Below are 122704 nucleotides of genomic sequence, written 5' to 3'. Positions count from 1 at the left end.
ATTATTGTCCAATCACGTTGTGGACTGCACTGCTGAAGTCATCATCCAAATCTGAACTCGCCTCAATGTAAATGTTCGTTGCTTTGAGCTTTTGATTGTGACCACGGAGTCAGAGATCTGAGGTGAGGAACCCAAACGACCATAGGTAACTTAGCGTGCATCACTACTGAGTGATGAACTAGTTAATGCTCCTGAAAATGCCTGGCTGAGTTTGTGATATTTAGGCAGGGAGCTCACGAAAATGTATTCATTGTTAAACAGTAACACAGCAAGTGATAATTAACTTTAACGATTGCGATGGCTTCAAAAGTGAATATCATGTACTGCTTCCTCAGTGTTGTCGTTACACTACTAGTGTCATGTGCTTATGTTGGCTGAGAAATATGGACTGAGGTTATTATATACAGAGGTGGACAAAGTACACAACTCCATTACTTGAGTGAAAGTAGAGATGATACTGGTCAAATATTGCTCCATTACAAGTGACATTTGTAAAGAGGTTTTTTGACAGTACCAAAAGTAAATTTCCTTTTTTTTGTCAACGCATGGTTTTATAATTGTTGCATTGTTGTACATAATATTTACAATACCTTATGTCTCTGAAGCAACCTACTGAATACACTGACTAGCTTGTAGTGTCTGTGGAATAAAGAGCTTTTAGAATGGTACAAAACCTATAGAAATGAAACAACTGAATTGACAAGACAGCCATAATCATCCTCATTTTTTTTAAATTTAACTCTCATACACACCCCCACCAAAGCAGCATGGCAGTGTTCTCATACAGCTCTGGCAGTGTGCACACATCCACATTTGAATCAAGCAGACAGTGAAATTTCTGCAAATACAGACTGATCAGAAAAAACAAAATAATCCAACTTGTTTTAAAACCCAGCTACACAACTGTAGCTGTATAACTGCCAAACAGCAATACTGCTTTAAAAAAAAAGAAAAAGCAAAACTAAAAAAAAAAAAGCAAGACTTATTTGACATCAAAACAAGAACTTCAAACAATCTGTTGTGACAACAACGTTACTGTCTCTCACAGGTCACTAGGAGAGAGAAATCTTATGGTCGAATCAGTCAAACTGATAAAAGTCCTTATTTATCTTAAGTAGAAGCTGGCTCTCAAAGTTATGTGAATTAATTGCTCCCCTTCTTGGGCTGAAGATCAATCCAGCTGCACTAAAAAGCCTGTGTTCAGCTTGAGCGACAGGTTGGATACGGCTGGATAAGATGTCAACATAGTCATACCTTCAGCTGTAGATGTTAGGTATGCATCCAGTTGTTTGGATGTTTCCTGTGTGCGTATTCTTGATATTAGAGAAGAAATCCTCTTCATCACAAGTGCTTGAGGAGTTGTCAGCAAGCTGAAGACTCATCATGATCAGGAAGATGTTCCTTGATATAAGTGTTGCCTAAATCAGAAAAAATTATAGGTTAGTTATTATTTTATCATCATCTTTTCATCATGGCTAAGTTGTATGCAAGGTATAAACAATAAAAATGAGAAAATGAGGAAATAGTCAATTTAGAACATTTCTCTTACCAAGTTTAAGGATGGATTCATCACTGGTCCAGGATGTGTTGAACTTTGCAGCAACTAACTTGGGATCAGACATCATGTTCCCAAACCATTTTTTCAAACCATCTAGGAGGGCATCAACTAGCAGCTTGCAGAATCTCAGCGATGCTCTTGTTTTCTCAAGCTCGGTGATGAGGGTAGTAATAGTAGGGAGAAGCCATCCCATATGAATGTTGGAATCTCCTTGTAATATGTTGTCGTCTTCGCAACTGGACTCATGATGGTGGTATATTCACCCAAAAAGGCAATTTCAGCTGGACTGTACCTAACAAGCAAAAGAAAACCAATCATAAATTATTTCCCCTAAATTTAAACAGAACCACTATGCATTCAAGCATATTTATTCTCACAAAGTGATCATTAAGACTACACAAGAATTGGCTTTTTTTTTTGCTTTCTGATGCAGAAAGGTTGTAGGTAATGAAACAAAGAAGATAACAATTCCAGACAAACACTACTTACATAGGAACTTTGAGTGCAGCACAGACAGCTCTCACAGCTCCCTCTCCTTGATCTTTAAGGATTCTCACGATACGCTCCACAGCCAAATAAAAGGAGTTCCATCTTGTTGCATTAGGCTGTACCAGCTGAAGCTTACATTGCGCTTCAACAACCTCTGCAGCAGTAGTGGATGTTGCAGTCTTATTCCAGAGAGCCTGACACTTAGAGAAGGCTGACCTTGACAGCTTCATGTAGGCCTCTGCCCTATTTGCATTATTGGCATCCACCGTAGAAGCCAAATTAAGCAAATGGCAAGCGCACCGATGATGCTTCGGCAATTGGTACTGAAGGCCATCATCTTCAGCTATAATCGCTTCAACATCAATTAATTCCACTTCCATCTCATCAGGACCATCATCATCTTCTTGAGTCATTCCTTCCCCAGTTACCTTTTCAGCATTAACATTGTTGTTTTCATCTGGTCCAAACACATGAAATGCTTTAATGAAATTGGAACCATTATCTGTTGTGGTTCTGACCATTTTCTCATTAATTTCATACTCTACATGTATGTCATGCATTTCACATTCCAAGACATCAAATGTATGTGAGCCCTTTAACTGCTTGAATGCAAGAGCAACAGAAAGCCTCTCAAAACTGTAAGGATCCAGCCAATGCGCTGTAATGCCAATAAAACTCCTTCTTGCAGTCCAACAATCAGTTGTGGCAATGTATGCAGCCTTCTTCATTGCTTCCTTCACCTGCTCCTACATTGTTATTGTGGCTGAAAGTACGTGGTCATGTAGTTCGAGACATGACCATGCACTTTGGCTATAAGTCCAGGACTAGTCTTTGGAATGATGGCTGTTCCACAAGGAAGAAGGGCTGGAGGCCCTGAACTATGAAGCAGAGTATAGCATTTTCAACAGATATTTGAGACACATGCTTTGTTTCTTCAAGCTTCAACTGTTTGGAATTTGAGGAAGATGTCCCAGCCTCATATTTTCTCTTGCAGGCAGCTGTAGTCAGTTCACTATATTTCTTAAATTGATATTCATGCTTCCTCTATAAAAAAAAAGTGTATAATTTCAGCTAAAAAAAGGCCCCAAATCAACTCAGACTGGCATTAAAAAGCACAAATACACTGACATTACAGGTCATCAATAATCAGTAAGACTTATGGTAAATAACATGTAACTAGAGCGGCACGATTCTGGATAAACTAAGAATCACAATGTTTATATTTCAAATAAAGATCATGATTCTCCAACGAAGCTCATTTACATTTGAATTCATGCTTGTTCATGCTAACTAAAGTCATTGTCGAACCTTACCTATGCGTTAGCGGTGTATCCACAAGGCTATGGCAACTTGGCGGGCAAATTCATAAAAAAATAATAAGACCGACCATACTTCATACTGAAACTTTAGCACTAATGCTCACATAATTTCAAGCTTTCACAAGAAATTAAAAGTTTACATACCTCAATATGCTTCCACAGGTTGGACAGCGAGTTTTTGTAGGCTGTGATATGGTTCGTTTTTGGCAAAGAAAGCGAACATTTCAAACAAAATGAATCTTTAGCATTTTCAGAAAACGGGAACATATTTTCTAAGTATGGTCATGGGTGCATGCACTGGGCCAAGAATCCACCATCTTCCATTTTGCCAGTTAATCAGTGTTCAAAAAATGCTGGGAAATCATTGAACTTCACTACACGTGACCCTATAAGAGTGATTATTGATAGACCGTCTGTCACCTGCATAAAAAACCATTCAGGTTTTAGAGAAGAAAAAAAAAATCCACTGATTTTCAAAAGCTGCTACATAGTAATGACTTTCTACTTGAGGACCTTCATAGAAATGTAGTGGAGTGAAAAGTACGATATTTGTCTTTCAAATGTAGTGAAGTTAAAGTCATAAGATTCCATAAAAAATAATACTCATGTTATGAGACAGACTCGATGCGGAAGCAATTGCAGATGAATGTCTTTATTTACAACCAGAACTTAACAAACAGGGATTGCAGTATAAACTGGAAAAACTATAATCGAGGTACTAAACATGAGACTAGGTTCAAAGCATGGAACAAACACATGGCACGAAAACACGACCGCTAGCATCCAGGTAGTTCACATACTTGGCGTCTATACGTTTATTTCTTGAACAAAGGTCAAACACAAAACGAGGTCTAAACATTAAACTGGAATCATGCCATGAAACGAGAACAGGACATGGAACTTTAACTGTATCGACATCTATACATCTATACGCATTAACACATTTAATACTGCATGAAGTGCGCAGCAACACGAGTGGTTTAAGTAACGAATGTAATTTACCTTGAACGCTGACAGCTGGTAACAATTAATACACACCCTCGAAATACAACCACTGACTAAACAAGGAGGAGACAGAACAGAAACAAAGGCACGTGTGAATTGTAAACAAAGTCTCCATAGTTCATATGCAATCCACGAGCGTGTGCTCGCTCTGGTTTGTGCACGCGCTCGCCCTCTGGCTCTCCGTGCACATCGCCACCGCAGCGCCATCTGCAGGCGAGATCGTGACAACTCAAGTAAGGTACAGATACTCCAAAAGTATACTTCAGTACAGTACTCAAGTAAATGTATTTCATTACTGTCCACCTTTGATTATATAATTCCCTGGGTCTGCATCTAATCTGAGGCTCCGAGTTAGGGCTAGCTAGCTGGATGCTGTCAACAATAGGATGAGTGATGCTAACATAGATGCTCACTTGAGTTGATAACATTACTTTACATGCATACAGCTTGCATGCAGCTACATGCATACATGTTAGACATTCGCATTAAGGTTTTGAAAGTTAACGATAACCTAGCATTACAGCTATTCACCATGATGTGATACAGAGAGTGGGTTAATGTTACTTACATTTAACAAGTGATTTGGACAACGCAAGCTGTAGTAATTAGCATTAGGGGGATGGGTTAGGGCCATGTTTTTCATGTATTCAGTGAATGTTAATGCTGGGTAACAGGTGCAGACAGTCAGTGGCTAACAGAACTTACATTACATTACAGAGCTAGCTCAGTAATGTCAAGGCCAAAATTTCTTCACAAGGTTAACGTGACAAAAATTGAGGATGGGATTTAGGTTGTAATGCTTTACACTATCTCTGTAATGTTGGTTGACTTAATTAGGTTGTGCAAAAAAATTGGAGATGAGGTGCTAAAGGCAGGAAAATAAATATTCATGAGTCAGCTAGATTTTCCTGGTGAGTCTACAGCACCATTTTGTTCATGGGGAAAGTGGAGGTTACATTTCCAAAATTACGCAACTTAGTATTCTGTAACGCAATTTCTCAGTTAAAGCCCAAAGGCATTTGTCCATATTTTGTAGATAACTAACCAACACTCTTTTTGCTCTTTTACAGCTTTTCAGATGGGAAGGAGTGGGACTCTTGTCTTCCTAGATGGCAGGGAGCTTTGTAAGAAGATGCATCAAATCCAATTCTTACATCTGTAAAATGATTAAATGATTTTTAATAAATGTCACCTGAATATCATGCAATTGTTTGTTTATTTTGTGAGCATTTTAATAGAATTTTAGCATACACACAAATTGCATTTTTTGATAATTGTAGGGAAAAAGTATAAACAACACATCTCTGTTATTTTTGTGTTATTTTTAACACATCTTTGTGTGGAAACACAGCATGTCTTAAATGTACTAAATGTATTGTGTTAAATGCAACACCAAATGTGTTGTACTTAACTAGACACGGGGATGTATGTAGTTGAGTCTATTGAGGCATTCGATTATCATTGTAAATTAAAATGAATCTACTTAATAAAGCACAAAAACAAAGCTGATGCGGTCGTTCCTGAATTCATTGTTCAAAATGGCAGCAATTATACTGTGTGATGTCACATGGAAGTCAAAGTTATATAATGTCATTGTCATTATATTAACATGGTGCTGTACTTGAGACCACACCTCCAATGGCTTTTATGGACAATCCCACGACATAAACAATATTTGATGCCACCATGTTCATTTCTGAGGGGCAAGTAGGTCCCACAGTGTTCCAGATTTGCACCACCTGCAAATAGAAAAATACTCCATCTAGGGGTATGTTTTACATTTTACTGTTTAGTAGCCTACGGTATTGGATATATTGGATGTTGGGTGAAGTGTTTGAGTCCACATTACCACACAGTCATTAGTGGAGTCTCATTAACATGTAACTTAGCAGCTTCTTCAGCTCTGTCCATGGTGCTGAAATGTGACTGCCCTATAACAGACCTATTGATATTTGGCCATCATGTATCTTAATTATTCACTCTCATTAGGGACATGTTTCAAGCTACAATTTTCAGATATAAAATTACAGTGCAGAAGGTAAAATCAAGTTAGAAACTTTGGTAATTTAATGTGGCTGTAATGTGTTAGACAGAGATATAAAGCATTGATTAGCATCCCAAAGAATTAATTCTCCAATGAACAAAACATGTTTTCTTTCTAAATATTACTATAGAACTATATGACCTATATTTTAGAGCATGTAATTATGGCATGTGTCATTTTATGATGGACAGCACCTTCAGAAATGTAGACTCACTGGCCAAGAGTCCATCAAAATAACACAGCATCACGATACATTAACCAACTCACCATAAACACTCAACCATGGATCCATTACTCTGGTTAATGAGAAAACGAATGATTAAATGTCAATGGCACTTCACATAAATGGACAACAGAACAGAACACAGAACGCCTTTTCTGTGTCCACAGCCATTGCTCGGAACAAAATATTTAGTGCATTTTTCTCAATGTTCATAACATAGCTTCAGTCCCAGAGGTTTATGAATAGAATCAAAATGTCTCCCTGAGGAAATGTACACCTTTTTAAAATTCAGAGGGGAGCAGGATGTTGAGATTCTAAAATAAGTGCAGTCTAGCAACAAAAAGGTCTTCACTTTCATCTGAGCAGTGAGGAGTATTGATTACCTCACTGCAAACAGGAGCATGCTTACAGAGATCTAAACGTGCACTCAGATTTTACACATATTCCACTTGAATTGAGGCATATTGTAACATTTAGATTGGAAGAGTGAAACAATCAATACATTAAAAATAATAAACTTATAACTGATACTATTGGGGACTGAGGAATATTACCTTGGCTTGGGCGGCAGAAGCAAATAATATATGATGAAGTTCTAAGTGTAGTAACACAAGTGCCTTATAATCCTTTTTCTCTTGTTGTTAGTGTGGTGTAACCATGCACCCTTGGGCTTTGCAGTTCTTTCCTCTCCACAACCTTGACACCACTGCTATAGACCGAAGATGCTCTGGCATGAGGCCAGTGCTGCTTACTGACCCAGAAACGACTGACAGAAGCACTTAAAGGCAATTGGCCATCCTCTCTTGTACACTTGCCATTACTCTGTATGTGTGAAAGTAGGCTTGAATTATGTATGGAGAAAATTTGACCTGGGAATTTTGCATTTACCAACTGGACTATCATACACATTTTACATTTCTCGCTGCTTTATCATTACTTGTCACTTTACCATTACTTGTCACTTTATTTTTTGTAATTCTTTTCTTTATACTTTATCTTATTTTTATTGTTCTTATTGCGTATTGTGTACAGTTCTATTGTGTTTTGTCTTGTCTTGTATTATATTGTTTCCTATGCCCTTTTACCCTGCTGTCTTGAGAGGAATGGACAAAAAAGAATATCATTGTACCAAGTACATATGACAATAAAGATCTTGAATCTTGAATCTTGAATCTTGAATGGGGGGAGAAAACACAGCTGAGGTAATAAGGCTATGCTTGGTTAAAGGGCTTTGTGTGAATCATGGAGGGACCATCAAGCACAGAGAAAAGACATGAAACAGCAAGGGATCTAAATGAAAGTGAAATTAACAGTCTCAGGTGAGGTCCCAGCTGTTCAATCATGGAGGGCCCATCAGACCTCATAAAGAATTGCTCTTCTGTCTAGTGTAAAAGACAAACAAGTCACACCACAGTGAATCTTTGGTGTAAATTTAATATGACTCACTCTGAAAGAGAAAAGTTGTTCACCACTGTGAGAAGAGAATGTCAGTGTAATTATTACCTTTATTAGTCAATTGGATTATACGCAGCCATCACTAAGGTGTTAGACCAAAATGCAAAGTATAAAGTGATCTTTATTTTATATAATCCAATGGCAAATGAGTATAGTATTATTATGAAAGGGAAAATATATTATCTGCATACCTTCTGGGAGCACAATGCAGCTACCTTTGTAACTGATCATTACACAGATGTAAGGAACCCATTTAGAATAGTAATGGGTGTTATGTTGGTAAGTACAGTGTAATGATGTGGTTGCAAATCTGCTAGGACATTAGGGTTGATTAAGCATGTGGTTAGTTAAGCATTCAGTGCTCTAATAAGGGTGCAAGAGCCACCTAGTACTAGTCCAAATAGGTTAACAACTTGGTGCATAGTCAGAGAAAACATTATTGCACTTTTGAAAGCAGAAACTGCTATAATAATAATAATAATAATAATAATAATAATAATAATAATAATTCCTTGCATTTATATAGCACTTTTCTAGACAGTCAAAGTGCTTTATATAGTATGGGGGGCAGGTGGGGGATCTCTTCAATCTCAGGGTTATACCCCTCAACCACCACCAGTGTGGAGCATCCACCTGGATCATGCTGGACCAGCTATTAGTGGAGAGGACAGGAGAGTGATGTAGCTAATTCAGAGATGGGGATTATTAGGGGGCCATGATAGAGAAGGGCCAATGGGGGAATTTCACCAGGATTATACCCCTACTCTTTTACAATAAGTGTCCTGGGATTTTTAATGACCACAGAGAGTCAGGACTCTGGTTTAACGTCTCATCCAAAAGACAGTGCAATATAGTGTCCCCGTCACTATACTGGGGCATTAGGCCACACACAGACCATAGGGTGAGCCTCATTAATACCACTTCCAGCATTAACCTTAATTTTTCACAGAAGGTCTCCCATCCAGCTACTGATCAGGCTCAACACTGCTTAGCTTCAGTGGGACACCAGGCAAGAACTGCAGGGAGATATCACTCTGGCATAACTAAATCTAAAATATCTGACAATGATCTTTGAAAAAAATCTAATTTAATCTGCATCCACAGCTTCATGGAAATAACATGTAAATCAATTAAACAAACAAAGGTACCAAAAACAAATATAATGATTACAATATGCATGCTGCTGTGAAATCTTTTTACTAATATTGTTTCATCTGAAGTCATAGCAGGAGAACAGTAATTAAGGGAAATGTATCAAATAACACTCTCACAGTAGTGTTATTCTCATGAACAGATATGTGACAAGATCTTACAAAGAAAAAAAGAAAACAATCCTGCTATTGTTGGAAAGGTGTTAATTAGGTAGTATGACTGGTAGTGGTGTAGAAATAGATGATATATAGCGTCTAATAACACTTACTGTAGCATGTCTTGCTATAGCATGATTGTATCTGCCTTTCACAGAAAGTGCTCTTCAAATTCACCAGTATGTCACAGAGCAGGTGGAAGACAGTGTCCATAATTGGTATCAATTTGATCACCATTCTCCATTCCATCATTTCCAGGACAGCCAGGAAGCCATTATGTTGAAACAGGACCACCAATCCAAACTCTATAAGAAACATAATGTAATGAAAGAAAAACTGAGCTCAAATCAAGTAATCACCAAGAAAGAATTGAGGCAACCATGGGTGCAATGCTGTGAGAATTTAATACAGGTGAAGATCACATCATGGTACTGATACAAATGGAAACCCAATTCAGACTTGAGTATGTCAAACTGGAATATGCGAACTGACAGAGGCTGCACTATAAACTCAATTCCTCACTATAGCTGCGGGCTCAGATGATGTTAGGATCAAAAAGTGTCTTGGGACTGGGTTATATTACACACACACACACACACACACACACAAAACAAACAAACAAACAAACACAAATGCCAGGGTTGTAGAGTCCTACAACTGAGAAGAAAACTAAAATTACATTAATAAATTTGAAAACTGACTTGAACATAAGAAATATTTCTCTTTGAATTTTTAGACCTTAGACTACCATGCATTATCAGAAATACTGAATTACTAGAAATGATGCTATTAAATTTTGAATTTTGAGTCTCTGAATTCTACCTCTCACGTACCTTTGTAGATACATTGAAATGTACACAAAAAGACCTATAACCAGTAAAAACTATAACCAGTTCATTAATTAAACAATGCATAATTCCCAATGGTGCATATGTGGGTGGGAATCATGCATATATGGTGAGAATGATTACATGCTCTCTATAGACAAGAGCAAGTCTGAATATTCAGAGCATTGTGGGTATAGTGTTAGGTCTCTCCTCCACAACCTGACAGGTTAAATAGTGTGTGGGTTTTTGGAAGAATAGGCGTGTTTTTTGGGTTACCTCCAGTGTGGTAGCACTTTAGTCAGGTTTGTCAGGGCACAGAAAAGCAATCACTTGACCCATGTGAAGGAATGATCCACTCTGCTCGGAAGGTCCATTTTCTTTGCCTGGATTTTGTAACCAAGACCAAATATCCTAACTTATTTCAGGAGCGAAGAAATTGTATAAAAGGTATCTCTGCCCGTCTAGTACCACTTGAGGGCTTTCTGGTACACACACTTGAATACAATGTGGAGTCACTTCACTACTTCAAGGCCAATGCAGTGATTTTTTTTTTTTTGCCTGCTACTCATTTTGATTGCTTTATTAACCTGAGTTTTTTGTTTGGAGCACAATTTTCACTCCGCAATCAGACAACACTAAACACTAATTGATATTGTCTCCATGCAGAAATTCAAGAATACTCTCACAGCACAAACAGAGGGAGAATAAATCATTTGATCATGACTCATTGAGCTAAGAGATGTTAGATGAATAATGAAGCAAATGTGAAAACAAAAGGGGAAATTACATTAGCATGAATATTCATTAACCAAAAAAAAAAATCTATTCTGGATCCTGCAGGAGAATGGAAGGCTCATAGAGGTGACCTAAAGCCAAATCCTTTCTGATTACATAAAATGGCCTTGATATGTTAACTACCGAATGCATGCCGAGATAAGTCCAGGACTATCATTTCAGCATTAATGATAATTGCTGGCTTAAAGCCTGGGAAACCTATAATATGTTGTATGTGACTTTAGAAGGAACTGCAGTCAAAATAAATCCAGATAAACTGCAATAATACTGGGGCAAAGCAAACATTTAGTCTAATTACATTTTTTTTAAAGAAAACCTGTCTTGACAATAAAAAATAAAAGCTCTGTGGAACTGAATACCTAACTTGTAGTGTAACCTTATTTTTTCCAATGTATTTATTTATTTATTTTCCCTTGCCATTTTCTTTTTTTAAAAAAACAAAAAAACACTTGCTCTTACCAGAGAAGACAATTACGCATGTCGAAAACTTTCATCCATGCATTCTCTAGCTGGGTTTGCAGCTTTGTTTCTAACTAATCAAAAAGAACCTCCGAGATGAGAGATCACATGATCTCAGGGGATTTATTTAGCTCTTTAATGGCAGAGAGATGGACACAGGCTTTGCACCTCAGCAGTTTGTGTTTGGTCTAAATTGTGTCTCTCTGAAGGAAAAGACAGCCTGCCATATCAAAAGCCGGAGAGTTGGGCTCATCCATTAATTAGAGCCTTGTGCTTGAAGCATATCTCCTTTTTGTGCCTGACCCATTACCCAGAAAGCCATAGTTATCCTTGTCACAAGAAAACTCAAATGCATGGCATTTACAGCCCTGACCCCAGCTTAATTTGCACACAGTGCACCAAAGAAGCTGAGAAACAGAATTATTTGAAGAGAAGAGCTGATTCAAGGCTGTTCCAGAGCAATATGTGGTGATGCAGCTATATGCACCCAACGTGTGCATATGGACTACAAAGCATTCCCAGACTTGCAAGCATAGGGATTTGCTTATGCCCATATGGTGCTCCAAATAGAGATGATCAAAAGCCTCAACAGTAAACATTTATTTCACAAAGCAATTTTCAGTGAGGCAACCTGTTGTTTTGTTCATGCAAGTGTAAAACATCTTTGTACATCATGCTGGAGGTGCTATCTTGCAGAGTCTATAAATGTTAGAACTGAAATTAGCAAGTAAATAGAATTGTGATTGCTTTCAATTTAGGAAAGGTAAGAAATGTCAGTCAGAGAGGTCTGACATCTGCATCTACAAATGCAGTACTCTTCTTTACAGTGAATAGTCTGTCTTGCAGATAGACTGTTAATCTTCTCGGTGGGAAAATATAGTCCTAGAGGACTCTTTGCAACACAATAAGAGATTATATGGTTTTGATTTGTGTGCGTGCATGTGTGTGTGTGTGTGTGTGTGTGTGTGTGTGTGTGTGTGAACAGAACTAACTGTACACTCAAAAAATTAATTCAATACTTAATTTAATTGAAGAAAGTATTTACACCATTTAATTTAGTTCATTCAGAATAAATCAGTTTAGTTGGGTCAACACAATTTAGTTAGTTTAGGTCAAATTAATTTACTCTAGTATGTTTAATTAACTTTTTTACATTTGTCAAACAAAATTTTCTTAGGTTGGTCCAACTTAATATTTTGTATTAGAAAATAAATACATCATAAACATCATCATAACCTCATAAACTCATATAATCATAAACTCACCATAAAATGCATCATTAATGTAAAAGAATAAAATTTTTGTTTCTAAAAACAAAACAATAAATAGAGAACCTATTATTCATATCTGTATTTGTATAAATTTAGAACACGCCAAATAACTTATTTATATTGACTTACAACAGTGAACTTTAAAGTATTATTATGTATCTTAAATGAATTTTAAAGGTACAATCACTTTATAAGGTTATAAGGTTAAAAAAGGCAAAACCTCCCTAGCATCAAGCAATGGTTTGGTTTCGTAACAAGCACCCCTCCCCCCCCCCCCCCCAAGAATGTGATTTAGACAGATTAAAATGTTCCTAGCCTACTCCTTTCACAGCTTCTCACACTGTTCAGGCAATTTTTTCAAAAACACCTTGAAAGTTTAGACTGGAATTATTTTATACTTTTGAAGATATTTCATCACTCAGCCAGGAGGATTCATCAGTTCTACTTATATAATATAAATCCAATCACCTTGACTTACTACTAAAATCATTCAAAATGACCTCAATAGCTGCAAACCTTTACAGACACACCTTATATTACCTTATAAAGGACTGGCATTAGTATAACAATACAAATAAATCTTTCTTATTGGGAATATGCTTTGAAGATGCTTTTAAAATGTACTGGACAAAAAAGAGACTGTCCTCCAGAGATATATAGGCACCCTGAGGTGCAGACAGAGAGACTTCTAAAATTAATTACAAATGCTGAGAAAGAGAACAGCATGGCTTCTCTCAGATTCAGAAGAGGGATGGAGAGAGAGAGAGAGAGAGAGAGAGAGAGAGAGAGAGAGATCATATGCTAGTTCTCCGGGCAGTGACATTTCCACGCCAATGATCCATCCAGTTTATTCCAAATGTCAGCAGCAGTTTAAATGGCTGGGTTAACACAGGGACATGGTCTCAAAAGTACACGTTATTAAAGCTCACTCCAGCAAATCCTCAAGCATGTCATAGAGCAAGACAGATTTACACATGAAGAGCAGGTTTACACAAAAGTGGGAGAGCGTGCAATGATGTGCACTTCAGATCAACCCATACATTTAAAAATAACACGGTATTTGGGGGGAGAAAGGGGAAACAAATAATACAATCGGTACCAAAGCAGACAGACTGTAAACTTTTTCCCTAAATGACAAGTCCATTGCCGTTTTGTCCTGATAGTCAGAGTTCAGTGATGCAGGAGAATAGAGTTTGTCTTTATAGCGTGTCATTACAGTAATAGAGAAGATTAAGCTTTGCATTGTTTGAGAGTCTACAGCCTTGCAAATGTACTCTGAGTGGCGTAGAATGTCTGAATGCTTCATGCTTCATGGATGAGGAGGTGCTATGAGACTCTGGTAGCTCCCTTTATGTAAGAGTGAGTCAGGAAATTAGACTTAAAGTGAAACTGGGTTTAATGGTATTTGAATGGTTTATTCAGTGGAATCAGCAGCTATTGAGAGTGAAATCACTTACAGCTGACAATATAGAGGTAGAAACTAAATGATTTCACTGCAGCTGTGATGTCCTCCGTACAACCCCCCCATCCCCCAACCAATCAACCAACCAACCAAGCAACCAACCAGACACACACACACACACACACACACACACACTGAAAGCCCAATTATAGTTGTGTCTATACCCTAGGGCTGTAACACCATGGTCTAACCTCTAATTCAGCATAATAAAATGCCCAAAGTGAAGAACACATCCAGAGCACCTCACAGACTGCACGCTGTTACAGTCAGAGTAAATGAGCACTAATGAGATTCAATCCTGCTAATTAGGGCTGGTATTTTGTCATAATAGCTGTAAATGCAATTAACTGGGTTAAACCAAGACAGGTATCTAGACAGCTGGAGACTTGAAAATGTTCTAGTCTGTCTTTCATTCATTTAGTAGCCAATCTTGGACAACCTTCCTTTTACTAATATTCATGGAATGAAAAGGATAGATGGCCATGAAAACTAAAATATTTGATTTTTTTCCCCATTCAGTATTCTGTGTGTTCAGTTATGTCTTTAATGACCACTTTTTGTGCCCACTTTACAGTGTCAAATCAGGTCACAATCAGCTAGCAGCACTAGATATAAAGCATATCACTATGTGGCATGTCAGTATGTCAGTACAGTATGTTTCATTTCTAGCTAGGAAATGAAAGTTACAGCTTGTGGTGGTTATAGCGGGGATCAAACACATTTTACATAGGCATATCATAACTGACATTTAGATTTTGTGTGAAACAGTCTACAGAGCCATTCTACCGCCTTTGAGTGATGCAATAAGTAAGGACTAAAATATATTGGGATGTGCTTTTATAGGAAAATAATCAACAACATGGTGTGGTGCGGACCAATATGAAGTGGAGATACTGTTGCCACCCCAGAGTGTGTCCTGAAGTTTTATTCCACTTATACTACAACAATTTGGCAACATTTACAATTCCTTATGTATTAAAGATTGGTACATACTGTTTGTCCATGTATAGTTACATTTAATGTTGTCTGCAAAATAAGTTATTTGATCTTTTTTTTTTTTTTGGAGTTTCTAAGAAAGAAAATTGCAGCTGGTGACAAAGAAATCACTAAATGTAAAGTCCTTCATGTCTTTTCAGTGCTGGAAACCTTCATTTTTCTAAGACTCGGGGAAGAAAAGACAGAGTTACACAATAGGACAAGGAGAGAATGTGGAATGGATAGATGGCCATCAAAACTAAAATACAAAAATACAAAAAATAACCCTCCATTTTTTTCTTCTCCCATTCTGTATTCTCAGTATTCTGTGTGTAATATTTTTCATTATGCAAGGTGAATGATTTCTTAATCAGACTACTTATCTGGCCTATTAATGCAATCACAAGCATTTATTGACATAATTACTTACAAAAAATTCCTCAATTAAAATTACATCCATGCTTAATTTACATTTAAGGTGTATGCAATTATATAGCCATATATATATAAAGCTCTATGCAAACATCATCCCTTAGTCATATTGGAAGGTTCAGTGCCAATACAATACAAATGTCCCTTCATATGGTTATTTTGTTTACGTATATCTTCGCAAGTTTGTTTAGGTATATCTTCAGACTTAGAAAGGCTATTTTCTTCACTTAACACATTTGAGCCCAAGCAGATCTTTTAGCAAGTTGCCTCTTTGGCAGTTTGTAAGTCACACTGGTGCACTTCTAAGTGGGACCAGTCACACTTCATAAACTCTGCTGATGCATGTACCTTTAACTTTGTAGAACCAATAGCCAAAGGGGTCCATACTCCACAGCACATCATGATGACAAAGATCCTGTGAAATGGAGACCCATCAACAGGATTGAGATGCTCTGGTCAGCCATTTACTGAGCTGCAGTCTCAACCCCTGAGGCTCATGTTTAAGTTCTGATGACTATGCACCAGACAAGGTTAATGTCCAAACAGCACATAATCAGTACCACTAGCAGAAAGACTGAAGGCACCTATAGTACCACTGGAGGCAATTACAACACCTTAAGGATGCTTCATCTTCCTGTCAGTCTCTTTCTCCATCCATCATCCATCGTAATTTAGTGCACAGGCTAACACATCTACTATTCCCTTCATTATAGTAAACAGCCTAATGGATGCCTACTCTGCAACCATAAGCTCAGGGAAAAAAAAGAGGCCTAAAATCTGTTTCTTGCTGTTGTAAACGAACAAATTACAACTGATTGTGCTCTGTAATGGAGGCAGCCAAGCATATTGTTCAAACGCTTTGCTTCTTAATGCCTTAATTAGAAAGCCTGTTCAAAATGAAGTAGAACTTTTCAGTGCCAAGGGAATGCACGTGACATACCAGGTCGATGTGCTTTCCTGGACAGATTACGAAACCCCTCCTCAAGAACTGTGTACACAGTCAGATCTGCAACAGAATAAGAAAATCTTATAGCAAGAGAAACACATGTTCTATATAAATTTAGCAAAGAAAGAATGTAATAAAAGAAGCCATATGGCCTTAGTTTATGGTGCTGTTCTGCTTCACACAAGCCAGTGTGATTTTCCAGCTTGTCAATAGTGATGGAAGCTGCTCTGTCTGCATGGTTTACAGATTGTAACAGCTAGACAGTTCAATCTTCCTGCGAACCAAAACTGGCTAAACACTTGTTGTTCCAAAACACAAGTTGTCATCAACAAGCCATCTGATGTGATTCTTTTTTATTCTTCAAACTTTTCCAATTTTAAAGTGGTGGTGGTGGTGGTGGGGACTTTTATTTCACTTTCACTTATAGAGTTCCATTATCACAGCCCATATTACATGCATGTCTGACAGCTGCAGAATCGCATTTACATACTTTTGGAGCATTAAAGCTAAATACTTTGTATCACTTTTTCATTTTTTCAGTAAGACCATTTGGTTCTTGGTTATTCCAAGATGACAGTGAAAATGCCGGACATTTCCAAAATTACCATTGTGATAAAGCATGATGTCTCACACTGTCTTTCACTCAATACAGACTTAAAGCCCTAGACTCTAGCACCCTATGTTCTAGGACTTTAAATCTTGTTCATGATAACTGAAAGATGTCCATGTTTGAGTGAAATACGGAACTCATTAAGCAGTGGTAAACCCACAACAGTTTTCAAACCAATAATAGCTCAACCACACAGAGGACACCTTGTTTCCCAATCAAACTACTGCTACACTGCACAATTTTACTGTAACACACCAATTCTAAACTCTTGAAAAGTTTGGTAATGAGCTGATAAGTTGAGTACATTGAGTGTATTAAAGGAGGGAAGCACACTATAATGTGCAGTCTAGCATTGCTTCAGTAGCAGTTAGGAACTAATGCTTTATAAGACTGCAGTCCTGGAGGGCTGCAATATTGCAATTACATTTTCCTGCTCATACAAACCTTCTTTTTCAGTGAGGCTGTGCCACCAATAGTTCATCTTCCTCAAACTTTGGAGTGTTGTGCAATTTGAAATGCTTTTCTGCTCACCACAGTTGTAAAGCATAGTTATTTAAGTTACCATAGCCTTCCTGTCAGTTTGAACCAGTCTGGTTGTTCTCCTCTGGCCTCTCTCATCAACAAGGCATTTCCAACTACAGAACTGCCATTCACTGGATGCTTTTTGTCTCACTGGATGACTATGCATTATCTTCATCAATGTCAGTTCCTAACCACATGCTTGCTCTCTACTGGAGATTTCTGAGTAGTGGATGGTTTCCTCAACCCAGCAAACAACAATATGCACACTGACTATGCCGAGAATATCCAGCACCTTTTAGATATGCACAAGCCAAACTTTTGAGTTATGTACATCAAATACTCCAAGTTTTTTCCCAAGTGCTCCTGATGATAACTCCACTGACATTTTTATATGGTCCACTGACCAGTAACTAATATATACAACCTCACATCGTGGCTGAAAAGCAGCCCTTAGCATAAGATCAAAACAGTTAGAGAACAGGATTTGGGCTTAGCCTTAATTGATGTCATTCTTAGACAAGTGCACTCCTCCACCATGTCTTCTTGTCACTCTCCACTCCAATTTAAACTAGCCACCTAAAAATACACCCAGAAATTAGCCCCAACTGTGACAAATTCAAGTCCACGAAGCTTCAGTGATACACAGAGTACATTCTGACTATGTCTCACATTAAAGCAGTTTAGAAAATATGTATTTTAAACCCAACCACAGACTGCGGACTGCACACTAACACCAACCACACTAGTAGCTTTATTTTGCTTCTTGCACTGCACATAGTTTTATTTAAAAGCAAACCTTTCCTATAATTTAGCAATCAATTCAATGACTAGATCAAACGTTTTATCAAGAACAGGGAACATTTCTAGTATACATCATAACTGAGCTGTGAACCTGTAGCTTAGGGGTTTCCGTTTTTGATTCTTACCAGGACTTAAATAAACACTATTGGCCAAGGTGATACCACCAAATTTAAAAAAATAAAAAATAAAAAAGACAAGAAGATGTTAAAAGGGTGACATAGTGGCACAGTGAGCAGCATTGCCACCTCACAGCCCCAGGGTCCCTGGTTCAAAATGGAGCTCAGGTTACTGTCTGTGTGGAATTTTGCATATTCTCCACGTGTCTGTATGGACATCCTCCAGTTTCTCCGGTTTCCTTCAACCAGCTAAAAAACATGTCTGTAGGTTTTTTTACCTACAGTAAAAAAACACAACATCACTGTACAGCACCACAACCTCACTGTACAGCTCGGCTCACTCACACTCATGCCAACCAGGACGGCCAGGAACCTTGGGGGTGATTCTTGATGACGGCTCTACAGACCATATCTCAGCAACTGCAAGGTCCTGTAGGTTCATCCTTCACAACATCAAGAAAATCCGACCCTACATCACCGAACAGGCTACACAGATACTAGTCCAGGCTCTTGTTCTCTCTAAACTGGACTACTGCAACTCACTGCTTTCAGGTCTCCCAGCCAGCTCCATCAAACCCCTTCAGATGATTCAGAATGCTGCAGCGCGCCTCGTCTTCAACCAGCCCAAGAGAACCCATGTCACACCCCCCTTCATCTCCCTCCACTGGCTTCCTGTAGCTGCCCGCATCAAGTTCAAGGCCTTGATGCTCACCTACAAGACCTTGTCAGGAACAGCACCCTCCTACCTCAACTCTCTCCTGAAGGCCTACGTTCCCTCTCGCAATCTGCGATCGATTACCGACCGACGTTTAGCAGTTCCAACTCAGCGTGGCATAAGGTCCCTTTCCAGAACCTTCACGCTAACTGTTCCTCAGTGGTGGAATGCACTTCCAATCTCAATCCGGACCGCAGAATCTCTCACCATCTTCAAAAAACAGCTAAAGGCCCACCTCTTCTGTGAACACCTAACCAACTCATAAAAAAAATAAAAATAAATAATAATAAAAAAATTGATATATCGCTTTGCTTGTATTTTTCTCATTTGTAAGTCGCTTTGGATAAAAGCGTCTGCTAAGTGAATAAATGTAATGTAAATGTAAATGAAATGGCTACAGTAAAGTGCCTGTAGGTGTGACTGCGTGTTTGCATGGTGCCTTGTGATAGATATGTTAGCTATCCTATCCCTGTAAATTCTCCCAGTATTCTTGGGATTGGCATTGGACCCACCATGACTCTGAAGCGGTTACAAAACATGAATAAATGTATTAATACTATTTTTTGACTATGTATTGGAGGCATAGAGATTTTTGACAGAACATATTTTTATTTAAATGATCATTTGATCTGACATTATTTATACTTGTGATTCAGTTAATAAGGTTCGGATTGAACCCTTTAAATGGGCGTATACGTATAAAAATATGTGATTTTCACCACTACACCAGATGTTTTAAGAAACGACATGCTTGTAGAACATTTTAGTATTTAGTCCAATTTACGTAAACAAAGGTGCGATACTGCCATCCAGCGGGTAGTCGTAAAATAGCTATAATGTCGTAAAAATAGCCACCCTGGTTTTCGGCAATTGACTTCAACATGGCCGTGTCTGTGATATGTAGTAACACACAGAGCAGGTAAAATGGTCAAATTTTAGTAAAATAATGTGTGTTTTGAGCACATCTCTTTGTGAATTAAAATGCGGTGTTTTGTGTTTAACAGGGTTAGCTCCGTTTTAAACAGAGATGTCAAGCAGTTTGGCAAAAAGTTCATGTTTGATTGCAGTGAGGAGACCTGCTGGAATTCTGACCAGGTAAAGAAGGATTGCTAACCCCCCCCCCAAACTGTTAGTTAATATATTTGTATTCCGAAATCACGTTTAAAAAGAAATCACTGCTTCTAGCTTTCAGTAGCACGTCATGCTGAAGTTTTAATGGCTCTATGTGACTATGACTGTTATAGTTTTGAGTGCTGTTTCAGGTTGAAGTGTAGGTTTCAGTGGTACAGGGTGCTTTAGGTTTTCCCATCATCTGCTACTGAACATGGATTTAAAAGTGCATCATTTGTACTGATGAAGTGAGAGAGCTGGACAGATTAAAGGCCTAAAGCACCGCTGCAGCACTCTCTTTGGGTAGAGATGAATTCCCATTGCACCATTATCAGCACATAAACAAACAACATTTTGAGTCATGTAGGAAACTGTGAATCAAAACAAAAGCAAACCAACCTGTCAATTAAGAAATTTAAACCAAAAACGTCAGCTCAGAATGTCATTACACAGTACATTTAGGGTGTCTCTTCATCATGTCATAAAGATTAATCTGGTATGCGTTTTTAAAGTCAGTCACTTAGGGTGGATTTGTCCTCTAATAGGCTCCTGTCTTTCCATGGACTGTCAGGATTTAGTTTCTCTGAGCCTTCTCTAAAGTCTTGAGCTGCATATTAGTGTTACATGTAGTAAATGCTCAGTTACAGTAAGTGCTGTACAATTTTATATATATATATATATATATATATATATATATATATATATATATATATATATATATTTATATTTAAACATAGTGTATACAGTAGTAAGATGTTTGCAATGTAGCATGAGATTCTTCCGAAAGGAACAAATACCTATTTGGAAATCTGCCTTTTCTTCTCATGTCTGATCAAATTCAATTCAATTGCATGGATACAACATTGATTTACATACATGGTCATTAAACTCTATGCAAAAAAACAGTGTTGATCTTCAGAACACATGTCAGAGAAGTGTTTTTCTGTTATTGTAATTTCCCCTTTTGTTCCACAGGGAGAGTGTCAGTGGGTGCTCCTGGAGTTTCCTGGGTCTGTCAGAATGTCTGAGCTCAAACTGCAGTTCCAGGGAGGATTTTCAGGAAAATCTTGCAAGTTAGAAGGTCTCTATCAGAAATGTTCTAAATTTATAACAAAACACTCGCATTTTAAAGCATTCCTAAAGCTTCACAGTACTCAGTGTTCTAACTCATTTGGAGTTGGAGTCTCACACAATGTAGTACTGAATTAGAAGTACATGTTTCTGTATAGGGGAGAAATGCTATGAACAATTCAGTGTGACAACCATACAACCCAATATCATGCTTTTTGGTACATAATGGTGTGTGTGCGTGTAATGAAAGTCATATTTTCCAATAGAAATTAAGTAAGAAATAAAGCATATCCAGGCACCATGTCCTTATGTGTTATACCACAGCAGTCTGGCAATGAAAAAGTTAAAAGATAAAAAATGTAGGCTGTCAAGTTACAGAGAAAGTGCAAAGACTACCCCGTGTCAAAAAACTCAGTTACAGCTTTAGTACAGACTACAGCTGGGAAATTAAACATCCTGTACATGATTGCCACGAGAATGATTTCAATACGTTTTTCTTTTGTCAAAGGTGTTCTTAAAGGCTATATGGGATATATATATATATATATTATATATATATATATATAAAAATACAATATGTATATATTATATATTTATATACATATAACATTATATGTGTATATATATTATGTGTGTGTATATACACACACACACACACACACACATATATATATATAATGTATATGTGTGTGTGTGTATGTATGTATACGTGTATATATATGTATATATAAAATATTATAAGTATGAAACATTTTGCTAAAAAGTATTAACTTCCAACCTCAATCCAGACAGCAGAATCCCGCACGATCTTAAAAAAATGGCTAAAGACCACCTCTTCTGTGAATACTTAACTAAACCCACTCAATAAATAAATGAATAAATAAATAAATAAATAAAAATCTGCACTTATACTGGCTCTTACACCTCATCTCTGCACACTTCACTCCTCTAGCATTCAATTAAAAATCTTGTATGGTAGCACTACTTGTATTATTCTCCGCTTGAAATAAAACTTTGCTTGTATTTCCTCATTTGTAAGTTGCTTTGGATAAAAGAGTTTGCTGAATTAATAAATGTAATGTGAATTTAATTTCCCCTGTGTATGGAGGCTTTTGGGACACCCTATTTTATAAAACACTCACACTGGAGACTCGTTGTAAAAATGCTAAATAAACTCCTCTCCTCATAGAATACTTACAACAGTTATAACTAAAATCAAAAATGAATTTATGTGGTGCATCCACCATACAAGTACTTGTAAATGAGTTGTTCCTATAGAACTGATCATGCATTAGAACAAGCACATTAATCTAAAGGTGTGCTTTGCCTTGGAGCTGGTACTGCTATCAGAGCTGCTGCTCTAGAGAATTAATCAACACCTTCTGACCAATCAGAATCCCATGCTGCAGTATAAAATTTATATCATTCTCTGAATCATGATCTTGTAACCTAAGATACAGGTAAAAGATAACATTAATAGCATAGAGATTTGCTTATAACCATATGCTACCATCCCTGTACACTACCACAACCTTATCTGTATTCTGTGGTGTTTTGATAGTCACTCTATGACTCTCATACTGAACCACAGTCAGGCTTGCATTATTTAATGTTTTTTTTTTTCTCATTGTCTCTGTTCCAGGCTCTATTAAAGACGGGAATCTGGAACACATTATGGACTTCTATCCAGAAGACAACAACTCTTTGCAAATATCCTTTTAAAAAGGTTTCAGAGATCTATTAGTATATTTGAGTGAGAAGTCTACCCGTGTAGATTTGAGTTGTTGAATGTAATTTCCAAATTCTGTGATTCATGATGCAGGAATGCTGATGTGCATTCCTGTACCTAATTTAAAGATGAAATTTGGTAAAAATTATCTGCTATTTACATTATTTATCCCTGAAATGTGTGTGGTGTCTGTAGGTCACTTCATTTTTGGGGTGAAGGAGACTTTCAATACTTGATACCTACATACGGCTTAAAAAAGCTAAAATGTTCCTTTAGCCACATGCTTACTACTTTTTAAAAATCTAAACATTAGTCACTATTATCAGTTAAGCAGTACTAATGATGGAGTAGAAACATAAAGTAGAATTTTGCCCAGTCGCTGGTGCTGGTTCATTGCCAGAAATCACACATCTTTCACTCATCCCATGCTGATATTATAGCCTTGACTCCTCACCCACAGCTTTCCCATTCAAAATGCACCACTGGTGCAGAAGCTTAAAATAGTATTTGAAAACAGTACAGACTTTTTTGGAAGAATAATAGTTTACTCTTTGGACATCCTGGGAGAACGAGCTTCCTGATGTTTGGAAAAGAGAACAAATGAAAGAACCAGAACGTGAAAAAACAGCAAACAGGCAGCAGCTCGCTTTGATGGACAGCTCACCTGAATGTCTTACACTCTTTCTTTGAGCACAGATGGACTTTTTATTGTATTAATTTTATATATTGGGGATCAAATGTCTTTAAATGCTCACTAATAAGTTGTTTTTTTTAATAAATGGCTTTGACCAACAGGTTTATAGTGATATTTTTATTACAAAGGAAAGAGCAGCATTCAAAAAGACAATTACGACTTAAATGTAGTCATGTGATCATCGAAGCAGGTGCAGTATGTGATCCTCAAGCAGCTTTTGCACTGAAAATGAAAAAAGTGCTGGTCAGGCAAACAGTGTATTTATATGCAGTAACATTTGCATTATAACTTAACCTATAGCAAAAAGTATAAACACTATATAATATATACTCATTTGAAATCTGATAACTGTAACACACTCCAAAAAAGTTGGGACAGTCGACTGTCTACCACTGTGTAACATCACCTTTTCTTTTAATTACACTTATTAAGTGTTTGGGCACTGAGTGAAGACACCAGCTGGTTAAGTTTAACAAGAGGATTTGCATTCTTCAGCTGCACAACTGTATGGGGCCTTCATTGCCTTATTTTGCTCTTCATAATGCGCCACAGATTCTCAATCAGAGACAGGTCAGGACTGCAGGCAGGCCATGCTAGCACCCGCACTCTCTGCTTACAGAACCATGCGCTAGTAATCTGTGCAGAATGTGGTTTGGCGTTGTCCTGCTCTGGATGGCAGCATATGTTGCTCCAAAATGCGTACATATCTTTCTGCATTAATGGTGCCCTCACATATGTGCAAGTTACCCATGCCATGAGAGACGCTGGCTTTTGGACCTGACGCTGATAACAGCTTGGATGGTCCTTTTCCTCTTTGGCCCAGAGAACACGACGGCTGTTTTGTCCAAAAACTATTTGAAATGTTGACTCATCGGACCACAAAACACGATTCCACTGTGCTACTGTCCATCTCAAATGAGACCGAGTCCAGAGAAGTCGGTGGTGCTTCTGGACAGTGTTGATGTTTGGGTTCTGTTTTGCATAGTAAAGCCTTAATTTGCAGCTGTAGATGCAGCGGTGAATGGTGTTGACTGCCAAAGGTTTACCAAAGTATTCCCGAGCCCATGTCAGGATATCCATTACAGACTCCTGACGGTTTTTAGGACAGTGATGTCTGAGGGATCGGAGATCACGCGCATTCAGAAGTGGTTTTTGGCCTTTCCCTTTACGCACCGAGATTTGACTGGATTCCTTGAATCTTTTAATTATATTGTGCACTGTAGAATGTGAAATGCCCCAAATCCTACCGATTTCTCTTTGGGGAATGTTGTTCTCAAAGTGTTGGATTATGCGCTGACGCATCTGTTGGCAGACTGGCGGGCCTCGACCCATCCTTGCTCTTGAAGGACTCTGCCTTTTCTGGAGACTCCTTACATACTACGATTAGATGATTGCCTCACCTGTTTCACATCACCTTCTTATTTCAACTTGTCACATCGCTGTTAGTCTTAAATTGTCCCTGTCCCAACTTTTTTTTTTTTTAAAAAAGGCATTGCTTTTTAAAGGCATTGCATGCATCAATTTCAAAATAAATATTTATCTTCAAAAAACTATTAAGTTGATTAGATAAAACATCAAATACCTTGCCTTTATATGGTTTTTGTTTAAATAAAATCAAAGTACATTTACAAATCACTTCTGTTTGTTTTTATTAGCATTTTCCATACTGTCCCAACTTTTTCGAAACTGGGGTTGTTGATGAATTGCAGGATTAAGGATACTTACTTTTTTTGTAGCCAAGAGCAATGGCAAGTGCCACTGGGCTGTATCCGGAGTCTGCTTCGAATGTAATATCAGCTCCATGTCCTAAACACACACAGTTGTGCTTGTTGTATTAGTGTGAATAAAATAAATACAATTATAATAATGAAAACTATAATTATAATAATTAGGTCTAATTCTTGTTTGTTTTTTGTTCATTATTCAGCAGTGCTGTGCCTCTGGCCATCTCTTTAGATTTTATATCACTGTATCTAACAATTGTTTTTCAATCTTATTTATATTTCAGTATAATTAATTCTGATGAAAATGCAGCCCCAAGAGCTTTTATTATATGGCAGGTGTATGTATGTAAAAGATGAAGTCAATTGGTCAGTAAATTAAATCACATTTTTGTTTTCGATTCACAAATACTGGTCATTAATACTTTTTATTTCACCTTGTTCTTGGCTCAAAATGACCCTAAACATCAGCTCTGTACTATGAACAGGATTATAAAAAAAAGTGCACGGGTCACTTATGACCTGAACTAAAACAAGAAACATACACAAACTACAAAAACAAACATAGATAGTTGATAGTGCTCTGCACAAAAGGTTATAAAAAGTAATCCTGTTGTTTTAAAAATGAGCATAATTATAAACTTACTTAACAGAGCTTGCACACATTTTATATGATTGCCACGAACTGCATAAAGAAGAGGAGTTCCTCCATTCTGTGTCAAAAATGAATAGAGGTAATACAGTTATACATGTGGAGATTCAATGATACACTTTGATGCCATTTTGCCATTTTCATTTTCTACTCACCCAATCGTAGGAATCGACATCAACGTCATGTTTTAAAAGCATATCGACGATGTCTGCGTATCCCCCAGCACTGGCTAAGGATAAAGCGCACTCTCGCTCCCGTGCAAAGGTTTTCGGATCAGCGCCCTGGTTTAAGACACGAACGGATTTGGAACATATCCAACACAAGAGACTGTTAGTCTACTCATCGTGTAGCCTTTCTTACCTTCTCTAGTAGAAATTGGACCATTTCAATCTCTCCAAATGCTGCTGCCCACATAAGTGGCGTGAATCCCCGTTCGTCCTGACTGTTCAGTAGGGCATGGTCTAAAAAACAAACAAATAAACAAAAAAAAAGCCAAGCATGTCTTAAATTTAAAATATTATCTCTGTTAATATTAATCTCTGTTTGTCATTGTATATAGAAATGCCACCAATACACAGTACTGCTTACCACTGGCAAGATGTGTCTTTACTTTTGAGAGTTCACCATGTGCGGCCAGTTGATGAATGGACAAATCTAGGAAATTAAATTAAATTAAATTAAACTGTTAATTAAAATAGCATGCAACTCTGAATTTGAACAAATAATTTACAACCACAAAAATGTCAATTATACCATATACATTACTCACAACGTGTATTTTAACTGGCGTCTATGCTCACGCATAGAAGGTACTGCATTACACCCCACGGCCCTGACCTATTGTCTTTGGGTGAAATGCTGGTATAAGGGGTAATGGAGTAGCATTGATGCCTCGTAGCTCCAAGGTTTCTGGTTGATCCTGAGCTTAGGTTACTGCATGTTTTTTTTTGGGGGGGGGGTTCTCTGGTTTCCTCCAACCTCAGAAAAAAAAGACCAGGAAGTGGACTGGCTATGCTAACTTGCCCCTAGGTGTGTGCATGGTGTCCTGCAGTGGACTGGTGTCCCATCCAGGGTGTGTCCCTGCCAAACACCCAATGTTCCTGTGATCCACTGCGACCCTGACTAAGATAAAGCACTTACTGAAGAAGAATGGAAGAATGATTGAATACTGTGATGTGTGAGATTTTTCAATAAGGGATTTTGCATTGCATATGGATGTGTGTTGTGAGCAGCTCTTACTGTCCAGAGTGGCGGGTCGGACTGTGAGCTCGTTCCCGCGCTGTTTGTTAGTGAGGGTGGTGGAGTGATCAAGCGCGCTGTCGTCACTTATATTCTCCATCATGGCTTTATCATCACATCTGCTTCAAATAAAGAAAGTATACAAAAATCCCAACTCGACTCGTTTCAAAACTCTCATCCGTATCACAGAGAAAACTGCAAGCAACAAAAACCTTTTTAAAAAACTTATTCAAACATGATCGTTATAGAAATTAACAAGTAGTATTATCTTACCGGAACTCTAGGTCCTGTCTCAGCACTTCTTAAAGCAATTTCTGTTTATTTCCTGAATTATTCGCTAACAAAACTGAAACTAAAACATACCTCGGTATTTCAAATCGCGTCGAGTCTAAGGTGTAAAGAACGGTCATACATTACACTTGTGACACGTTTTGTTTAAAAGTAACATATATAAAGTCTTTTTTTTAGATTTGGCGAAGTTTAGACCGTTTTCTTTTCATCTTACGGTGAAAGCGCCTTTCCCCTCAAACACGTCGGAACTATTTGTTATGTTTGATGTTGGAAGCCGAGCGAAATTTCCGGTGCACTGCACTATACGTAATCGCACAACCCATGACAGCACTGTGTGGACATAAATAAACTACAGTATTTCTTTTAACTGAAGGAAATACTGCGTTTTGTTTAAAATGGACGACCAGGAAATGCCACTGAAAGTAAAGCGAGGTAAGGTGGCAAAAATAGTCGTTCTTCCTGTTTGGCTACGTGCCATATAAACAGATGAATTTAGTTTGTTCCGGATTTATTTATGTAAACATTATTATTGAGCTTGCTAGCGCTAATACATGTGGCTTATTTTGGTTCAACATAATTGTCTGAGCTGTTAAAAAAATATCTGACATGTATATGAACCATACAGCGTCGCAGGAGTTCACTATAGAAAATAAACCGTTTGTTTTCTCGGTGTCAGTGACGGATAAGTTCACGGAGAGCATGTACGTGTTGGCTAATGAGCCGTCCATAGCACTGTATCGCCTACAGGAGCACGTGAGGAGATCTCTGCCTGAGCTGGTACAACATAAGGTAAGGTGCTTTTCATTTCTGTTTATTTTAAACATCGACATGAAGTGAATTATGAGCAGGGGAACGCGGTATCAATGAGGGTATGTGTGTGTATATATATATATATATATATATATATATATATATATATATATATATGTCTGTGTGTGTGTGTATATGTATATGTATATATACATATGTATGTATGTTGGGGGTTCGAATCCCACCTCTGCCCTGTGTGCAGGGAGTTTGCATGTTCTCCCTGTGGGCTTCCTCCGAATACTCTGGTTTCCTCCCCCAGTCCAAAGATATGTGCTATAGGCTGACTGCCATCTCTAAATTGTCCGTAGTGTGTGAATGTGTGTGGGATTGTGCCCTGCCACCCTGAGTAGGATAACCCTGGATGGATTTTTGACATCCACATGAGATTGTTTGCCATTATCAAACGTCATAAAGCAAATTATTTTTTGGAACCGAGATCAACTGCACAGTCAGTAATAATGCCCAGAATGATGCAATAAGTCAGACTGGGACTGATTTATTTCTAGCCCAGACAGTTGATTCAGTTGAACCACGGCTCTCCAGCTTACATCACGACTGCTGGTGTACGAGTTGTGCGCTCACAGCGTGCATACATACAATTATGTACACCATAGAACAAGTCATCTTAAGGCACATGAACATTCAGTATTTAACATTAGGTGGCCATTACAGACTCCAGACACACAAGACCACTACTTCTACACTCTTGGTTTTATGTTATTTAGCAGTAGCTCCAGGATTTTGTGATTGCAGAAATTAAGTCAAAATCAAGAAAACTCTGCAATATTTGGAGGAGCTTGCACTTTTTCAAAAGTTCTACAGATTTAGGCCAAGACACATTATGTGCCATCATCACATGCGCCAAACATGAGTACAGCTAAAAGGTCTCATTTACAAACATCACTGTGAAAGACCATACAAAACAGTTTTGTGCAATAGCAATTTCACCATTTCAAGTGGATTTCCACAAAAAAGAGCAAATTACATTGCAAATTTAGAAAAATAAGCCACATCAAAATCAAGCATTTTTGGCCACAACAATCTAAAAAAAAAAAAAAAACTCTGGCAAATCCTGTGTGGACTGTGTTTAACAGTTTGTGTCACTTTATTTTCTATAGACAGACATGCAGAGCTGGGAAGAACAGAGCCAAGGAGCAATTTATACAGTGGAGTATGCCTGCAGGTAAGAGTTTAATCACCTAAACACGATATTACTAGGTCAAAACAGTACATTATGTGGAATATATTTTGCCTGTTTTTATTCAAGCGCAGTGAAGAGCATGGCCAACAGCAGCCTCTATTTTAAGAACATTGACGGACTGCTGAAACAAGCCATCACAACAAAGGAACAGATCAGCGGTGCTCAAGGACGCAGGTAGATTATGTGGCCACTGTGGCTTTTTGAAATATCAGTTCACATAATCGCACCATTTCGCCATGACCCACCTCAGACTAATGCTTCACAAGTATTTACTTGCTTCTTTTCATCAAAGGCATGTAAGCCAGCTGTGTTGGTTTTATAATTTTCTTAGTATTCTGCTGTGCCAGTTATTATGGTGTGTGCCATGTTCAGTCATTCTGTTACAGTATCATTTGATTTTACACTGCTTCTTATGTTTCTTTTTTTGCTAAATAATGAAGCCTTTAGAGTTGCATAATTTTCATTTTGACCAATGCATGCTGCTTTAGTTGTGTGAAACCTGTACCTAATGACAGTGATCCTCCACCACACGACTCTTCCACATCATCATCATGACGAATGGAAATCTATAAGCAAGGTTAGTGCTGCCTCCCTGGTAATAACTTTAATTACATTAAATGAAAAGTAAGCCTACAGTTTGATCCAGAGTTAGACCAGTGGTGAATTAGTCCCATTGTTTCATCTTTTGGACATAAAAGTAAGTTTTACTAAACTGTATATTTCTGTGGCAATATATTCCTTAATTGCCAAAATCAAGGAGTTCCTGAGCTAAAAGAAAGGGTGGGGTTTGCCATGTTGCTACAGATACAGAGAAGTGTTTCATGAAGTAGTTTTGTCAGTGGTTGGTTGATGTGTTCAGTTTCTGTGTGATAAAAAAATGAAAAATGAAGTCATAACTTTAATCAGGTCTTCCAACATTTATGCATTTTGTGTTAGAGATCCGCATTTTAACATTGGGGTACACTGCTATGAGGTATTACTCAAAAATATGGCAAAAGAGTGTAATAGGCCCCAGATTGCATTATAGTGCTGCTATATTTAGGCTTTCAGAAACCAAATCATTTCATTTAAAGGGGTAGAAATGTATTCAGTTCTGATTCAGGGTGCCACAAAACAATAATAAATCAATACTTTTGAAATAAAATTAAAAAAAATGTATAGCCTACATTATGATTTTTCTCACCTTGTCCACTTGCTGTATATCGTTTATCAATTATGAAAAGCACTGAACTTAATATATTTCTGTAGTGTTTATTTTTCATCAGAAATGTTTGATACTATTTTTTACATCATAAAAAAAAAAAATAGTCTACAAAGTAATATAAAAATCCTAATAAAATGTGGTCTTTCAAGAGAAAATCCAAAGCACCCAACAATTATTTTTCCTAAGAGAAGAACATTTCAAATCCAGTTACACTTCATGAGTAGACTTTATAAGCATGAATTGTTGAATTATTTATCAGTCCAAACAGGTTTGTGATTGTTGCGGCTTTTTTCAAACTTTGCAAAGTAACTTGCAGAGTTTTTTGTGCTTTTTGCAGAAAACTACATGAATTGGTGAAATCGCATAAAATTGTTTTGCACGCTCTTTCACAATGATGTTTGTTGGTAAATGAGACCTTTTAGCTGTACTCATGTTCGATGTACATGAAGTGAAGGGGGCTTTGGGTGAATGTGCATTGTGATGATGTCACATGACGCATCTTGCCCCAAATCTGCATTGATTTCGAAAAATTGCAGCGTTTTCTTGATTTTGAGTTCATTTCTGCGATTGCAAAATCCTGGAGGGACTGATTTATCATTTGTGTGGACAGAAATTGAAAGTCTAGAGAGTTAATATAAAAAAAGTGACAAGACCTACAAGCACACACTTTATCCGTTAACAATGTTTACACGGTTGTATAATTGTAGGATGAAGCTGTAGTGTTTTTATATGTTAGTTCTTAGTGCTGAATAGAACTTGAGTAGTGTACCTTCTAATGCATGTAGTTCAAATCACCATAACTAACAAGAATCTTATCGCATATAGGGTGTCATATCAGGCAGAAAACCGAGAAATTGTGGTGTAGTGTACAGTGGAAAGTCTGTAGCAAAAATAGTAAAAGGAACAGTTCCACTTGAAAGCCTCTCACAGTAAAACTGCTCACACTAAGGTAGAGTCTTTGCCTGTGGCTTTGCGAGTCAGCACAGTTCTCATCTCATGGTTGACACCATTCCAGGGCTTTGTGTGTGTCTGGAGCAGGCTGGATTCAGTAGACATGGTCCTGTGCATGCGTCCACTCCCACCATACACCTCTCTTTCATTGGAGTGTTGTTGTTTGGGCTCTGTGTAGGAGAACAGGTGGTTCATGCTGTCTTCACTGCGTTGTCTCGTGGTCTTTTCTCGGAGACTAAGCTCTGATGCTACTGTGCAGATGCCAGCACTGCTCTCAGGGTCGTTCTGGTACATGGTATTGATGTGTTGGTTGAGAAAGTGTTTGGATGTGCACGCAGCACGGACCAGTGTATGAGCCACTAACACCAGTAGCACCAGTACACCAGAAGAGAGCACACACACGCTGGCTATTCCTGTCTCAATCTCAAAGACCAGCAACATGTAAATGGACAAAGCTGTAAAATTAACAGAGGAAATATGATCAACAGACCAAACAAGAAAATGTTTTACAGATACTATGTACAGTCATGTGGAAAAAAAATAAGTATACCCCATGGAAATTGTTCACCTTTTTTTTTTTTTTTTTTAAAAAAAAAAACAAAAACAAAGCATATTTGGACAAGCAAACATTTGATCATCTTTGAAACAGTACCTATTAATAAAGTTGATGAACAAAAAAAATAGCTTTTTAGATCATTTATTTAACAGAAATATCAATAGATAGTGATATTCTTCTGTGGAAAAAGTAAGTACATCCTTGGTCTCAGAAGCTAGTATTAATCCCTTTAGTAGAAATAACTTCTTGCAGGTGTTTTGCATAATTGTCCACCAGTCTCTGACATCAGCTTGCTGGAATTTTTGACCACTCTTCCATGCAATATTCTTTAAATTGCAAGATATTTGAGGGTTTTCCTGCATGTACTGCCCATTTCAAATCCCCCCCACAACATTTCAATGATATTCAAATCTGGGCTTTGACTAGGCCATTCCATAACCCTCCATTTCTTTTTTTTTGAGCCATTCCTTGGTGGATTTGCTAGTGTGCTTAGGATCATTATCCTGGGGAAATTTCCACTTGTTTAAAGGCAGCGAAGCAATCCCAAACCATAACATTTCCACCACCGTGCTTCACAGTTGGTATGAGATGCTTCTTTTGAAAAGTTGTTTTGGTCAGTGCAAAACATTTCTGCTGTTACTGTGGCCAAACAACTCTTATCTTTGATTGATCTGTCCAGAGCACATTATTCCAAAAGGCCTGGTCTTTTCCTATATGCTCAGTGGCAAACTGTAGTCTTGCAAAGGCTTTTTCCCGGTACGCCTCGCATGCAGGTCAAATTTGTGCATCTCTCTCTGACTGTAGAAGCGTGCACTTTGACACCAGCAGTTGCAGGACTTACTAACAGATCCTGTGATGAAATGTTTGGGTTCTTGGAGACTTCCTTTTGCATCTGCTCTTTGGATGAATTTGCTGGGACGGCCAGTCATGGACAAATTGGCAGTCGTTTGTAATGTGCGCCGTTTGTAGATTACTTTCCTTACAGTGGAATGACGTACTTAAAATAATTTGGAGGTCTTTTTAAATCCCTTGCCAGACTAACAGGTATCCACAACCTTTTTTTTCTGAAGGCCTTACAGAACTCTTTAGATCTTGGCATGATGATACCACACATCTCACTAGCAAAGGGAACAGCAGACACTAGATATAAGAGGGGTTTAAATAAGACAGGTTCTACCTGAACTCCCTAAGCAGGTTCTAATCACTGGCACCCAATCTTGAACACCTGATTCTAATTTTATGGATTTGGAGGTGTGATAAATGTAGGGGTGTACTTACTTTTTCTATGTGACTGATCTGTTTTTTGTTCATTTAAATTGTGAAAATTACTATAAAATTTCAATTTTATGCCATTTGATAATGTATAAACTTTATTAATAGGCACTGTTTCAAAGAGGATAAAATGTTAGCTTGTCCAAATATGTAAAAAAAAAAAAAAAAAAAAAAAATTAAAAGGAAAAGAAAATTTCCATTCCATGGTGTCATTTTTTCATCTATTTATCTCCCTTTGGCTGCTAATGTGTTAATTTATTTGGTTTCTGCAGGAAAAGAACTGTGGATCCTGGGATAATGAGAGACACTTGTGAGAGGCAGAATTCTGGGATATGAAGTACAGTTACGAGTCTACTGAATGGACTCCATTCCAAAGGTGTACCTCGCTCCATCCGAGTGTGACGGCCTCTTGAATTGTGACTTTGGCAACTTGACAGAGGCTTGAGAGGAGTGAATGCGAGTACTCTGCCCAGTTCTCCATTACAGTGCTTCATCAAGTGTGTGAAGGAAAGGATTATTCTCGGTCGTATTTAAATATATTCAAGTAGCTTTAAACTGTACTGTGCTGTTTCATGACAATGGGTTACTTTTAAACTGATCTGATATGTTGCCTAAATACATTGTGTTTTTAAAACTGGTTTTGTATGTTATACATGTAACTGTAGCATTAAAATATATGGCCAAATGATTGTTTTCAGTTAATGTGACTTGGAATATTATTGTTGCAAAGCTTTAGCACCGATGGCACTTACCACCAAGGTAAAAAGAAATCCCAGTGCAAAACAAGCCGATAGCGACATGTCGAATGACCCTGCTGTCTGACAGGAACCATTCAGCCCTGAGGGAGGAAAAAAAAGAGGTCAAGCACATCGAATACAGTGTAAAAGTTTTCACTCCACTTGCTCATGGGTGAAAATGCAAATTTTATTACCTGTATTAAACAATTATACTTTCTTTTTTTTTTTTTAATGATGTTAGTTAAAAATAAAACATCCTGAAACAAAAAATAAACAAGGTAAATTAACCTGAAACAAGGTAAATTAACAGAAAAATAAAATCAATATATCATCAACATTTTAACATCTACTAGTTGACCATTGTGTTACTTGCTAATGAAGAAACATTTATGAAACACACTAAACATCATGGTTAAAATAAATTTCTCTGCTGTCTTTGAATGAATTTTTCTCAGTAATAAAAAGGTGCCAGACTGTATTTTTTGTTTGTTTGTTTGTTTGTTGCTGGAGTGGTGGATATCTTTTGTATCTTTAGTATATCTCTTTTACTTGAGAAGGTGGTGTATCTCTAAATAGCTTTTAAGTATATCAGTGCTCTTTAAGGCCTAACTATATACTTTAGATTATTTAAGGTATAATGAAAGGTCCGGTCCTACAGTTACAAAAGATGTACTGAATGCTTGATGGTAGAATTTCAGCCAGAAGGAAGAGTAGGCTACAGTTTGCTTTTTAAAGGTGTATGCCCCCCCCCCCCCTTTTTTTTTTTGGCTTTACTGTAATAATTGTAGTTTGTATTCTTGTTCAGTGGCCTTGTTTGTTTGCCTATAGGTGTAAATAGTTTGCATGGAGGGGTTTCCAGAGTGCAAGGTTTAATCCTGCAGTGGAATTTATCAGAGGCTTGTTAAATTTGTATGGGTCCTTGTGTTGTGATAAATAATCTGAAAAGTGTACCACAGGCTAGACTTTAAACATAAGAAACCTTAGTGAAGGGCGCAGGAAATGTCCGAAACCCGTGTGTGTATGTGTGTGTGTGTATATATATATATATATATATATATATATATATATATATATATATATACATATACACACACACACCTGTACCTGTGTGTGTGTGTATGTGTACGCGTGTGCGCCTGTGTGTGTGTGTGCGCGCGCATATGTATATACACCTGTACCTGTGTGTGTGTTCTCTCCACATCTCGGTGGTAAAGTGCGCGTGCAGCAGGCAGATGATGGCCGCGCTTGAGTTGAGGGTGAGAGAGAGCGCAGAAAGCACGGCGGAGAGCGGCTTTAACACGGCCCACATTTCCCCCGGTACCGCGGATCCAGACTCCTTCACCACGGCATTCAGCTGGAAAATCAAACTCACCGACATCAGCGACATGATCGCCGACAAAACCCCCAGCAGCGCCAGGACGAGGAGAGCACGCTGGCTGTAGCTCATCGGCCTGAGTGTTAACCCCAATGTTTTCTGCAACAAAATGGAGTGAAAGCGAGTTCTTCAAGTCCGTGGGTTTCGATCAGAGCCAAAAACCTCTTTCGCCCCGTGTTTATCCGGTTCGGAAATACGCTTCCTCTCTCCTCCTGCTCACGATGTCTCCTCCAAATCCCCAGATTAAAAAAACACCCTGAAACAATGAACTTTTCAGTCGCATTCCCCTCCCAAACAGCACAGCACAGCTAATCACCGGCTCGAACAAAATTAACGAAAACCCTCACTACTGCACCGAAACTGTCTCTCAAACACACTACACTAACTACTGCACCGTTTTATTAAACTAGTCACTAAGTGTACTTTCAGACGTAGCTGGAAACCAAAATGGCATTCACAAACAGGAGTATTACCCCGGCAGGTGCAAACTAAAGTCGCCCCCCTCCCACAAAAAAACAACAACAAAACTATCCAGGGCAAGAAGGAGAAGTAAATTCACGCTGTGTTGGAGTGCTGTAAACGACAAGCCACCAATTTTCCTTCTTGAAAATCCCACTCGAACATCATACCAAGTTGTTACCTATTTATGCTGCTCTCAAGTCCTCCAAAATATCTCCTGCTCACGAGTTCAGAGAGTGATTACCACGTGCTGTGCGTTCAAGTGGGTCTGAGCAAAAAAAAACAACAACACACAAAACAAACAAATAAATTAATAGAAGGACGACGTGAGAAAACGTCTTTCTTTCTTTCTTTCTTTCTTTCTTTATTTATTTTAAAATGGTATCTTCGAGGGCAAGTTTATTTTGCCTTACTGAAATAAGAAGTGAACAGTTAACATACAACATGTTCCTAAACCCTTGCTGTAGATCATATCAGAACTCTGAAAGTTGGGCTCAGAGAAAAATACGAGATTAGACATTGTGGTCGTCTCGTAATTATAATATTTCCATAAGACAGCATTACAAGTGTGAAATTTGTCATTCTGGATGATACCAGTTTATGAGCTGTGAGGATGTGTGAATTGTTTTGTGATACACTATATAGCCAAAAATATGTGGACACCTGAACATCACACCAATATGTGCTTTTTGATCATCCCATTCAAGATTTAGTCCCTCCTCCATGTGCTATTATAAGACCCTCCACTCTTCTGGGAAGACATTCCACTAGATTTTGGAGCATGACTGTAGAGATGCACCCATTCAGCCCCAAGAGCATTATTGAAGTCAGACACTGATGTCTTCATGGAGCTCGCTTTGTGCACAGTCTTAGTTCCAGTGAAGGGAAACTGTAATTCTACACCATACAAAGACATTCTATACTATTCTAAATCTAAGGAATTATTATATAATTGTGTGCTTCCAACTTTGTGGCAACAATTTGGATATGAACCACATACGGATGTGATAGTCAGGTGTCCACAAATTTTTGGCCACATTGTAAATTTATTTTAAAGTGTATCAGAACTGTTTCTGAATAAATGTCTGATAAGGACAGGGTGAGAATTAATTTGGGTCTGTGTTTTGGCAGGTTATGGTCTTGTGATCTAGGCTTAGTGAAGTGAAGTCTAAGTAAAAATTTTATATTTAAAAAAATATTTAATTTTTTGTTTCCATGTAATAGCAGCATGTGCAAGCATTTATACATGTGTTTAATATATCAAAGAAAATGATATTCTACTCAATCTTTCGACTTATATTCTATGTAGAATATCAGTGGATATATAAGTACCAAAACAGAGTCAAGTCAGGTCTACTAGTTCACTATCTACTATGTACTATCCTCCAGTGACTGCCTGAATGCAGCAGGAAAAAAAATTATGTTGTTCTTTCTTTCATGCTTTCTTGCTCTCTGTCTTGTTTGCATGCATGCTTGCTTTCTTGCTTCCATGCTTGCATGCATTTTTGCCTTGCCCTCATTCCCCTATTCTTTCAAAGTGTTTAATTCATCTTATACCAAACAATTTCCCAACAATTACAATTTTGAAAAATTGATGTGACGTCATGTTTTTATCTGTTCATAGTATAAATATATGATATATTTAATTATATAGTTGTGAAATGTCTCTGAGACAAGTTAATTCCTGTTATATTGTAGCAGCTATAAAGTCATTCTCTCACCAATAATAAAAATTAGATTTGAACTACATTATATTACATTTTACATTATATAGTTTATATTGCGTTTTATCACGTTACCATACTATGCCTGAGCATCTATATTATTATGAATATTTACTATTTAATCCAATGAAAACCCTTACCTGTTACCTTAACAGCAAACACTGAGGGGAAAAATGCATACGACACACATTTTTGCTCAGGTTACACTGTGTATTTAAAATAAAAATTCATTCCAAACCCTAAAGTATATTTATGGATATACTCTCTGTATTTGATAGTTTATGCATTATGCAGGTGCCTTTTTTTCTTGAGTGCCTTGTCTGTATGTTGTGAGGAAAGTCACTGTAAGTCAGCCAAGCCAAAAACTATCTAGAATAAATCATGTCTTCATTATTTCTGACAAACTTCGCTGGCAGAATCAGTCAGCAAGTGGGTTTTAATGCTTCAGCCTCAATGGTGGGAACTTGCAGACTACCTTTGCACTTTTCCGAGTAAGAGAGACCAGATACTAAAAAAAAGTATACACAACGAAGAATCGCTCGAACATATGCATACTGGCCAGAGAATCTATTTCTGAATTCAACAGGCCCACCACATGCTCAAAAACATCAAAGCCACTGATGTTGTAAAAAGCAGAAGTGAGAAGTTTCAGGAAAACAAAAAAAGGTGCATTTTCCAAAGGTTCCCTCACTCAGAGTGAGGCCTGGCATAACTGTAATTTCTTTGTGTAGTGCCAAATAAATGGTTATAAAGTGTCAACACTTTTTCTAGAGCATGTAAAAACGGTAGTGAACCAATCTTTGTGCAATGCTGTTTTGTTTTCTCTTCCAGCCACACAGATGTTTTCCCCATGAAGCCATTTACAGGTAAGGATCCTCTAGTGTTGATTCTCTACTAGACTGAAGGGAATCCAGATGTGTGCAGCACGGACCTGTTGCTCTGGGGCTTTTAGCAGGAGGTTGCTTCTTCTTGCATCAGATGACATGTAACCCCATTTCCCCCAGAGAGAGCACTCGTCACTGTATGCATGTAAGAGAGTAAGAGGAGCGCTCAATCTGCAATATTCTTGTCACCTTTTCATATAAAATATTGAAACAAGGAAGTATTTTTTTCCCCCACATTTCATATTATTGTCTATTTCTATTTCAAATATACTTGATTGAAAATAATAATCATATTCATAGTCCAGTCACATTTCACTTTCAGTTTCTCCTCCTCTATTTTAGTTGAGTATAAAGAATCAGGACAAATTAATTCAGCAACCAGCCATAATTATTACTGTGTGTGAGCCAGGGGTGTTAGCTGGACTGTTAATCATCCAGATTCTTCTCCATTAAAAAAAAAAAAAAAAAAAAAACATTTAAAAAATGTACTTCTAAATAGACAGTTTCTATTCTTTTTTTTTTAGTAGCCTAGAGTTTTGTTTTATGGAAGCTGTGGTAACTTAGCTGTCAATGTATGACATGATCAGAAAAAGTTGGATTCATCATAAAACTAACCTCGTGTGTTGTCACTGTTTGTAGGACTACCAGATTGATAAAATATAAAACATTTCTAACTAGGCTAGTTTGGTGTCACTATCAAGGGGAACTAAGCTATCATTGTATGGGTTTAGCTGCTACAGTACCATGTAGAGTACATTAGCTGTACTTATGCTCTGCTCATATCATGTTCACATAAACTGGAACTCATATAGACATTTACACACCTTGTTATCTTGCTCAGCATGAGAAGATGCTTCTGTTTCAGTTTCAATCCCTTTACTGGTTAAAATACCAAATATCCATTTTTCCTCACACTGACTGTGAGCTAGCATTTGGCAGAATTGAGGCCTGGCAGTCAATAAGTGTTTCCATGTATTTTCCTGTAAACCCTTTATGATTGGCCTCACCTACCGTTCACTGAATATATAATATTACAGACTGTCTTCTTTTACTGACATTCAGTTATGTAGTGACAAACCGCTCCAAGTGGAGAATTATTCGGGGCTAAAGAAAAAATCTTCGGTGCTACAGCCCTGAATACCAAGGACTGGTTACGCCCCTGGTGTGAGCTAATGTCCCATCATTTCCATCTTCCCACAGTCTTCCTATAACATAGTTTTCCAAGCCCTATTTTCAGTTACTGCTGTGTTGAAGAATTTTTGTATACAGTAGACTTTCAAGACATGGAATCCATGTGTGGTTGGATCTAAGCTTGGATACTCAGTTGTCCTCTTGTTTGCTTGTTCTTCTCATTTCCAGTTCTAACTATGTCTTTTTTCCTGCTAGATCTTATATGACATATGTTATTTTCCCAAATGATTTTTTTTTTTATGTCAGCCTGCACAACAGGACCTTGTTTATGCGAGTGTGTGCAAAGATACAATGTAATTACAAAATCTTACATGCATATTAATATAAATAATAATTAGCAACAGGTGATACTTCCTCTGTCTTTTCTAACACTCATTTATGTGTAAGAATGGTATAGGAAAAGAAATTCTGGAGCTTAAACAAGTTTTCAACCAATAACAGCTTCTGCGTGTCTCAGACAAAAGAGTGCATCAGAGAGAAACAAAGTGATGCATGAGTGAAGTCGTTTTCAACCAATCGCGTGCTCGGTGGGCGGAGCTATGCTAATATCTCTTCAAAGCGGATGCTAGTTTATGAACAGCTGGAAGAATGAAGTGTAGTAAAGCATCGCGAAGACACAGAGCTGCTGATTGTCCCGTACTGTTCAACATTGCAGCATCAGGTGAGGTTTAAACCTTTATTAAAGTTTTTTTTTTTAAGTTTGACTGATTACTGATTATGTTTGTAAAGTAGCAGCATAGGCAGCACATGAGCTTTTCTTTTTCATATCTCAGTCTCACTATGGAAACTGTTTATTCAAAACGGAATTATGCTTAATAAATATGCATTATAAGTAATATGCATAACCAAACCCATAGCCAAACTATATTTAATACTCAGAGGTCCGTCCAAATAATGAAGTAATGGTGTATAATATATATATATATATATATATATATATATATATATATATATATATATATATATATATATATATATATGTGCCCCTGTTAATCATATTCTTTAGCTGGTGCATATTTGACTCTGTTAAATTATTTTTTAAATATGTAATAGTTGGAAAAGAGCATGTGACAAATAATGTAATATTTATGTTAACTCAGTTTTATTCAAAAAAGCTTTATTGTGCATCATGAGGCTTTGTAAAGCACTGATGGCAGTTAATGCAAAATGTCTCTTTATACACTCTATCATCTTATCATGTAAAATATGGGTAAATTGTATAAATGAGTGCAGCTCACAGCCACTTGTACAAATTGTCTTAGTTTGGTGTATATTGTATTACTAAATATCATGAATACCAGTGCACTCTTTATTTAGCTGATCATGTATTCCATTGAGTGCTGATCAGGTTCTCCACAAAACAGCATGAAGAAGATCTCAAAGAGAGTCGGGGGAATCACATGGAACTCCATATTAAAGCATATTATTCAGTAACTACTTTGAGCTAAAATGAAACTAATAGGAAAGGTACACTACAAGGCCAAAAGTAGGTGAACACCTGACCATAACACCCATACGCGCCCATTGCAAATCCATGGGCATTAACACGGCAGTGGTGGCTCAACGGTTAAGGCTCTGGTTTACTGATCAGAAGGTCAGTGTTCCAGCCCCAGCACCACCAATCTGCCAATGTTGGGCCCTCTCTGAAAGGCATTGAACCTTCTCTGCTCCAGGGGTGCTGTATCATAGCTCACCCTGTGCTCTGACCCCAACTTCCTAAAAAGCTGGGATATGCAAAGAAAATAAGTTTCCTGTGCTGTAATGTATATGTGACAAGTAAAGGCCTCTTTTTCTTCTGAGTTGGTCCCCTTTGCTGTCATAACAGCCTTTTCACTAGATTTTGGAACATGGCCATGGGGATTTGCCCAATCAGTCACAAGAGCATTAGTGAGGTCAGGCACTGATGTCAAGTTGGTGTGACAGTTAATCCCAAAGGTGGTCAGTGGTCACTCCAACCTGGGCAAACCATGTTTACATGGAGCACACCTTGGTTCCAGTGAAGGGAAACAATGCTCCAACATACAAAGACATTCTAGACATTTGAGTGCTTACAACTTGGACAGACTGACACCTCCTGGGTGCTTAAGGAGATGATGTGTAGAAATAAGCATTATACCAGCAGCACCAAGAACATACCAAATTCTTAAAGAAACATGTAGCAGTCAAAATAAAGACACCTTAGGGGACCGGTAAGGCCCTGTTCTGTTTTTGTTCCCCTACCAGACCAAACATTTATGCATGTTTACCAAAAAACATAGTTTAGTGCTCCATGATCATGCTCCTCTCTGTCACAGTCATATCTCTGCACCAGCATTGTGGACGTATGTATTTCGTATGCAAATGGAAGTCTAGTTTGCTATTTCTGGCTAGGTTTAGTTTCTCATCTCATATGTGTCTCTGAGGAGTTGAACATTTGATACCTGAAATTTGCTTTCTATCTGCTGATTTCAAATGACAGACACAAATGATCATAATATAAAATACATCATTTTCATCTATAATTAATATAATTAATATTCTTTATGCTAGAAGAGCAAAAAATATATACAAAAGTAACCACATGAATCCATTAATATCAGTTATTAATTCTGACATCATGTCTTTCAGGTCTTTTCAAACTATACACAAGAACATACATGCTTTCTCCACCAGTTTACTTTATAGGCTGCAGGAGCTGCAGGAGAGGCCATGATGAAACTGTTTTTTGTTTTTTTTGTTGGTACTAAGGCAGTATTATTCCTATGACAGTCCTAGTAATTAGTCTCCTCCGGCCCCTATGGGAGAGAAATGCTGTAGTGCTGAAGCTCCTCTATGTTTGTGCATCTTCTTTTCCACTGTCTGACCTTTGGGAAGTCTTCAAAGGAAGCAGTGCTGCTAAAGGCTACGAAGCAGAAGCGAACAAAAAGGTGCAAGGGTTGAGTAACTGGGTGATAAACCCTCAAACATAGCCTTAGAGATGTAGGGAGATTGTTGGTCAGACTTCTGCATTGGTATTTACACTGCTTTCATTAAAGTGAGACTTTCAAAGCTGTTAAAGAAGATTGTACAAAACTTAAACAGTTTACTCAACTTCTGTAAAAAAAAAAATAATAATAATAATAAAAAAGTTTCATTTTAATTCAAATCGAAGCTTTGCATGTTGATGTACAAAAACCTCAGATATTTGGAATATTTAAGGGTTTTTCAGTTTCTAAAGGGGTTTGACTTGGAACCATCTCTCGTAGGTAACACTGCTGTACGGCATTGTACAGAACTGTTCTTGCTGAGGAACAAGCGAAAGAACCTAAATAAGTGTACCTGTAGTGTTACAAAATACTAATATCAACATGCTACATTATCTTGCTGTAGTATTAAAAAAAATGATATATAAATATATTTTAAATAAAATTTTTCTTCAGTAAAACTAACAGTTTTACATTTTTTAATGCATTAATTTCCGCAAATTCAAAATGTAATTCATTGGTAAACTGTTTGAAAAGAAAACCGTCTCCATTCACAATTTATCTTTGCTAAGAAAGCTATATATAAGGATTTCAAAATATGTTACAAGATTTTAAGCCTGGCTCAAAGTCTGAACACTGAGCTGCATAGCACTGATATACAGCCCTGATTATGAATGTACCCATTTGTTGATGCATTAGCAAATATGAGGAACTAGGATTTAAAGCAACAGATGTGGAGGTTTGTGATAGAGATCTCTTGTCAGAAAGACCACTTCCCTGCATTTCTATTCATATCTGTACACACTAACTGTCCGGTGTGAACACGCAGTCACCTGTGAAATGAAAGGCACAGACATTTATGCGCTACGCAGTGTAAGCTGCTTTATAAGGTAAGAAAGGCCCAAGATATGGATTCCTCTGGATTCCTCAAGCTCCTGGGTGCCAGGAGTGGGCGAGAGGGAAGCGGGCATTGCTGGGTCATGGGAACCGCAGCACTGTATCCGCTCACCATTGGGTTAGAAGTACTAAAAATAGGCGAGGTCAAACATGTTTAATATGAGAGTCGGGAGGGAAGCAGTGGTGGATATCTCAGAGATTTTTTGCATTAGCAGATAGATTCTTTCAACTACATAACAGCCTTGATGCAGAGAGAAGCAAGTCAACTAATAATACAAATATTAAAAAAATTAGACATATATATATATATATATATATATATATATATATATATATATATATATATATATATATATCAATCAGCCCTAATATTAAAACCACTGACAGTTGAAGTGGATAACAAAGATTATCTTGTTATTCTGGCACCTGTCAAGGGGTGGGATATATTAGGCAACAAGTGAACAGTCAGTTCTCAAAGTTGATGTATTTGGAAGCAGGAAAAATGGGCAAGCAAGTGTGCTGGACAAACAAGTCCAATCCATGGAGTTGCGAGGTGGGGCCTCCACGGATCGGACTTGTTTATGCAGCACACCGTACACCTTAAGATCTGGGGAATTTGGAGTCCCTTTCAACACCTTTAACTCTTTGTCATGTTCCTCAAACCATTCCTGAACAGTTTTTACAGTCATCTAGCCATCATAATTTGGCCCTTGTCAAAATCGCTCAGATCCTCACGCTTGCCCATTTTTCCTGTTTCCAACATATCAACTTCGAGAACTGACTGTTCACTTGCTGCCTAATATATCCCACCTTTTGACAGGTGACACTCTAATGAGATTGTCAATGTTATGTGGTTTTAATGTTATGGCTAATTGGTGTTCACATAATTAATAATTTAATTTTATGAGGTTTCTGCTTGGAACTCTTTCTGATGGAAACATTCGGTTGTATGGTGCTCTATAGTACCTTTAAAGATTCTAAGCTGAAGAATCCAGGTTTTAGATTTTAGTGTGTTTAAAGTTTAGAGATTTAGTGAGGAAATATTAGGTCAACTATGAACCACCATTTTGAATGTACGATTTTAGAAAAAAAAGAGAAACCCTTTGCTGTAGGAGCAAACTTTAGGATGCCTTCAGTAGGACAAGCTGAGGAACGCTTAAGAGATCTACATATACTGTATGGATCACTGTTTATTTGTACAAATATGTGTATAATAATAACAAATAAACTAGATTATTGCCCAATTACAGCGTTATTAACCAGGCTTCAAACATTCATTCATTTATTTAATCGTCTTCAGTAACCACTTCACGCACACAAACATGCTGTATTCCACACAGATAGTAACCTGAGCTCAGGATCAAACTGGGGACGGTAGAGCTGTGAGGCAGAAACCATACCAGCTGCACCATTATGCCCTTCTAGGGTTCAAACACCAAATTATAAATTGCTGAAGTTAACTACAGCGGCGTATCTATATTACTAAGCACAGAGTTTCACCACCAAACACAGCAGACTGCTGCACCTCAGTGGAAGGAGCGCTACCGCAGGTCCTTCATCCCTACAGCAGTCAGACTCTTTAATGCAAATAACAACATAATGTAGCACTGCTAGTTGTTTTTGCATCATCAGCCTACACATTCACAATAATTCTGCAATATGAACATTTATTCATTTATTACTATTTGTTTCTCACTGTCTAATGTTAACTGTGCAATAATCCATTTATCACTTATCTGTGTATAAACTAGTTGTTACTCATCTGTATATATTCAGATTTGTATATATTTTTAGACATTTTTTTTCAATTCTGTTCCTATTTAATGTGTATTCTTTCTATCTGTTTTTGTGTGTGTGTGTGTGTGTGTGTGTGTGTGTGTGTGTGTACTTGAGCGGCTGTAACGGGGGAATTTCCCCAGTGTGGGATCAATAAAGTTTTTATCTTATCTTATCTTATCTTATCTTATCTTAATCCATCAAATCCATCACTTAGTACACTGTTAGAGAAAAAAGTTTAAATCTGGGAATGACTCTCTGTTTGTTCCTCTGAGGGAACATTTAAAGATTTTATGCAGAAGCCTACAAGTGAGGGTTCCCTATTAAATTGGATTCCAAATAGAACCTGTTTATGAAGCTAAGAACTTGTAGAAGAAGTCTGTGTAGATTAACTGTATATACAGTTTCTGATGAAATTGCATGATGCAATTTCTCAGGGACACATTTCACTGTCAGGTCTCTCTCTCTCTCTCTCTCTGTCTCTGTCTCTCTCTGTCTGTCTGTCTTTTGTTTTACCCTCTCGGATACACTGTTTGTGTACAGTTTGCTCATGGGAGAACAGGGGGTGGACAGGAACTAAACCCACACTGAGACGTGCTGTTATTTTAACGGTGACTGCAGGCCTGCCTGCTGAACTCCTTTAAATGGAGATGGCATATATTTAACCCATGCCCAGTGGAAAAGGGAATACTCACACTGGGATAGCTCATACTTTTGGGGCGTTAGTCTGCACTAATTTTAACCATCTTTCTCTCTCAGGGGTGTACATAAACACCCGCTTATCCCGGGCAGGGGGGCAGTGGGACCAATTGCCCAATGATGACCAAACACCGTTTCCCATCCAATTTATTATGAAATGTACAAACAGTACTATGTGCCTGTGTGCCAAGATAAGACATTTGGGAATGAATAATCAAGATATATGGGACTGAGAAATCAAGATATATAGGACTGAGTAATATTGTATTCTCTATATTTGTTAATAATATTTCTGTTGCTATACACTGTTGTCTTTTATAAATAAAAGATTGCTGAAAATGTTCAGGCTCAGTTTTTCCAAAAGCACCGTATGTTAGATTGAATGTGATGCTTGTGTTATCATTTTATAATGATATAAGAATGATTTTGGGAAACTCAGCCCAACTAGAGCAACTAGAGGTTTACTAGAGCATCAAACATGACACAGAAAAAAAAACTGAACTACGCATTGATATTTTTACAGAACCATTCTCTGGAAAAGAACATCATGGGGCGAAAGAAAATACAGATCTCACGGATTCTTGACCAACGAAATCGTCAGGTATGCTTGTATTACTGATTATCATGGTTGATGGCCCTTGTGCTATCATATCCTTCCACTGTTAGCATACAAACATAAAAGATGACATATAGTCCAAGGAAAAAATTTACACCCCCATGGTATACATATTTATTCTAATGTTAATATTTTGAACAAACATATTTTGAACTTATGATAATGAAGGAAACTCTGTGTAATCTGATAAACACAAAATGTCTTGTTGGTATGAATTATATGTCTTTGTCTTTATTTTGTTCTATAAGAATGCAAACGTTTGCACTAGACTGAAGAGTCTCTTAAATGTAGACTAGTTTCTATCATGGCATGAAATCAGATCATTTTTAAGATTTTGTGCTATAACCTTTAGTGAAATTTAGATTCCCTGCATCGCTCGCTTAAAGTTGAAAACTGAGCCCGGAGAGCTGGTAGAGATTCTCCTGTGGAGCAGTGTTAAGTTGGCCTAGCTCTCAGTAAAACTGAAAAGCCCTGTGACCCCCCCCACATCTGTGGTTTCTCTAGGTGACGTTCACCAAGCGTAAATTTGGCCTGATGAAAAAGGCCTACGAGCTGAGTGTGCTGTGTGACTGTGAAATTGCTCTCATCATCTTCAACAGCACCAATCGTCTCTTCCAGTACGCCAGCACTGACATGGACAAAGTGCTCCTCAAATACACTGAGTACAGCGAGCCTCATGAGAGCCGCACCAACAATGACATACTCGAGGTACACACACAGCCTGTCCTGAAAGTTTCCCTTTGAAAATACATCCATATACAATATACACGATAATATCCTTAGCTGAAAGCCAACAGAGCAAAAGGTTCTTGTGTAGCACATAAAGGTACCGTGTGGATTTATATGATATGATAATAATCTTTATTAATATAGCATTTTTCAAAATCTAATTTGTGCCTTACATACAAAACAGTATGTCGAACAAGGTATTTATGATAAGTAAGGAATATAACTCAATACGCTGTGATGTTATAGGAAATAGTCAAGTTGACCATTTTCCTATAACAACACATCCCAGAGTATTTTATTCCACTTACACCTCAGCAAATTGGCAGTGCTAACAATTAAAATGTATTAAACAATGACTTGTCATACTTTTTCATATTTATAGATGTGCTTAATGTTGTGGAGTGTCTGTGAAACAAGTTAGTTCCTGTTATCACTTACAATATAGCAGCTATAAATAGTTGTTCCTTCACCAGACTCAATTTTTTTCTGTCGAAGACAACTTCACAATGTCCACAATCATGCATTTTTAAATCCATTTATATACAGTGTCCGTCATAAAAGTACCCGTGTTAGTCGTTACTATAAATACGATATCATATTAGAACGAGCGTGTTAATATAAACCTTGCAGCCAAAACTACCATCAGAGCTGCTGTTATATAAACAGATCAGATTTGAGAGTTCAGCACCACTGTGGTATGACACATTAATGAACCAATTTAAATCTAAAATGAAATCTAATCACTGATGAATTATCTATCTATCTATCTATCTATACACTCTATCTATCTACCTATCTATCTATCTATAATTCTCTATATGAGAATTACTATGAATCATGAAAAGTCTGTTTAATATATTATAAGTTTCAAGACTAGATTCAGAGAGTATGCCAAGTTAAACAAATATGTTTTTAACCGGGATTTAGTTTATCTAATTTACAATTATCACTGTCACACAGATTACTCTCATTGGCAGCTATACGTGACTCACAGTTGTATTCAGAGTAATAGGTGCATTTGTTATTAAATTATTCACATTGAATTACAAATCCAATCACTTGGATGCCAGACATTTGACATGGTGTGGAAGACTGAAAACTTTCACAGATATACAGTACACATGAGCTTACACACATGGCAGCTATGTGTCTATTACAGCAATTCATGAATATATTATATTAAATGTTATTGGAGAAAAACAACATTGAGATACTCATTGTATGTGTAATTTTTTTTTACTATTTTGTTCTGTCTTCCATTCACTGATGGCTAAAGACCTTACGTAGGAAAGGGCTGGGCCTGGACGGAGCTGAGCTTGAACATGAGGACAACATGCAGACAGGCCAGGAGAAATATCTACTGAATGAGGGCATGGATCTCTCCATCGCCAGGCAACGTTACTATGTCAGTATGATCATAAATATTTTTACATTACAAAACTTCTTTTTAGACACAGTTTTGCTGTGTTAACTAACAGTTAGTTAAATAGAATGTTCTGTGTCCATATAATCTACAAATACACTGTGTTTTATTCTATAATGCATTCCATGCACTGACATATATTTCAGAATATATTAGCTATATTTTGGCCATTTTTAGTGCCTTGTTGCTTATAAAACACCTCACTGATAAGTCGCAGTGTACCACAGTATGAACTGCCATAAAGCATTAAAGCACATATTAATGCTTTTGCCTAATTTGTTCTGTGTGGATAGAGATCTTCAAAGAACAACAATCATCCAGCTTAAGATATTATTATATCTCAAGCGAGTGTTAGACACTCTGTTCTTTCACAGGCTCCCTCTGTACATCCATCAGAGGCTCAAATGTTAATGGGCGTTGGCTGTGAGAACGGTTACCCATCAAACATGAATCTGGGAGCAAACCGACCTTCATCCTTCAAGCCTCTCAGCTCCAGGCCTGGATCTGCTGCTCCTGCTGGAGCCAACACACACGCCGCACTCATGGGCACACACGCAGGTGAAGACAGAACGTTTATTAATTTCCTACCTCTCACAAGGGCAGTTTCATTTCCAAAATGGCAAGATTCACAACTAGAAATCAACTGGTAACTATTTCAGATAATCAGCAAGTGTCTCTGATGAGGGGTGCTGGCAAAACATAACATACCCTCATGCAGACAAGCACTATGGTGATATTTAGTCACAAATACCTACGTACACAACCTGTATACATTTTCCATGAATTTATGTCAGGTAATGCTCTGGGGCATCTCTGCAGTATGTCCTGTACTTGACTGATGACTAAATGCACTGGAACTGGAAAAATATCATCTGTCTTTATGTTCCTCTGGTAATGAATTAAATGTGGAAATCATCTGAATGCCGGTATGTTTGCATAAACATTATGTATACTATGTATTAGTGAGGTATTAAGGCTTAAAACCTCCAACATTTTTGCACTTTGCACACAGGAAGTACAGCTATGAAACAACGCCTCTTCACACACACGCACACACACTCACAAAATCACATGTGAAACAGTAGTTGAAGGCAGAGGCTGTGGTTTTTGTGCAGAAATTTGCACCTGCCGGACATCTTGAAGCAGCCTCCACATAAACCCCTCCACTGCTATTAGTAGTGCACGTATCCACAGAGCAAACCACGTGGTCAGAGTCCACCTCTCGGTGTTTGCCGAGGTGCTATGTTTGGAAGGTGGCTAACTCGGACTTCAGTTTAACCTGTGAGATATTAACCTGTACACCGAGCTCTAGATGCGAGTTTACATTTTTAAACATTTTTTTTCTTGACTCTGTAGTGTAGGTTGAATGTGCATGTACTCTAGGGTATATTTGACACTTCTTGCTGGTACCACCATATATACAGATGTGACTGAATGAAAAAAGGTCAGCTGTTACATCGACTTCTCCTTTCGGCAAGAAAGAATGTGAGAGGTTGAGATGGTGGGTGGATAGGGGTGAAAAAGAAATTCACCCACATCTTGTTTTCACTTCCCATATGTTTGTGCGTGGGCGAAGGCTTTGGCTACTCAGTGTTTTCCCATGGCAACCTGAGCCGAGCGCTGGATATGAAGACCCCGCCTCCGCTGAGTTTGACCAATGACGGGCGGCGTGGGGAGGTCCACCCTGGAGTGGGTGTAGCCCGCGGCAATCTGACTAATGCGGTAAGAGATTGTGCTAAAGAAGTCACACATATAAAAAAAAAATTTAATCTTTAGATTAGGGATTTTGTGTGTGTGTGTGTGTGTGATCTTTTGGGTTGCTGTCATGTAGCCATTTATAGCATTTTATACCGTAGTGCTGTTGAATTCTTGAATTTGATTGGTCAGAAGGTGTTGAAGTTAAACTAAAACAGCAGCTCGGACAGTAATGCCAGATGTAATTCAAATGAAAGGTTTATATTGATGTGCTCATTCTAATACGTTATTGTTTCTATAGTAACAGCTCATTCACATGGTGACCACTCCACAACAAAGACATATCATTAATATGCCGAAGTTCTTTGCAGTTTCAGAGTCGTACAATAATACAGAGGAGTTTATGCTTTCTGGTTTCACTGTAACAAGTTTTTTAACTTCAAGAAACTTGGAGAGAGAGAGAGAGAGAGAGAGAAGAGGCTGGAGAGGGAATGATTGTTTATAGGTCCTATAACATAAGTGTAAAAGGAACTAACTTGTCTTGTGGATGTTCCACAACATTAAATCCAACTATAAACAGTTAAAGTTATGACGCATTGTTTTTTAATAAAAAGATTGTAAAAGTTGGGAAATTGCTGCTGTATAAGAGGAATAGAACAGTTCAGAGCATGCTGCTATGGGAAATGAATCAACTTCAGTAAAGAAACTTTGGTCACACGCCCCATTGTTCGGTCTTTACATAATCACACACAGAGTGAATTAAAATGTCATAAATACTTTTGTAAAAATGTACTATTTGTGTATGAATATATAAATGTTTGGTTTCTTCTCTTTGTGCTTTAGTTTGCCATAGTGCTGCGGGCCTAACGTTGCAAACAAGTAATGGAAGCGTATCTGTTCGTTACAGCTGATCAACTGTCTAAATGTGTGACGTGTCCTTTGCCCTTTGAGACAGTATTTTTAAGTAAATGAGAGCCGACTCTCATGTATGAGCTGTTTTTTAAAGAAAAAATGAAAATAGATGTATTGTAGGCGATGGTGATACCCTTGCAGAATAATTTAATCAAAACACTTCCATCAAGACCTCTTTTTAACACCTGGAGACCTCAATCCAGACCGCAGAATCTGTCACTATCTTCAAAAAACAGCTAAAGACCCACCTCTTCCGTGAGCACGTAACTAACCCCTAAAACGCCAACCCTACATCATCTATCTATCTATCTATCTATAAACAAATAAACAAATAAATAAACAAACAAATAAATAAATAAACATTACTCTGACTCTTACACCTCTACTCTGTGCACTTTGCTTCTCTAGAACTCAATTATAAATCTTGCATGGTAGCACTAGTATTGTTCTCCGCTTGATATATCGCTTTGCTTGTATTTCCTCATTTGTAAGTCGCTTTGGATAAAAGCATCTGCTAAATGAATAAATATAAATGTAAATGTGTGTATTTGACTCTGTCAACTGAATTAATGGACGTTAGTTGTGTCTTGCTGATTTTACATATATCTATGTAGATTTGATAAAAAACCATTGCAAAGAAATGTTAATTGCATGATAGAGTAAGACTTCAGAAAACAGCCATAGTTCAAAATGTCAGGTCAAAATATAGCAAACTGTCCAGCTTGGAAAAGAAAACCTGTAATAAGCCGACTCTTAGTGGTGAACTGAACCAAATGATTTGACTCGTTAAAAAGAATTGTACAGGATTGTACAAATGTATTACTGAGTTCTGCTGAGGAAAGCAACGTTTCTGAATCTAGTGTGTAATAATTTAGACATACATGATGTCTGTATGATGCTAAACCGCTTCCCATACTTGTTAGCTACATTAGCCTCGTAACTCCAGTGCAAATCTAAACTAGCTTTGTACCCTAAGCGTCAGCTATATTAGATCCATATCTAATATAGCTGACGTTTAGAACCTTAGCAGGCTTTAAAAGACTGATACTCAAGTTTAGCCTTATTAGTGTTACTAAATACACTTGACATATCATTACTCATCTCTAAAGTACTCTAAATGTATTTGTTTTCTTTGTGTATCAGAGAGCGCTGTATCAGAGCATGCATTCTGGAGGCCACATGGCGTCCACAGGGAAGCCCTGGAATTATGGGACTTCAGGTAAACACCCAGCTCTCTTCAAATCAATGTTCACACCTTCTAAATTCTGTGGATCTTAACTGTGATGCTATACTGTCTCTCTCGATTAGAGTTTTGCCACCCGGGATACACAGTGGGTTTTCAGCGTCGCTCTGCAAACACCTGGCAGCCTCTCACACAGCAGGAGCCACAGCCATCTGTGATCCACGCAGGGTGAGAGAGTGAGATTTTCACTAGAGTGCTGAACAGAGAATGCGTTGAATGTTTGAGTTAAGTCTGGGTATGCATCTATGTTCAGTGTTTGTTGTATTTGTGTCTATATGTACAGGATGTCTACAGGTGGAGGATGTTTTTACTCTTCCCAAGGCTCCTCCCCCTCATCCCCACCTCTCTCCTCCCTCAAACTGAACATCAAATCAGAGTGCGTCTCTCCTGAACATACGTGCTCCCCGGGCACACCTTCTTCCCATCATTCACCAGTGGGTGGTCCTGACGGGATGAGCCAGCCTCCAGGGCCGTACGTGGACATGGACAGAGAGGAGAGTGAGATGAATTTGAAGCACGTGGAGGTCGGTGACGGTTGGCAGAGATAGCAAACACGCATCATTGTGTACACAGCCGACCTTTTATTAGTTGGAATGTCAAACTATGCAAAACCAGCTTTGACAAGAAAAATACACGTATAGTACAATGTTAATGTAACAGTGTTTCCATTTCCATTCCGAAAGGCAACTTGAACCTGATTGTTCTAAGCATGTTGCCTTTTAATATGAAAACTTGATCAAGACCAGTTATGGACCAATCTCTTCACTGGTTTATAAGAAATTACTGCAAAGCGATGAGAGTTGCTTCATAACAGAGCCCTAATATAATACAACACCTTACTCTTCAGAGCCATGGTGTTGGGTTTTTTCCCCATCCACATCTGATTGAGGATTTGAATAATTTGAAAAGGACATGCTAGAATTTCTAAAACCGCTCTTGCCTGATATACCAAAAACTGTCAGGGACTCCTGTAAACATTTGAATCAATCTGTACTGCAGCTTATGCACTGCCGCATGTTACTTACTGCTCATCTTGTACCATTTATATGGATTTACAGTATATATAAAGTTGTTTTTGTCTGTAGAAGCTTAAGGAGCCGGCTGTTCACTATATTTTCCACAAGAGGGCAGCACATATCAGCCACTGAGCATGTGGCCCAGTTTTTGGTTCAGGTTCTTGTGCGAATTATTTCCATTTTGTTAAATAAATAAATTAATAAAAACTTTTCTTCGGTTTCTACGTTTTTCAGTATTTAAAAGCGTGTGGCTAAACATTAATAATGTTGTGAAATTCTGGATCCATTCATTTAATTCTGATCACTATAACATCTAAGACTCATGACACACCTGGTTTAAAGCAGCCAGAAAAATGAAATATTACACATTTTCCATACGTTTGCTGTGTGGTTTTTGATTGTTCAGTTTTGTACTGGAGCTACGAGGCTAATGTGGTGAACATGGGGAACCTTTTTAAGGTGATGTAAACCTCATGCCTCATACACTTGCGTCCCACCATGTTGCGTTGTTCAGTATCTCAGACTCACTTATGTGTTTTCTTGCACTCTATGGGTGTTTCCCCCCCCCCCAACATCTAGAAAACATGCATCTCCGTTTCAAGAAAAACCTCCCATTTTCACAAGGTTGCATTTTGCTCTTGGATAAGTAATAGGTCGAGTTTTTAGCACAGAATTAGCACATACGCAAAATGCGGTTAAATAGCATTGAAGCTAATGGAATTGAGGACATTACGGATACTTTCACTCCATAATTTCCTCACCAGTTAATATCACAATATCACCGAAAATAAAGGGAAATGATCTATAGGAAATTCAGACGATGTAATTTCCTGTTGAACATGTGACTTGTGGAATATTCCAAATATTTCAAAAGGGTGAGTGTGATCAGGTAAGTGTTGAATGAATTTTTCCTAAACTATAATGGTTCATTCATGGAAAAGGATGTTTCAAGCAGGAGATGTTGGATGGATTCATATATTAATTAAAAAAAAAAATCTATAAGTATTTAATGATTATATCGGTAATGGTAAAGCGTATATCCATCTTTCCTCACACTGACCGTGAGCTAGCGTTTGACAGAATTGAGAGCCTTTCAGCCAAGAACACACGAGTGTTACATGTATTTTCCTGTAAACACTGTTTGATTGGTCTTACCTATGTTCACTGAAGGTCTAAAATTACATCACTGCAGTCTTCTTTCACTGACGTTCAGTTATGTAGTGACAAACCGCTTCAACCGCTAAAGAAAACATCTTCAGGGCCACCGCCCTCAATGCCCAGGCCAGGCTACGCCCTTGTTCTCGATCATTCTCTAACTGCGTGTTAATAGACATTCAGGCCATAATAATACTGCAGCATGGCAGTGTAACAGTCTGTTTTGTCTGTCTGTTCCAGACCTGCGGGGTGTTTGTCTGAACAATGACATGATTTATGTGTGATGATTTTGACATCCATACAGAATCAGACTAGAATGATGCACACAGTGGCGGGTCAGATGGCTGGGATGTTCATTAGCTGGTTGTCATTAGCCATTTAAAATCTGTGACCAACAGAGCAAGCCGTTGTACATCATTGTCTATATACAGTATCTCACAAAAGTGAGTACACCCCTCATATTTTTGTGAATATTTGATTATATCTTTTCATGTGACAACACTGAAGAAATGACACTTTGCTACAATATAAAGTAGTGAGTGTACAGCTTGTGTAACAGTGTAAATTTGCTGTCCCCTCAAAATAACTCAACACACAGCCATTAATGTCTAAACCGCTGGCATCTAAAGTGAGTACACCCCTAAGTGAAAATGTCCAAATTGGGCCCAAAGTGTCAATATTTTGTGTGGCCATCATTATTTTCCAGCACTGCCTTAACCCTCTTGGGCATGGAGTTCACCAGAGTTTACAGGTTGCCACTGGAGTCCTCTTCCACTCCTCCATGACGACATCACAGAGCTGGTGGATGTTAGAGACCTTGTGCTCCTCCACCTTCCGTTTGAGGATGCCCCACAGATGCTCAGTAGGGTTTAGGTCTGGAGACATGCTTGGCCAGTCCATCACCTTCACTCTCAGCTTCTTTAGCAAGGCAGTGGTCGTCTTGGAGGTGTGTTTGGGATCGTTATCATGCTGGAATACATGCTGGATCATGCTCTGCTTCAGTATGTCACAGTACATTTTGCCATTCATGGTTCCCTCAATGAACTGTAGCGCCCCAGTGCCGGCAGCACTCATGCAGCCCCAGACCATGACACTCCCACCACCATGCTTGACTGTAGGGAAGACATACTTGTCTTTGTACTCCTCACCTGGTTACCGCCAAACACGCTTAACACCATCTGAACCAAATAAGTTTATCTTTGTCTCATCAGACCACAGGACATGGTTCCAGTAATCCATGTCCTTAGTCTGCTTGTCTTCAGCAAACTGTATGCCAGCTTTCTTGTGCATCATCTTTAAAAGAGGCTTCCTTCTGGGATGACAGCCATGCAGACCAATTTGATGCAGTGTGCGTCGTATGGTCTGAGCACTGACAGGCTGACCCCCCACCCCTCCAACCTCTGCAGCAATGCTGGCAGCACTCATACGTCTATTTCCCAAAGACAACCTCTGGATATGACGCTGAGCACGTGCACTCAACTTCTTTGGTCGACCATGGCGAGGCCTGTTCTGAGTGGAACCTGTGCTGTTAAACCGCTGTATGGTCTTGGCCACCGTGCTGCAGCTCAATGTCAGGGTCTTGGCAATCATCTTATAGCCTAGGCCATCTTTATGTAGAGCAACAATTCTTTTTTCAGATCCTCAGTGAGTTCTTTGCCATGATGTGCCATGTTGAATTTCCAGTGACTAGTATGAGGGAGTGTGAGAGCGATGACACCAAATTTAACACACCTGCTCCCCATTCACACCTGAGACCTTTTAACACTTACAAGTCACATGACACCGGGGAGGGAAAATGGCTAATTGGGCCCAATTTGGACATTTTCACTTAGGGGTGTACTCACTTTTGTTGCCAGCGGTTTAGACATTAATGGCTGTGTGTTGAGTTATTTTGAGGGGACAGCAAATTTACACTGATATACAAGCTGTACACTCACTACTTTACATTGTAGCAAAGTGTCATTTCTTCAGTGTTGTCACATGAAAAGATATAATCAAATATTTACAAAAATGTGAGGGGTGTACTCACTTTTGTGAGATACTGTATATGCCCTCCACTAATATTGGCACCCTTGGTAAATATGATCAAAGAAGTATGTGAAAATTTGTCTTTATTGTTTAACCTTTTGATCATTTGTTAAAAAAAATCACAAAAATACTCTGCTCTTCTTAATATATAATAAATTTGCTCTGCCATTAGGGAATACTATTGCCATGAAGGGTTGTACTTGGTCTGCAACAATGTTTAGGTAGGTGGTACGTGTCAAAGTAACATCCAGATGAATGCCAGAACCCAAAGTTTCCCAGCAGAACATCACACTGCCTCCTCTGGCTTGCCTTCTTCCCATAGTGCATCCTGGTGCCATCTCTTCCCCAGATAAGCAACACACACGCACCCCGCCGTCCACAGGACGTAAAAGAAAAATGTGATTCATCACGTTCTTCAGTTGCTCCATGGTCCAGTTCTGATGCTGTTTGGCCCATTGTAGGCGCTTTCGGCATTGGACAGGGGTCACCATGGGCACTCTCACTGGTCTGAGGCTACGCAGCCCCATACACAGCAAGCTGTGATGCACTATGTGTTCCAGTAGCTCTTCTGTGGGATTGGACTGGACGGGTTAGTCTTCACTCCCCACACGCATCAATGAGCCTTTCACTCTCATGACCCTGTCACCGGTTCACCGGTTGTCCTTCCTTGGACCACTTTTGGTAGGTACTAACCACTGCATACTGGGAACACTTCACAATACCTGCTGTATTGGAGATGCTCTGACCCAGTTGTCTAGCCATTAAATTTGGCCCTTGTCAAAGTGACTCAGATCCTTACACTTGCCCATTTTTCCTACTTCCAACACATCAACTTGCAAACTGACTGTTCACTTGCTGCCTAATATATCCCACCCCTTGAGCTTCACAAAATGGGAAGTGGCTAAAAGAAAATAGTACAAACATTGTAAATGCCCATTTCCACCATCAGGGCAATAATTAAGACGTTCCAGTCAACTGGAAATGTTATAAATCAACCTGGAATTGGACGTGTCTATATTGTCCTAACGCACTGTGAAGAGGATGGTTTGAGTGACCAAGAAATCTCCAAGGATCACAGCTGGAGAATTGTAGAAGTTAGTTGCGTCTTGGGGTCAGAAAGTCTCCAAAACCACAATCCGAAGTCACCTACATCACACCAGGTTGTGGAATTGGGGTTGTAGATTATGAAAAATTGAAACTTTTTAATGACATTTTTAAATAAAATTTTTGTAGAATATTCCAAAAGATGCTATTCTGATATTGAGTGATGATTGTACAACTCAGATTATAGATAGTTTAAAAATTAAAGTATAGAAGTAAAAAAAAAAAATCAGTTGTAAATAATTAGAAATGTCCTTACTGTCCTCATGCCATTAGTATGGATGCTATTTAACCACATTTTGTGAATTTCTTAAGTCTGCACAAAAAAACTCAACACTGTTACTCATTTAAGAGTAAAAATTTTTAAATAACCCTTAAAAATGTACTACATCTTATACGCCCAGTCACAATTTGCATATCTCCATGTTTTCCCAGTTGTGCCCAAGCGTCCTAACAGAATCCCAGCACCCTTTCAGCCCGAACGTCTTTCCCACATCAGGGCGGCTGTTGACATGTCTAGGATGAGTGAGTGGTGTGATGAAGTGGAAGGCGATACGGTTGACGTATCTGTATAATCACATTCATTATGAGCATCTGCGAGGAGGTCATGGCTGTTGCTATAGGGACCAGACTGAGGCCTATTGAGCCGATGGGCCACGCAGACGAGCCCTTGAGCCCTAGGGAGGAGCCCAGACATGACCTCTGGAGCCCCTTGAGCTGCTGAACGAGCACAGGGTGGAGATGCTGATGAGTTACAATGGCCTAACTCCTGCCTGTTTCCCTGCTTCTGAAACCGTGGGAGACGGAGCAGTGGTCAGATGTGTGTGAAGTGTAATCACATTGAGTCTCTGTGTTTGTGGAAGGTTTATTGTATGTGGAGCGTGTCACATTGTGTTTCTGGGCTGATTAGGATGAAAATATGATTTGTTTAGTATGATAGACTTAGGCAATAGATTTGTAGTTTTTTTTTTTTTTAAACTATTTTCTGCCTTTTTAACTGCTCTTAGACTTTCATAAGTGTTTGAGTGATTTCTTCTTTTTTTTTTTAAGTATAAAAATCACACATACACCACAGATACAGTAGATTAGGTTAAATTGCACTATTCTTTAAAAAACACTGAAATAATCACTTCTGTTACTCATGTAACAGCAGTGCCATTAGGACAATGTTCGAACCGTAAAGCCATCATCACGCCTGCTTCATTTCATAGAGCTTATGTAAGCTTATGTTTTGCATGAATTTGGAGTTTTAGTCTTATAGTATAATTGTCTCCTAAAAGCCTACAGGAAATAAATCCTGACTGGGACTTTCTAAATACTATTATGCACTATAGGAAATAGACAGTGCACCAAAGCAATATCTTTTTCTCATTTGAAATTATGTTAAGGGGAAGAAAAGCAAGCAATGCTGAACTGCAAGCACTTTTCAGGCATTCTGAATTTTAATAAAAACACACACTCTCAGTCAAACAGTTGTGTCATACCATGCATTTCATTTTAAAAACTGTTCAAACTTGGACAAAATCACCTTATACTAAATTGGTGTGTGATTATTCAATGGGACGAGGATAACTAAATAAATTACAACTACTCAGGGAAAAACAAATCTACTAAACCTTGATTGGATTGTTTGTTTAGCATGATTCTGGAGCAATCAGCAAAACTGGATAAAATACTGCACAAGTGCCAAAACATTTAGTACATCAGCACTCAGGTTGAGGGAAACAGGAGTGTTTGAGCGACCTGCTATTGTGTGCCTCTGTGTTTAAAGCTATAGTATCAAAGTAAGCAGTTTATAATTAGTGCAGTGCTGGTAGAGGAAATATTCTGATTACAAATCCCTGAGATACCAGGCACTTAGTATTACATCACATGAACTTTTGAATAAACAGTGCAAGTTCTTCAAAATCATTAAGTGATTCAATTTGTAGTAATAGAGTATTCGACAAAAACATTTTTCATACTTTCCTTCTGCACTTTCTCCATTTATTTTAAGGGCTTGTGTAGCAAACAAATTAATCCGTTTTAATAAAAATGCTTCCAGATCAATACTTCAGCATTCTCTTTGTCTTAGACCAAACACATCATGGTCTCCAGTCAAGATCAAACCTTCAGAGGCACACCTGGTCTGTGTTGGTGGAACTCAAGTGTTCTCCTCAGGATCTCGATTAGCTTGTCGCAATGCACACAGCCTGCACACAGGGGGCGTTGCTCAGCTCAGCATGAGATACTGGTGAAAGTAGATGCCTAACAGGCTGCTGATGAGCTGGCAGGCCGCCACCCACCAGGTAAGGAAGGCAAAGATCCCTCTGAAGAAGACAGGGGTGAGGACGGAACGTAGTGCAGAAAAGACCTCGGCCAGGTGGGCTACAGTGACTTGGATGTCCTCCTCCATGTCCTCTATATCATCCTCATCTTCTGACCTGGGTAAAGGGGGAGGAGCAGTGGGAAGAACTGGTGCCAACGTCACACCTGGAGTCTCAGCCCCCAGCCCCCATGAGTAGTCACCTGGGGAGATGTAGCCAATTAGAGACAAGCATGTTTGATTTACAGTCAGACAGGGACTTGGGATCCTCTCTCATCATGTGCGTTCAATGCAGTCAATTAAATCAGGTTTAATACTTATTAATTATGGTGCTGGGTAGGAGCTTATAAAGCAGATACAGTACAGTAACATACGACCTTATCTTACATTCACACTATCAAAGAGTCAAAGAGACACGCAAACATTACACGTCCACAAGAGACAAACTACAACAACACGGGTGACTTGAGTCTTATTAGTGTTGGTGTTTATACATTTATACATAGACCTATAAATATAGACCTTGGATTTCTTTTCACTCACACAACCCAACATTCCTGTTAATACACACAGCATATCCCGTGTTTATAAATGTTTATTAAATAGAATTGTTGGCTTTTTCACTGCAACTACCTCAGCTCGCTTTCGTACAGCATTTCACATACAACTGCACATCTGTATTTTATTCCATATACATTCTTTTACAGTCATTCTTTCTTTCGTCTTTTATTTCTATTTAAATAAATTCTGTTTTTAATGTAAATTCTGTTTTTTGTGTCCCCAGACAGTCATAAAAAGCATTTCACTGCATGTCGTACTGTGTATAGTCGTGTGTGTGACCAATAAAACCAGTAAGACCAGTTGGAAATGGCCTTTAGTTACTAAGAACATTGAGGTCCAAATGCTTCCTCACACAAACTACAGACTCCCCCCCCCCCCCCAAAAAAAAAAAAAACAAAAAAGAAGAAGAAAAAAGGGGGAAAAAACAGGCTTTCTTGGCCGGTTACAATGCAAGTGTAGAGGTGCGTACATCAGAAATTCAGTTATCAACTGGCTCATGTTTTCCTATTATCAGGTTACATATGTACATGCAAAATGGGTTGTAAAAATTATTGCCAAAATCTGCATTTTCATATTTTCTGATTATCAGATTATTTTCTCCATATAAACTCATTGTTGCACTGGAGTGGAATTTAGAGTGCTGGACCAGAACCAGCCGAAACTGAGGACATCTAAACATACTGAATACATTTACAGGGAACTCACATGGAAGTTTCTCCGGAGCGAAAGCAGAAGGGGTAATAAGTTACCTTTAATGTTTAAACGACCCTAAATGATCTCCATTGAGACATGACCAATTAATGTAAAGCTTAGTCATGTGACAATCTGTCCCATCACTGATCACATCAGTCCAATACATTCATATCTGCATGCTAAGTCTTGTCATCACATGCAAGTCAGCAAGGACTTGGATCTCCGGGGGCTGTTTTCTGACCTACAGAAGAGAGGCTGGGTCTGGTCTAAAGCAGTTGCTGGGCAAAGTACGCTTATGTGTGTGCTGGCAATAGACATTTACTCAGGATTGCAGCATTTTCAAAGACCTTAATAGCACCTCAGGGGCAAATTGCAGTTGAAATAGGCCCACCTCGTACCCTCAATTTTGAGCAGCTGTTCTTTGTTTCGAGAAAACAAAGCTGACTGTTTAAGCTTTATTTTTTTTCTTGCTCTACAACCCTAGCATGCTGCAAACTTAGGCAATGTACTCTATGTTGTATATGGTTAAAATACACATAATATTAAACACTTAAGTGTCCCCATAGACACCAAAACAACTGCAACCGCATCAACATACTTGTATCTATATAATTTTTAATTATTTATCTTAAAGGAAAGATTGAATTATTGACAGGCAAGTCCAAAGCAATGGTAATATTTTTGTAGCTTCTGATTTTGGTTTGGTTTGTATTTTTGGACCATTAGGGTTTTTGTTTGTTTGTTTTAAACACTGCTATCAACATGGATCTAACTGGTAGAAGGACTGAGTAGAGGTGGAAGATATGGTGAAAAGATTATACCTTTATATATTATAGATGTGTGAATTTTATCAAAATACATGACAAATCACAATATTTCGTTTTGCTTATTTGAGGTCTGACACACTACAATGTCATTCGCACACACAACATTTAAATCCTAAACACATTCATTTATCTAAAATTTTTTACGTTGCGCTTCCAACCACATTGATGAGGCAAGCTAACTTCACTCTAACGTTCTGTTGTTTGTACCACATCATTTAAAAAAAATAAAATAAAAAATGTAGAATCACATAAATAATTATCTCAAATAAGTGATTTGATTTCAGTCTGTTATTACTGTGTAGTATAGATGTCTTTAATGTTCATTTTAACTTTATTTTGATGTTGTACACCCAGACATGTGGTAGTTTGAATTTTACATCAAACATTTTAATCATTATCATGATTTTACCTTTGGGTCCAAGAAGCCTGTATAAGTGAATTTCCCTGTTTCAAGCTCCCCCCCAAACAGTTCACTGCAGCAAAAGTAAACGAGCAAGTGGTGGCACAGGAAGTGTCAGGACTGCATTTGTTTAATTCTTGCTAATTTCCTGACCAATGATTTTTGTAAAGACCATTAAAAGCTTGCTATTTTGGACTTTTTTTTTTTGGGGACCCTTTTATTTGCCCTGGGGTGTAATTTATCACTACACTGTCATCAGCAAGACACCAATTTGAGAGCAAATCTAAACACCAGACTATCCTTCTCCCTAAATTAGCTGGGCTCAATCTTTAATCTGACAGAAATAATACTAAGTAATAATAATAATAATAATAATAATAATAATAATAATAATACAGTGATGACAACTGATGAGGAAATGAATGTCCGAAAATGAGTGAAAGTCTACCTAGAGCCTTGAGGGCCAGGGTTGAGAACAGCACAAGCAGAACAGGGATGAGGTACTGTAGTGTTACTACAGTCAGGTAGCAGTACACACGGGTCACCTGCACAAACAGAAGTAGATGGAAAATGTATGAATAATGACTCAAAGCACTTATTAAAAAAACAAAACAAAAAAACAGACTTGTGCATTTTTCTTGAAAAACTGCCTGATTAGCCCTTTTAAAATCTGATTTAGGCCACATTTACATACTTTAGTAAAACAATCAGGTACCTAGAATAGAAAGATTAAACCTGTGCACCCTCTGGAACAACATGAAAAGTAGAAAGATGAAGTAGAATTTCAGGTTATTCCTACATTGCCTTATTAGTGAAGGGCCTTGGCTGTCCTTAACATGCAATCAAAAACAATGTATTCAAGCAAGGGAACAAATATCAAGCAAAAACCTCTACAGAGACAAGAAGTAGATTCTGCTATATTCAGTTTCTCCAGTAACGAGAATGTTTAGAATAGCTGCTTCATGCCTTTCTCTGAATGTCAATAGCAGCAATACGACCCGCCTCCTTCTTCATCTGCTCCACCCATTTTTGGGCAAGGTTCAGGTAGGCCTGCAGGTGGTGGCGGGTGAGCAGCAGCCTCAGTACACATAACCCCACGATTGTCCACAGACGCACTGAGTCGAAGGCCGAGCTGGAAAGCCTGAGGAACACACACAGGGATTAAAGCACTGAGGTGGGTGTAATTCTGAATCAACATGAGTTACACAGCTGTGTCTGGCTGTAAGAGGACATTATCTTGGCACAGATTGGGTGGATCAGATCTGTGTGGTGCAGTGAAAGCACCAGAGCATCAGAAACAAAGCATCAGACATCTGTTTTGTGGCTGAAATTGGTTCAATTTTATGCTGAACCCAAAAAGAGCCAATATAAATTTGACAACAACAACAAAAAAAAAAAAACAAAACAAAAAAAACACAACAACAACAAAGTAAATGAGATTAAAATAATGAATAATGACAAGACGGCAAACTCCGTACCAATAAGTAATTCATTTATTCTAACATTTTATCTGTTATTTACTACAGGTAATATGCAGGTAATGCTTCTGTGTTTATGCTTTAAGATTTATTTATTAATTACAGTCAATGCACCAGTAATGGTGGAATATACAGCTGCATTTTATTTGTTTTTTTTAAGCTAATGCTAACAAAGATGGATAAAACTCTCCTTAAATCTCAAGGTTGGCAAGTTTCAGCATTGTCTTGGATTGAGATTTGTACATTTGACGTGTTGGTGGCTGTATTTCACCGAAATTATTTACCACTTAGATATGAACAGACGCCATTATTTATTACTTTTCTTGAATTTTGCTACAGAAAATAAATAAATAAATAAAATCACACTGATGGCATAAGTGTACTTATAAAATAAAATATCAGAAAAGTGTGCAATTCACATACAGTGACTTAAGTGTTTATTGTCTGGGTAAAGTGCACATGCAATAATGAAGTGTGAAAAAAGCACTAACTGTGTTGCTCAGGTATGAATTTAGGCCGGTCTACCGGTTTCTCTGTATTCTAAACAGCATTTGATGTTACCCCAAACACACACTTACAACGTGACTGAAGCCTTTCCCATGGGAGCCTTTCCTAAAAAGTCACGAGCAAGGGGCTTGATCCACAACACAAGTATAACCAATGGGGACAAAAAACTGATGTGCAGAAGGATTCTGTGAAAGCAAAACAACCACTTTATTTACACAGTTCGCTCATGCGTTTGTATATGTATATCCTGTACATACTAATTTTCTAAACTGTCATTTGGTCATATACTGCATTCTCAAAAATGTATTGCAGATGTTCTTACTGAATGATTGGCCTGTTAGCATTCATCTGTACAGCGTCTAAGTGAGTTTGGGCCAGGCGAAGTCCAGGGAAAACAAGCAGAGCTCCAAAGAAGGCACAAATGAACGCCAAGCCTAACTTCACTCCCAGTTTGGTGAAAGGAATGCTGAAATATTGTTCGAGAGTAAGCAACTTCAGATACAGTACATGCTGTTATTGTGTGTATTAGACGGACATTAAAAAGTAGACGAACAACTTACGACCACTCAAATCCTTGTTGTTTTGCAAAGGCTTCAAAGTTATCAAAGACACTGGTGAAACCTGAAATGTCAGAAATTGACTTGAGGCTGATGGCAAAGTAAAGGCCTGTTTGAGTTGGAATAAATAAAACTGATGCCGTACCAGACTCAAGGCCAAACTCCAGATAGTCCTCCCTCACCACTAGCACTAACATGGCCACGAGCAGAGAGAGGAAGCCAAACGCCAAGCACACGGAGCGCTCTCCGCCCTCGTCTGAGCGGAAGTAGTGGCTCATCAGCACATGCAGAGTCCTCCTGGGAACCGGAGTCAAGGTTTATAAGCGGAACAGGAAAGTAACAGTACCCAAAATGAGAAAAAGCCTGGAGTCAAAATCAGAAGATGGATTTTAACAAGTCTATAAATTTGAGACTCATTATAGTTATCTGAACGAGTAGCATCTAATTCTATAACTTTCCACACATTACACCACCACCTTTCTTACATTTTTAGCCCCACTGTTGGACTGACAAAGCCTAAATGTAACTCTAGATCAGGTGTGTCCAGTCTTATCGGGAGAGGGCCGGTGTGAGTGCAGGTTTTCAATCCAACCAAGCAGAAGCCACACCCGAGTCTATTGAAAGCCAAGATCAACTGATTAAACAGGTGGAATCTGGTGTGGCTCCTACTTGGTTGGAATGAAAACCTGCAGCCACACCGGCCCTTGCTGGATAAGACTGGACACCCCTGCTTTAGATGAAGCATTCTCCTCTCGCATGGCTGGCGGAAAAAGCTTTAAGGATACAGGCAGAAGAACACCATCAGGACACACCAGATGACCCCAATGTTGACCTCTTTACTGGCATCCACCACAAAGTAGTAGCCCTCAGTGAAGAGATAGATGCCCATTGCATAGACGGCAAAGTCGATCAACCACTGGTACTCCACGAAGAACCGCAGAACTACACACACACACACACACACACACACACACAACTACAGTGATTAATGTGGGAAGCTAAAGAAGGTATAGGGCTCAGAAAATATGATCCCAACATCACAATAAACCATGTGGTTATCAGTAGTACTTCTACCACAGTGTCTAACTCATCATAACAGATTGTAGCAGATTTGATATTAAAAACAAATTTTAGTTTTAGCAATTATTTAATTGATTGTTATGAAAGAAGACTTTTTTTTTTTTAATGTGACATGGAGCAGATCTCAGAACTAAACATTGTGCTACACACGGACTCTACATAAAATCATAAAAAGCATTTTGTTATGATATTTTTATATTTCATATTCCACAGTGATGTTGAATGCTCAACCACAAACGTTCAGAACATACTGATTAATTTTCTACAGGGTGTCCCAAAAATCCTCATACAGAGGAAATGAACACCTTTGTAGCAAAATGTCTTCTGAAAATTTTCATTCTTAGTTTAAATATATATATTTTTCCAGATAGTCTTTAAGAATGCCTTTGACAAAAGAAGAACGTATTGAATCATTCTCATGGCTGGATCAGGAAGCTGTCACATGGTTGCAATGGACTTTAACAGGAAACATGGTGAGTACATCAAACATGACACTGTTGCCCAACTTGTTAACAAATTCAAAAAGACCAGGAGTGTTGCAGACCAGCCAAGAAGTAAACGTCCACAAACACCCACTGATGAAGGCACAACCAACATGGTGCTGGCAAACACTGTCCTCTATGTATGGAGATTTTTGGGACACCCTGTATAACAGCAGCTCAGGCAGTAGTTATGGGTCCAAGATGTATATTAACGTGCTTGTTCTAATGTGTTATCTTTCTACAGTAACAATGTACATGGCAGCTTTTATGGCTGACAATTCAGATAAATGGATTTAAAAATGTGTGTATTTCAATGATATGGTGGAGGTTTTTTGTAAGGAATCTGTGATTTAACATTTTTAGAAGGAGTCTCCAGTGTCAGCTCTTTGTAACACTCAGATAAAACTATAACCAGGTTTTCCACCTTGGAAAAGTCTTCAGATGGGGGACTTTGCACTTTGTGGTTTCTCAGTAACATGACAAGCTGCATTTGTTTGTCTTATTAACTCCAAATCAGAGAATAAAGGTTATTCCCTACTGATGAGGGAATAACTGGTTACAGCTGCTATGAACTAAGTGGTATCAGGAGTGAACATCTTTGTCAGACATTTCATAACATGTATGTACCTATGAACAGAAAGTATGAAGTATTATTTTAGATTAATTTAAAAATGTTCTTAGTTTTGGCAGATTGTTGTGGTATAAGAAGAATGAAACACTGTACCATTCAAATCTTTGAATCCAATACTTTCCCTATCTGAAACATTGCATACATTCTGTTCGTCTACATTTGAGTCAGGATGTGTTTTCCGAATAAAAACCTGGTCCTGTGTGTCTCTGTGTCTGTCTGTTTGTCTGTGTTTAAATTAAATTACTGTGACCAACAGACATTTCTAAACAGAATCATTATGGACAGAAATATTTCTAGCTTTGGCCTTTGCTTTTCACATAATTTGTGAAAACTTCACTAATTTATTTAATTAGCGTTAGTTACGCGTCATGCTCTCAAACAAATCATGAGCCTTTTATTATAAATCAGTCCCTCCAGGATTTAACGATTTTTCGCCTGCAGAAATGAATACAAAATCAAGGAAACTCCGCAATATTCTGAGGAGCTTGCAATTTTTCAAAGTCACAGCAGATTTTCCACAGATTTGGGCCAAGATCCATCACAAAATCACAACAAAAAAAAAACCTCAGCGAAATCCTCTATGGACTGTACGATGATGATACCAAACATCCCTTTGGTTCAGATTTTGTACTGTGCATGCAAACATAATGCTGAGCTTAGGTGCATGGAAACAGCTTAATGTGAATTCATTAAATTGCATTAATGGAAATCACTGCAAGCAGTGATTATTGGTGCTTATTCTTACAAAATCTAATACAACCTTACCCAGAGCATCGATGACATTCACAGGGGTGCTCTCCAGGTGTAAATCAATGTCCTTTGGAACTGTGAGTGGCTTGGACTCCCCATGGCCATTTTGCCTCCTGGAAACATCTCAAGTTAGAGAGGGCAAGACTGACAGACAGAAAATACTGCACAAACATAATCAAGCCGGCTCACACCTGTCTCTCCGGCCTGTCTTGCTGGGCATCTGCTTGCCTGCCAGTGCACAAAGTTCTCCCTCTGAAGGATGCTTGAACCGCAAGAGACTGAAAGAAAAAACTGTCAGCAACAGTGTTGACGTTGATGACGGGAACACGCTGAGTGAGAATCATCTGTAAAGCTGAGACACTCACCTGCCATTGCACAGGAGCCAGCGTGCGAAGGAGCAATGCGGAGCCATTTTCTGCATTATGCTGACCGCCAGCAAGCTGACCACCAGCTGAACTCCCATCAGTGCCTACCCGAGAGGAAACACAAATTATATCGCTTTTGTATACTGAAAACATGACAATAAAGCTGACTAGACTACAGACAAGTGTCCATTAGGTCTTAATGAGATTAATTCATGTAATAAATATGGTCTGAATGCTTTTAAACTATCAGTTTAATCTTTTTTTTCTGATAAGCTGATAAAACTTTCTTGAAAGCATGTGTGAACAAAACTATCAACAGTCAGCACTGATAAGTGAAACAGCAGCGGCTGCATCCCGAATAGCTCCGCATTAGAAAACTAGTGCACTACCTAGTGTACATCAGCCATTATTTTAATAACCTATGTAGTGCACTTATATAGGAAGCAATGAAGATTTAGCCTTAGCTACTGCAGCCTTCATCTAGCTAGTCTAAATGTGCTAACTACGCTGCTGCTGCTGGTCCAGAAGTGACCTTTGAGGAAAAAAATGACAAATGTTTAATTCCATACTATGAATAATGATGTTAACATTTTCTTTTTATTTGACTTAACAAGCTAGCGAGCCAACGAACACACTAACCAGCAGCTAAACATCTGCTAGCTAGCATAGCACCGCTGCAGCTAACACAAGCTCAGGTTCAAAATGTAAAAAAAACGGTAATGCAAAAAATCGCTTCAGAAAAATATGTTTGTTATAAATTCACTCACCATCTTGGATTAATAGATTTATTTAGCGTACGTGGTCCTATACAGCTCTGAACAGTTCCCGCAATGCTGGCACTTGAGTACTAGAAACAGCTGAATGAGTTTTGAATGACATTTGTGACCTATTCTACCCAGCGCTGGAAGGTGGGATTTGCACGAGATATGGACTCCTATTGGTCAGAACCAATCACTGAGCTGAAATCCTATTGGTCCATAGATACACATCAACGATTTGATTAGCTCACTTCGCTGAGGCACGAAAATGCTGGTGGACAGAAATAACACACTGCTCAAATAACTACTAACGTGTTATTTTTCCGAAAGGAGTTGCGTATCTTCGATTATACCGTTGGATATTTTTAAATCTTTAAATTATTGTTAAAATATAATTTTTAAAACTGATTTTCGATTTAAGAGGAACGTTGGTTTCCTCTCTGCTGTACTTTACATTATTTACATTATTTATATAATCACGCTTACATTATTACTCTAATTCTGTATGAGTATGGGTTTTTATTTTATATTTAAATTTGTAAGAACACCTTTACGATGACCAGAATTATAATAATACTACTTTAATTAAAAGAAGAAGAAGAAAAAATCAAGCCTGAATGACTTGCATATCAATATTTATAAATCAATAGGCTGTGTGATCTTCGGCTGTGCAAAAGATTAAGTTGAGTTAACTTTTTTTTGGCATAAACCTCTTTGACTGACAAGTTGGTCGCTATTTTCATTTTGGTTTCTTGCATTTCCTACTATTCCTTCTGACTACTCACTGATCGTGGTGCTGGTCTCTACCTGAAGAGAGTGATGCAGCAGCGCTTTAGACCTTTAGTCTGTGCAGCTCTCTCACTGCCCTGTTTGTACACTCTGATCAAACAGATATGGTTCCAAAGCTTTATATTCCGTGACAATACTACTATCACACTCATGATAATACTACTATCACACTCGTGATAATACTACTATCACACTCGTCCTCCCATAGAATGGTAACTAGTTGAGTCTCTGCCGTAATTCAGCGTAACTGCAACATATAGCTGCACTGATTTATACCACATTGTACAGCAGTAGAAAATGGTGATACAGCACCAATCAACAAATTCGCACCAGAAATTTTAACATAAGAAGTTCAAAACAGGTCTCAGTAATATGGATACTGTATGTACACAAAGTCGACACCACTGAGAACCTATCTGCATGCAACATGGACATACACATACAGTGAATATAAAAAGTCTACTATAAAAAGTCCCCTGTTAAATTGTTGGGGGAAAAAAATTCAACCAAAATAAATCATGTTAGATCTTTTTCCACCTTTAATGTGATATAGCATCAACCAAATTCAAGAGAAAAATAAATAGAAAAGATCTATAGGAAAAAGAAAATATTTACAATAACTGGGTTTCGTTAAAGTGTTAACACCCCTTTAACTAATACTCTGGGTGTGGCTCAATCAGCTCCCTAGGTCATGAATCAGTATATAGTGTACACTATATACTGATGGGCACTGGTAAGGACTCTGGCTCACTACACACTGGAACACTGATGACTCAATTTCCGGCGACATGACTACGTACTCGTGTTGTAAAACTACCGCTGACATTTATCAACAGGCAGGACCGATATCTTTCTGACATTATATGTCATATAATTTTTTTAGCTTAATCATACGTATTTCCCATCATGGTACTTCAAACAGGATCGTACACTAGCTAGTGGATTTTTTAAATCATTAAACATTTAAAAGTCGTAAGATTCAAACAAACCGTATGTAGAACTTCAAATAAAGTTATAAATCTCTAACGTAAGTAATCATTTGAGAGCTATAACAACAATAAAAAGCTACTTACATTTGTAAATGAAGTTGGCTGAGAGTTTGTCTGCCATATTTTTTCGAGCTGAGAGGCTTCAGAAAATATGACGTCATTTCCAGTAAGGGAACATAGTAAGTATCGATGCTCCCTGGTTTTTGTGATGCATTGTGGGATTGTTTTTTTTTTTAGGGAGCAAATGTTCCAGTGCACTAGAAGGATTTTGAGACTGATACAGCCCTTAAAATGGCCGACTCCCTGATCAGTGCCCTGACTGCTGAACTATGGAGCTGACTGAGACGCACCTTTTGTTAAAGCACAGCCCTCTTCAAGTCATTCCACAGGTTTTAGGTTTTAGTCATTCGAAATGATTTAGATCTGGGTTCTGACTGGGCCAGTCCAAAATGCTGATCTTCTTTTGAAGCCATTCCTTTGTTGACCTCAATTTGTGCTTTGGATCATTATCATGCTGGAGGTGATTTTTTTTTTTCTTCAGCTGTCTAACAGAGTCCTGAAGGTTTTGTGCCAGAATAGATTGGTATTTGGAGCGATCCATAATTTCATCTATATTGACTAGAGCCCCAGTCCCTGCTGAAGAGAAGACGCACCATTTTTGGACCATGGCTTCAGTAATCAGATGAAACCAAGAAGATATCAAGAAAATCCTACAGAAACAGATTATCTTTATTTGTGCTAATTGCAATCATTTCACTGAGGTCAAGTGTGTGATAATTACTTCTGAACACAAGTTTGAATGTGTCTGGCTAATTCTGAGCACAGTCACATGCCCCATTATAAAGTGTGCAGAGTTATACAACCAGGTTATTGTACATTGTTTTTCATCATATCACATTGAAGGGGGAAAAAGCTCTGACATGGTTTATCTTATTTTCATTTTTTGCATCACAAAAACTTCAATTTTAACAGAGGTGTGTGTAAACTTTTTATATCCACTGTATGTTCATAACTTTTCAAAAGGAAATCGTCTTTACATTTACATTTAATGCATTTAGCAGACACACCGTCGTGAGGGGGGCAGCTGGGTAAGTTGTCTTAGCCCTGAAGATGCTGTTTTAATGACGGTGGCGGTGGAGAGAATTGTCTGACATATTGCTCCAAAATCTACCAATTGGGTTGTGATCTGGTGACTGTGAAGACCATAGCATATGATTTACATAATTTTAATCTTCATCAAACCTTTCAGTGAGCCCTCATGCCCTGTGGATGGGGCGTCATCCTGGAAGAGACCACGCCCATCAGGATAGAAATGATTCATAATAGTATAAAGGTGATCAGGCAGAAAAACTTTAACTGCACTTCTCTGCACAGACAGCAATAATTGTAGAAGCAACACTTCTACATCTTTTGTATGTCATCAAGTAGAAATTAGGAAATTATATTGTAGTCCCTGCTTTACTGTTTGCACCTGTGCACTTTCTTGTTTCTTGTTTCTCTCACGGGATATAAAGAACCTTAAAGCTTGAATCTGAATTCAACTTGTAAGATTGCATACTTTATACTTTGACTCACAGCCACATGACTAGAGCTTATAGCATTCCTGAAAGCTAGCACTTACAACTGTTACAACTGTTGCTGTTTAATCGTGGCTTTCTCTGTCCGTCTTACATCTATATACGCATATTGCACTTGTTCCTTGTCAGATGGTAAAAACTTAACCTTGCATCACTCATATTGCTAACATATTTGTTGTATGTTGCTTTGAATTAAAACATCTGACAAATGGATAAATTAAATGAAAAGAAATACAGAGAGAAACACTATACAGGGCTCTGACATATACATATACAGTACATATATAGGAGCAATGCCATAATGTTGGAATTATCTAATTTCCAGGTAGAAATGGAAATGGTAATTTTACTCCAATAATCTTTCATTTTGAAAATAGATTATTTATTTATTTATTACAAATGTTGCATTAGCTCCACACTCTCATCTTTCAATGGTGCACTGAAATCACTGAAAGACTACACAAAATGATGTAGGAAGTCCACAGCGAAAGCTTTTTTTTTCTTTTGACATTGTGGAAAGTGATTTTAAACCACTATTTGTGATTTTCAAACATATTATGAGCACAATTCAAAGTAATACTGAAATGTGCAGAAATGCAGTGCCCTTTATTCCACCCTGAATAGGAAATAGCCTACTTGGCTGCATAAAAGAAAACAGCAGCTTTGCAGTGAGCTCTTTGTTTCCATGCATTTATGTGCTAGCTCAAACTGGGGCTGTTTTCCTTCACTGATGCACAGGAAAGTAACCCCCCGTAAGTCTGCCAGCAGGCACTGCTTTATTGAAATCAGAATCTCGCATGTGCCTGCATTTGTTTGGAGGATATGTTTTGGGTTTGAAAGGACGATGCGTCTTTGTTATAATTTCTCGCTTTTGTTACCTTTTTTTTGTTTGTTTGTTAGGGAAAACAATCTTTCTAAATCCATTACAAAAGTCACAGAAGTATAGGCAAGCAACATTATTATTCATTCATATTTACAGTAATGAGTCATTTAACATGTTCGGTACCATACTTGTGCCACATTGTATACAATGTTTAAAATACACTGCATGCATGAAAAGGTGTCCTATAAAACATGACCATGATATTTCAAGCTGATATAGATGAATGCATCTTCATATCTTGATGTAATGCTGTCATTTAAAATGTTAAATTATGGATTAAACACCCTTATTTAAAATGAATAATCATATAAATCATGTAAATTACACATGTTAGGTTTCACACATTTTTCTAATGGACTTTCATGTTGTGGATGTTTCATTTTTCATATGTGATTTTCTAATATGATTCATTTACACATGATGTTTCATGTGTAGATTGGTTTAATTGATTTGACAGCTGTTAATTTTTCACATTGGAGGGCATGTAGTTTTATTTCTGAGATGACTTTTCCAGTGCATAATGTGGTCAAGTGCACCTTGTGTGCTTTGTCTCACCATCAGCTTTCTGCCAGATAATACTGTATTCTATACTCTGTATGATATATTCTGTACATCTTCCCAGCTTTAAAATGCAGCTCATTCTGATACACAAGGTTTTTGCTCAGTAAAGTAGGAGCAAACCCTGCTGTCTTCACCTCCATGCTTTGCACTTTGACTTCCTCTGTAGAATGTTTTTGATTTGCATACTGATCCCCATTGTAGCCACACAAAATCCACTTCTGATTTATCTGTCAAAACTTTGTTCCAGAGGTTTTCCCCCTATAGATGCTTTTGAATAATATTCAGGTTATTTTTTTTTATTTTTTTTTTTAGAAAGATGTCTTCTTCCCTGATCAGTCTCTTTCAGCTGATTTATGCACATAGAAATGAACTGCAACACTGGATTATGTGAAAATCATTGTTTATTGTCATAGATTTTATCACCAGGAATACTATAAAGGTGGAAGCTGGATCTACTAGCCTACACAGTTTCATGTTTTAACATATGTTAATACATTTCCTTTGGTCCACGTACTTCCTTAAATGTTTCTCAGTAACAGAATCACTTCAAATCCAAACCTCTTTAGATGGTAACATGTTTTGCAAGCCACATTCATGGCCACCCGCGAGCAACGAGAACAAAACACATTATACAGTGTACAAATGAAACCTCACACGGGCCTCACTTTTCTCACAGCCCTTTCTTTCATAGCTGTAAGCTCAGCCTCTAAGGAGAAAGATTCAGTCTGAGGCGCTGGTGGGAGTCAGCATGTATTGTTCAATGGCTATGCATATTAGTCACGCTTTATTTGAATATATGCAAATGGAGACACGCCCACACGTTCCCACACATCCAAGATCCCTCTCTTGGTTGAAAGCTGCCTTAGTTTATTCATGGGATTTAAAGATGAGGTTCGTGGTTGCCAAATCAGCAAATTGAAGACTTGAAAACAATATTGAGAAAATGAACAAACCGTGTGTTCGAGATATATTTTCATTCCAGCTGTTTACAAATTGTAAAAGCATAGGACTTGATTTACATGATTTGGGGTATGCTTGATTTGCATGTTTTTTGGTTTTTTTTTGGTTTTTTTTAATGTGATCATACAATAAGGACAAACACAAGACCATTAAACTGGTTTAGTGTATTTAAAAAGGTATTATATATTGCACTTTGAATACATTACACTGTTGAAATTTCATATAGCAAGTTTTTGATAATCTATAATTTATACAATAATTTATCATTTATATTTATACAATTTATACTTAGGAAGAAAGTACTTCAAGAGCTTATTTGTGTAATCACGGGCTATCTAAAAGGTACTTTGTTTGGAGCCCTTAATTATAGGGAGACACTGTGTTGTAGCGTTCTACATAGAACCTTTACAGATTCCACCAGAACCAAAGCACTTTTACAGGTTCTAGATCTGTATCTTTTCAGATGTTGATTAGACCATTTTCATGAATAATGCACATTAAAATTCATCCTTAGTTCGTTTATTTATAATAGGCTACATATTTTAAAATTTTACAGGCTTATCGTAGTCTAATGATTTTCGAACGTTATAAATATAGAAAACCTAAAAAAAAACATTGAATGTGTAAATGAGGACTTAAAATGTTTGATTTGAACAGATTCTAAGTAAAGTTGAATAATTTTACAAGCGTAAATGCACGTGTAAAAGCCTCATCAGCGCCGAGATTTCAAACGCAATTAGCGCAATCGGGTGGAAACTATCCCTATCTGGCAACCCAGATACCAAGAGACTGGAGCTATGCGCTTGAACTTGGCCGAGTGGAACTTCAGGGATAAAGCGATGGCATTTACCCCCCACCTCACCTTACCCCCGTCTACTCTTTTATTCGGGATAAGTCTTTAAGACTTGATGTGAGTGCTCATTTCCATAACATGTTGCCTAGCGCCAATTAAAGCTCAGTGCACGACTTTTCTCCTGGAGCGACAGCTTGGTGATGCTGAAAGCGCACTGAGGGTGAGTATCCAAATATCCAAACCTAGTCTGCTCAACGCTAAGCAAATAGTTTGTGATAATGGGGTATTTACCACGAGATTCGATTTTGTATCTTGCTGTTATTTAATATTAGCCTACCAATCGATGTCTTATACAGGTTTTATCTGTTTGTCTATCTATTTCTATAAAAAGAAAGAAAGAAATCAAATTAGAATTAGAAATGTTTCAAGACTAACCTGGTTACTTCAAACAACAAATTTGTTTGTTTGTTTGTTTGTTTGTTTATAGGCCCATTGCAGACTGTAATTTCCTTCATTTCAGTTCTCCAACTGTCAAAAATGCACAATTTGAAATACTGAAAATATGAGGTAATATATTTAATCTGAATAAGTCCTATCAAATGTATTTTTTTAATAAGTAAGAAGCAAATTGAGAAAAAAAAGTTTTTCAGTAATTCCAAAAAAAAAAAAAAAATCTTGTGTTTTCATTTGCCTTGTTGTAACACATGAGACAGAGGAAGTAACATGTACATGGATGCCCAACTCTCAATGTTTATTGATCATATTATCTTGAATGAATGCTGATGTTCAACAGCAGAATGCTCAGACTGCCTTGAAGAGAGGCTCATTTTTAAAAACATTTTTCAAAGCAACAGTACCAAAGAGTGTAAGAAAGATTCAAATAGTCACTATGACACTGTATACTCTTAAAAAATGCAATTGTTACAAACAACAAACGACTCGATATCTGTCTCAGTGACTCTTATAAATATTAATGGGATTTAAAACTCTGCTACATCCTTGGGATCACTCAGAGGGTTTACCCAGCGTTTTAAGTAACACCTGTTGCACAGTGCTTGCCGCTTTACACTGTGAATTCACGCTAAGGATTTTGATGTGTTGGTGCTAATTCTGGTCATATTTGCTGGTCTGGTGATAGGCCTATCTGAATGGTAAAACTGAAAATATGTTGGCTATGCGCTTTTGATGATTGATTTCATGACCTAGCGCAAACAGCAGCCAGTCAGAAATGTAGGACGTCAAGTTCATTTGTATAAGAATGCTATTATTATCACTGAATTTGATTATAGAGAAAGTCAAGTGTTTTTGTATCAACTTGAAACTTCTTATAAATAATTGATGTGTTATTGGTGAAGAATCAGATTATGCACTACCTAAACTACAAAAACAGAAAATTATGCAGAGTTATATTAAAACTTAAAGTGTAGGCTATAGCTAAGTCGTCCGTGGTACACTGTTGCAGAGATTCTTGAAATATGAATGGTTAAAAAAAATCATTTCAATAAGGTTATAACATACTGTTGAAAATAGAGATGAATTAACTCTTACTGTATTCAGTTGTCCCCAGTTGGACTGTAAGCTTTAATACAACACTGTGTGTTTTGCTGTATACACTAAATTAGCTGTATTACTAACATTTAGAAGAAACATGCAGCGTTATATTGCATGGATATAGTGTAGTATATGTAGTAACAGTGCAGTCTTTCTGTGCGGCTTAAATGTTCAAATTTGGACGCCTTTCTTTTATTAGGTGTATACAGGAAAACAAATGGATACCACTGCTGCCCTAAAGAGAAATGATACTAGCGCAAATAGTTAAAATCAGTTGGTCAAGTGATGGGCTATATTTGTACTGTTTGGGTGCATTACAACGAATTCATTTGAAATGTGGTTGATATAAATGTGCAAGACCAGGTTTCTGACCAACTGACCATGAGATAGTCATATAAGAAACAAGAGCTCTCAACGCGTTACAGCATGGCATGACATGTGGATAATACTTTTAATGTTTGGAGGTCTTAGCAGCTCATCATTTGTGACACTATGTAAGTAACGACAAGCCATATTTCTTGCATATGCTTCCAATAAAGCACGTGTCATCATTTCACTATGGCAATATTCACTACATTATACAGTCCATAACCAACGGAAATATAGGCTCTGTTATAGGATTATTATAGCGTATTGCTGTAATAATAGCGATTATGCCTATTATGGCAATGGCATGTGAACAGTTATTAGTGTTACAAATACTGCGTGTGTTTGCCTCAAAATTGTTACAATACATTACCTGACATTGCAACTAGCATATATTATAAAGAACTATCTTTTAACCTGTTTTCTAATTGGCAAATTGAAAGTGTCAGAGATTCCACGAGATTTTTTTTTAATAGCATTTGCAGTTTTGCACGTCTCTTCTTGACCCTCTTTTACTCTTACATATCAACTTTAAATCTTTTAATCTTTTGAAACGTATTTTTCATCGTGTGCGCTATTTTCATTCATTTCCTTTTTAAATTTAGGCTATTAGTTTTATTTCCAAATTTCCCAAATAAGCAATATCATATTTATTTGTGTATTTGTGTATTTATTTATTTATTTATTTACTTACTTACTTACTTACTTACTTACTTAAAACAAACTCAATTTGACACCAGAGGTGCGAAATGTCCAAGAATACAGTTATTCGTTTCATTTTTATGTTTATGTGAAACATTCATTTGAATACTCCGGCCAGCTTCTCATCTCCTTTAGTTATTTATTTTTTTAACAATTGGTCCACATCTAAATGTCTGCACAAGTACCCCCAAAACCCAAGAAGGAGGTAAATGGGAAGATTCCTGCAGACGTTGTTCACGTGGTTGCCAGATAGGTCGCTTTTATTTTCTGGTTCAGCTTAAACTGTGAGGAAACATTCATGTGTCAGATTGTGGTGGACATATTGTTTTCCCTCATTTTGGAATTGAATATGACTTATAAATTGTTTATCTTACATCTGCTTAATTCGCACAAGCTGTAGGATGTGTAATAATTTCGGAGGTTTTTCGTAAGTTTTGATGGATTTTAAATGATTGCTAGAATTCTATCATCAAAACAATCTGCTAATTTTCTATACTGTGGGACCTAAAACGCGACAAAACTCATCCTACAGTCAAAATATTTTGCATGTCTTCCCGAATGAACATGTGCTGTGTATAATATTACAGCTTCGCAATCACGACCATGGGGTGTGAACATGTGCTATTGCGCCGTTTCGCCGATGAGTGTCGCTGTTTCTTTTTCAACGTCTACACCATCCGCCAGCCGACCTTTCTTTCCGCTTACACTTAGGATGTAGGTTTATACTGTTAAAACCTGCAAAGCCTGTTATGACCCAAATGTACGAGTTAAAAGTGGACGAAATGAAATAAATAAATAAATAATAAGATGAAAAATATCAGTACTAAGAAAATGGAACTCACTGAAATATTGAACAGAGCTAAATGCCTTCAGGGTTGAATTCCAGATGGACTTTTTGTTAATTTAACACTGGGGATATTTCTATGCAGTCTCAGAATAACCACATAACAATACTACTTCACTGTTTTGAAATAAAAAAAACGCGATTTATAACATGTGCAGGATGCAATAAACACACACACACACACACACACAGACAGACAGACACACACGGGAATGCTTTGATTTAACTAAACGGAACTCCCTCGTCCGTTCTTAAAAGAATTCTAGGAATCAAACAGGATCCTACATTCACTTCATAACAGATGAAATCTCCCAAAACTCAATCAACTACTTTACTGTAGCTCGCTTGATATGAACCTATAATTAAGGCTCTGGGTTTTTTTTTTTTTTTTTAAATGATTGTCCTTGTTGGGTTATACAAATGTATCTAAAAAAATTATATAAAAACATGTGCTTTATGTTGGCACGTTTTAAAGCTAGTTTCACTTACGTTAATCTGTCGTATATTTATCAACTAACTAGAATTATTTTCTAACTTGGTTTTCTAAAATAAGAAGAGATATTTTTAAAAAAATATGAAGGAGAACAATTTTTACTTGGCAACACCCCCCCCCCCCCAACAGATAACAGTAAATTAACGACACCTGTCAAAAGAACAATGACTTAAAATGAACGAGCTGTGAAACGTTATTTTTCGAGAGTAATCTATTATTATTATTATTATTATTATTATTATTATTATTATTATTATCTATTTCAGTTCCAGTTTATAAGATACAATGTATAGGCCTACCTAAAACCAGTTTTTATGTTTTATTCATATACTACTACTCCTACTACTCCTACTACTACTACTACTACTGCTACCACTACTACTACTAATAATAATAACAATAATATATATTTTACATTGATTGATATTTTTGCATCAAAGGGAACAGTGGGTTCGTTTCTCATTTTCTGTTTTTATCCAGAAACAATACCTAAAACTTGAAATTTCGTTCACTTTCGTTTAGAATCTAGGACATCAACTGCCTGTTCTATAATAACCAATGAATACGACGATTAATCTAGTCATTATTATAGAGATTATGACAGTTTAATATTATTATTTACTACGGCATTATATGTCAGCTTTGAGAGGAAAAACTTGGACCTTAAAAACAAGACAATTTTGACAGCTGAGAATAAGCTGCAATTAAACAACAACCAAGAATAAAAAAAACCCCTATGTCGTGTAAAATTATAAGGCAAAACAGCACGCTGAGGTCAGTGACGTCAAGACGCACGCATACACATGGCTGAACGGAGGCAGTCAGCCAATCAGAGCTTTCCTTGCGCTGTGGTTTGACGTGTCGAGAATGCGCCACATAGCAACGGTTTCTGCGCGCGCACCTTGTGGATGCGGAACTGAGAGCGCGCGTTTCCGAGGCAACGTAACTCATCCCGGCGCTTTATTTCACAAACCTGCGGGTTCAGATACAGATGTGGCGCTGGTTTTGGGCTCTAATACTGCCCTCAATACACTCTGACTTAATATCGGACAGCTTATCCGCATCAAAGGATAATCTTTCTTGACTCGCCTCGTCTGTGACTCAGAGCAAAGCAGCAATAAGGTGAAAATGTGTGATCAGTAAGTCATTTAAAGTATTAACATGATTCTTTGCCTAGCTAAAAGTTGAAGTGTCATCAAGGAGGACCGTATGTTTCAGTGTGTGTTAACTACCTAACTGTTGGTTAATGCTATAAATAAGCCCCAGCTGTCGGGCTGAAATGGGTTAAAAGTTGTTTGGTAGTTTCGTAAGCTCCTGGAAAAAAAACCCCTCTGTGGGTCGATACTTCATTAATGCATCTCACTGCATCCCTATAGTCTGCTCAATTTGACACGCCGTGGTGCTTTTTTTATTTTACTGTTCTCTCCATTGCATAGCCTATGTCAAATGAACAATAGTCATCAGTCCACAAAGCTGGGGTTGTTTGAGTTTCTCCACCAAGATTAGCATGCTGTAGGCTACTAAAAGAAATACTTCCAATAAAACCTGCTCTCAAACCCATAAACCGACGTTGATGCAGAAAACAGAAAAGTATTTTAAACACATTTTGATCGTTTCTTAAAACACCAACAAATGCATCATGACAGAAGATGTGGATTATTTTAAGGTTTTTGGCGTGACTGTGAGTTGTTGTAGGCTATTATTGATACTGGATAAGCATCTTGAACATTATCAACTGTCTCTTCTTGTAATTAAGTCATTTAGTAGCTATTTAAAAGTTGCACAACTGTTCTCTGTCATGGCCTGTACATTAAATCAGCGTTTATTTAATATTAGTCTCTTGCAAAAAAAAAAAAAAGCCTCTGCTGGTCATCAATTGATAATCAGTATTTTTGTAGTTCAAGAAAGTCTTTTACTCAGAGTTAATGTGCCGCATTTTAACGAAATTGTCCTCATGATTTCATCTCCACGGGTGTTCAGAGATGAAATATTGAGCCATAGGGCTGTGGAGGTAATCCCCGCTCCTCCAGAAAAAGCAAACAGTTGTGCGATTGTTGCAGGAGCCTGGGAAAATGTCCCGGAGCGCATTGACGCCCGAGTCTGTTGTTCAGAAAGACTTTGTGTGCTCTCAGACGCCATTGTCATGTTAATAAGCGCCTGCACGCTGTTGAACTTGATGTTGACTTCTTTCTTTTCGGCCTACATGCCCCCCCCCCCTTCTCGATCACTTGTTTGTGGGAAAGAAATGTTCTGCAGAACTACAGTGTGAAATTCATTAATCAGTCTCTTTTTTCTTCTTCCCCCCTCCGTTTTTTGTGAAGGGCCTACGACAGGGAGGACACAAAAAGTCTTATTTTTATCATTTCTTAAAACAGGACAGGTAGAATAGATAAACTATTTAAGTATTTGGTAAATTGTAGTCAGATTTTTATACACTAGCAAACTGTTATTACTGTTCACCTTTGTGTTTTGGGATACACTTTTAGTTGTGTAAAGGTAAAGAAAATGTAATTGGCTTTAAATAAACTAAGTATGTGTGTGTGTGTGTAAAGCTTCCAAATCTCGGTGTCATTTCATACTGATTATTAATTAATGTAATTTCTTAATAAATTTTAGAAAATGCTTAATATAGCCTACTCCACACTTGGTCAAGATCTATAACTTGGCCACTAAACAAGAGAAGTAACCTGAGCTGCATAAACTTATAGCCTTAGTTTCTACAATGTTCATTTGAAAATATATCTGTGTGTGACTGTGTGAGGGATTAGGTGGTATCTTAATACATTTCTATACCGCAATAATACAATTTAAAGGCTAATCTGATATAATGTATATTTTTATTTTATTGTTATTTCATTTTTTAATACAGTTTGGACACACACATTTCATTCCTTTATTAATCTTATTTCGAGGTATTGTTTTTGCTATTTTTTGTTTATACACATGCTGTAGAAATTGTGGATTCCAATTTTGCACTAAATCACTTGGTTTCTCATCGCTATTGAATTTTTGTAACCTATACAATTTTTTTTATTTAAAAACAACTTTTTTTTAGAATCCGTGAAGTTGAAAATAATTTCACATAAATTCAGAAGATTTTGGATACAGTAAAAACAATATTCGTTGTGACTTTACGTGAAAACGAGAAGACCGAAAATGAAACTGAGCGGAAGTGATTTCAGCACCACGGACAGGGGCGCGTGAGCTCCGCGCTTTACCGTCCTAATGAACGTGTGTGTGTGTGTGTGTGTGTGTGTGTGTGAAAGAGAGAGGGAGAGAGAGAGAGAGAGAGAGAGAGAGAGAGAGTGAACATGTGACCAAGGTTTTAGCCTGGAGCTCAATTATTTCTAGATAGTTGGAAGTGTTGAAATGCCATCGCGAAAACTTCTAGGCGTAAGCAGGCATTAAATATTATGTAGCCTAATAAAGGTATAGAAAGTTCTCTGATAATGACAGTTTCTAATATAAGTATAAAATATACATGTAATTTATTTCTGAGGTAGCTTAGCCATTGTGTCATACTGTTATATCATTCATTTGCAACAGGACGTGACGTAAGGAAAGGATGCTGCAAATCTTGCGGAAAGGTGTGTGTGTGTGTGTGTGTGTGTGTGTGTGTGTGAGTGCGTGCGTGCGTGCGTGCGTGCGTGTGTGTGTGTGTGAGAGAGAGAGAGAGAGAGAGAGAGAGAGAGAGAGAGATTTTCTCATACTGTTTCTTCTACATTATGCAGGAATACATTTATTTTTTGATGCATTTAAAATATTTTAAGGTTATTGTGGCTCCTCATGCACATGTATAGTCTGAACTAAAATAGGCCTGTGAATTCGGGTAAATGACTGGAAATGCATCAAAACACAAATATCAATTACAATAGGTGAGTAAAATGTCCAGTGATTAATTCATGTTATAAATCTTAGACTTTTAATTCCTCTGAAAGCTCTGGCGTGGTTTTAATTATATATTTGATGTATTATTATTGTTATTATTATTATTATTATTATTATTATTATTACAACATTAATAATAATAATAATAATAATAATAATAATAATAATAATAATAATAAGACATTCTAGACGAGAATTCATATTTACGGCCTTCATGCTTTTTGTGCGTTGAAGCTGGTGCACAGTCCACTGGCCTCCTCCTAGTTTTATTTATAATTGCAGGATTTGTTTATGTATAATTTTGTTATACCAGATACATACTCTCATCAGCATATTTTTGAGGCGCTGTTCCACTCAGTAAATCCCCCCACTCAAGCAGGTGACTAAGTCTAACCGACAGCATACCGACATCTTCAAAGAATCTGCACTTAATGAACAATTAATATTCAATATACGCAGCATTTTATATTTTATTGGAGATTTAATTAACTAAAACATCTCTCTCTCTCTCTCTCTCTCTCTCTCTCTCTCTCTCTCGCTCTGTCATTGGCCTGTACAGCACACACAGGGTCACATCATGTCATAACATACATGGTACAAACAGACTTGACTACATTACACTACAACATAATAGATGCATTATAGTCATATACTATTACTCACCTTTACACACAACTTCTACAAAAAAAAGTAAATACATAGTATAACAATAGTGTGTAGCTGTAGTGCAAACTTTCTGGGTCCTCAATTTGAATGTATGTGTTTATGTTTAATAACAGAAGCATCGTTATCTTCTTACCATCATAATTATGAACATGTAGCATATATCGTCAGACTGTCCTATAGCCTATAGGTTATGATTATAATACACTAAATATTTCTGTAACCTATAGTTTCGGTAGGTATAATGCTCAAACTAAATAGTACATCTGAAGAAGTCTTTGTTGAAATCATTATTAAAAGTGTAACGTTGACCCCATAGTGAATATATAACATACATATGTTGGATTTTTTTAAGTACATATCAAATACAGAATGAACTCGTTGAATAAAAAGAAAAGAAAAACAGAAAACGATATATAGTGAGCTTTGAATGCTTGGTAACGGGCTGCTCGTTTTTTTTAGTTTGCTCAGCCATGTGTTATCAATAAGCATGGCCAAATCGTGACGACATCACAGCGTGTTGACCCCCAGTGGCCCAGTCCTGCCCCCCTGTGATGGCAGATACAGCTCGTGTCGCTTTCTCTTCATGTCGTCGTTCTAAAAACTGCCTAAAGATGCCCAAAGCTCGGTTTGGGCTACCCTGATGGAGAAAACAAAAGAAAAAAAAATACTGCAGAGAAAGGGAGAGAGAGGCTGTGGTCTAAAACCGAGAATTTTGGTGCTAAATAGAATAAACAGGAGCACACCAGAGTGTTAATGTTTATATCGGGTTCCGTTTTACACTCACATTCTGGTGGCTTATTATTTTTTACACCATGTTTAGTATGAAAGCATGCGATCTGGGACGTAGCCTTTTTGTTTTTTTCTTTCGTCGGAAACGAATCGTGGGTGTGTAGAATTGTGTAACTTCTCTAGGGCTTTAGCCTGTTCTTCCATCTGGACATGTGGAGTAGGACACACGTGGAAAAGAAGGAATAAAACAGTATACAATAAGTCGTAAGTAATTATTATTAGTAGTAGTATTATTATTATTTTACAATCATTTCTAGCAGTGGTTATTCTAGTAACTATTAGCTATAATACTAGTTATACCAATAAATGTTTGACCAAAGAGGCAGTCGTGTTGGATTTTACGCCTTAGATTACAACTTGAAAAGCAACCAAATTATTATTATTATTATTATTATTATTATTATTATATTTTATTTTGTGACTAAAAGATTTTATTTAGCATGTTATGCGTTATGATTGGTTTTTTATTTAAAGCTTTAGCCCACATGTGTTGGCTAATTCGTTGTGAATTGTGTTGACCATTTTGTGGTCATAGCAAGAAGGCTGCTTGTGAGTGTGTTGCAGTTTTATGTTTTATAGTGTTAGTTATAGATTTTAGTCTACATTGTTGTAACCTTTAGAGAAAGGATTGACCCGAGACAAATGAGTAAATTCCGAGCTGCTCATTGGCTGATTGTGAATGGGAATATTTAGGCTATTATTAGGAGTTTACACACCGCAGTTACACACCTCACATCTCCCACATTTTCACATCTATATATATTTATCTACGGGGTTTTTTTTTCTGTAGGCTAATAATATTCATCTTTTGCATTATGTTTAACAGAATGCAATCATATAGCCAAGAACTCAGAATGTTATACGATACTCAGATTAGTAAACCGAAGGCCTGAGGCCCTTTATTATGGAGATAAAATATGAAGGTCTTCAGGGAAACGTTTTATTTAGTTACGAATAAGGGAGTAAAAGGTTTCAAGGCCTACTGTACCGGAGAGAGCCACGCACACACGCACACGCACACACACACACACACACACACACACACACACACACCTGGCTGTACTACATTAAGGCCAGCGTTTAAACGTGTGAAAGCTGTGTGTTAATACTGGTGGGTGTATACTGTAATGTCTAGCTTTGTGAAGAGCATTGTTTATACCCATGTGCGCATTTGCTGTGTGGGAGAACGTGCGCTGTGTGTACGTATATAAGCTGTGTGTGTGTGTGTGCGTGCTTTCTTGCGCGCGTGCATGTGTGCTTGTGTGTGTGTGTGTGTGTGTGTGTGTGTGTCGGCGCTGCACGCGAACGAACGCGACAGCTCCATGTGACCACAACAGAAGCTGCATATCCGGCACGCGGCGGTGCCTTTAAGAGCCATGGATTAGTTTTTCTCTTTGGTTATCTAGCTGTATGAGTTTTATGCGATATCATAAAGCTAGAGAACCGAATGTAGAAACTAATTCCCACCACTTCGGGCCGAATTCGGATGCTCTTGGAATCGGGTGGAAAAGAAGGGGAAGGAAACCGGAGAACGAGGCGCGGAGCTCCGGGAATGTGCACGAGAGAAACAGCGCTGCTCGCTAAATCAGCATCGCGGAGGAGACGGTAGGAGACGGTAGGAGACACCGGGACATTCGGTTCATTTCCCCCCGTGTCTGAGTCATCATCTGAGGCAATGTATGTGAGGGAAATGTGTTTTTGCATTGCATGGTGCGTAAATGCAGGTGTCTGCCTCCTATAGCCCCTGTGTTAGAAGCTCGGTATTCGCAGTGGCTGGTTGCGCTTGAAGATCCGTGTTGCCAGATTGATCTATTTCTTTACATTTGGGGTGTTTTTTCGTCACATGGAAATAGGGACTCGATATACTTAATTTGAATGTACAGTGGTTGATGGGTTGAATGAATCACACTCATTTGGGACTGGTTTTACATCTTATTTGGGTTGGATACAGACAATCTGGCAACCCTGCGGATTTATTCTCGGTATAATATGAGTAAGACATGAGGGGGCTGAAGAAGTACAGTCCTGTTCTGCGGGGTGTGTGGCACACATTCCACCATAGACCATGCTCATGTGGATTTTAGACGATGACAAAGGGTTAAGCGAGTTCTTTAAGACGATTGGGCCGCTCTTGTGTCACGTGGTCTAGCGTGCAATCGCTTGTATGTGCCTCCATATAGAGATTATGGAAAAGCATAAGTAAAAACCAACGTGTGTTTGTGTGTGTGTGTGTGCTGAAGTTCTACTTTAATATGTGTAAATGTTGTTTCTGTTTATTATGGACCACAAAATGTGTTGACAAGTGAAAAACGGTAGACCTATATAAGCCTCACTGACTGGTGACAGTGAGGTATTAAATGAAACAGTATTTTTTTTAATGCTGTAGTAAGGAACTGATAAATTAATATTGTATATGAAGAATTGCTGATTTTGCAGTCAACAGAGCTGTCAGATTCAACATTCTTGGCCTATGTGGCATACAACATGAACCCTATAGATGTTAATGAAATACTGTAAGTTTTAACAGTGGATAATTTGTTTCTATGTAGTGATTAGCCACAAGGTTAAATGTAGTATGTGCTTGTTATGTTTGAAAATGCTCTGGGATGTAAGAGATGCAGGGTTATTAAACTAACCAACACACTTTCAAATGAGTAAGAATTTACACATCTCAACTCATATGAAAATTAATGTCAGTACACTAATATTACAGAAAAATTCCAATTTTGCATCTCTGGCTATTTCTATGCTATCATCACGTTTTCTATCTGTAATGTAAATTAACTTTTGGTTATCTAAAGATCTTCCTCAGCTTTTATAGGATTACTGTACTTGCTGTTACATTTGGAGCATAGCATGCTGCTTAGACGGTTCAAATAGATCAGAGTATATCCTGCACTGTCGGAAGCCATTGTGTGAAAAACAATCAGATGTTTTAAGATCACAGTGACATTGCATTTGTCCATGACCTTGAAGGGATGAGCACACATGCTCTAAATCCCGTATTTTGTTGTCATTATGAGCTTTGTAAGAGATCCACAATTTATCATCAGTATACATGGTTTGTCTATTGTTTTAATCCACCGACTATTCTGTATGAACCAAGACGTTTAACCTTGTCATGAACATGAACTTGTGAGAAAAGAGGATGCTGGGAATTGATATGAGTGAGAAGCAACACAGCAGGTGACTTGCCTACCATGTTGTCTAGAGCAGTTATATTGTTTGAGTGTGAAATACTAGCTTTGTTGCAGTAAGATTTCCAAATACATGACCTACATTACAAATTGTTTTGCTTTTATATGGTGTGTAAGAACCTCTTATGACAAGAATGCTGCAATGAAAATTTAAAAGATAGTGATATTATAATATTGTATAATAAAATGTGTAAAAACACATTCAAGTTCAAAGTGAAGTGCTTTAAGCTTAATGCCATTAAAATATCCGTTTTCACCTCTCTTTAGCATTGCTGTTTTACCCTCCTCATGGAAACTAAACAATAAAATATCATATTATATAGATAGTATGCATATGTCATGTCTATAATGACTGATGTAAATACACCCCAGAGATGGACATCCAGTCTGAGGCCTGCCTGTCTGAATGAGGGGTGTCTCAGACATTTTCCCACATTAATATGTGTCTGGGCCTGCAGTGAGAGCCGGCAGATGGAGTCTTGTCTTAGCACCTGGCATATGCAGTGCTACCATTGTCTACGCCCATGACTAATCTCGGTTATATGTAACCAACTCTGCATTTCAATTTCACTGCAGATTAAAAATATATTAGGAGGAAAAAAAGGGCAAAACACACGTGTGAAAGTTATAGAACGAGAACCTGAATTCAGAGAGGAGCTGTTTATGGAAACGCTGTCTTTATATTTGGCTGTGCAAGTGCAAATGTTTTTAAAAAATGTAGCTACCTCTATTATCATACAAATTGTGCATCTGATTCGGTTCATTGTTAAAAGAGGTAGCCTGAGTGTTATATCTTCCAGGTGTGTGGCTTGCTGTAAGAGGATGGCTAACAAAGCTGCATTTGTGCTACATATTGTTAAAATGCTCTCTGAGTAAAAGCTTGTCAGAATTCAGCAAATACAGCTGTCACCAGAGGAAAATGACATTCTGATATTTTTGTTGAGTTTTTTTCTCTCAAGTAACATTATTTGTAAGTAGCTGTAGGTAATGTAGTTGGTACTTTACTTACACTAATCCCATAGAGACTCGCTATCTGAATGTGAAGTTTACAAATTATGTAGCATTTCATGTGCGAGGGTTAGTTTACAGTCATCCATGTGCTATTAAAACATCTCCCCATTTTAACATGCACTTTCCCCTCTTTTAGGAACATTGTGAGATAATAGATATACAGACTGGGCAATTCCATGGTAAAACATTACCATTACCTGGAAGAGCCAGCATTAAGTATGTGCATTATTGTGTAGTTACATTTGGAGTCTGTTCTTTTTTAATGACATTAAAGTAACCTGGCTTTCAGTAGCCTTTATCGGCATATATGCACAAGACTTATTCTAAGAATAATGGACATCAGATTATAACACTAGTCGTAAAATTATTAAGACTATTAAGTCCAGACACTTAATACAAAGAAACACACACACACACACACACACACAAAACACCACAATAACAAACTAAAAGTGTTTAAAAAATGCACTGTAGCATTGATATGATGTGGATTTTTTTTGTTTTTTTGTTTTTAAAGGCTTGTAATATATCAAATAAAGCTGGAGGGCTCCACTGTTCCTCAGTGTAAAATAAGTATCATATTCATTTCATATTTTCATATTCATATTTCATTTAGGACTCTAGCAATTAAATATTACATTATAAATGCTATTATTTCTATGTGGCACTACTGCTTTGTGGGCACTTTCTTAGCAGTAAGCTATCATATATGTTTATTTACCACTGATTTTGAAAAGAAAAGAAAAACACCTGAAGGTCCTTATTTATACTGATAAGTTAAAGATTATGATTAAACAATGGTAAACCAAGGTTATAATTAACTATTGGAGACTTTCTTACCACAGTAACCTATATTACTGTCACACCTCTAACACAGACACTTTACTCCAGTGTAAGGAAATGAATTTCACAGTGTTGTACCACGACATATTTTTTACACCGGCTAACTATTTTGGCCTGCTATCCTTCATTCAAGTTTGAACTGGCGCGGTGAAATGGACCTTCCAACCTCTCTCTCATTATCATTCAGTTTTCATCTCTCTCTCTCTCTCTCTCTCTCTCTCTCTCTCTCTTTGCTTCAAAAAGCAAATGTCACTCATTTCCCGTCTGAGCTCGTGAATCCGGAGTGTTGTAGCTTAGCAACCGCCTCTGATCCATCAAATGAAACAGGAAGGAAAAGCCGCCGTGTTCGTTATTACAGCTTCATGCCTGAACAAGAGCCGCATTAAACTACACCTTTTAATCAACTAAAGGTGGAGTTTAATGCAAAAGATAACAAAAGTCTTTTTTCCCCTAACCTTTTTTAATGCACTGCCTATTTCACGTTACCTATTGTAACTTCGAATTAGCTAGGTTCAGACTTCCGCCATGGTTTTGAAGCTTAGCTTGGCACTGGACTCATTTTTTTTTTTTACCTTCTTTCTCAAGTATTAAAAGTTATAAACGCAAAATAAAGGTTAAACTCACCTTTTAATCCAACATAAAATATTTGCCTTGTTTAACCTACCTGTGCCGTACAGAACCAAACTGTTAAATGTCAATAAGGGAAAATAAACGTTAATTTACCTCAGCTCTGCCTTAACTAACAGTCTCGTTAGTGCTGTTGGATAAGGGCCTGTGTTTCGACTTATAAAAGCCTTCCTTTACATTTTTTTTTCCCAGACAGGCTAAATCGGTTTTAAATGTCTCACATTCATAAAAGGTTGATTAGACACCAAAAAAGTTGTGAATACAAATGCAGCAGCTTTTCTGTGCTACAAATCTGAGCTTTATAAAGTGAGTACATGCTGTTCCTTTGTTACTTTGTGTTCGTCACATTTTCTTTTCTTGTTTATTTCTCGAGTAATTTGTGTTGTAGTCTATTTAGCATTAGGGACTACATATATATTTATTTCAAATGTTTTGTTTTTCTCTCAGTGGTTATATAAGAAGATTTAGTGTAACACTAAATCAGAAAACCTGATTTTAGAAAAATCTCACTGCTCGCTCATACTGTATGTGTTATATGTTAGTGCTATTAGTGTGAACATACACGAATAGTCTATTTATTTTACTTTATTTTAAATCTGTGTCAAATAATTTCTCTGGTTTTTGTGAATTTATGTGAATTAATTTTTTCAATAGAATATAAAGCCTTAATGCCATTTGCAGTGTGTGTGTGTGTGTGTGTGTGTGTGTAAGACAGCTGCAGACTGGGCATTAGCGATTCACCGCCTAATTGTGAAGGTCTTCTTGACCTTGTTGCAGTAGATATGACAAATACATTATAGCTTAATAAATGGAATATGAGAATCAGTGAGCAGTAATGCAAGCCTTCACAGTTCTTGAAACGTAATCTACACTAGTTTAAGTGGCTTGAAATGTATGATTTTTTTATGACCATAAAAACATGCATTCTTTTGGAGCTATATGTATTCACCAACAAATACCTCTGTTTTGTTTTGTACAGATGTGGAGCACGGCCTGAGATGCTGAAAGTCAAGGCCAAAAACACAAAGTAAGAGTACAGAGTTTGGGTGAGTATTACAGCCCCTGGGGCTTTAATATATCTGGCAATGTGACCTTGAGTTCCACTCTGACTTCAGTTATGCACAGAACTACATACAAACATAATAATGCAGGTTAACACAGTAGAAACCGATAAAAATAAGAATCTCACCAAACTGCGTACTTGGCGCTAATGGCACCATCGTAGTTCATACTCGAGAGACTTAGAAGTAGATTTGTTTTATTTGAAGTACAGCATTTTAAATGATCTGAGAAAGCAGCCGTCCTCTATCACAAAAACAAAAATGAAAAAACCTCGGTGCAGGATAGCAAACATACAGGGGATTACTATGGCAACAGCATTTGCCCTCGCTCGTTTGTGGCAAACTGTAAGGCTGGGGAAAGTCACATGACTCGAGTCAGAGTGAAATTCTTCATGGCGGCGGCTGCTACGTTTATTTCACGGCTTCTGTTTGTGCTCATCCATAAAGAGACATGGCGCACTCCTGCACTAGACCCATAGGCTGCTTGTCATGTCACACACTGCAAATCTGTCATGATTTTCAAGTCAAGATTTGCACTCATTCTCATTTTCATGCTTAGGTTACGATTTAGGGACTGCCTGTTCTGCTTGTATTCACATATTTTGGTGAATTGAGAGATCAGTTTGAACACACACTGCAAGCCTAAACTGTAGGAAACTGAATAATCCATATGAGATGCTTATGAGAATTCTTACAAGATTTCATGATTCTTATGAGACATCTGTAGTCATTTGTAGTTAGTTTGGTCTGTATTAATGACATTAATGATAGTAATATTTTAATGCCACATGTTTATTTGGATGAGTTGTTAGTAAGATCTCTACAGTTTATGACTATGAGATGTATAGAAGTATATCACCTGGGGTTGTGGTGACATGCTTTTACTCTCCCTTTTCTTCCTTACTCACTTCTACGCTTTGCCACATTATGCCCTTATCCAATTTGTTAGTTTCCTTGCTGTTGGCAGATAAGCCAGTGTGGAGGCCATTTCTGTAATCTATATTTTAATTCTTTTGTCCATCCCCCAATCCCTTTACGATATTGCATGGGGTGTTTATAAGGTGTGCTCATGTGGAAAGGCTGTAAGGGTGGCTTAGTCCCTCACCTTCCTAATTCCCTTGCCTCCCTCTCCTCATTCCTCTCGCCCATCTTCCCTCCCTCCTTCCATCTCCTCCACTTCATCCTGAAGCTCTCTCCCTCCAAGCCACTCCAGACTCGCTCTCTTCTTTTGCCTCACAATCTCAAGTCAGAGTTCAATGGCACAATTTTCCCTCCTTTTTCACTCCCCCACAACTCTAGTGGTTTTTTTTGCAAGATGGGGGCAGGCACCTAGTCTGAACTTTAGCTGCAATTCTCCTGGCACACATGCATTGTGAAACACAGATTGAAAAAGAAATGAGTACCTTTTTCCGTCTTCTTCTGCTGGCACATAAAAATCTCAGAGTTACTCTCTTACTCTTTCTCTCTCTGCTTTTGCACTAGTGCTTTCCTTTTGAACTACAGTGGTCAAACAACGGTTTCACATTTTGCAGTTTTTAATAGCTAATATGTCTCTAGATGCAGTTTAAAAATCTTGTTGTGGTGTTTTAGATGCACCCATTAATGAGTTAAATACACCTTTATTTTTTTATTTTAAAATGTTTTGCTTTATTTTCAGCCTTCAAACCAAAGTACATAGTAATGACAAGACTTTATTGTCTATTGTCTTTATTGCTGCACTGGCGAAGTATGTCACAGCCCCAGCTAAGTATTATAGTTTGCAAAAATAAAATAAAATAAAAAAAATAAATAAAATTATGCCACAATTCTTACAACCTTGAGGTTACAGTACCCCTATGTCACTAATGCAGGGCTCTGAAGAAAGCATGCAAAAGTCTTTATGAAGTCCTGATGTGATGGTGTGTTTTTCCCACTTTTGGTAATTTCACTGATTCCTCTAAAGCAGTGATACTCACAGTGGGGTCTGGGGGCACCCAGGGGTCTGCAAAGCATAGCTGTGATTTTATTTTGTTACAGTGATGGAAATGACAACCCACCAGTGTCCATTACATTTTTTAATAGTTATTTTCATTTTACGTTACATTTATATTTACAGCATATTATCATAGCATGAAATACTCTGTAGTCGCCATCAAAACATCCATACTAGTTAGGGCAGGTTAGTAGTATTTCACTGGTCACATGAATTGAAAAAACACAGTTGGTTTCAATTCATGTGAATTGAAATACTGTTACTGGAAATTTCAGGAATTAAAAAACTCCAATAAATAGCCAAAATATTTTTGTGTATTTATATTTAGGGTACACACTTAAATAATTAACCTAATATTTCAATACTGCTATTATGTTGATAAATTTACGTCGACAGAGTCTGTCTAATTTATTTTTATGGTTCAAGGGGTTCCTGGATGCAAAATGTTTGAGAACCCCTTCAAGGTCCAAGACCTACATTCTTATGCAGTACTATTGTGATATTTGCTATTACATTCAATATCACATTGCACTTTTTGGTAGGCCACATTTCGCAATTCAAAGTACATATTGAGACGTTGCTGTAGTATTGATCCACTTTTGTAATGGAAGAATATGTTGTGATCCATTTTCCAGTGTGGCTGACAAGGCTCTTGTAAAACGGCCAGACATCCTAATTCTGTCACATTTGTCAGATGGCGACAGGAATTCTCCTTCTTCATCCTATTTCTTGAAGAAATGGAGGAGAACGTTAGCGGTACAGATCCATTGATCACCTACAATATTCTAACGCATTAGTCACTGCAAAAGTGAAAGCTGAGGGCAGAAGAGCACAAACTTCAGCACACAGCAGGCTTCAGCTCAGAGTGAGACCTATCATGAAAATATGGCTTTCCATCATGGAGAGAAAGAAATCTCTCTCTTTTTTCACTTTTAGGACAGAGAAACAGTCTGTGACATTGGCCTAGTTCTAACCCAGCTTTGCCCAGAGGAAGAATTGAATTGAGGAATCAGAGAGAGAGGATCAGAGGGGACTCGGTTGCCTGTGGCTATCTCCCCCCCACTCTATAGCATCTAACTACCTTTCAGCCTCAGCCTCTTCTCTCCCTTCTTCTGCCTCAAACATCTGAGCTGCATGCCTCATATTAGTTCACCAAATCGAACGCAGAGTGTACACAGATCAATCAAAAGCAGCATTTTTGAAGCAATTAAAGTGAGAGAGAAGAGGCTGCATAGCTAAACAAATTCTATATAAAAAGGAGAATCTATAAAATTGAGTGTTTTTGAAATGCTGTCTGTACAAAATTACAGTTGCTGCATATAAGTGCAATAAACTGTGCCTCGTTATGTGTAATGCTCTAGCTCTAGTCATGTATCAGGAATTAACTGTTCAGTGTAAAATAACATTAAGAGCAGTTGTGTTGTGTGACGTATTGAGGATTCTTGGGGGTTTTGTTGAGAGAAGAGGCGTATTATCTTGTAGTTCATGTCCTCATTTTGTACATCACTCCCTAGTTTACATGTCAGAAGGAGAGAACATCCTAGCAGTTTCTTTCCACCAGAAATATTGTTTGCCTAAAAATAGAGAGGGAAAAATTCTCAAGATATTTATGGCTGAGGTGCCTGTGCATGGCTTTCTCGGTAAGTTGATTTAAAGTATAGCTGTTGCATTATACAGCTTGAAAGCAAATAAATCTTTTTAAATGAATGCACTGATTGGCTGGCAGGCAAATCTGGCGAGTGGCTGCTGCATGCGGAGTGAGCGAATGCTGACATAAATTAAAGCCTGCATATTTCTCCTTTCTTGCTTAAGATAAAGGTTTAAATAATGTCTTTTATTCGTTAAAGGGTAGGACAAAAACCCATTTTCCTTGGAAAAAGCTAGCCATTTTAGGCTGAAAAACATCTCCAGTGTCTGAAGAGGCAGTTGATTTTCTCAGGAAGAGAAAGGCCCAGGCAGGCCTCTCTGACAGCGCCATGCAACACGCTGCTTCAATAGCGAGGTGTATTTCTGAAGATGGAAGGGGTGGGTGGGGGGCCAAAGAGTGAGGGAGGAGGGGGAGGATGAGGGAAGCGCTGTGAAAAGGCAGCAGGCTGCAGCGTGAATGGGGGCAGCGGGGAGGGGGGCGACGGGCTCCGCTCCTTCATTGGCCGAATGCAACAGCCGCAGCGGCTGTGAAAAGAGGTCTCCCCTTTTTCCCACGACCCGGCAAATGGGCCCAAACAGTGGCCCAGGCCCGTCAGGGTCAAGTCACAGCGCTAATATATACACTGGGCTTGTGTGCGCACAATGCGGACACACAGCTCATTTATTCGGTGTGTGCAGACAGACATGTGCACACACAGCCACCTCCAGACCGAGACAGGGAGGGGGCAAGCAAGGACCCTGACACTAATTTTGATCACATTGAAACCATTGTCTAGTTCTATTCCAGTTCTAGATTTTGTAAATTAACAAGCATTTGGTAGGAGTGGGACACACACACACACACACATACACACGCACACACACACACACACACACACACACACACACACACACACACAGTCTGATGCCTACCATCTAGCCTTGCAATGTTTTTTTAATAAATATGTAGCCACTTCTTATAGGTTTTATACTGAGGAGGCTGAAATGAAAAGTATATTGGAAAAAACCCCACTTTAATTATAGTCTTTGCTATTACAAATTAAATTATTGTAAGCCTCAAATGCAAAATCAGCATTAAATACTCAAATGAAAATACAACAATTCATAATCTAATAATTATATAATAAAAAGAGTAATACAAATTACATGCATTTGCTTTGAATGCACATAGCCAGATCCCCTTAGCTTTGTTGCCTTGAAGACTAGAGGGCTTGGATGTGAAGTCGTTGGACTGTCAAGGCCTTGGAAGGAACTTGACTGTGAGTCCTGTGTGTGTGTGTGTGTGGCTCTGCAGAATTACGCATGTCTCCTCTAAGACTGAAGTGCAGCAGAGTTTAGAGCGCCTGCTTTGACTGAAGCGTGAAAGACAGCTACTTTAGACAATGGCGAGGAGAGGGGACGGCAAGAGCACATAGCAACTCTCCTAGCAACTCCTGCACAGACAGGAATTTAGATGAGACCTCTGCTCTGTCTATAGTAGTCTAGGAGTATAATAAAAGGCAAGTATAAAACAACCAAGGCTTTCTGCTTTCTGTAGAAAAGTCTAAAGACAGCTAAGTAGTGGAAGACATATCTGTATATGATATCTATGATACAAATCATTGCTTTATTTTCATCATATTATGGTTATAGTGGGTGCAGCACAAGTATTGATAAATTTATAACATTTGAGAACATTTTATAGATATTGTGAACACTCAAGTGGCATCCTTTGTTTTGCTAATATTTGTAATGTGCGCTGTGATTGCATGCTTTATTATGTTTATTATTATAAAGATTACGAGGAACACGTCCAGCCGAATACATGTTTTTACAACCTCGCAGTCCATTAGGGAACACAAACCTAACATTCCCTTCACGATAATAGGTGCCATCTTGTTAAAGCAGGTCATATACACTTCGGCACTGTGTATAACTCCGTCCACACCACCCTACCCACCCACCTCGTCCAGTTTACACCCTTTTATGGCACATTTGTCCCATAGTAAGCCTCATTCTTTTGGTAAACAAGCACCAGTGCACCAGCCGTCTTCCTTTCTGCTTTCTTTCTCCTGTTCAAAGGCTCCTGGAGTGCAGCGAGACAAAGGGGGAGACTCACTTAATTAGCTGGGCGAGAAGATGCATTGTGGCAATTACCCAGCACAATGAGGGAAAACTCACGGCCTGTTAATTTGGTGTGGGGCTAGAGAGTGGTTCCTCAGGCCCAGAATAGCCCTTTGTTAGATACAGCGGTCTTGTAATAGATCACATAGTCTTCGATTAAGGCTCGGAGAATCTTACGGCAAGGTTTTAGATGTACGTTATGCATCTAAAGGTACAGCTGTGGGCAGTGTGTGTGTGTGTATACGTATATATATATATATATATATATATATATATATATATATATATATATATACATTTGCTATTCCTTAACCATTGCAAGATAACCATAAACATGAAGCGCAACCTCAACCCTCAGCTCCACTTTGAATCGAAACTGAAAATGTAAATTCCAAGGTCGAGATGCTGATGTACAGAGTCCATGTTAAGTAATTACAGAGCTCCTGTTCATGCAGCTGCAAGGGGTCTCTACCCTAAGCAAAATGTTATACTTCCTCAACACTGATCTGTTTTTTTTTGTTTTTTTTGTGGGTTTGAGTGGGAGGGCGCTGGTGGTCGGAGCGAGATGGCGCATCGAGGATGCTTCTCTCCCAGTAGGGCCCTCAGGCAGTCACTTTCATGAAGTCAGATAACATTCTCCTCTCTTTTTCTGGAGAGTTCTTTAACCTTGATGAGTGCGATGATGGGGTCGGAGAGGACGCGAGTAGTGGGCAGCGTGGTGGAGATGGTAGCAGAGCTCGCGCTCACTCGCAGAATCAATACGAGAGCAGTGCGTGTTGGGAAGCTGAGCACTGAGGGAGGTGGGCGTAGGGAAGTCCCACTGAGGCCTGTAATAAGTTGTCCACACCACTGCCTGTGTGTGCGTTCCTACAAAGACTGTCCTATTAAAGAGCTACAGTATGTGCTACATTAAAATAACTGCACAAAATAGAGTATTGGGGGTGGACTATGTCATGACACGAAGATTTCTTAAATATATGCAATGTATCATGACATATAAGCTTGCTAAGAAACATGCAAAAAATAGTTTTGCTCGAAAAACCTTATGCTACAAAAATATTTCAGACTCAAAAGGAGAGAAAATAATACATTCAGTATAAAATTATTACATTTTACAATTTTAAAGATTGAGGGTAAAATTTCAGTATATAATCTGATGCATCCAGTCACATTTTTTGAAATATACTAAAGCTACCTAGCATATCTCTGAAAAGTTTACATGACAAATAATCATGACATCAATATTATATTGTATTATACCACAGCAAAGTTGAATTTTTGAATCAGAAGCTGTGGATTGATTTTCTATAACAGCAGCTTTGACACTAGTTCTGGCTGTAATGTAAATGGTTTATATTAGTGCACTCGTTCTAACACATTATCATTTCTATAATAACTGCTCGGTCACAGGCACGTGTATAGAAGAGGACTTTGCGCTTTCTGGTTTCTCAGTAACATGACAACATGGCTTTTTTATTTTTTTTGGTCGTATCAACTTCAAGAGAGTGAAACGAGAGTTGGTTGAAGATCATAACATAAAAATGTCAATCATTAATAAATTAAAAATGATCATCAAATCACTGTGGTGTAAGAGGAATAACACAGCTCGGACCATGCTTTTGTAGGAAAATAATCCTCCACTTTACATTGGGCCATGTCACACCTACCATGACATGGATTATTTTCCTAAAACAGCACACCCATCGTGCGTTATCACTTACATTCTGCTCACTCCTAAATAGCATGTAATTGTTATTTTCTATGAGCAAAAATATGATCAAACAAATGCAAGACATTCTTTAATTGTGACACATTATTAGTTCACAGAAAGACAATGCAATTGCAGTGTGTAGCCATATAATCTCAGTATGATATTTTTGTCCATGTTGTGCAGCCCTAACTGGGGTTCTTAGACTGCATGCCTTTATTTCTGTCTTCACTAAGAGACCTGCTTCTCATTTTTGTTTAGTTTGTTTTGTTTAAATGTCTGCATTTAACCACTCTGATTGAAGGAGCATATAAACTTGAGAGCCACTCGCAAATAAAACGTCATGTTTCACCCAGCCACACTGCACTGCTTCAGTTTTCACTTTCAAGGTTGGAGGAACCTGATCTCACAAAGCATTTGTACAAGTTTGAATGAGTGATGGTGAAGTGGTTGGATTTCATTTGATTTAATATGATTGAAAGTCCTAAGATACAGTACAGACGCTAACCCACCTCTAACCCCAACCTATACCTTCATGAACTGTTACAGATTTCTTTTGTTATTAGTAGTTAATAGTTTATTCTTAATTTTGAATTCCTTTTTCACTATACAGCCGTGTGGTCTGTTTCAGACATGTCACATCCATAATGCAAACATGTCGTATTCATCCACCTCCGTACTATATAACAAAACAAGTAGCTACTTTTGCACACCATGGTTTCTGCAAAGGATTCTAAAATTCGTGTTTATTGCAAGTCTTCCAAAACTTGATGTCATAGACTTAATGTTGATAAATCACTACCTGTATTATGTATATGAATGTCTGACTTTTAAATATTGGTCTGCATTCTCCCTGAAAGGACATGCAGATTCTAAGCTTGTGTAGGCAGTGAAACACTTTGCAAGTCAATATGACTTCCTGTGCTGTCCACTTTGGTATATTTCTTTGTCTTGTTTGGTACAGTATTAGTTCCCATTATTGAATAAACATCTAGGTTTGTAATATTGTGCATACACATGTAGTCAAAACCATTTAAGTTCATGAGGCCAGTCCTGAACTGTATGTCTTTAGTCTGTCTACTCTTGCTTTCACATATTTTCCTGTCCATCTTGTCTATTTAGGCCTGCTTTCTTTCTCATTCTTTCATCATCACATCCCTCCTCTAATCCCATGTTAAACCCTTAAGTCTGTTACTCTCTCCCTCTTTCTCTCTCTCTCCCCATCTCGCTCAGTCCTCCTTACCCATATTACCCATTTCTCCTTTCTCCTGCTTAGGGCTCTTTACTCCTGCCCAACTTAGCTAATTGAGTTGGTGAGAAGTTAACCGCCCCCCTCATTGGCAGGGAAGCTTGCTAGCCCTCCCTCACAGGAGTGTCACATTGTCAGGTCCCTTTCGCCCCGGTGTAATCCCCTCCACTGGGACAATGGAACAGCCCACAGGCCACTGAGATACATTATCCCCCCCTGACCAGAGAGCTCCCGGATCATCGAGTCCTGCTTCATCCAGCTCCACTCACGGCTTCAAAGCTCCAGGCTGAGTCTGTGCACCTCGTTACTTATTCATGTGGGCCTGGGAGAGGCGAGAGGGTCCACGGAGATGAAATGGCAGCGCTGAGGAGATGCGGAGAGCCGAACAGCTCCCTGGTGGGCTCCAGCGGCAAGTTCGGCGAGAATGAACCACCGCCTGCCCTGCTCTGATCTCCAGCATCTACATCAAACATCTTGTCCCAATAACACGGCCTATTAGTAGCGATGACCACAGCTGGGCTTGGCTGCTGCACACCTGCTGTAGGGCTTTTGGTTTGATAGGGTTGAACGTTCACACTTCTCGTTTCTGTGATTCCAGCTGAGATTTTAAGCTTATATTTAAGGTCCTTATATTGAATCCTAGTCTTACAATTGAGACAGTAAAGTCTCACACAGTCGCTGGATAATATATAACCGCAGTAATAATGATAGTGTTAATATGCAGAATGAGCTGTGTAACATAAGGGTGAAGAAGTGCTGTGGGTTGTGCTGAAACCAGGGGTGTGGCTTCAGCTTCATGTCAATCAGAAGCAGAAAAGAAGGTTGCGTTGCCATGGGAACAGATGCTGAGTGTTAACCAGAAAGGAAACAAAGTAGTGCTCATAAAAATCTCATAAAAAGCAGGTTGAATTGGTGTGTGTGTGCATATGTGTGGGTGTGGGTGTGTGTGTGTGTGTGCTTCCAACTTGTCGCTATAGAGAATATTAAATGAACCTGTCTTTTCTTAGTTGAGTGTATACCACATAACTGTTCGATCAGAGAAAGACTTTATAAGATTTTGTAAGATCAGTAAAATCACCTGCTTTAATATTACTGTTGTAAAGCTCGCAGTGTTACTTGGATAGTCCACTTTGCGAGGACATTTGTTCAGAAGTTGACGAATAACCATTGCAGTCTTTATGCACTGGTAATTAAATTATCTGCATACTGTGTATTGTTCTATGTATCCTCTCTGAATCCTTTAGCCCATGAGTGAAAGCTCACATTTTTAATATATTCTAACTCTGTCTGATGGTCCTTGTGCCCAGAGGCTGCAGGAAGACACCCCCCCCCCAATGCCAAACTATAATTATTAGCTCTGCTTTTGTGAAGAGAAAGCATGAATCTGCTTGGTGTTTTATGTTAGCATTCATGTCCCCATCAGTCCTATCCTGCATTTCATTTTCTTTCCCCTTCACTTCAGTTTTCTTTCTCATTCCAAACTCCATCCCAAGACTCAAGGACAGGGAAATGGAGCGAAGTGACATGAATCTTGTGGTAGTCAGACCTTATTTGCCTGATTTCAACCATGCTTTCATTCCCTGTTTTCTTTCTTTCCTTCTCCTGCTTGTATGATCCATGTATTGCATGCAGTTCTACTGCCTTTTATACATACTAACTATGGAAATATTTGATATGTATTTAAATAGCCTGCTCAAATGCAAGCTTTACCACCTATATTTTGGATTTTTGGTTTCCTTTTTGTGCCCCCTGCCTCCATGCCTCTTTAGCTCCATGCTGGGCTGCTTCAATAATATTTATAGCTCAATCTTTATCTCTCCAGCCTCTCTTTTCTTTTCATTTTTCCCCCCAAGTCCAGTGCCATGGGGCAAACCCTCCTACCCTCATTTCCCTCCAACACCCTCTGTGTTGCCCCCAACCCCCCACCCCCACCCCGCCTTCTCTCTTTCTTTGCCTTTCACCTCTCAAGCCTCCCTCCATCCATTCTGCCGCATGGACACAATGCCGGCTCTTTCTCACACAGCCGGCTGACCGCAGCCCTGAACTAACAGTATCACTGGGGCTGTCTCAATGCCGCCGAGCACCATTGTGCGCAGCCAGAGGGGAGTTAACACCCACGTCTGAGCCCAATGAATAGTATTATTGTGTCTGAGACACAACCCCAGTTCCACCCCATGCCCATCTGAGCTGCGCTTCCCCCTTTTCCCCCAACTCCGAACCACTTGCTACAACTTATCAAAAGTATTTACTTCTTTTTTTCATCTTTTTTTTTTTTTAATTTACCAGTTTCTGGGGTTTTTTTATGCTAGGAGAGGGAGGAATGCTTTTAAGCACATAATTGACCCTGAAGTTTATCAAACTATCCCTCTCAATCATTTGCATGATAGGAGGCCTCTGAAATAATTGAAATAATTTTGTGCACAACCTAAAAGAAGAACGAATTTGTTTCAGAAATATAGTCTTTTTATATTCTATTTACAACACACAATATTTTTGGCCAAAACTCTTTTTACTGCAAGCAAAGAAACATCAGAGGTAGTGGCAGTAAGTGCACTTGGCAGGCTGTTTCTTTCAGTCTGACATCCTAAACTCAAAAAATCTTCAACTTCAGCATGTTAAAAATCTGAGGTCAGAAAGTTCACCTTACAAACTGTGAGAAGATGCCAAAACATCCACCTTACACATCTTTCTGATCAAAGTCACGGATTGACACTCAGATTGAAAGTTAAGCTGAACTTGTTTTTTGTTTTTTTTTGTTCCCCCCTATCTGTTGTTGTTTGCTGGCAGGAGGCAGAGAACGAGCCGAGAGTGGGAGTAGGAATATGGGATGATGGAGGACTGAACTGAGAGCAGGTGAACACAGCTGTGGACCGCCGCCGGCTCTCTTCTTCCTCTCCTCCCTCTCTTCTTCCTCTCCTCATGAGGCTCCGGCTCTGTGTCTCGGGGTCTCGGGGAGACAGCAGGGGCCGGCCAGGCTTCAACGGAGTGGGCAGCAGAGGCGGGCAGTTGCACCCACCGGGCACAGGCTCCTCAGCAGAGCAATCAATACGGAGGGAAGAGGCTGCCAGGGGTCGGGCGACGCAGCCCCGGGCCATGGTGCCAAGGGATCACAAGCGCTCATCTCTCCCTTTACCAGTCAACTTGCATCAGCCAAAGGCGGACCATGTGTGAGAGCAAGAGTGTGTATGTGTGTGTGTGGTTCTGCTGGAGGGACCTTCAGTCCCAACACCACTTGATAAAACTTTGTCTGCGGGAGAATGAACAGAAAAAGAGTGTCAAAGGCCTTCTTCCCTCTCCTCGATTCCTTTTTTACTGTGAGTGCACATTCCCATCGACTGTTTGAATGAGGGCTTGACGTACAATCCCTCTTACAGGCCCTCCTCCAAGCCTCTACATCAGATGAGCTGGCAAGAGAGGACAACTTGAACTTTTGTCTTTTTTGGACGACATTTTTTCGCCTTTTCTGTTGTAGATTAAATTAGATGATTTTTTCAAAATTCTCGCCACTGTTTGAGAGCTTCTAAAAAGGCTTTGGTTTTAATCCACATGAAGAGGCTCGGCACTCTTTCTGCATACTTCAATACTTCTGGACCTCCACAGTACCAGGTTTTAATAAGATGCCATTCAGACGGAGTGCAAAGTTGGAGCTGAGCTCCAAACTAGGACCAAAATGACTCAATAAACTTTCCCAGTGTTTGTCACACATTGTTTTCAGTCATTCCCTGATCCAGAGCTGATAAGGAAAGCTCCATTTCCTTCCATGAGACACAACGAACATAGGTGAATGGAGTGCGTATGTTGCTAAAGGTAGTGCCATGTCCCCATGGATTCTTTAAGGAATGAAGTTTGCCAGGAGATGATGGAGTCTAATCCTCTGAAATGGTAAGCGCACCCCTGTTCTTCATCTGTTTTAATCATTGGTTACAATTCAGTCAGTATCTTCTGCACAGAATGATGTGTAAATTCCAGATACACTGCCTGTGTGCTTAGTTAAATTGCTATATTTCATCAAGGAGCAGCTGTGGGAGAAAGCCAGGCTTCCCCTTGGGTTCACAAAATCATCAAACTCACACAAAAACTGCAATAAAGCACTGAGCACAGTGTCCTTTCCTTTGTTTAACATCTGCGTTTGTCATGTTTGGGTAATTTTATTTGTAACCTAGCTATAATCAGCATATTATATAAAGTGCTGTTAGTGTACTGGGTACAAACCCCCACAGTAAATTACGCACTAGAATGCCAGCATAGCATCTACACACATGCCAGGCAGTGTCTGAGCTTGGCAGCGCCACTGACAAAATGGCCGCCACCATCTGCCAGCTGTCCCTTTACCCAAGATGGCGCCACTCTGAACACCAGCCATCTGCTTAATCAGTGCCCGCATGTAAATCGTCTATAATTGCATTTGCATATTCGCCCAACTGTTACTGTACTGAGCCACACACATACACACACACAAATCTTTGTGAGCAGCTTTTGAGCACTTTGGAGCATGTACCTGCCACTCATGTCTTTTGTACTATTTTACAATTTATTCGTCCTTATGTTAAGCCACGTTAGCATTCTGTTGCTTTAAATGAGAGAAACGTGGCTTTTCCAGTCACAAAGCACCTGACGACTGTACCATCTGTGACATCTGTGCCTGGGCTAGTTGAACTAGCCGGTGCTACTCAAATCCCTCTGTCGCAGGGCCCAACTCCACACAGCCCCACATAATGACCTCATTAGCATGCGCAGCAGTCGCCACCATAGGCCTTGGTGCGCTGCTGCATCGTGGGACCCAGCAATGCTCGCCCTTCACACACACACTCTCACCGGGCAACATTGTGTTCCTCCATACAATACAGCGCTTTACATGTGTATTACTGTTCTGCAGATCGGGCAATCAGGGACATGATCCCTAGCAGTTTAAGCAGATCAACTGGCATCTACAATTATGAGTTGCAGTTATGTACTATGAGTTTGTGGAAACATTTCAGTCAAGGATAAATGGTTTTGAATTGCTGTTGGAATAACAGAAAAGGATATTTAATAAGAACAAGCATGGAGTTTTATAAAAATGTTTGTTCTTTCACCTTGCATTTTGTGGTTCCTCAGCTTTCTGGTTCCGCATTGATACTGCATTAACTTCATACTGAGACTGTTTTCACAGGACTGCTGTACAGAAGAGATCATTTATAAGCCTTAACGCCTGCATTTCGAGCAGTCTCACTCTCCTGATTGAGAATTCTCGTCAGTGAAATTGATGTTTGACTTTCACTAATAATATCATTTTTATGGCAGTTGGATAACATTTTCTTTTATTATGGAATGGCATGGATTCCACAAATTAACCATTTATACTTGAGATTGTCTTTTCCTTTCATTTTCTATTGATTTATTTAATGTGAACACACCAAACCTCTAATGCTTTTATTAGTAATGTTATTTTCAATTCAGCCAACGTCTTAATGACATAATTAAAGATGTTTGAAAGTTGCCCTGTAATTGCGATGATAAATACATTAACCTAGAAAAGCCGCAATGTCACATTATTTCAAAAAATATTGTGAGGATGTAGCTTATTTAATAATATTCCCAAGGCTTTAAAAGGGAAACAATTGCAAGTTTTTCTACAGTGTTTTAAAGACAAACTAAACTGGCTTGTGATCATTTATATATATATATATATATATATATATATATATATATATATATATATATATATATATATATATATTTGTCCAACTTGCATAACTAAAATTAACAATGGACACCTCACAAAAATAAAATGTAATACATCTTTATTTTGAGAACATTCTCACAGGAGTTTAGTATGCTGAAATGATTCACATGTGCATTGTATTTGTTTTCTCAGTTTATATTTAAGTTTATATATTAATATATTTTAATCTTTGATAAAAGTGTCTGCTAAATGACTAAATGTAATCTAGCTCTTTACTGTACATCATCCGTTACAGAACGATCACTTTACATCACTTGCTCTCTTGTTTTTTGAAGCCGTGAAGCCGTGGAGGTTTATGAGGCTGTGATGGGGTTTTAAAATTGGACTTTGCAGGGTGTGTATGTCTGGTCTAGGCTAGTTCTAGTCATGTAGAACTCGTCTGGGTCAAATGGCTGGCTCTCATCCCCTTATTTACATATTTACAGCAGCTGGGGAGCCCATATGTTTTTAGTTTGGGTCGGACAGTGTTATATATAGCCTTATAAGCTAGCTAACACACCCCATGGCCTCTTTATGTGAACACACACACACACACACATTACGCACATTTACCACAAATCACTTGCCATTCTTTATGTCTTGAAAATCCCCCCACCCCCACTGTCCTTTATAAAGAAACAAAAAACTGAGAGCTTTTATGCTAATCATACTCGTAGCTATGTGTGCAAGTACACTAGCGCAATTATGCATAATTCAACACAAAGCCAGGCAGCGAGGCAAATACGGTAAATTCTGTTAGCAAGCCAAAAGGGGGCAGAGTGTCAGGAGGCCTGAAAATAAGGGGTTTCTGCACTTTTAGCAAGATTCAGACAGATCCTTGACATTTTCTGTCCACAGGTGCATAAAAAGAAACTTTGTGTGAGGCAAGTTCCAAAATAATTTCAATAGGAAAGGGTGAAGGATTTTTAAAAGCCCTGGTCTGTGTGGAAGTTTGTTAACAGCTGGAAATCTTAAAAATCAGATTATTTGGATTAGCCACTGGATTGAAAATGTCCATATTGTACAATAATAAGTATAAGCATAGTAAGTACTCTTATATTGCATATAAGTATGGATCAGTATTGTGTTGTGGTCTCTAAATGGGGTCTGTGAAGCCTCGCCGGAGATTTTTTATTCTGTTACAGTATCCACCATTATCAAAAGTCATTATATTTCTTATTTAGTTGTTATAGTGATTACCCTGTTTGAATGGTTACATGAATTGAATTAATCCACACCTCAATTACTCGGATGATAAATAATGTCAACTTGGACATAATGTGTTCTGTCAGTGGAAAGTTCAGAAATATATATATAAAAAGAAAAAATCTAGGGCTCCAATAAATAGCCAGAATATGACTGTGCACATTTGAATAATGAGATGAATATTTGAATAATTGGAATTATAAAATAAATCTGTGCTGAAATTTATTTTACAGATGAAGGGAATTTCCTAGAACCCCTAGTATGCACTCACTGTCCACTTTATTAGGAACAGTTATCTAATCAGCCAATCACATGTTCACATCAAATATCAGAATGAAGAGTAGAAACAGACCAGGTATTTTTTTTTCTAATCTTCAACTGTCCAGTTTGGGTGAATCTGCTCATGATAGTCTCAGATTGCTGTTCTTGACTGATAGGAGTGGAACCCGATGTGGTTTTCTGCTGTTGTAGCTCATCTACCTCAAGTTTGATGTTTTGTGCATTCTGAGATGATTTTCTGCTCACCACGGTTGTAAAGAGTGATTATATAAATTACTTTATCCTTCCTGATAGCTCAAACCAATTTAGCCATTTTTCCCCTGACCTCTCATCAACAAAGTGTCGCTCACTCTGTTTTTTTGTTTTTCACACCATTCTGTGTACACAGTGTTTTGCGTGAAAACCCCAGGAGATCAGCAGTTTAAGAAATACTCAAACCAGCCCATCTGGCACTAACAACCATACCATGGTTAAAATCAAAGAGATCAGAGTTTTTCCATTCATTCTGATGTTTGATGTTTGAACATTAACTGAAGCTCTTGACCTGATTTTTTTGCATTGTGCTGCTGCCACATGATTGGCTGATTAAATAACTGCATAAATGAGTAGATGTACAGGTGTTCCAAATAAAGTGCATGGTGATTGTAGTTGAATAAAGGATGTATTGACACACACATATTTGGTTTAATGTAGATTTAATATATTAGATCATTTCCAAAACATGAATCTGCTGTTTTGAGAATTCTTAATCCAGTTTTTTATGCCATGCTGCACTGCAGAAATACCCCATGAGTTCAGCGTCCCTTCAGTATAATGTAAGGCACGTATATTTAATGTTTTGCAGTGTTTCAGTGCAAGGGGTTCCTTAGCTCTGAGTGCTCAGTGCTTTTATTTGCTTGGATATTGATTGAATGTAGTTCACCCACAGAAGTAATAGTTGCTGAATGCATTTATTGCCATTGCTCAATTCGACCCTTGCTGCATTTGCTTTTTCCTTTTTTTTATGCACCTGGTATGACAAGTGATTTGATCTGCTGTGTGCTAGATGTCCAAAACAGACCTGAATGAGTAAAGCGTGTCAGTGCTATGTGTGGAATTGATACGAATCTCACATTTTTGAACGGATTATTTGACAGGTGTGCCAAATGGTGTTTCTTATGAAAAAAGTCAGTTGTTGTTTGTTCACTCACTTGTGACAGTACACATCTAAAATGCTAAAGCTATAATAACTATGATGTGTATGAACCATGGGGTCTGGAAACATGTAGAGCCTGCCACTCCATCTGTTCAGTTTTCTATTAATAGACTTGTGTGTATTTCTAATATGTGACCTGAAGTAATTTCCTGTGTGGTTTGTAACCACAGTATGGAATTAATAGGAGATATTTAATGCAGTTCTGCCTAAGATGAACTATCCATTGTCTGGACATTTTTCCATTATAAAAGAGCTTCAGTAGTATGCAAGGAGAAAGAGGATTTAAAAAAAAAAACCCACAGTGCTGCCTCTTTAAAAATCAGGACCTGTGTTCACTGGGGCTGGTTACAGTCTGAGGGAAAACAGTCATACATTTATCCAAGTCACTGATTGTGTCATTTTAAAGCCCCCAAAACACAGGCATTGCGCGGGAGCATGCAGAGTGCAGAATTATGAAGCGGGGAGTGGAGTGTGTGAAGGAGAGAGGCGGAAATGGGAACAGAGTGCTGTTTGTATGATTAAACTGTCGGCTTGGTGGCACAGGCCACGCTGAAGAGTCAGGTCTGAGATTTAGCCATAATGAAAACACTCCGAACCCTCCTCTCGGCACAATTCTCTTTACAACACAGTGCCTTAGCCTAACCCAGGTCTGTCCATTTACAGAGAGGAGAGGGGTGCAGATACATAGCCAAAAAAAAGACAAACACACACACACACACACACAGAAAGAGCTAGTTGTTTGCCAGAGGCTGGTTTTGTTCACATCCAGGCCAAGAGAAGCAGTCTGGGGGAGAAGTTGTCTACTTGATGAGGAGCGAATATTTGCATCCCAGTGTTCTAAAAATGGCTGCTGCCTCTCTGTCAGCTGCATAAACACCAGTCCCGCCTGCAGCGACGACCTACTCATCAAGCGTGGGAATAGACGAAAGTGTAAAATATTCTGTCAGGCACTGACTAGACGGCCCAGCTGCTCATGAAGCCCCGTTGAACAGCAGGTGAAGAAGGACCCTAGGGGTCAAGGTCAAAGGGGGCTCCTGTCTGCTCCATCCTATGACATGTCTGGTTGCACCCCCTGATGTGTTTGCTCTTATTTGTGTAATCGCAAGTGATTATCGATGACGCACACCGAACCCGTCCCTGTTGTTCTGGGACAATTCTTGGCTAATCCTCGTCGACTGTGGTATCAGTGCATGCTATTCTCAGTATTTTCTCTACAAGGTTATGTAATTTCAGCTGCAGTCTTCCAATGGACTACAGAGAGAGAGAAATGTGAGTTCTGTAAGAGCAACTAGCCGGTTGACGTGCAGTTTTATGGTTTGTTTTACGTTCGATTTGTCTCTGCATCGCTTTTATTCGTGCCGTCCTCCCCTGCTGTGTAAACAATGATATCCCTTTAAGAGGAGGGCCCTCTTTCTGTCACGACACGTCTCTCCAAAGGCACCAAGTTGGTGAATAGCGGACGAAGACAGCGGCCCACCCTTTGGAAGATTCCATTATTCACCTCAGCATATGCTTCATTAGCTCGTCTGAAAGAGAGATCCCCCTCTCGCAGCCATGGCAGCGTCTCAATGGAGCGTTCCCCCGTCTTTCACCCCGTCGTTTCTTCCTGGTCCCCCCTAATCGTCTCAGCTCCTCCTGCTGAAATCAAGCCTAGTGACGGCACTTTTGTGAGCCCCCTCTCTCTCTCTTTCCCTTCTGCCTCAACTCATTCTCTCGCCTGGCACACACCCACCCACCCACCCACTGCTTAAGTCCCTATCAGCATGCCAACAAAATGTCCGCCCAGCTGGGGCTGACACTCGCCCGCCTCTGGGGTTTCGCCTCCTCCTTGCCAAACCCACTCAATCTCTTCGGTCTCTTTTCTCCCTTTCCGGTTTATGCTATTTATTACTTTGAATTAATTACTTTATTATTTGGAAGGTGATATTGGCAGAGCTTATTTTATAGTACAACAACAGCAACCTCAACAACAACAACAACAACAACAACATATTATTATTATTATTATTATTATTATTATTACTACTACTACTACAACTACTACTACTACTATTATTATTATTATTATTATTACTACTACTACTACATCTATTTGTAGTAATAATTGTAATAATAATTGTTGTAATAATAATTGTTGTAATAATAATAATAATTATTATTATTATTTGTCGGTGTTTTCAATTCCTTCAGTTTTTTTTCTCTATTATTGTACTTACATAATTACTAATCTACATTTGTTGCATACTAAATATACCGCAGAGCTACTGATTCATCACTTCCCTTTCCTCTAATTACATATTATCCTCATTTTTCTCATATTTTCATGTATGAAATATTCTCGACGGTGCAATCTGCCTGCCAACGTAGCACAATTTGCATGCAAGTGCAAGTAGTCACAGCACGATCACCAGCTCTGTTGGATTTTCACTGCTAGGAATAAGAAGTGTGAAAGCTGCATTTATACATTGTTAGATATATAAATGTAAATATATCTGGGTAGCGTCTGGATCGTTAAACCTCAAATGATCCAGAGTTGGATGTATATACTGTATGAGCTTCACTGGGCACAATCCAGCTGTGTTTATGGCCTTTGCTTAGCTTTTGCCGTTTTTGTCAGGCACGATGTAGGCTACAATGGGGTTGGAACCATGGGTCCTTGTGTTTGTGTGTGTCAACATAGCCTGCAGTGTGTGTGTGTGTGTGTGTGTGTATGTGCGTGTGTGTGTGTGTGTAAGGGGAGGCAGAGAGCTGTGAGGTTTCCACTGTCGTCGGTCTGCCACTACCATCTTATGAGCTGAGAATATAGCTTTGTGACTATGGAATAAAAAAAACGAAAATAGATCATCTGTGTTTACCCTCCCAGCGTACACACACATACACACATACACCCCTGTGTGCACACGTCCCATAGACCTATTTGCTCAAGGACTGTGTCTCTATTGCTACGGATGCCACTTGGTTATGTGTCGCATTATCATTCAGTTCGAACCGGGAACCTCACGCTAGACAGGCCATGTCCACTACAGGTTTATAATAACATTATGCCTAATATAATTAAACCTTGTACAGCACTTAATTACTCTTAATTAAACTTGTAATGGCTGAAGAGTTGTATGGAAAACCACCTTAAAAAGAGGCTGAATCTCTTATCAGGTCTATTGAGTGTGAAAAGATACACTCTTTAATATCCATGAAACATTTATTAAAGGCTTTGCTGTAACACCTCTTGCCACAGGGGCTACTTCAAAAGTGAGTGGACATAAAGGTTTGATAGGACTTTCTACTGATTATCATGGGTGGGTGATATTACAAAGATGTCATATTGCAATACTTGAAGAAACTTTTCAAGATACATAACATGCAAAGTAATGCTGCATTTAGAAAATGCGCTTTCAGTGGTATTTCCAATTATTGCCAGAATAATAACCCCTGAAGAAGCCTGTAATATATCGAGAAAACTGTACTGTGATGTAATTTATCACAATATCAATATTATAATTATTAATCAATGAGCCCTCCTTTCTGCGGAAGCTATGAGTTGAGGCAATATGTGTAGAAACAGTAACTATTTAAATAGCATTAAATAGAATAAAGTATTATCTAATAACAATTTCATCTATACAAGGTACTATAATCTTCATTTTCTTTACTTTATTAATTTATCAAGTGGTATGCACCTGTTGTTACAGCAGTGCTAAAATTCTTCTTCATTCAGTTTTATAGAATAATGTACTGTTATACAATCAGCAGCCAGTTTAATAGGAACACCTGTACATCTGCTCATTCATGCAATTATCCAATTGCCAATTATATGGCAGCAGTGTGATGCATAAATTCATGCAGATACAGGTCAGGAGCTTCAGTTAATGTTCATGTCAAACATCAGAAAATGTTGACATCAGCTGGTCTTTTTCCAGTCTTTAGTTGTCCAGTTTCGGAGAGTCTGTGGCCATTGTAGCAGCAGATTCCTGTTCTTGGCTGACAGGAGTGGACCCAATGTAGATTCCTGCTGTTGTAGCCCACCTTTAAGTGTTGTGCATTCTGAGATGCTTTTCTGCTCACCATGGTTGTAAAGAGTGGTTATTTGAGTTACCATAGCCCTCCTGTTAGCTCAAACCATGTATTTACTTGTCTGATCAACAAAGCATTTCGTCCCACAGAACTGCCACTAACTGGATATATATTTGCACAATTCTAGGTAAACTCTAGAGATGGTTGCACATGAAATTCCCAGGAGATCACCAGTTTCTGAAATACTCAAACCAGCCCATATGGGACCAACAACCATACCACGGTCAAAGTAACTGAGATCACATTTTTCCCTCCATTCTTGATGTTTGATGTTGTCCTGTATCTGCATGATTTTATGCATTGTGCTGCTGCCTGACAATTGGCTGATCAGATAATTGCATGAATGAGCAGGTGTACAGGTGTTCTGGTAAGTGGATTTTCCTAACTGACCATGGACAAGCAATGCAGATGACTAGATAGCACTATATTCAGTTCCATGCTAAAATAGTCTTGCTGTTTCTAGTCCAAGAGTTTATTTTAGCTCCCAGTCTCAGTTCTGGTCACTTGGTCACATGGTCAGAGCTCTTCATTCAGGAGGGCTGTGATCAGATACCATTTATTTTTAATGTGCCTTCTGCTGTCTTTCCTGGATTTATACCGAACTTCAGGCAGGCAGACCAACAGGACAAAACGTCTCAGAAAATGAACAGACTGTCCTGCTTCAAAACCTGTGCGTCCACAACCAGGTGACACAAACACTCACTCCGTTGTAGCCACATTGACACGTTACTCAAAAAATAGCAGTCTTCCACGTACATAGCACAAGTGCTGGACCATGTCACCAAGGATCTGTTTTTTCAAACATTTCCAAAAAAATTTCAGAAATGTATTCTCCCAAAAGAAACTAAATTAGACAGTAACATAACAACATTATAGTGCTTGATCAGGTTGAAATATGAAATTTTGCTATTACGTCTTTTTGAAGTGTAAGAATACAAATTCAGCTCCTTGTTATGTTGATCATTATATTCAAGGGCGCCAAGCTGAAACCCAACCTCTGAAACAGTAAAACCCTCTGAAACAGTAAAACCCCATTCCAAATAAGCAATACTTATTTAATTCCTCTGGTAATATATGTCTCCTGTGCCTCCTTTATTTTATGGGTTTGATTCATAAGTGTGTGGAGGAGAATTAGTATGCCGCCAACCGCCTGTTTTAAATAACAGTCTGGGAGGCAGGGGGGGTTTAACCAGTTTCCCCCAGCCATGCTCCCGGTTCCTAATGGGACATCAGGCGCGACAGGCTCAACTGAGGCCTTGCAACCTCCCCTCCTCTTTGAAAAAATGCCCATCACCCCTTCTTGGTGGGTAGACGCACCCTTTCGAAGCCCCCTTCTGCTTATTGAGAGGGTCTCAGACAGGGTGCAAACCCCCACCCTCTTTTCCTCAACCAAAGACTGCATACATTAAACTGATCTCCTGATGCAGCGTCTCATTTTGAGTCCGAATCTACTAAGTTTTTAATTTCAGCACCAATCTAAGATGACATCCATATTTCCTAAAATAAGCATTTGTTCTTATTAATGGAAGGCAGTAAGCACAAAATAAACCCCACCAGGATACAATAAAATATCAGAGTTGGTCAATTTGGGACATGTTTTATACTAAAACAGCTACAAATCATTTCTCAGTTTTAAATATTTTCTTGTATTAACTGTGTAAAAATTCTATATTGCGTTGTGATTAAATGGAAAGTTATTGGTTAGTGAACACAACACGGTGCCCAGGGCTGAATTAACACTTACAGATAGACCCAATTAAATAATAGATCAATCACTTCAACATCTCCTTGGTAGGAAGCTCTGCTGCCTTACAGGCTCTCCATACCTAAATATAGCCTAGCTCACTTTTTATTTTGGTATGGTTCACGCATTTTATAATGCTTCGTCCACACTTCGTCATCAGATACCATTCTGTTCTGGTCTAGGATGCTTGTGTTTATGAATATTGCAGGCTGTGTGATGCTTGTCATGCTTTTGTAACTAAAATATGGACATTTTAAAATATTTCTTGTTTTCTTGTTGTTTAAAGCTGTGAATTTTGTTACTGTATTGTGCTGACCTTCTCCTTGTGACTCCACGGCTGCAGTTGACTGTATTTTAGAGCAAACCCCTTTTTGATTGGTTCTATCATTTGTACTGCCTCTATATTTGATCTTCTTGAAATAATGGATCTACTGAGTGCATACTCACTCACTCACACACACACACACACACACACACACACACACACACGGTGCTCACTCCATATCACAGACGTTGTATTTGATTTTAATCATATTGCTGCGCACATGCATGACTATGCACTGTGACGAAGCAGACACGAGCCTGCGGTGCTAAGTGCTGATGTGCTGATGAATAAGCAGCCATGGTCATTCCCTGTCTGCTTTCCAGTCCCCAGAGGAAACATTAAGGGCCCTAGACTGGAACCAGAAGTCCCTCCATCCCCCTACTCATCCCTTCCATACGGTAGAGCCTGGGGTCAAACCCAGTGCCCAGACAGTCTTACCCCTGACCCCTGTCTGGCTCTAGGCTCGGGGTCAACCCACACAGCTGATAAACTCTGCTTCCCCGACCTATTTGCTTGTAAACACGCACACATCCGCATCCGCTTGCATTTTGGCGTGGCGGTGGCTATAGACACGCACATATAGCATCATTTGAGGCTCCCAAGTATCCATGTTAATCAGTCGGCTCCCTGCCCCCACCTTTCTCTGCATTGTAGCCACACCTCATCCACACACACACACACACACACACACACACACACGAGCATATTAATAAGAATTCAATACATTATACAATATATACATAACAGTGAATATAATATAATCTGTATATATTCCCATTGCTCATCACCTCAGTGGAAGCATCTTGCTCATTTTTTAAAATCATTTTGTCAGCAATGTTTTACTCCTAATGTCCTCAAACACAATTCAAAGCTGTACTAGAGATGCATGGAGAGGAAATAGGAAAGAGGAATGAGGAAAGAATGCTTTGGATAATGAAAAAAGCACGCCGTCACTTAACCTTAACCTATTCGAGTTACACAATAGATATTGATATTCATTGTTTTATACGCGCACATGCAGTGTATTGTAACATATACAGTATTATTATTAGTTGTACGTTGATATAGTAATATATGTAAAGAATAAAACACTTCAGAGTGTGCTATTATAGGATGTCAGTCAACAGTGGACTCCCCAAACATGATTAACAGCATGACATGTTTTATTCATCTTATACCATATCAAAATTTGCTAATACTAAAAAATATTTATTAAAGAACAAGACATTATGTGTATAGTAACATGTTATTACGATAGAAACAATAACATGTTAGAACAAGCACATTAATATAAACATTATAGCTGGAAGTATTGTCAGAGCTACTGTTATAAAAAAATTTATCAACAGCTTGTGACCAATCAGATTTGAGAATTCATCAATACTAACATAGATCTAATATATACGTAAATATGCATGTATTTGCTGATGCATATAGACAGTGTTTCACATCAGCACATATTGTATGTTTTAATTTTGTCTTTTCAGGAGTTATGAGTGCTGTTCAGAGCCACTCCCTGGATGGTGTGTTTCAGATCTGTAGCCCTGACCCAGTGCAGGATGAAAACCATGACGTCAATGATATTTTACCGTCAATGACTGCTTAAAGAATTTAGCTTTTGCCCCTTTAATACTGGTGAGTATTTCAATAAGGTAAGTTTCTGATCATAATTTAACAGCATAAATAAAAAATGCTGTGATACTGCATTCATATAAACTTTAAACTGATCATTTGAAATGTTTTTCTGTTTGTTTGTTTGTTTGCTTATTGGCACCTAGAGTATAAATATAAACTTTGGGTTGCAGGTTTCTCATCTAAAAAATGTTTTTCGCTCTTTTTTTTTTTTTTTTTTTCTATGTTGTAACATTTTTTTTCAGTTGCAACAAGTAAATTTTTTCCATTGGTATGGTTTTGATTGTATCTAACCTGTATGATGTATAGCACACTATGGAAATCTGAAACATTTATACAGTTAATAGAGTACTATACAGCTACAGATGATGATATGATTTGCAGACATATTTGCATTTTTAAGAACAGACATACAAGACGAAAAAGCACAACCTGCTCGTACAAAGCATGATATCCTTATAGCCATACGTTAATTATAGCATAATCTCTGATATTTGTTGAAGCTGTATACTATTGTATGAATACTGTAATAATAAATGAATTATGCAGAATGAATGAACAATAAAAGTGAAACCTGAATTTTTTCTGTGTTGTGTGTGTTTTTTAACTTACGCTTGTCCAATACAATATAAAACTGTTTCTCATTATTATTGACGGGGATACATAAATAAATGTTTATTTCCATGGGTAAACAAATTAATATACACTACCAGTGAAAAGTTTAGACACACTCATTCTTTATTTTAATTTTAATTTTTCCACATTTTAAAATAATAATAAAGTCATCAAAACTCTGGAGTAACACAAATAGGAACTATGGGAATTATGTTGTGATAAAAAAATCCAAAATAAATCCAAATAATTTAATATTTTAGCATCTTTAAAGATGCCCTTTTTACCTAGAATCTCCAGAAATGTATTCTTGGCATTTTCTAAACCGATTTCTTGAGGAATTTCCCTGAGATGCTTTTTAACCAGTATTAAAGGAGTTCACACCTACGCTGGACACTTATTGGCTGCTTTCCAGAATATTTCGCTCCAAGTCATCCATTTAAACAAATATAATTTTGTAAATAAAATGTTAGTTTTCTAATGAAAGAAATTAATATGTTGGCACAATTATAATGTTGTCTACAACACCGATTTCAAACATTTAATCATACCTTTAGATCAAAAGGTTTGTAAGCTCATGAGAAACATTTCAGTCAAGTGTCTTGAAACTTTTGACTTGTCGTGTATTTTGCTTAATTAATGATTTTGACGTTTGTGTGTCTGTTTCTGCATAACATTACAGGCTCATTAATATACAAAAGCGTTCAAAAGACGTTATTAAGATTTCAGTGCATTTTTAAAGGAGATTTTAAAATGTTTTATTCTATGTGAAATGTTTTGTGCTGTTTGAAATTTTTACGAATTAAAAAATATATATTTATGCATAAACCTATGTAGGTTTGATGACGTTTTGTGTCTAGATGAATCGTATAAAAGAAAATCATAATGCACTAAAGGACTGATGTGCACCAAGTGTAATGTTTTTTAAATAAAGAGTTCTCAAGCTGACACATTTGTACAAAGTAGCTGGACATGAAGATACACACACACACACACACACACACACACACACACACACTCCCTTCTGACCTGTTTCAGTGGCGATCGTGCTTTCTACGGTGTTTCCTCTACAGAAGCTGCCTCAGTGCCCTGCAGCACACACTCCAATGCTCACACTCAAACCTGCCCCTTGTGTCCAAACCCCCCTACATCCACTCTCATCCTGTGTCTCGCTAACACATCCTGACCCAGGAGCGTGGCTCTGGCCTGAAAACATGGAGCAGGAGAGATTATCCTCCTCCGGGCCTGGGTCAGTGGAGAGTGGAGGGGAGTTTGGGCCACCCACGGAGCGTCCAGTGGGCCGTGAGATGGCCTGATACACGTGCTTACCAAGCATGGGAGATTCTCTTACTCTCAGCAGCATAAAGCCACACAGCACTGGCCTTTTCTTCATCATGGCCCGGGAGATTAGGGCTGAAACACTCAGCCCACAATCACACACGCACACACACCCCTCCCCTAGGTTATCCTCTGCACAGATATGGAGCTCTGAACAGATCAGTCTGGACACATCTTTCACTATTCTTTAGTAATTCTGCCACATGGTTTTACTGTCTCTGCTAGAAGGAAGGGAGGGGCAGGTGAGAAGGTCTCACATATTAGCACCATGCTATTAGCAAGGCTAGCTCACAGTGGTAATGTCAGGCAACAGAAAGAAGTATCATCATGATAATTCGAACCTATTTTGAAGCTTTTTTTCCCTCATTGATGCATCTTTAGAGACCTTTTTCTGCTGATGAACCCCAAATAAGAATCACAAGTTCACCAAAAATGACTATTGATAACAACACAAAGTTTGTCGTCGTCCCCCCCCCCCCAATAAGAGCATTTCTTCTTCTCTTAATAATTATAATCACACAATTATTATGTTAGACAATTATTTTATCATGACATATTCCTTAAATGCATATTTGTGAGATCCCAGACATGGTTTAAACTGGATAATATGTCACATGACCTGACATCTAGAGGTACAATTCTTTCATTTAAGCACGTTATGAGAGAAAATAACAACAAGAAGTGTGTAATATTAGAGTGGGGTTATATAATAGTGTCTGAACATTAAGCTTATGAAATCAATTTGTTCCTGTTTATTCCGTCTAAAATTTTGACTTAAATCTATATCAATAAAATGTAATAAATAAAGTTTCATGGTTGCACTTACAGAAATGCAGTTGTTTAAAGAGAAGGTAAATTTCCATCTCTGCTGAAAATGCACTGATGACTTTATACAGCAAAAATAAAGCAGATAAAACGTTTATTTTTAAAACATAATGAAAATCAAAAATATTGGCATTATATCTTGCCATTTTTACAATTGTCTCATATTCACAAATGATAGACTGACCAGCAGGATAAACATTTTCTTGTTTATTTTCCTGGGTGATGTAGATATTCAAATGAATAGAAAATATTGTTGACCATCTTGAGGACATTATTCGTGACGGGTTTTCATTCTGGAGGGAAAGAAATGGCTAAGGGCAAATTGTTGTTTTTGGACTTTTTGCACCATGAAGTCAAAATGTAATATGAATATGATTTTAAACATATCCATGAAATTATGAAGCATATATTATAGTGGCCTGAAACAGAAAGGTTTACGTATTTAAGAAGTTTGATTATCTGAATCATTATGCTAATGTATCAGTCATTATTGAAGTCTAAAGATGACAGGTGTAGATATAAACATAGTCTATTTTTTTTACTTAAATAATTCTAGAAATAAAAAAATGAAGTTCAAATGTGTGTGATTTTGATATTTTTTAATCTTAAACTTTTAATCTTTATATGGTATTTCTATATGATATTTAACATCAATATATGAATATGAATTTTAACATCAACCATACAAACAAACAAACAACAACAACAACAACAACAACAATAATAATAATAATAATAATAATAATAATAATAATAATAATAATAATAGCACCTTGTATTATTATCAATATGATTATAATTGTCAGGCAGAAATTTCCTGCAGACTTTGCCCTGTAGTTTTGTGGAGTGTGTGTGTGTGTGTGTGTGTGTGTTTTGAAGGGAGGAGGCCTGTGAACTTGAAGTGCAGTTTGTCATGCTAGCCATGCTGTCGCTATTGAATTCACACACACAGGGAGCAGAGGATTCACAGGACCCCATCCTTTCTCATGCAAAACCATGCAGGCCTGTACGCTCCAATACGCGCGCGCCTCCGAAGGCTGAATGGCCCGGCATTCATACACACACACACACACACACACACACACAAGCTTTCCTCAGCGCTGTGGAGCACGTCACTCTCACACGAACTGAGGGAAACGCCTCACCTTCCCTTATTGCATTAAGCAGCGTGCGTGTGTGTGTGTGTGTGTGTGTGTGTGTGTGTGTGTGTGTGTGTGTGTGTGTGTGTGTGTTACTACAAGGTGAAAATTACGTCTTGTAAGAAACCTTCTAAACTCCACACTTCAGCCGCTCAATCCTGTCACGTGATCATGGTTTATTCACTTAAGGTAGCGTTGTATCTGTGTAGTTATTAAATAAATAGATTTATATAAAATTCATATAAAGCTTTAGTTGTTTGGAAATCTTGCGAAGTATAGCCTAAGGGAATGCCAAAGATGAGAAAAATAAATTCATTACGCAGAAGATGTCGGATTCACTTAGGCTACAAGAACCAGACTAATATGATGAGTTTTGATGAGACTTTAGAGGATGATTTAGAAACAAGGATCTCAAAATGGGGTTGGTTAAGCAAAGACAATGTTTCTGTAATTTTTATTTATTTATTTATTGTTGCGGTGAGCGAAAACACAAAGCACTATTTTCAAGTCAATGTCAATCGAAATATAGTGACAATTTTAATAAAAATTGGTTCAATGGGTGGAAAGTTAAAAAAAAAACAACTGTTCATTAAATACCTCAAATATTATTGTGCACATTTAAAACAAAATGTATATATTTTATTTGTTTGTAAAATAAACCTGTCCTAACTGGGTCAATTTCTTTCTTCTTTTTTTCTTTACTTTTTAAGAGGGTGCATGACTATAAAAGTTTCAGAACCCATGATTTAGAGACTTTAATTAAAATCAGCGTCTTCTGGTATAGACACTGAGCATCTTTATACCTGCAGACTTAATTAATGTATGTACACCCTGTCTAAAGGAAGTAGAGGTCTCGACCTGACACGAGCATTATCTATCTATCTATCTATCTATCTATCTCTATGAAATCAGATCCATAACAGATCTATGATATATATAATAAAAGACAAGAGGTTGCTTTCTTGCAGAACTTCAACTGCCATCTTTCAGAAACAAGCCACTAAACTGTACCTGTCGTTAATTCTGGGGTGGTAGCCCATGTGTGCACCTTTTATACCTTTAGCACCTTTATCTTTTTCCTAGAAAGCTCTAAACAAACATGCAATTGCGGTCCAGTTGTCAATTTTAAATCTTTATTTTTTTAAGGTACACCATGTGTACATAAAACAACTCCTCAGACTGGATATGTGTGTATGTGTATATGTTTATATGATGATCAGATTTAGGACTACTTCTATAATTTAGGTTTAATGAGTATTTTTTCCTCGTACTATATGTGCATTATTGATGTCCATTATGAATGTGCATGATGTATATATATATATATATATATATATATATATATATATATATATATATATATATATATATATATATATAAATCCTGTATGTCCCACTTTGCTTTTACTCTCTTTTCTCCCTCCTCACTCTCTTTGTCTAGCCTTTTATTAGTGAAATTGGAGGCTCTTTTCCCCTTCACTGCCTTCATCTGAATGGCACATTCTATAGGGCATCCCATTTCTTCTTAATGCATCTT

The 122704-nt window shown here is 38.1% G+C and overlaps 6 protein-coding genes and 1 long non-coding RNA gene across 14 annotated transcripts; 4 read left to right on the top strand and 3 right to left on the bottom strand.

The window, feature by feature from the left end:
- The first annotated feature begins 20211 nt into the window (after positions 1–20211).
- Positions 20212–23950, top strand: nr2c2ap (nuclear receptor 2C2-associated protein). Its single transcript, XM_053635027.1, has 5 exons — positions 20212–20250; positions 20336–20426; positions 21417–21522; positions 23155–23223; positions 23701–23950. The coding sequence occupies exons 1-5, from the start codon at positions 20213–20215 to the stop codon at positions 23820–23822; spliced, it is 426 nt and encodes a 141-aa protein (XP_053491002.1). The 5' UTR covers position 20212; the 3' UTR covers positions 23823–23950.
- Positions 23951–24023: 73 nt separating this feature from the next.
- rfxank (regulatory factor X-associated ankyrin-containing protein) lies at positions 24024–28096 on the bottom strand. 3 transcript variants are annotated; one of them, XM_053635023.1, is made up of 8 exons: positions 27911–28096; positions 27548–27669; positions 26897–26962; positions 26669–26769; positions 26464–26589; positions 26303–26369; positions 25661–25741; positions 24024–24157 (listed from the first exon to the last, which is right to left on the bottom strand). In XM_053635023.1, the coding sequence occupies exons 1-8, from the start codon at positions 27955–27957 to the stop codon at positions 24114–24116; spliced, it is 654 nt and encodes a 217-aa protein (XP_053490998.1). In that variant the 5' UTR covers positions 27958–28096; the 3' UTR covers positions 24024–24113. The 3 variants fall into 3 exon arrangements, with proteins under 3 accessions (XP_053490998.1, XP_053491000.1, XP_053490999.1); XM_053635025.1 differs by having other exon boundaries at positions 27821–28095; XM_053635024.1 differs by having other exon boundaries at positions 24025–24157; positions 27548–27666; positions 27821–27975.
- Positions 28097–28117: 21 nt separating this feature from the next.
- Positions 28118–35559, top strand: borcs8 (BLOC-1 related complex subunit 8). 5 transcript variants are annotated; one of them, XM_053635031.1, is made up of 6 exons: positions 28119–28270; positions 28515–28627; positions 29767–29831; positions 29916–30023; positions 30365–30426; positions 34105–35559. In XM_053635031.1, the coding sequence occupies exons 1-5, from the start codon at positions 28234–28236 to the stop codon at positions 30402–30404; spliced, it is 363 nt and encodes a 120-aa protein (XP_053491006.1). In that variant the 5' UTR covers positions 28119–28233; the 3' UTR covers positions 30405–30426; positions 34105–35559. The 5 variants fall into 5 exon arrangements, with proteins under 5 accessions (XP_053491007.1, XP_053491006.1, XP_053491005.1 ...); XM_053635028.1 differs by having other exon boundaries at positions 28120–28270; positions 30338–30426; positions 34105–35556; XM_053635032.1 differs by lacking the exon at positions 34105–35559 and having other exon boundaries at positions 28118–28270; positions 30365–30427.
- tmem221 (transmembrane protein 221) lies at positions 30433–37308 on the bottom strand. Its single transcript, XM_053635022.1, has 3 exons — positions 35748–37308; positions 34585–34670; positions 30433–32459 (listed from the first exon to the last, which is right to left on the bottom strand). Exons 1-3 carry the CDS (start codon positions 36014–36016, stop codon positions 31993–31995), a joined length of 822 nt encoding a protein of 273 aa, XP_053490997.1. The 5' UTR covers positions 36017–37308; the 3' UTR covers positions 30433–31992.
- A 2774-nt stretch (positions 37309–40082) lies between these two features.
- On the top strand, positions 40083–54362 carry mef2b (myocyte enhancer factor 2b). Of its 2 annotated transcripts, XM_053635553.1 has the most exons (9): positions 40083–40863; positions 47040–47117; positions 47637–47840; positions 49138–49266; positions 49659–49842; positions 50861–51006; positions 53035–53110; positions 53200–53302; positions 53418–54362. In XM_053635553.1, exons 2-9 carry the CDS (start codon positions 47064–47066, stop codon positions 53680–53682), a joined length of 1161 nt encoding a protein of 386 aa, XP_053491528.1. In that variant the 5' UTR covers positions 40083–40863; positions 47040–47063; the 3' UTR covers positions 53683–54362. The 2 variants fall into 2 exon arrangements, with proteins under 2 accessions (XP_053491528.1, XP_053491527.1); XM_053635552.1 differs by lacking the exon at positions 40083–40863 and having other exon boundaries at positions 46900–47117.
- Positions 54363–59861: 5499 nt separating this feature from the next.
- tmem161a (transmembrane protein 161A) lies at positions 59862–69964 on the bottom strand. Its single transcript, XM_053635410.1, has 12 exons — positions 69838–69964; positions 69071–69174; positions 68897–68983; positions 68721–68818; positions 66548–66704; positions 65908–66059; positions 65766–65826; positions 65528–65671; positions 65277–65390; positions 64187–64361; positions 63669–63765; positions 59862–60942 (listed from the first exon to the last, which is right to left on the bottom strand). The coding sequence occupies exons 1-12, from the start codon at positions 69838–69840 to the stop codon at positions 60647–60649; spliced, it is 1488 nt and encodes a 495-aa protein (XP_053491385.1). The 5' UTR covers positions 69841–69964; the 3' UTR covers positions 59862–60646.
- Positions 69965–91606: 21642 nt separating this feature from the next.
- Positions 91607–118858, top strand: LOC128613981 (uncharacterized). Its single transcript, XR_008386964.1, has 3 exons — positions 91607–92403; positions 103885–104979; positions 117109–118858. It is a non-coding gene; the product is annotated as an uncharacterized LOC128613981 (long non-coding RNA).
- The last annotated feature ends 3846 nt before the right edge of the window (positions 118859–122704 follow it).

This window comes from Ictalurus furcatus, chromosome 10 (assembly GCF_023375685.1).
Source record: "Ictalurus furcatus strain D&B chromosome 10, Billie_1.0, whole genome shotgun sequence".
Taxonomy (NCBI): domain Eukaryota; kingdom Metazoa; phylum Chordata; class Actinopteri; order Siluriformes; family Ictaluridae; genus Ictalurus; species Ictalurus furcatus.
This window is presented reverse-complemented; position numbering and strand designations above follow the sequence as displayed.

Bases quoted from the DNA above. Each gene is read 5' to 3' on its own strand.
- nr2c2ap (XM_053635027.1), top strand. From the start codon at position 20,213: ATGGCCGTGTCTGTGATATGTAGTAACACACAGAGCAG. The intron at 20,427-21,416 runs GTAAAGAAGGAT...TTTGTTCCACAG, and splicing joins CCTGCTGGAATTCTGACCAG to GGAGAGTGTCAGTGGGTGCT. The intron at 21,523-23,154 runs GTCTCTATCAGA...TCTCTGTTCCAG, and splicing joins AAAATCTTGCAAGTTAGAAG to GCTCTATTAAAGACGGGAAT.
- rfxank (XM_053635023.1), bottom strand. From the start codon at position 27,957: ATGACCGTTCTTTACACCTTAGACTCGACGCGATTTGAAATACCGAG. The intron at 27,670-27,910 runs GTATGTTTTAGT...CTTTATTTGAAG, and splicing joins ACGCGATTTGAAATACCGAG to CAGATGTGATGATAAAGCCA. The intron at 26,370-26,463 runs GTGAGTAGAAAA...TTTTTGACACAG, and splicing joins ATGTCGATTCCTACGATTGG to AATGGAGGAACTCCTCTTCT.
- borcs8 (XM_053635028.1), top strand. From the start codon at position 28,234: ATGGACGACCAGGAAATGCCACTGAAAGTAAAGCGAG. The intron at 28,271-28,514 runs GTAAGGTGGCAA...TCTCGGTGTCAG, and splicing joins GCCACTGAAAGTAAAGCGAG to TGACGGATAAGTTCACGGAG. The intron at 29,832-29,915 runs GTAAGAGTTTAA...TTTTTATTCAAG, and splicing joins ACAGTGGAGTATGCCTGCAG to CGCAGTGAAGAGCATGGCCA.
- tmem221 (XM_053635022.1), bottom strand. From the start codon at position 36,016: ATGAGCTACAGCCAGCGTGCTCTCCTCGTCCTGGCGCTGCTGGGGGTT. The intron at 34,671-35,747 runs GTACAGGTGTAT...TTCCTCCCTCAG, and splicing joins TGGAGAGAACACACACACAG to GGCTGAATGGTTCCTGTCAG. The intron at 32,460-34,584 runs GTAAGTGCCATC...TTAATTTTACAG, and splicing joins GATTTCTTTTTACCTTGGTG to CTTTGTCCATTTACATGTTG.
- mef2b (XM_053635552.1), top strand. From the start codon at position 46,995: ATGACACAGAAAAAAAAACTGAACTACGCATTGATATTTTTACAGAAC. The intron at 47,841-49,137 runs GTACACACACAG...TGATGGCTAAAG, and splicing joins CCAACAATGACATACTCGAG to ACCTTACGTAGGAAAGGGCT. The intron at 53,303-53,417 runs GTGAGAGAGTGA...CTATATGTACAG, and splicing joins CCATCTGTGATCCACGCAGG to GATGTCTACAGGTGGAGGAT.
- tmem161a (XM_053635410.1), bottom strand. The intron at 68,984-69,070 runs GTGAGTGTCTCA...TTTTTCTTTCAG, and splicing joins TGGCTCCTGTGCAATGGCAG to TCTCTTGCGGTTCAAGCATC. The intron at 65,391-65,527 runs GTAAGAACATCT...TTGCTTTCACAG, and splicing joins GCTAACAGGCCAATCATTCA to AATCCTTCTGCACATCAGTT.